Genomic DNA, 144,179 nt, shown 5'->3' with positions numbered 1-144,179 from the left:
TATGTTTGGATAGCGATTTCCCTGACAACTCAAAATGAATCCTTCCGCTGCGCTATATTTGCTATACACTTCAGTCTGAGACTGTGATGGGGGTCACTTTGGGGTCATGATAGGGGCTGCACCAAATGATTGATGTATTATAATAATTTATTATGCTTATGTTGTATTAATAGAAGGGGAAGGACTATAAGACCCTCCCCTACTACATTTATAGGGTTCTGGACCACAGATTAGCAATACATGCATTATAAGGTTTAATACTGTTCCACAGTTCTTTTCTCGTCTCTGCCTCTTATAAGAAACGGTCTGAGATATGTGTGAGCTATTGCAGTCAAAACAGGGTGTCTGTGAGAAAGTGCCTCAAGGCTAAAAGAGACACATAGACACAGAACCCTGCAGGGGAGTAAAGAGATAAGAGACAAGTCAGACATACCACTGTAAGCCACACGGGAATGGAAAATTACTGCTGAGCCCCTAGAAAACACTGGACTACTGTTTTCTCCTGCAAGTTTAAATAACTGTATATGCATGGGCTTGGTCTCATGAGTAGAAGGTGTTGACGTAGGCAGTTACATCACTAGGGGTTGACTGCAAGCATATTAAATCAACTTTGCCCTTTTTTATTTTGCAGAACTTACTCTGAAACCTGCGTGCTATGTTTCTGTTGTCAACTTCTGTCTGCATTTACATTAATACAGCTTTAATTGATTTACTTAAAGAAGATATTGCCTGATTGCTGATTTCACTAATAAGCCAATGATTGACAGGGAACCAGGAACCTACCCCAACAACTGCCATTATTGAAATAATTTGTGGTGACATTAAAATGAGGGGTGTCGTACAAAACAAAGTCATCAGCGTTTGGATAATTTATAACCAATTAAAGTATCAAAGCCAATTACACATTTTCTAAATGCTGCTCTGCCCGTACGTGTTCTGGCTCTGGCCCAACTCACCGTTTTTTGGGACCAATCAGAATGGTTAGAATGTATTTGCATTCTAGAAATCGAGAGGTACTCAGATCCAGACTCAATGAGAAGAATAAACTAATGTCCGTGGGTGAGGCGTGGTGTCGCATAGCGTTTGGCTGGAGCAAGGAGTTTGGGTAGCCAGGCAAGATAGCGATGTCCTTTTGATTGATGATCATCTGTGAAAGAAAGATGACACAAAGAGTTACAGTTTCAGGTCGCACGCCGGCAATTGGTTTGTGTGCGCAAAACCTTTTGTTGTGTGTCACCCGATTATAGTTCTCTTTCTAAACAGGAATTTAATGAACAGGAAGTACAACTGTGATGTGATCATGTTTAACAATTAAAATGTGAAAGTTAACATTAAGAAATGTATACGCTTACCTTAATTTCTTAGTTGTTTGCAGAGGGCTTTCTGTCCATTTCCTGGTCTGAGTTCTGACGGGCAAATGGGGTGCGTTCAGGAGTGCATAGTTTATAGAGTATTACGGGTAAGCTAGAATTCCCAATTCCAGGTGGATGTATACATACATATTTCAGATTATTTTTGTATATATTGTACAGTCGCCGGCTGTCTTTCTTCTTCTGGCAAGAAGCATCTCATCTGCATTATGGCTTCCTCACTGTTAAATCTTCTCACTAAGTCTGTGTATGTGTGAATGGACTGTCGTGTCTTTGGCTATGCCGGATTAAGTGATATGACATGCTATTCTATAAAATCATTTATCCGTAATTAATATCACCTGATTGAGCTAATCATGTTAATGTAATTAACTCGAGAGGCGGGCACCACAAAATAATATTTATAGAGCTGTTATCTTCCTAATAAACTCTTAAAGACCTAGTAATATTTTACATCAATAGCAGTCAATATCAATCGTCGTCTTAATTCAGTCTCTTCTGAAAGTTGTAAATTCTTGGTTATCTGCACGAACCCTGGCTAACAATTTGAATCAGCAATGCAAAATTGTGTTTAATTATTTATTTACTAAACACCTAACTAATCACACAGAATTACACATACACATAATTAAATCATATCTTGATTGCAAGTTACGTCATAAAGGAAAACGTCTCTTGCGGAACAGATATGACAGCTTGTTACATAAAAGAAAAGGGGCTGGGTTTGAATGAAAGAGCGGGAAGACTGAGGAACAAAGGGAAAAAGCTGTGCTATCGTAAATACAGTATCTTGTGCATTCTAAATTACCGCACATTCTAAATTATAGCCCATGTCCCTTCACAGGGGAGGGCCACTGATCGAGCAGAGCCAGCAGAGCCAAATCTTATGAAAACACAAATCTCACATTTTAGAAGCTAAAATCCCATTTCATCCCATCACAAATAATTTCATATTCAAACATTTAAATTGAACAACAATTCCATGTGAATCCGATAACTCTGATGTGTAGACTTTCCACTGTAGAGTTTATGTCATCTTATCATTGATGAGAATGTCTCAGATGACAACCGAACTGACATCATATTCATTAAGTACCACTGCATATGTTCAATTGTTCGGATTACCAGAATATAGTTCATTTCCACCCACCTACTGATGTTCCCAGAATCGCTATGTTAACCAAGGTTTTTGCAAATGTAACCTCAGTAGGGTAGAGAGAGGAAAAAGGTCTTTGTACCACCAGAGACTGAAGCAGTTGCCTCAACTCCCCTTGGTCTGTATGTCTGGAATCCTGACCACCTTTCAGTATGTGTTGCTGTGAGTGGCCCAGGTCCTCCCTACTAGATTGTGTTTAATAGATTTCCTGGAGAGTGAAAATAGCCTCCGGGCTCCTGTAGCATATGACTAGTCCAAAATTGTAAACACTCTAACCTTTCAGTTGCCATGGTTACCCCCTTAGCGAGTGTTTGTGCCGGCCAATTATCTAACATCCTGGGGATGCCACGGCAGCTGGAGGGTTCATGGAAACCCACAGGTAGGATGGGCTGACTGGCCTATCAGGGACAAATACGCAGAGTGACATTATTACTGTCAATTATTGTCAATTAAAGTTTTGTCATTTGTGCTTCTCATGCATGAAAGGTGCAAGACATCCTGAGGACCTCACCTGTCTGTTCACTGTCAACATGCTCGCAATGTCTAGTCCTGTGCATATGCATTCAATTAAGAGTGTCAGATGTGCACAATACTGATGTGTCAAACACATGCTAACTAACAACAAGGCTAATAAAGGGAGCGAGAGAGTGAGTGAATGGGCAGATGGAGAGAGAAAGACTGCAAGAGATGGAGGGAGAGGTAAAAGAAGAGAGAGTGGCTGAAAGAGGTCAAATAACCAGGCCTATATCTAGGTCGAGGCTTCTTCTCCTTCTTCATAACAAGCTGTCAGATCAAAGAAATGCAGGACAAAGGCAGGCTTCCTCTCTCTCTCTTTTTCGAGCCTTCTGCACCCCGCTCAGCCCTAACCATCTCTCCTTCTCCTCCTCACCATCAGGTGACTATGGCCCTCACTGCCCTGGATTCCCAGAATCTATGGCTATAGACAACAATGTTGATTTCTCTCTACAATGGCATGTTATTACTCTCAACCCTTATGGGTTGTATAAATCAAAAATAATAGATGTGGTTCTGGAAATCATAGCTCAGCCCACAGTAGGAAATTATAGGACTTCCTCCCCAGAAATAACATGTTGAGTTCCTCTCCCTTCCCTTCAATTCAAATGGATCTCAAACATCGGTAAATACAAGACAAGCCCAAAAAAGTCCTGAATTTCAAACATGGAAACAGTCATGCTTCTTTATTTTCATGTCATTGCCTGCCATCAATTCCACCCTTCATACACACACACACACACACACACACACACACGCACACACACACACACAGACTAACACACACACACAGTCTCCAATGTAATCCTAACAACTACAACTTCAAGGATGTAGTTGAATAGAGTCAGACAAGAAAGATCTTTTAGTGTAAATATATCTCTTTAAGATGGAGGGAAACACACAACATAGAGAAAGACCCTTCTCCTTCTCAGTTCAATTCAATTCAAGGGGCTTTATTGGCATGGGGAACATATGTTAACATTGCCAAAGCAAGTGGAGAAGATAACATACAAAAGTGAAATAAACAACGAAAATGAGCAGTAAACATTACACTCACGGAAGTTCCAAAAGAATGAAGACATTTCAAATGTCGTATTATGTATATATACAGTGTTGGTACGATGTGCAAATGGGTAAAGTACAAAAGGGAACATAAATAAACATAAATATGGGTTGTATTTACAATGGTGTTTGTTCTTCACTGGTTGACCTTTTCTTGTGGAAACAGGTCACAAGTCTTGCTGCTGTTATGGCATAGACATGCAGTAGACATGGGAGTTTATCAAAATCGGGTTTGTTTTCGAATTCTTTGTGGATCTGTGTAATTCGAGGAAAATATGTTTCTCTAATATGGTTATACATTGGTTAGGAAGTGCAGATCAGTTTCCACCTCATTTTGTGGGCAGTGTGATATAGCCTGTCTTCTCTTGAGAGCCAGGTCTGCCTACGGCAGCCTTTCTCAATAGCAAGGCTATGCTCACTGAGTCTGTACATAGTCAAAGCTTTCCTTAAGTTTGGGTCAGTCACAGTGGTCAGGTATTCTGTCACTATGTACTCTCTGTTTAGGGTCAAATAGCATTCAAGTTTGCTCTGTTTTTTTTGTTAATTCTTTCCAATGTGTCAGGACATTATCTTTTTGTTTTCTCAGGATTTGGTTGGGTCTAATTGTGTTGCTGTCAGACTAGCTTGCTTAATGGAGTCTTCTCCAGGTTCAAATCTCTGTAGGTGATGGCTTTGTTATGGAAGATTTGGGAATCGCTTCCTTTTAGGTGGTTGTAGAATTTAATGTCCTTTTCTGGATTTTGATAATTAGCGAGTATCGGCCTAATTCTGCTCTGCATGCATTATTTGGTGTTCTACGTTGTACACGGGGGATATTTTTTGCAGAATTCTGCACGCAGAGTCTCCATTTGGTGTTTGTCCCATTTTGTGAATTATTGTTTGGTGAGCAGACCCCAGACCTCACAACCATAAAGGGCAATGGGTTCTTTAACTGATTCAAGAATTTTTAGACAGATCCTATTTGGTAAGACGAATTTTATGTTCCTTTTGATGGCATAGAATGCCTTTCTTGCCTTGTTTCTCAAATCATTCACAGCTTTGTGGAAGTTACCTGTGGCACTGATGTTTAGGCCAAGGTATGTGTAGTTTTTTGTGTGCTCTAGGGCAATGGTGTCTAGATGGAATTTGTATTTGTGGTCCGGGCAGCTGGTCCTTTTTTGGAACACCATTGTTTTGGTCTTACTGAGATTTACTGTCAGGGCCCAGGTCTGACAGAATCTGTGCATAAGATCTAGGTGCTGCTGTAGGCCCTCCTTGGTTGGTGACAGAAGCACCAGATCATCAGCAAACAGTAGACATTTGACGTCAGATTCTAGTAGGGTGAGGCCGGGTGCTGCATACTATTTTAATGCCCTTGCCAATTTGTTGATATATATGTTGAAGTGGGTGGGGCTTAAGCTGCATCCCTGTCTCACCCCACGGCCCTGTGGGAAGAAATGTGTGTGTTTTTTAACCGCACACTTGTTGTTTGTGTACATGGATTTTAAAATGTCATATGTTCTTCCCCCGAAATCACTTTTCATCAATTTGTATAGCAGACCCTCATGCCAAATTGAGTCAAAGGCTTTTTTGAAATAAACAAAGCATGAGAAGACTTTGCCTTTGTTTTGGTTTGTATGTTTGGCATTTAGGGTGTGTAGGGTGAATATGTGGTCTGTCGTACGATATTTTGGTAAAAAGCCAATTTGAAATTTGCTCAGTACATCTTTTTCACTGAGGAAATGTACAAGTCTGCAATTAATGATAATGCAAATGATTTTCCCAAGGTTGCTGTTGACGCATATCCTACAGTAGTTATTGGGGTAAAATTTGTCTTCACTTTTGTGGATTGGGGTGATCAGTGCTTGATTCCAAATATTGGAGAAGATGCCAGAGCTAAGGATGATGTTAAAGATTTCCGTATAGCCAATTGGAATTTGTTGTCTGTATATTTGATCATTTCATTGAGGATACGATCAACACCACAGACCTTTTTGGATTGGAGGGTTTTTATTTTGTCCTGTAGTTCATTCAAGGTAATTTGACAATCCAGTGGGTTCTGGTAGTCTTTAATGGTTGATTCTAAGATTTGTATTTGATCATGTATATGTTTTTGCTGTTTGTTCTTTATTATAGAGCCAAAAAGATTGGAGAAGTGGTTTACCCATACATCTCCATTTTTGGATAGATAATTATTTGTGTTGTTGTTTGCTTAGTGTTTTCCAATTTTCCCAGAAATGGTTAGAGTCTATGGATTCTTCAATCACATTGAGCTGATTTCTGACGTGCTGTTCCTTCTTTTTCCGTAGTGTATTTCTGTATTGTTTTAGTGATTCACCATAGTGAAGGCATAGACTCAGGTTTTCTGGGTCTCTATGTTTTTGGTTGGACAGGTTTCTCAATTTCTTTCTTAGATTTTTGCATTCTTCATCAAACCATTTGTCGTTGTTGTTCATTTTCTTTGGTTTTCTATTTGAGATTTTGAGATTTGATAGGGAAGCTGAGAGGTTAGATATACTGTTAAGATTTTCTACTACCAAGTTTGCACCTTCACTATTACAGTGGAATGTTTTGTCCAGGAAGTTGTCTAAAAGGGATTGAATTTGTTGTTGCCTAATTTTTTGGTAGGTTTCCAAACTACATTCCTTCCATCTATAGCATTTCCTAATATTACTCAGTTCCTTTGGCTTTGATGCCTCATGATTGAGTATTGCTCTGTTCAAGTAGACAGTGATTTTGCTGTGGTCTGATAGGGGTGTCAGTGGGCTGACTGTGAACGCTCTGAGAGACTCTGGGTTGAGGTCAGTGATAATGTAGTCTACAGTAATACTGCCAAGTGATGACCTGTAGGTGTATCTACCATAGGAGTCCCCTCGAAGCCTACCATTGACCTCTGTACATACCCAGCGTGCGACAGAGCTGCAGGAGTTGTGACCCATTTTTGTCGGTTATGTTGTCACAGTTGTGCCTAGGGGGCATATGGGGGAGGGAATGCTGTCTCTCTCTCTCTCCCTCCCTCTGTCTCTCTGTCCTCTCTCCCTCTCTCACTCTCTCTGGCAGTGACAGACAGTCAGGTAGACAGACAGTTCCAGCTCTATGCTCCAACATGGCAACTCAAAGCAGATGTGAGCTGGGCGGCTTGTTCCTCCTGATTAATGTCCACCAGCACTTTACTGCTCGCGACTTCAAATGGCCATCTGATGCCTGTAAAAAGGAAGATGCTGAGACGCCGCGGCAGTGTTCAAATTACAGCTGCTGGATCCCATTCAAACATGGCCTCCTCCGTCCTGGACTGAACGCGTGACACTGTTTTTGGGGGGACATTTTTTTAAATTAATTGCAATGACGTGAAAAAAAAATTATGATACAGAAGACAGGAAAGGGGAATGGGAGGATAACCCTGTTTTTGTAGTACAGTAATATTGTATAAAAAAATAAGTGGTGGTGTTTATCGATTATTCTGAACGGTTTGTTGAGAGTGGCTTCACAGGTCAATATTATGCCTGCTGTTGTGCTTTTTTTCACAACGTTTAACCTAAATCCAATGACATGGAGACATTTTTTGTTGATTTCACGTTGAATTTACTTTAGTTGATAACTCAACTAAATGTCAATCAAAACTTCAATCTTAGAAAAAAGGGTACCGAAAGGGTTCTTCGGTTGTCCCCATATGAGAACACTTATGGGTTCCAGGTAGAACCATTTTTGGTTCCACGTAAAACCCTTCTGGGTTCCATGTAGAATCCTCTGTGGAAAGGATCCTACATGGAACCCAAAAGGCTTCTACCTCGAACCAAAAAGGGTTCTTGAAAGGATTCTTCAATGAGGACAGCCGAATAAAATGTTTCTGTTCTATATAGCACCTTGTTTTCTAAGGGTGTAGATGCTGAAAAGATGTCAGTGCCAATGGGGATGTGTAGTGATTTTATTGACAGATAGATGGAGGAAGAGAGCGAGAGAGAGAGAGAACAAGACAGGGAGAGAGGGAGAGGGAGATGAGAGATCATACTGTCTTCTCTGCTACAGGGCTATTAACTTTAATGTGCTGGGATTTATTTGCCAAATCTACTGTGAGAAATCAATGAAGCAGCTCTGACTTATGTATGTTTAATATGATATGTGTCACAAACATTACATCTCAGACCATCATAACACTCATAACAAGTATCACATTACTGATGTTTAGTCAGAGACGCTGAAAGGGTGGGGCGCGGGAGGGAGCAACAATGTAGACCCTACCCTGACCTCATGCCCGGCCGACCCAGTGTCCGGTACCCTGCATCTCTCTTTTATGGTCTACCCAGGTGTGATGTGTCTCTCAGTGGCCTGGTGAGCTGTCCAGACCCCTGACTGTACTGCCTTGCCCGCCCCCTCCAGACCTCATTAATTCATCAAACACTCCAGGATTTAGCCTGTCTGTCTGCTCACTGCTCTGCTGCTGGAAGTCTCTGAAACACTGGTCAAACACACGCATGCAAACACACACACACACACACACACACACACATACAGATACACACACAGACGCCCTCTTCCTCCCACACTCCGATGGTTTTGATCTGCCAGACAAACCTTTAATGCACTTGTACCATTCCATCAGGCCCGGCTGGAGAGTGTCCTATACATATGTACCATTCCATCAGGCTCCACAGGGCAGAGATTCATTCTAGTGTCTGTGGGAATAAGGATGTGTGTCGGGACAGCCAAGAGGGCTGGAGGGGGGCTGGGGGAGTGGGAGGAGGACCACACATGCACGCAAACAAACACACACACAGGTGACACAGGAAATAAAACACTTTCTTACCCTCAGACCCCAAGTCTAGACCCATCACCTCACCCCCACCTCCACCCCCACCCTACCCCACCCTACCCCACCCCATTCTACAGCCCCAGGACACTAGATCCAGATCAGGCAGCACCAGCAGGGGGTCGTGGGGTGTCTTGGGAGAAAGAAACAGATCATTTATCACACTGATGCAACTCTAATGAAGTGATAATGCATTAACATATTCACCAGGGAGGAGGAAAGGAACAGGGAGACAGAGGAGGAGAGGGTCAGGAGGACGGAGGAGGAGAGGGACAGGGGGACGGAGGAGGAGAGGGACAGGGGGACATAGGAGGAGAGGGACAGGGGGACGGAGGAGGAGAGAGACAGGGGGACAGAGGAGGAGAGGGACAGGGGGACGGAGGAGGAAAGGAACAGGGAGACAGAGGAGGAGAGGGACAGGGGGACGGAGGAGGAAAGGAACAGGGAGACAGAGGAGGAGAGGGACAGGGGGACGGAGGAGGAGAGGGACAGGGGGACAGAGGAGGAGAGGGACAGGGGGACAGAGGACGAGAGGGACAGGGGGACATAGGAGGAGAGGGACAGGGGGACAGAGGAGGAGAGGGACAGGGGGACGGAGGAGGAGAGGGACAGAGGGACGGAGGAGGAGAGGGACAGGGGGACATAGGAGGAGAGGGACAGAGGGACGGAGGAGGAGAGGGACAGAGGGACGGAGGAGGAGAGGGAGAGGGGGACAGAGGAGGAGAGGGACAGGGGGACAGAGGAGGAGAGGGACAGGGGGACGGAGGAGGAGAGGGACAGAGGGACGGAGGAGGAGAGGGACAGGGGGACGGAGGAGGAAAGGAACAGGGGGACAGAGGAGGAGAGGGACAGGGGGACAGAGGAGGAGAGGGACAGGGGGACGGAGGAGGAAAGGAACAGGGAGACAGAGGAGGAGAGGGACAGGGGGACGGAGGAGGAAAGGAACAGGGAGACAGAGGAGGAGAGGGACAGGGGGACGGAGGAGGAGAGGGACAGGGGGACAGAGGAGGAGAGGGACAGGGGGACAGAGGAGGAGAGGGACAGGGGGACGGAGGAGGAGAGAGAGAGAGGGACGGAGGAGAAGAGGGACAGGGGGACATAGGAGGAGAGGGACAGGGGGACGGAGGAGGAGAGAGACAGGGGGACAGAGGAGGAGAGGGACAGGGGGACGGAGGAGGAAAGGAACAGGGAGACAGAGGAGGAGAGGGACAGGGGGACGGAGGAGGAAAGGAACAGGGAGACAGAGGAGGAGAGGGACAGGGGGACGGAGGAGGAGAGGGACAGGGGGACAGAGGAGGAGAGGGACAGGGGGACAGAGGAGGAGAGGGACAGGGGGACATAGGAGGAGAGGGACAGGGGGACAGAGGAGGAGAGGGACAGGGGGACGGAGGAGGAGAGGGACAGAGGGACGGAGGAGGAGAGGGACAGGGGGACATAGGAGGAGAGGGACAGAGGGACGGAGGAGGAGAGGGACAGAGGGACGGAGGAGGAGAGGGAGAGGGGGACAGAGGAGGAGAGGGACAGGGGGACAGAGGAGGAGAGGGACAGGGGGACGGAGGAGGAGAGGGACAGGGGGACGGAGGAGGAGAGGGACAGGGGGGACATAGGAGGAGAGGGACAGAGGGACGGAGGAGGAGAGGGACAGAGGGACGGAGGAGGAGAGGGAGAGGAGGGGGGAGTATTTGAGAAAAATATAAAATATATGTTCTTTCCGAGTAGGTTGACCAGAGCGGTCCTCCTGACACACATCCTAACTTGCCACCTTGCCACCTTCAACTTGACACCTTTTACTATTTTGTCTTTGCAGAAAAGAGGCAGAGAGGCTTTTTAGTTCACAGCTCTGCAGTTATCATCTAACAGTAACTATATTGTAGTTTTCTGTCCTTTCCCTGAAAGCTGTTCCCCTCAGTGGAATAGCCTGTGGTGCAGACAATGAGAGAAACACCACCAACCTGTCCTGTAAATGACTGTCATTCTGGCTCTCAAAATACTACAGATGGGGGGGGGGGGTTCCACACCTCTTCACATCACAGTCAAAGAAAATGACCAATTCACACATCGGCTTGGATTGTTTCTCTCAAAGTCATTGATTTCACAGCGACGCCTCTGAGACTACATTTAATAGTCACCATAATCATACACCAACCATGTCCAGACCACCACCAGCTATATTTATTTAGCAGCAAAAATGTAATGTAATTTTTATATATTTCTGACGAGACACGCTTTCAAATGTACAGTCGTTGGCTCAATGACTAGAAGTCTATGGGGACATCTATCCTTCTATCATACTGAGAAAACATAACTCATATGTAAGGACGATCTCCCATGACCCTCTCCGCAGGCCTACTCCAGGCAGGTACGTGATGGCATAACAGTGAGAATCAACGGCGGTATTGACCCTAGATTGGCTCCAAGCTGACATACTGTATTAGAAACTCAGCCGTGGTGGATATAAGTGAGATTGAAGTAACAGAGAAAATAATGATGTTTCTGAGAAGCCTCTCAGGATGGAGGAGATCAGAGAGGAAGAGAAACTGAGAGAAACACTGTAGAGAAACTCTCCTATTTATTTTTGTCTTCAGAAAACATCTCAGCCGACTGAGTCATGGCAAGGGGAGAGAGAGGGAGAGAGAGGGAGAGAGAGAGAGAGAGAGAGAGAGAGAGAGAGAAAGAGAGAGTAGAGAGAGAGAGAGAGAGAGAGAAACAAAGAAAGAAACAAAGAAAAAGAGAGCTATGGTAACTCTCTCTCTCTCTCTCAACCTCTCATAAAAGCAAACAGTTTACAGGTAGTGAATAGCCTTTACATCAGAGGATGAAGCAGGAACTCACAAAATATGCTGCTGTGATCCACTTCAATCACTTCACCCCAGTGTCTGTGAGAGCATGTCCTCCTATTGATTACACTGAACAGCAGCCAGTACTCCCAACCAGAGAACTCCACTACGTTGGTAATGTAAAAGAATGTCAGAGTTTCAAAAAAGGGAGCAGCAACTGTAGTCTTTACTGCAGAAAGCTACAAACTATCACAGTATAGAATGATATTTGTGAGGGGTAACAACGTCGTTAATCTAACCACAATATGTGTGTGTTTGTGTATATGTGTGTATATGTGTGTGTGCTCATGTCCATGTGGCTGTCTGTTTGTGTGTGCTTGCTGTGTGCTTGCTTATACAGTATATGCATGTTTATGTAGGAGTGAGTGAATGTTAACACAGTAGCACACACACACACACACACACACACACACACACACGCCGTGAGTCACGTGTCATGTCTGCAGTAAAGCTCCGATCCCTCCAGCCTGTTGGAACAACCTGTAGTACAGACACAAGGGGCCACGCAATGAGTGACATTTAGAAAAATGATCAATACTTAGAAAAGCAGTTCTATTACCATAGAGTTCACAGCAGCCGGGATTTATTTGAGCTCTGGGCTAAGGTAAGATTAAGGGAGCGCGGGGTGGGGGTGAGGAGGGGGAGACGGGGAGTGAGGGGGGGGATGGCTGTCGAGACGACTCGTAAAACACCAGGCCATTATCGTCATGCTTTGATGCAGAGCTTAGCATTCAACACATCCATTTCATTCTGTTACGGACGGCTCGGGATACATTTGGAATTCAGTTACTGTTTCATATTACGCTGTTCATTTGGTGGGGGGAGATGGGGTGGAGTGTTGGGATGGAGATGGAGAGAGGCTGGAGGGTGGAGATCTGGTGGGAACAGAGAGAGGCCTCCCAGGCGTGCTCGGTCAGCGACGTTGCTGGTAATGGCTGTAATTTTCACCCCACACACACAGGGCACATCAGCCGTGGGAGGGAAGCATTAGAATAAAGAATCTGTGTTGTTTTAACATTTTACACTTTTAACACAGGGCCTGCAAATTGAATGAGTGTTTAGTCTCGAGGTCAGCTGGAGAGAGAGAGAAAGAGAGGAGAGAGAGAGAAAGAGAACAAGAGAGAGATGGGAGAGGGGAAGAGAGTAAGAGAGAGGGTGAGAACACGAGAGGGAGAGGAGAGACCTGAAAGATATCATACCGTGTCCTCTGCTACAGGGCTATTAACTTCTTTTTTTTTTTTTTGAGAGAGAGAGAGAGAGAGAGAGAGAGAGAGAGAGAGAGAGAGGAGTAGAGAGTGAAGGAGAAAGAGAGAGATAGAGACAAGTAGACAGAGAGTGAAGGAGAGAGGGAGAGGTAGTAGACGCAGTGAAAAATCCATACAGCCCTCATACGTACATGGAAGAGGGTCTGAACTGCAGTCCATCTCTTCCCTGCCTGCCTGCCCAGACGGCCATGAAGAACTAGGTCTCTCTTATTAACCAATACATGTTCAATAGGATTAGAGAAGCATCAATCCTTCCTATCCCCACCTCTGTTTTATTCACATAAATGAGACCACACACGCACGCTCACGCAGGCACACACACAACCACAAACACACAGATACACCAATAAACACACACACACCTAATACAAAAAGCCAATACTATTTGTTTAGCTCGTACAGCTAATCCACCTGATTAGAGAAAACCTACAGCACCTTCCTCGATGGGCCTTAATTCATATACATCCTTCCTCGATGGGCCTTAATTCATATACAACCTTCCTCGATGGGCCTTAATTCATATACAACCTTCCTCAATGGGCCATAATTCATATACAACCTTCCTCAATGGGCCATAATTCATATACAACCTTCCTCAATGGGCCATAATTCGTATACAACCTTCCTCAATGGGCCTTAATTCATATACAACCTTCCTCAATGGGCCATAATTCATATACAACCTTCCTCAATGGGCCATAATTCATATACAACCTTCCTCAATGGGCCATAATTCATATACAACCTTCCTCGATGGGCCTTAATTCATATACAACCTTCCTCAATGGGCCATAATTCATATACAACCTTCCTCGATGGGCCTTAATTCATATACTACAGAGAGAAGGAATAAACAACATTTATATGCATGTCCTGTTCAACCCACAATGTGGTTACATTTCAATAAATTCACACTGATTGGTCATGTTCAACTTCCTCAGGGAAGGAAAAAATCTAAACAGATTTAGATTTATTTGTATTTTTTATTTGTATTTTATTGAGAGGATTCTTCGTGATAAGGTCAGAAAGCTGTTGATCATCAGTCAACCTTTCTGAAGGATATATCCAGCTGATAATCAGGGTGTATTGGTCTGTTTGACGGTCCTGCAGAGGAGCGGCTAAAGGCCAGGTGATTAGAGAAGTGACAGCTCTGTTGAAGATGTCTTTCTGAATAAGTCTTTTTTGACCCCGTTACGGCTGCCGCGTTGGTGATGCTACAGCGCATCGGCCACTACATAAATTAGAAGCTTTACTTATATGTCCAGAAGATGACCTTGTTAACATAGATTTATGAACAGCAACCCTAATCCTTCATCTCATCATCACACAAGCTGATGTTTTGGTTAAGCCTTGCGGCTGCTAATATGGTCCTTAAATAGTTGACATTGAGCCAGTGTTGTTTGGCAGTCACACAGGCAGAATACCGCCGTTAGCCAGATTAACCAATGGTGCTCCGACGTTGGCAAAGTACCAAGCATTGGGTGACAGTTGGACATGGTTGTACACATTGTGACGGTTATAAGACAATCAACAAACGTCAACCTAATGTCCGTTATGTCCTTATGGATTTACTGCAGGGGCTGAAAAAAATTGCAGCGTCCTGTTATATAGCTGTTTCACCTGGAACAATGTCAAGAAAACCACCCTGAACAGAGTTCTCTAGAGATAGACTGTTGAGGCCCTTTGCTGCACTAAAAGCTGAAATGAATAAGTCAAGTAGCAAAAGCGTAAACACTCTCAGTAAGTCTCTGTGCCCTCCTTGGCTTCAACTTGGCTGGAGCTTTGTACTCTAAACATCCCAGAGTGGTTTATGTTTGTGTTGTTGGGTGATTGTTGAACCTGTCGGTTAATCTGGCTGTTTATGCTGTGTGTTCTTGATGAAGCCAGGCCATCCAGGCCCTGGTCTCAAACATCAGAAGATTCATTCATTAGTAAAGACCACTGGAGCGGCTCAGCCAGTCAACTACAGTGAATAATTCATTGACATGTCTGTTCATATGCCTCAACTTTCTAAAGGCCTCAGCAAGACTTCAGCATTACGAAGCCACTGGACTCCACAAAACCACAACCAGCAGCCTTCACCTCAATTAAGACAGATCAATGCAATACAAGCAGAGAAAATAACAAGGATATAAATATATAAAGAAATTAAATCGATGTGAAAAGTTCAAATTCCTTTGATGTGGTTTTTACATATAAAGTATATGAAGTACACACTTGAGGTAAGTATTATCTGGAAAATAGTTAATACAGTTCAGACCGCTTGACTTTTTCCACATTTTGTTACGGTACAGCCTTATTCTAAAATTGATTCAATTATTTGTTTTCCTCATCAATCTATACACAATACCCCATAATGACAAATTAAAAACGTTTTGTTTAGAAAATGCATTCAGACAAGAGGTCGACCGATTATGATTTTTCAACGTCAATACCGATTTTTTTTATATATATTTGTAATAATGACAATTACATCAATATTGAACGAACAATGAAAACTTTTATTTTAACATTATATAGCACAAAATAACATCTATTTAGTCTCAAATAAATAATGAAACATGTTCAATTTGATTTAAATAATGCAAAAACACAGTGTTGGAAAAGAAAGTAAAAGTGCAATATGTGCCATGTAAAAAAGCAAACATTTAAGTTCCTTGCTCAGAACATGAGAACATATGAAAGCTGGTGGTTCAATATTCCCAGTTCTTCAATATTCCCAGTTAAGAAGTTTTATGTTGTAGTTATTATAGGAATTATGGCACATTGACTATTTCTCTCTATACCATTTGTATTTCATATACCTTTGACTATTGGATGTTCTTATAGGCACTTTTAGTATTGCCAGCCTAATCTCGGGAGCTGATAGGCTTGAAGTCATAAACAGCGCTGTGCTTCAAGCATTGCTAAGAGCTGCTGACAAATTCAGTAAAGTGCTGTTTGAATGAATGCTTACGAGCCTGCTGCTGCCTACCACCGCTCAGTTAGACTGCTCTATCAAATATAAAATAATATACTTCATTATAATATAATAAACACAGAAATATGAGCCATTGGTCATTAATATGGTGAAATATCCGGAAACTATAATTTCGAATATTTTTTTATTTATTCTCTCAGTGAAATACGGAACCGTTACGTATTTAATCGAACGGGTGGCAACCCTAAGTCTAAATATTGCTGTTACATTGCACACCCTTCAATGTTATGTCATAATTATGTAAAATTCTGTCATATTAATTACAGTCTTTGTTAGGAAGAAACACAGACCACAATGAGACTACAGCCAAGGCTGTTGCATATACCATGACTATGCTTGCACTGAATGCAAGAGAAGTGACACAATTTCCCAAGTTAATATTGCCTGCTGACATGCATTTATTTTAACTAATTATGCAGGTTTAAAAATATATACTTCTGTGTATTGATTTTAAGAAAGGCATTGATGTTTATGGTTAGGTACATTTGTGCAACGATTGTGCTTTTTTTCACGAATGTGCTTTTGTTAAATCATCACCCGTTTGGCGAAGTTGAAGTAGGCTGTGATTCGATGATAAATTAACAGGCACCGCATTGATTATATGCAACGCAGGACAAGCTAGTTAACCAAGTAATATCATCAACCATGTGTAGTTAACTAGTGATTATGTGAAGATTAATTGTTTTTTATAAGTTTAATACTAGCTAGCAACTTACCTTGGCTCCTTGCAGCCACAAGGTCCTTTTGACGCTGCACTTGCGTAACAGGTGGTCAGTCTGCCACACAGTTTCCTCGTGGATTGCAATGTAATCGGCCATAATCGGCAACCAAAACGGCCGGTTACCGATTGTAATGAAATCTTGAAATCAGCCCTAATTAATCGGCCATGCTGATTAATCGGTCGGCCTCTAATTCAGACCTTTCGCTATGAAACTCGAAATTGAGCTGAGGTTTATCCTGTTTTCCTTGATCATCATTGAAATGTTTCTACAACTTGACTGGAGTCCACCTATGGTCAATTAAATAGATTAGACATGATTTGGAAAGATACACACCTGTCTGTATAAGGTCCGACACTTGACAGTGCATTTCAGCAAAAACCAAGCCATGAGGTGGCTCCGAGACAGGATTGTGTAGAGAAACAGATCTGGGGAAGGGTACCAAAACATTTCTGCAGCATTGAAGGTCACCAAGAACACAGCAGTCGTTCTTAAATGGCAGAAGCAGAAGTTTGGAACCATCCAGACTTTTCCTAGAGCTGGTTGCCCGGCCAGACTGAGCAACCAGGGGAAAACGGCCTTGGTCAGGGAGGTGGCCAAGAACCCGATGGTCACTCTGACAGAGCTCCAGAGTTTCTCTGTGGAGATGGGAGAACCTTCCAGAAGGACAACCACCTCTGCAGCACTCCACCAACCAAGCCTTTATGGTAGAGTGACCAGACAGAAGCCACTCCACAGTAAGAGGCACATGACAGCCTGCTTGGAGTTTGCCAAAAGGCACCTAACAGACTCTCAGACCATGAGAAACAAGATTCTCTGGTATAATGAAACCAAGATTGAACACTTTGGCCTGAATGCCAAGTGTCACGTCTGGAGGAAACCTGGCACCATCCCTAAAATAAAGCATGGTGGTGGCAGCATCATCCTGTGGGAATGTTTTTCAGCGGCAGGGACTGGGAGACTAGTCAGCATTGAGGGAAAGATGAACGGAGCAAAGTACAGAGAGATCCATGACGAAAACCTGCTCCAGATTGCTCAGGACCTCAGATTGGGGTGAAGGTTCACCTTGCAAATTAAGGTAAGAGGGGCTTCGGGACAAGTCTCCGAATGTCCTTGAGTGGCCCAGCCAGAGCCTGGACTTGAACCCAATCGATCATCTCTGGACAGACCTGAAAATAGCTGGGGCAGCGACGCTCCCCATCCAACCTGACAGAGCTTGAGAGGATCTGCAGAGAAGAATGGGAGAAACTCCCCAAATACTGGTGTGCCAAGCTTGTCATACCCAAGAAGACTCTAGGCTGTAATCACTGACAAAGGGGCTTCAACAAAGTACTGAGTAATGCGTCTGAATAGTTACATATGTAAATGTGATATTTCAGTTTAATGTTTTGCAAAAATGTCTAAAAATCTGTTTTTGCATTGTCATTATGGGGTACTGTGTGTAGATTGATGAGGGGAAAAAAACAAATTCATCAATTTAGAATTAGGCTGTAACATAACAAAATGTGGAAAAAGTCAAGGGGTCTGGATACTTTCCGAATTCACTGTATCTCTGGGATTGTTATCAGAGTTGTAGAATGAATTGTTACCATTACATTCTTCATCAAGTTAAATAACTTTGACTCTAGCTGTTTGATAAAGCAGAACTGTATAATGGAAAACGGCATTAATACTGACTGACTCTCGTTGAACACAACAAAACAGCATTGTCGCTGTGTATTCTATAGAATGCAATACTAATTCTATATTCTATAGAATACCCAGAGCCAATGCTGTTTCGTTGTGTTCAATCCCACTGGGTACTTCAATAAAATGTTCCATTTCAAAGAAATTACGTTGATCAAACGTGGAATAGACGTTGAAGTGAGGTCTGTGCCCAGTGGGATGTGTCAGTCAGGAGTAGAATCTATGTGCTTGTGTTTACTGTTCCATCTGTCTTGTTTCCCCTACAGTCTATCCTCCCTGCTCCTGTTTATAATTGTGTTCCCACTGAAGCAGATAATAGGTGTAGAACTGTAAACTCAGCCGTATTCACACACAAGCCCTGCAAGCGCTTTGATAGCACTGAAACTTGAACTTGAAGGCTACAGGCAGGAAGACTGTCGCACCTTGGTTCCCTGTGACTCACTAAAACACTTTAACTGGATGAAGTATGTAGATACACACAGACACACACCTCTGCAACACGCTCCCACTCTTCTACTCAAAAAGAAAAGGCTGTCGTCACGGGCGACAGCCTTTAGTAAGTGTGCACCTGTTTGATCCTAACTTGATTCCTGCTATCTATGAGACATCGTCTCTGTGTGTGATCTCATGGCTGTATTGGGAAGGACAGTTAAATTAAATGAGTGTATGTTAAAGATCCCCCCCTGTCACCCACTACCTCCCCTCCCCTCCCTCTCACTCCCTCCTCTCAGCCCCTCCCTAACCCATCCACCCCTGTGAACAGCGAGGTCATGTCATTAGTGAGCGCCTCCCTCCAGGCTAGTTAAGGTCGGTGTTACAAGGTGTTTCTGCGGCTGGCTGCTGTAATCAGACCACAGACTCCATCATCACTGTCAGGGACCATCATTCATGCAGCATCATCTTAATTAAAACTAGTTAAGAGTCATAGTTTACCTTGCAGGGTTCAGGTATTGATATGCATGTAATTGCTGCAGCCAGTGTCCTTCGTGCCTTTCATAACCCCCGTTCTTCTCCAACCTGCTTATGGCCACAGCTAGGCTGTCATTGTCACCATCTCTCTCTCTCTCTCTCTCTCTCTCTCTCTCTCTCTCTCTTTCTCCATCCCTCTATCTCTCTCTCTTCTCTCTTTCTCCATCCCTCTACCTCTCTCTCTCTCTCTCTCTCTCTCTCTTTCTCCATCCCTCTACCTCTCTCTCTCTCTCTCTCTCTCTCTCTCTTTCTCCATCCCTCTATCTCTCTCTCTTCTCTCTTTCTCCATCCCTCTACCTCTCTCTCTCTCTCTCTCTCTCTCTCTTTCTCCATCCCTCTACCTCTCTCTCTCTCTCTCTCTCTCTCTCTCTCTCTCTCTCTCCATCCCTCTACTCTCTCTCTCTCTCTCTCTCTCTCTCTCTCTCTCTCCATCCCTCTACCTCTCTCTCTCTCTCTCTCTCTTTCTCCATCCCTCTACCTCTCTCTCTCTCTCTCTCTCTCTCTCTCTCTCTCTCTCTCCATCCCTCTACCTCTCTCTCTCTCTCTCTCTCTCTCTCTCTCCATCCCTCTACCTCTCTCTCTCTCTCTCTCTCTTTCTCCATCCCTCTACCTCTCTCTCTCTCTCTCTCTCTCTCTCTCTCATCCCTCTATCTCTCTCTCTTCTCTCTTTCTCCATCCCTCTACCTCTCTCTCTCTCTCTCTCTCTCCATCCCTCTACCTCTCTCTCATCATGCCTTCTTTTATTTATGTTATTTTTGTCAAAGACATAGGAGGCTGCAGGGGAACCTCCGGCTTCGACCCAATTATACAGAGTTTGCTGATCTTCCTTTCCCTGGCCAGACCATAATGACAGGTTTTGATATGAAGAGGACCTTCCCGCGAGGCAGGGTAACGGGGGAGAGACTGTTAACATATCCAAACGTAACCCCTTCTGTTGTGTAGATCTGAGAGGATTGCGTTGGTAAAGGAAATATGGAGATAATTCCGACTGGCTTGTTAGAAAGCAAGATGGAGCAATCATTATATTGCTTATACCTATCCAATATTCTCGTATCTACTCTGTGCCTAGGGGGCAGGGGCTGGGTGTTGATTTGGGGTTCAGGGAGAGTGGTGCTGGTATTTGAAGTAGGGTTACATGTAACCCGCATCATTATAGATAGACAGGTTGGTTACATGTAATCCAATTACAATTTTTTAAAACTGTAATCAATTACTTTACCATCAAAAATATTGTAATCAGATTACAGATACTTTTGAGAAACTAGATAATTATATCTTGGATTACTTAAATGAACAAAAAAACATAATGACACCTTTCTGTTTTCTCAATGACATTCAATTCAGCATTGAAAAGGGTCACCAGTTAAACATTTTTCCACCTGACTGAGTCTGACCACAAGTCAGAAACCACTATGATGACACACCAAATGCAATTGTCTTCTCCTAATGCCTCTTAAATGGAAAGTAATTGAAAACAATCCGATTACGTTCCTGAGTTTGGGTAATCCAAGAGTTACGATACTGATTAAAATTTTGGACAGGTAACTAACAACTGCAACAAATTAAATTTTGAAAGTAACCTATCCAACCCTGGATAGAGATCACAGAAGAGAAGAGCAGGCAGATACTGTGGAGGAAGGTTGAACTAACACAGTCATTTGAAGCTACACAGAGAGACAGTCTCAATGGGACATCGTAAAGAAACACTGATTTTTCCACTCTGTGCTGTTGCATTTTTCATAAGGCTGCTTGGCTGAGCACTCTCATGCAGTTGCTTTATGCTGAACGTTCAGACACACACACACTTAATTCCATCATTATTCATACTTCAACAAATAGGTACAGTATGTATACCAAGCACACCAACTGCCACGTATTTCAGATTCTATGAATCTATGCATTGCAGTGCAGTTTAGCAATGCATTTGTCCATTATTGCTCCAGTAACATTATACGAGGTAGTAGATAGTGATACACTATAAAATGAAACACAGAGACAACTCTAAAAGAGTCTTAAAGCCAGTCTTTAAAAGACCATGCACTTGGACAATAGGCTATAATACACACTTTCCACAGTCCGGCTAGTTAGCATATCCCTCTGTCGTGTTTTTAGAACTGAAGTGGGGGTCCTCTCATAGTGGTGTTAGAGGGATGGGGGAGTGGAGTCACACACACACACACACACACACACACACACACATACACACACACACACACACACACTGATCTTCTACGGTATTGTTGATTCATCTCTATATGGTCTGCTCTAGTCTGTGTGCTCACCGGTCTCCCACCAATCTCTGCACACCCTCTAATAACGTCCACAGTCAATTCCCCAGACCATAGTGTATAGTGTACAGTACATCATCAGGACCAGTCCCTGGGCTGAGTGGAACATAGTGGACTAGACAGAGCCTAGCAGTCAATACTGCCTTACTTCTGCCAGTCTGGCCCTCATGAACAACCATATACAGTCATCACCTTGGCAGCAACACACACACATGCATGCACTCGCGCACGTATGCACACACACACATATACACACACACCATATCCAGTCATCACCTTGGCAACAGTGTGAGCTGGCAGTGTTCTGGGCACAGGGAGGGAGTCAGGGGGAGACAGTATTCCCTTGGCAATGGGAACAAACCTAAGACAAATCTGGCAACAACTCCTGAAGCGGAGTAGCATAAATCCGGTCATTTGTTTGAGGTTCGAGGTGTGTGTGTGTCTGGCTCTGAGTGAGGCAGTAACGAGGCCAAGAGGGCCTCCAAGGGACCAATTTCCCTTTCTGTTTTGTTCTGCAGGCCGTGGCGTCTCACTTTTTACACCATGAAGGGATAAAGAAGAGAAAGAGTAAGAGAGAGAGATATTAGAGTAATTGGTGCATGTGTTAACAGCTAGCTACCTGCAACATATCTTTCAAGAAGATAAAAAAGATTGCTGTGATTTGTGAGTTCTGCTCCACTCAGATCAATCAAGTTTTAACGGGGAGACAGAAAAATCCCTGGGAAAGGCCACAGAATGCCATGAACCTAACACAAAAAACGCTCCAATGATTTTGGTCAGTCAGAAACATTCCTCTCCTCTCCTGCCCCAGATCTCTGCACTCCTCAGCATTTCCACTACCTTCTACTCTTTTCCCGCCCTTTTCCCAGACACCTAGGTCAGAGGTTAGAGGTCAGAAGTCTTCTCAGAAGAAGACAAGGGGTATTTGGGGAGGCAGTCCAACTGCATCTTCTAACACTTTGAAGATGCATATATAAATATTTTTTATTGTGAAACAAACAAGAAACAACACAAAAAAACTGAGAACTTGAGCGTGCATAACTATTAAACCCCCCAACGTCAATACTTTGTAGAGCCACCTTTTGCAGCAATTACAGCTGCAAGTCTCTTAGGGTATGTCTCTATACACTTGGCACATCCAGCCACTGGGATTTTTGCTGCTCCAGCTCCTTCAAGTTGGATGGGTTCTGCTGGTGTACAGCAATCTTTAAGTCATACCCCAGATTCTCAATTGGATTGAGGTCTGAGATTAGACTAGGCCAATCTAAGACATTTAAATGTTTTCTCTTAAACCACTTAAGTGTTGCTTTAGCAGTATGCTTAGGGTCATTGTCCTGCTGGAAGGTGAACCTCCATCCCAGTCTCAAATCTCTGGAAGACTGAAACAGGTATCCTGTTTCAGCAGCAACAAAGATATCCCTGAAGGAGCTGAGCTTTACGACAGAGTGGCCAGAAAAAAAGCCATTGCTCAAAGAAAATATAACAAACATGTTATTTCTTCAAAGTGGTAGGCATGTTGTGTAAATCAAATGATACAATCCCCCCCAAAAATCCATTTTAATTCCAGGTTGTAAGGCAACAAAATAGGAAAAATGCCAAGGGGGTGAATACTTTCGCAAGCCACTGTATATACATAGTAATTGCATTTGGATTTTACAATTATTTTGGGGTTGTTAATGTAGCAATGTGCGCTGAGAGTTGTAAAGCAAGTTCAGTGAGTGAGTGTTTTAGTAAATTAACGGAACATAATACAAAACAATAAACTGGGACAGTACAAAGACATGACACAGAAAGAGAAACAATGACACCTGGGGAAGGAACCAAAGGGAGTGACATATATAGGGAAGGTAATCAAGGAGGTGATGGAATCGAGGTGAGTGTCATAATGCGCGTAACGATGGTGACAGGTGTGTGCCATAACGAGCAGCCTGGTGACCTAGAGTCTGGAGAGGGAGCACACATGACAGTAGCCCCTCCCTGACGTGCGGCTCCGGCCGCAGGACGCCGACCAAGATGAAGATCCCATGGATCAGGAACGGACCGGTCACCTCTGCTAAGACGCTGGAACCTGTTGATCCAGCTGAGGCGCAGGAGCATCGCGACCTAGAGTGCCGGAGAGAGAGCATATGTGACAATACCCCCTTCCTGGCCCTTTCTGCTCCAGCCGCAGGACGCCAACCACAGGGACGATCCCGGGGATCAGGAGCGGACCGGTCGCCTCCACTGAGGCACAGAAACCTGACAAACCGGCTGAGGCGTGAGAGCCTGATAAGCCGGTTTCCATAACGAGCATTTTAGTGACCTAGAGGCTGGAGAGGGAGCACACGTGACAGTTAATTAGATTTTTTTTCCGACATTTCTTTATTTCTTTATTTTACTTTTCATTTATTTTAATTTGAATTATTTGTGTATTTTACTGCAGTGTTAGGAGCTAGTAGCATACGCACGCTCAAGTTTTCTGTTTTTTTGTCTTATTACTTGTTTGTTTCACAATAAAAAATATTTTGCATCTTCAAAGTGGTAGGCATGTTGTGTAAATCATCTTCTAACCTGTGTATGCAACCAATAAACTTTTATTTGATTTGTTCTGAGAACCTCTGGGCAAGTCTGGACCTCGGAAGAATTTGGAATTTGGACAAACCTGAAGTTCCAGGATTAAGAGTTCTAAAGGAGAGTAAAGGAACATGTCTTAAAGCCACCGACACGTCCACATGTGCATTAGTGTAGTGGAATGCTAAAATTCGCCTGGCCTATGTGTGTCGTTAGAGAGATGGTGTGTAAGATTCATCTCTATGATCCATTGACACAATCACTATGTGTAGTCATAGTGGTGGTGTGTGTAGGTGGAGTTGCTGAGATGGTGTGCTGTGTGTGTTGGGATTGGAATGGTGTGTTATGTTATGTGCAGTTTCTGAGTAATGAGTGATGAAATGGTGTACGTAGTTGATGTAGTTTTGTCTCGTGTTCTGTTATGCTGTTTTTTGTATTGTTGTTCCTACATACTGCTGGCTGCTGGAATGTGTGTGTGTGTGTGTGTGTGTGTGTGTGTGTGTGTGTGTGTGTGTGTGTGTGTGTGTGTGTGTGTGTGTGTGTGTGTGTGTGTGTGTGTGTGTGTGTGTGTGTGTGTGTGTGTGTGTGTGTGTGTGTTGTGAGAGTCTAGCTGTGTAGAGAAATAATCAGATGGTGCACTGAGAGGGGAGCTGAGAGCTCAGAGGGTTCTCTCCCCCCCACCCCACTTATACCGCTACCACTGGGGAATGAGAGTAATCACTCCACTCTCTCCCAGCAGACCCCCACCTCTCTCCTCCACCCTATTCATATATCCCATGCACACACACACTCTCAACCTCCCACCCAGCCGTCTGCCTCCAACTCCGTGGTACCAGGCCAGCGGGGTGGAAAATTGCATCTTGTCATTTAATTTCCAAAAAAATCGTTGTTTTCGCAGGATTAATCTTTCTGCTTTGCTCCACTTAAGTTGAAAGCTCAGCAAAATGAAGCAGCCTGTATCTGTATCTGCAATCTGTGGGGACAGAGTTGGAGAACTCGCACAAAGATGAATGATGATCAGCTAGCTGTCGTGCAGCGTGTTACAGTACACTGCGTACACACACACGCACGCACACACACATTTGCTCTGCAAAAGCCATATATTACCCTGTTAAGGCCTTGAGGTGCGGCACACCGGTGGAATGCATTCTTATTAAAGGAAATAACAGGTTCATCTACCTGCCAAAAGGTGAACTTTCAGTCTTCCACTATCTGTGTTAACCTCAACTGTTTTCATTAGCTGCTCTGTAAGCTCTGTTAAGCAAATTATGTAGGAATTGCCCTTGATTGAATATGTAATGATGTCTCATTTAAAGATGAGACAGATTCATTCCTATGATCACTAAAGAGTGTTTTAATTAATAATGAGACTATAGATGACTGTACATTTGTGGCAGCACTCAAACAGTTGCTTACAGTACATCATACTGAAGAAAAACCTTCCCATGATCCTTCAGAGGGCTTCCGATGGCCTTCCCCTCTCCCCCACAATCCCCCCCCATTGCTTGATCCAATCGCAAACCCCTCAGCAAACGACCTGATCAGTTGATCGATCACTTTGTACAATCAGCAGTGGCTCCTACAATGCTCATAAAGACGGCATTCATGAAAAAACAAATAGATGCAGAGGGACAGATGAGAAGGGTTGGTGGGGGAAACACACTCAAGTGTGGAGACATGGATTGGATGGTGGATCAGGACATCTGGTGAAGGCCGGGGGGAAAAGGGGAAGGAAGCTGGGTTATACTTATTAACCTTTTTGAAATGGCCCATGGAACTGAGGTTTTATTGATGACCCGGTGTTATGAAGTCACAATAATTTCTCTAGGAAGTTCAAATGAAGGTTAAACTATTCACATTAATTGCTCTATGAGGTTGTTTATCGACAGATTTCCAAAGCTTCAAGAGCTGCAGTAAGAGGGGAGGAGAGGGAGAAGGAGAAGGAAATTGAGAGGGGAGAGAGAGAGAGAGAGAGAGAGAGAGAGATGGCAGGCAGTGTGAATTACACCATGACGGTCGGGGGGGTCTCTAATGAAATTTAAAAATGATGGGCCTAATAAAGCCGTCATTTAAACTATAAAAATGAATTACAATTTAATGTGGCATGATTACAACCAGTCATGATATTTTCATTTGATAGTCAAACAAAGCACTTCAAAAAGTAAGCTGCTCGTCCACTCCAAAAGAATTCCAGCATCCAAACTGCATGTATACTCATGCCATTTGATGAATGGAAATAGACATCTGTTACAAAACACCAAAAACTGTGCTTAATGACATTCAGTGATTGCCAACATTAATTGATGCATCTTGCTGACAAATGTACCTTTTTTGTAGCCTGTCGTAACACGGGATGGTCACCCTAACACACATGGTCAACTCACTAGACTACAACGTGTATTACCATGAACTTTAAATAAGCCAACTGGTAGCCAGTGATGTAGTGGTAAAAAATAGGTGGGTAAACTTCACGTAAAAAAAATATATTATAAAGCTTTCCATACTTTCAATATATTTTTCAGAAAAAGGTGGGTAAACAGCATTTAGCGACGTTTATCCTCCACTAGGCCTACATCACTGCCGGTAGCTTGCCCCCTCAGCCAGGACAATTTTACCCACATGAACACATGCAGAAGAGGTAGCTTACATTCAATATAATACATGAGTTGAATCAAAACATGTTTTACACCCTAGATCATGAGTTGTCCATCATTTATGCGTTAATACTTGGAGTCTTCACATATCGTGTGACATAAAACACTACATTTCTTTCCTTACATTAATGACATTGTTATTTGTCATAAATAAAGCATTTAACAATTGAATTAGATCATTTAATTTAGGGGAGCTAATGTCTCATTCAGGGGAGCTGAGCACCCCCTGGCTCCCCTGTAATTCACACCTTGGTGGTAGGATGAAGGGAGCTATTTGATGTTGGTTGAGAGTTATGAACGAGTATTTTTTTATAGTGCTGTGCTTTTTAAAGGGCTATGAATAACTCAGAAGGTAGGCGCTGACGACAGCCGCCACAACTCTCAAAGGATTCCATATTCCATGAATAACATCACCACGCTGGGGAATTTACACTGGCAAACACAATGCATTTGCACATAAATGTGTAGCTCTTAGCAATGGGTCCACACACAGCAACCTGCCTCTCCTCATCCTCCTTCTCCTCCTACTCCTCCTCCTCTTTTCTGCCACCCAGAAACATTTAACACCGCCCACTACTCATGTATACCGTTCAAAAGTTTGGACACCAACTCATTCAAGGGGTTTTCTTCATTTTTACCACTTTCTACATGGTAGAATAATAGTGAATACATCAAAACTATGAAATAACAAATATGGAATCATGTAGTAACCAAAAAAAGTGTTAAACAAATCGAAAATCTAAGATTTTAGATTCTTCAAAGTAGCCACCCTTTGCCTTGAAGACAGCTTTGCACACTCTTGGCATTCTCCCGACCAACTTCACCTGGAATGCTTTTCCAACCATCTTGAAGGAGTTCCCACATATGCCGAGCACTTGTTGGCTGCTTTTCCTTCACTCTGCGGTCCAACTCATCCCAAACCATCTCTTGAGGTCTGGTTATTGTGGAGTCCAGGTCATCTGATGCAACATTCCATCACTCTCCTTCTTGGTCAAATAGCCCTTACACAGCCTGGAGGTGTGTTGGGTCATTGTCCTGTTGAAAAGAAAATGATAATTCCACTAAGTGCAAACCAGATGGGATGGCGTATTGCTGCAAAATGCTGTGGTAGCCATGCTGGTTAAGTGTGCCTTGAATTCTAAATAAATCACGTTCACCAGCAAAGCACCCCCACACCATCACACCTCCTCCTCCATGCTTCACGGTGATCATCGGTTCACCTACTTTGCGTCTCACAAATACACGGCAGTTGGAAGCAAAAATCTGCAATTTGGACTCATCTGACTATAGGACAGATTTCCACCGGTCTATTGCTCATGTTTCTTGGCCCAAGCAAGTCTCTAATTCTTATTGGTGTTCTTTAGTAGTGGTTTCTTTGCAGCAATCGACCCTAGTCATTGGCGACTCCATTACCTGTAGCATTAGACTTAAAAATAATCATCCAACGATCATAGACCGTTTACCTGAAATGTGGTCTGTGTGTAGCTTGTGTAGAGGAGTCAGGCGCAGGACAGCAGATATGAGTAAATAAACGTAATTTACTCAAAATAAACAAATACAATACAATAAAGCAAGCCCACATAACGGACCGTATTACATTCAAACAATTACTCACAAACAAACATCGGGGAACAGAGGGTTAAATAATGAAGTAATTGGGGAATTGAAACCAGGTGTTTAAGACAAAGACAAAACAAATGTAAAATGAAAAGTGGATCAGCGATGGCTAGAAGGCGGGTGACGTCGACCGCCGAACGCCGCCCGAACAAGGAGAGGGACCGATTTGGCGGAAGTCGTGACATTATCAGGGGGCAGGGCTACCGACGATAAGACTAATCTGAAGATGGTGCTGGCTAAGGCGAAAACTGGCGAGTGTAGAGAGTATAGGGATATTGTTATCCACGTCGGCACCAACGGTGTTAGGATGAAACAGTCAGAGGTCACCAAGCACAAAATAGTTTCAGAGTGTAAATCAGCTAGAAAGATGTGTTGGCATCGAGTAATTGTCTCTGACCCCCTCGCAGGTAGGGGGAGTGATGATACAGCAGAGTCTCACAACTCAATCGCTGGTTGAAAACTGTTTTCTGCCCCTCCCAAAATATATAATTTGTAGATAATTGGTCCTCCTGGGACTCACCCACGTACAGGACCAAGCCTGGCTTGCTGAGGAGTGACGGACTCCATCCTAGCTGGAGGGGTGCTCTCATCTTATCTATAAACATAGACAGGACTCTAACTCCTCTAGCTCCACAATGAGATCGGGTACAGGTCAGGCAGCAGGCTGTTAGCCACCCTGCCAGCTTAGTGGAGTCTGCCACTAGCATAGTCAGTGTAGTCAGCTCAGTTATCCCATTGAGACCTTGTCTGTGCCTCGATCTAGGTTGGGCAAAAATAAACATGGCGATGTTCACTTTAGTAATCTCACTGGAATAAAGACCTCCTCCATTCCTGTCATTACTGAAAGAGATTGTGATATCTCATATCTCAAAATAGGGCTACTTAAAGTTAGATGCCTCACTTCCAAGGTAGTTATAGTCAATGAACTAGTCACTGATCAAAATATTGATGTGATTGACCTGACCGAAACATGGCTTAAGCCTGATGAATTTACTGTGTTAAAAACTTCTTCAGGCTAGGGTCTATTTTTCTCCACTTCCTGTATGACTGACGTTCCCTAAAGCAAACTGCCTATTACTCATGCCCAGTAGCCAGGATATGCATATAACTGGTGCCATTGGATATAAAACACTTTGAAGATCGTAGAAATGTTCAAAAATAATGTATTAGACTATAACGCAATTGATATGGTAGGAGAAAATCCAAAGAAAAACCAACCAGAATTTTTTTGAGAGCCCATGCTCTTCCAATGGAAAGCCATGGGGCATATGCAATTCCAGCTCCCAGATTGCAATTCCTATGGCTTCCACTAGATGTCAACAGTCCTTGTTCAAGGTTTCGGGCTTGTTTCTTCCCAAACGAGGAATAATTTTGAGTTTTGGGAGTCAGAGTTGGAAATCAGTCGAAGAGGACGTGCACTTGCTTATTTTGCTTTTCTATTGAACATACTTATTTCTGTATGAAATATTATAGTTTAATTACATTTTAGGGTACCTGAGGATTAAATGGAAACATATTTTGACTTATTTTAACAAAGTTTAGCGGTAGCTTTTTGGATTCGTTTCTCTGCATGTTGAACGAGTGGATTACTCAAATCGATGGCACCAACTAAACAGACTTTTTGGGATATAAAGAAGGATTTTATCTAACAAACCGACCATGCATGTTGTAGCTAAGACCCTTTGGATTGCAAATCAGAGGAAGATTTTCAAAAAGTAAGTTAATATTTAATTGCTATTTGTGATTTTACAAAGCCTGTGCTGGTTGAACAATATTTTGATGTGGGGCGCCATCCTCAAATAATCGCATGGCATGCTGTCGCTGTAAAGCCAATTGTAAATTGGACAACGCAGTTAGATTAACAATAATTTAAGCTTTTAACCTTTTTGGAATAGGGGGCAGCATTTTCCCTTTTGGATGAATAGCGTGCCCAGAGTGAACTGCCTCCTACTCTGTTCCAGATGCTAATGTATGCATATTATTATTAGTATTGGATAGAAACACTCTGACGTTTCTAAAACTGTTTGAATGATGGCTGTGAGTATAACAGAACTCATATGGCAGGTGAAAACCTGAGAGAAATCCAACCAGGAAGTGGGACATCTGAGGTTTGTAGTTTTTCAAAGCTTGGCGTACTCAATACACATTGAGATATGGATAAAGTTGCACTTCCTACGGCTTCCACTAGATGTCAACCGTCTTTAGAAACTTGAATGATTCTACTATAAAGGGGGGGCTCATGAAACCTCTTTGAGTCAGTGGTCTGGCAGAGTGCCTTGGTTTCATGACGCACGCTCTGGACAGAGTTACCTCTCGTTCCAGTGCTTTTCTGAAGACAGGAATTCTCCGGTTGGAACATTATTGATGTTTTATGTTAAAAACATCCTAATGGTCTGGCAGAGTGCCTTGGTCTCATGACGCGCGCTCCCGACAGAGTTACCTCTCGTTCCAGTGCTTTTCTGAAGACAGGAATTCTCCGGTTGGAACATCATTGATGTTTTATGTTAAAAACATCCTAAAGATTGATTCCATACATCGTTTGACATGTTTCTAAAGGAATTAACTTTTCAAGTTTTTGTCTGGACGAAGTGCCTGTGCCTCATGAAGATGGATTACTGGCCTGAACACGTTAACAACAAGTGGCTATTTGGACATAAATGATGGACTTTATGGAACTTTATGGAACAAATCAGTCATGTATTGTCGAACTGGGATTCCTGGGAGTGCCTTCTGATGAAGATCATCAATGGTAAGTGAATATTTATGGTGTTGTGTCTAACTTTGTTGACTCCAAAATGGCGGATATTCCTCTGGCTGTTTTGGGTTCTGAGCACCGTTCTCAGATTATGCTTTTTCCGTAAAGTTTTTAAAAAATCTGACACAGCGGTTGCATTAAGGAGAAGTCTATCTTTAATTCTGTGAATAACACTTGTATCTTTTATCAATGTTTATTATGAGTATTTCTGCAAAATCACAGGATGTTTTGGAATCAAAACATTACTGCAAGTAAGGCACCAATGTAAACTGAGATTTTTGGATATAAATATGCACATTATCGAACAAAACATACATGTATTGTGTAACATGATGTCTTATGAGTGTCACCTGATGAAGATCATCAAAGGTTAGTGATTCATTTTATCTATATTTCTGCTTTTTGTGACTCCTATCTGTGGCTGGAAAAATGGCTGTGTGTTTTTTCAACTTGGCTATGACCTAACATAATCATATGTTGTGCTTTCGCTGTAAAGCATTTTTGAAATCGGAAATGATGGGTAGATTAACAAGATGTTTATCTTTCATTTGCTGTATTGGACTTGTTAATGTGTGAAAGTTACATATTTCTAAAAAATATTTTTGAATTTCATGCGCTACCTTTTCAGCGGAATGTTATCGAGGGCAGGGGTTCCGCTAGCGAATGGTTAACCGATTAAAGACACTTGTATGTACCTAGATGTTTAATATCCATAATATTTATGATTATTTATTTGAATTGCGCTCCCCCCAATTTCACAGGAAGTTGTCGACAGGCTGACGGGACACCTAGCCCTAAGAAGTTTTTAAATGAGGCCTCTCCTCCTGGTTACACTAGGGACCACATCTCCCGTGCATCCCACAAAGGCGGAGGTGTTGCTAACATCTACAATATAAAATTTAAATTTACAAAAGAAAATGACTGAGTTTTCTTCTTTTGAGCTTCTAGTCATGAAATCTACGCAGTTTACTCAATCACTTTTTATAGCTACTGTTTACAGGCCTTCTGGGCCGTAAACAGCATTCCTCACTGAGTTCTGTGAATTCCTATCAGACCTTGTAGTCATAGGAGATAATATTCTAGTTTTTGGTGACTTTAATATTCACATGGAAAAGTCCACAGACCCACTCCAAAAGGCTTTCGAAGCCATCATCGACTCAGTCGGTTTTGTCCAACATGTCTCCGGACCTACTCACTGCCACAGTCATACTCTGGACCTAGTTTTGTCCCGTGGAATAAAAATTGTGGATCTTAGTGTTATTCCTCATAATCCTGGACTATCGGACGACCATTTTATTACATTTGCAATCCCAACAAATAATCTGCTCAGGCCCTACCAAAGGATCATCCAAAGCTGTGCTGTAAATTCTCTGACAACTCAAAGATTCCTAGATGCCCTTCCAGACTCCCTCCACCTACCCAAGGACGTCAGAGTACAAAAATCGTCTAACCACCTAACTGAGGAATTAAATTGAACCTTGCATAATACCCTAGACTCAGTCGCACCCCTAAAAACAAAAAGCATTTGTCATAAGAAACTATCTCCCTGGCATACAGAAAGTATGAGCCCTGAAGCAAGCTTCCAGAAAATTGGAACGGAAATGGCGTTACACCAAACTGGAAGTCTTCCGACTGACTTGGAAAAACAGTACCGTGCAGTATCGAAGAGCCCTCACTGCTGCTCGATCATCCTATTTTTCCAACTTAATTCAATACAATAAGAACAATCCTACATTTATTTTTTAAACTTTTGCAAAGCTAACAGAAAAGCAGCATTCCCAAAGAGAGGATTTGACTTTAACTTCAGCAGTGATAAAACAATTAATTAACTTCTTTGGCGAAAGATCATGATCATTACAAAGCAAATGATTGACTCCTCTTTAAAGCTCAGTTGTCCTGAGTCTGCACAACACTGCCAGGACCTAAGATCAAGGGAGACACTCAAGTTTTATTATATCTCTTGACACATTGATAAAAATAGTCTTGGCCTCAAAACCTTCACGCAGCATACTGGACCCTATTCCAACTAAACTACTGAAAGAGCTGCTTCCTGTGCTTGGCCCCCCTATGTTGAACATAATAAACGGCTCCCTACCCACCGGATGTGTACCAAACTCAGCAAAAGTGGCAGTAATAAAGCCTCTCTTGAAAAAGAAAAACCTATCTGCCTTTTCCGAATCTTATCGGCAGACTCAATAGCCTTGGTCTCTCAAATGACTGCCTCGCCTGATTCACCAGCTACTTCTCAGATAGAGTTCAGTGTGTAAAATCGGAGGGCCTGTTGTCCGGACCTCTGGCAGTCTCTATGGGGGTGCCACAGGGTTCATTTCTCAGGCCGACTCTTTTCTCTGTATACATCAATGATGTCGCTCTTGCTGCTGGGTGATTCTCTGATCCACCTCTACGCAGACGACACCATTCTGTACACATCTGGCCCTTCTTTGGACACTGTGTTAACAAACCTCCAAACGAGTTTAAATGCCATACAACACTCCTTCCGTGGCCTCCAACTGCTCTTAAATGCTTGTAAAACTAAATGCATACTCTTCAACCGATTGCAGCCCGCACCTGACCGCCCGACTAGCATCACTACTCTGGACGGTTCTGCCTTAGAATATGTGGACAACTACAAATACCTAGGTGTCTGGTTAGACTGTAAACTCTCCTACCAGACTCACATTAAGCATCTCCAATCCAAAATTAAATCTAGAATCGGCTTCCTATTTCGCAACAAAGCCTACTTCACTCATGCTGCCAAACATAACCTCGTAAAACTGACTTTCCTACCAATCCTCGACTTCGGCGATGTCATTTACAAAATAGCCTCCAACACTCTACTGAGCAAATTGGATGCAGTCTTTCACAGTTCCATCCGTTTTGTCACCAAAGCCCCATATACTACCCACCACCACGACCTGTATGCTCTCGTTGGCTGGCCCTTGCTACATATTCATCGCCAAACCCACTGGCTCCAGGTCGTCTATAAGTCTTTGCGAGGTAAAGCCCCGCCTTATCACCATAGCAACACCCCACCCGTAGCACTCGCTCCAGCAGGTATATTTCACTGGTCATCCCCAAAGACAACACCTCTTTGGACGCTTTTCCTTCCAGTTCTCTGCTGCCAATGACTGGAACGAATTCCAAAAATCACTGAAGCTGGAGACTCCATCACTAGCTTTAAGCAGCAGCTGTCAGAGCAGCTTACCGATCACTGCAACTGTACGCAACCCATCTGTAAATAGCCCACCTGTTACGTTCTGACCTTAGTTCTTTTATTATGTCTTTGTTTTAGTATGGTCAGGGCGTGAGTTGGGTGGGTTGTCTATGTTCCTTTTTCTATGTTTTGGGATTTCTGTGTTTGGCCTGGTACGGTTCTCAATCAAAGGCAGCTGTTTATTGTTGTCCCTGATTGAGAACCATACTTAGGTAGCCTGGTTTCACTTTTGAGTTGTGGATGATTATTTTCCGTGTCAGTGTTTGTGCCACACGGGACTGTTTCGTTTGTTTCACTTTGTTATTTTGTATTTTGTAGTGTTCAGTAGTACATTAAAATGGACACTTACCACGCTGAAAATTGGTCCGATATCTCTTACTCCTCATCAGAGGAAGACGACGAACGTTACACCACCCAACTACCTCATCCCTATATTGTTATTTTTTTGCTGTATCTCTACTTGCACATCATCATCTGCACATCTATCACTCCAGTGTTAATGCTAAATTGTAATTATTTCACCACTATGGCCTATTTCTTGCCTTACCTCCCTAATCTTACTACATTTGCACACACTGTACACAGATTTTTCTATTGTGTTATTGACTGTACGTTTGTTTGTCCCATGTGTAACTCTGTGTTGTTGTTTATGTCGCACTGCTTTGCTTTATCTTGGCCAGGTCACAGTTGTAAATGAGAACTTGTTCTCAACTGGACTATCTGGTTCAATAAAAGTGAAATCTTTAACATATTTCAAGGACAGCTTTTTTCCATCTTTGTAATATTGAATAAATCTGAAACTTTCTGTCCAAAAACTCAGAAAAATTCATTCATGCTTTTTTCACTTCTAGGTTAGACTACTGCAATGCTCTACTTTCCGGCTAACTAACTTTAGTTAGTGCTAAACACGGCCGCTAGAATCTTGACTAGAACCAAAAAATGTGATCATATTACTCCAGTGCTAGCCTCTCTACACTAGCCTCCTGTTAAGGCTAGGGCTGATTTCAAGGTTTTACTGCTAACCTACAAAGGATTACATGGGCTTGCTCCTACCTATCTCTCCAATTTGGTCCTGCCGTATATACCTACACGTACGCTACGGTCACAAGACGCAAGCCTCCTAACTGTCCCTAGAATTTCTAAGCAAACAGCTGGAGGCAGGGCTTTCTCCTATAGAGCTCGGGTTCGTGCCGTGGGGTAGATCTTCATGGGCTATACTCGGCCTTGTCTCAGGGTAGTAGGTTGGTGGTTGAATATATCCCTCTAGTGGTGTGGGAGCTGTACTTTGGCAAAGTGGGTGGGGATAAATCCTGCCTGTTTGGCCCTGTCCGGGGGTATCGTCGGACAAGGCCACAGTGTCTCCCGACCCCTCCTGTCTCAGCCTCCAGTATTTATGCTGCAGTAGTTTATGTGTCGGGGGGACTAGGGTCAGTGTTATATCTGGAGCATTTCTCCTGTCTCATCTGGTGTTCTGTGTGAATTTAAGTATGATCCCTCTAATTCTCTCTCTCTTTTTCTCTCTTTCTCTCTCTCTTTCTCTCTCTCTCACTCTTTCTCCCTCTCTCACTCCCACCCCCCTCTCTCTTTCTTTCTCTCTCTCTCTCTCTCTCTCTCTCTCTCTCTCTCTCTCTCTCTCTCTCTTTCTTTCTCTCTCTCTCTTCTCTCAGAGGACCTGAGCCCTAGGACCATGCCTCAGGACTACTTGTCCTGATGACTCCTTGCTGTCCCCAGTCCACCTGGTTATGCTGCTTCTCCAGTTTCAACTGTTCTGCCTTCGGCTATGGAACCCTGACCTGTTCACCGGACGTGCTGTTTTGGACCCGCTCTCTACCACACCTGCTGTCTCTAACTCTGAATAATCGGCTATGAAAAGCCAACTGACATTTACTCCTGAGGTGCTGACCTGTTGCACCCTCTACAACCACTATGATTATTATAATCTGACCCTGCAGGTCATCTTTGAACGTTTGAACATCTTGGCCATATTCTGTTATAATTTCCACCCAGCACAGCCAGAAGAGGACTGACCACCCCTCATAGCCTGGTTCCTCTCTAGGTTTCTTCCTAGGTTCTGGCCTTTCTAGGGAGTTTTTCCTAGCCACCGTGCTTCTACACCTGCATTGCTTGCTGTTTAGGGTTTTAGGCTGGGTTTCTATATAGCACTTTGTGACATCGACGGATGTAAAAAGGGCTTTATAAATACATTTGATTGATTGATGTTGAGATGTGTCTGTTACATGAACTCTGTGAAGCATTTATTTGGGCTGCAATTTCTAATGAACTTATCCTCTGAAGCAGAGGTAACTCTGGGTCTTCCTTTCCTGTGGCGGTCCTGATAAGAGCCCGTTTCATCATAGCGCTTGATGGTTATTGCAAGTTCTTGAAATGTTCCGTATTGACTGACCTTCATTTGCTTATTTGAGCTGTTCTTGCCATAATATGGACTTGGTATTTTACCAAATAGGACTATCTTCTGTATACCACCCCTACCTTGTCACAACACAACTGATTGGCTGAAATGCATTTAGAAAGAAAGAAATTCCACAAATTAACTTTTAACAAGGCACACCTGTTCCAGTTGACTACCTCATGAAGCTGGTTGAGAGAATGCCAAGAGTGTGCAAAGCTGTCATCAAGGCAAAGGGTGGCTACTTTGAAGAATCTCAGATATAAAATATTTTTGATTTGTTTAAACCTTTTTAGTTTACTACATGATTCCATATTTGTTATTTCATAGTTTTGATGTCTTCACTACTATTCTACAATGTAGGTGTGTCCCAAACTTTTGACTGGTACTGTATGTACAGAGCATGTTAAAATTACACTGAACACGGCCCTACAGCCATACAGAGAGTGAGGGAGGAAAGATGGATAGGTAGATAGAGGGGGAAGGAGAGAGCACAAAGAGAGAGGGGGGTAAAGAGAAACAGATATGGAGAGAGAGAAAGATAAAGGGAGAAAGAAAGCCATTTTTGCACTCGTCATTGAATGTGACCTCCAGTGGTGCCGAGTCACAAAGATAATGGTGATTGAGGTGGGCTGAGGTAGGTGGGGGCTGGGGGTTGGGAGGGTTTGATAAAGGGGGCAGGTCGAGGTGATTTGTCAAAGGATCGTTCATCTGCTTGGCTGCACATCGTGCTCAAGCTGCACCACGAGAGTTCAACTAAGGGCTATGCAAACACCATGGGCCCTTCATTCTCCCCATCACATGGAGATATAGCGTGGGACAGTGGTAGTAGTGGTGGTAGGGAGCACTGGTCATAATGGCATGTCTATAATACATGTGGATGTTTATCTTCAAGACCACTGTTATCAGACCCGGGGTAGATTTCATTTCCCTTTTGGCCTGTGTTGATATCACTGTAGGGCTTTTACAACTGGACGTGGCTCTGGATAAGAGTGTCCGCTAAAAGACTAAAATGGACAATGGAAAAATAACTCCATATGCAAAGACCCACCACCCCTACCCCCCCTCCGCCCCAGTCCCCCCTCCATTTTTATTTTCCCACACTGTCTCTCTCTTTCAGTGTTCAGCAGTAGAACCTGTTCTTTATTCAAAGTCCGTGTCTGTTTACCAGGGAATATTACTCTGTTACAGCTTTGTAGTGCATTTCCATGAAGAACAAGAAAAGAACAGAACAGCCAATTGTTGTTTTCCTCTCAAGGACAAGAACCTGTCCTCTCTCCCTCCTCATCACCCCCTTCTCTCTCTTACTGTCTATCTCATACTCTCTCTCACTCAGTGCCTCTCTTTCTCTCTCTCTCTCTTTCTCTCAAATCTCAGTGCACCACAGCAAGTTTATGTGTATGTTTTCTGCTGTACCTCATCTTAGAGCTGGGATGATGAACTGAAAATGATCGACACCGACCATACTGATCACTTATCGCAGGCATTTTGCTGATATTATTCATTACAAGTACCCTGTACTAGAGAAATGTTTGAAATGAAATAAGCTTGCTAATATGGGTGATTGTTAACAAGACAATTGATGGCTACAGTACAACCATCAAACTAGTAGTTCAAAGGATCATTTTTTTAAACTGTGGTGCACATTAATGTCATAAACTTATTGTTATATTTATCGCTATCGCATACATTTTGGCAATTTATCTTGATATGGATGTTTGTCCATATCGCCCAGCTCTACCTCATCTTCAGTTTCATTGTTAACAAGGCCAGTTCCGTACTTCTCCTCTCACAGTCCCTCACTGTACCAACCAAAGCAGTGCATTATGCCAGAAATACCACTTCAAAGACTTCTATCAGGCTGCATTCCACTTATACCTGACAACATCCTTCTACAGGATTTACATTATAATAGTACTCAAGAACAGAAGCTGCCATTATCTGGAAAGGAACTGAGTTGACATCTGACAAATATTAAACACAGCTATGATGTATATGTAGTGACTTGACCAGGTATACAGACTCTTTTCCTAAAACCTCAACACCACATTTAGATAGAGGAACAAAATGACCGCCACATTTTTTCTAACTTTTTCAGTGTAAAATACGTGGTAGTTTTCTTGTCAGAATTCCCTCAAACTTGCGTATGTACATTTCTCTCTCACCCCCAATGGGCTTGAACAATAGAAAGTTATTAGAGCAGATTTATATTAGACATAAGGAGGTGGTAGGTGGTGGTAGGGGGGTAATGTCAGCGCTCACAATGCATGGGGCTGGGGCGTGGGCAAGATGGGTGGCGCGGACTCCAGAGCAACGCCTGTCAAATCAAATCAACCCTGAAAGGAGGCATTATGCAGGGCTAATGGAGATTAAAAGCCCTCGCCGTCAGAGCTCTCTCTCCATCTCCACAGTTCCATTCTGCTCTACCTCCGTTCACTTACCTGCACCATTCTTATTGTCCTAAATCTGACCAACACACAAAAGACTAAAAGCTTCTAACCGCTGTTCCACTTCAAAGCATCTGCTGTACCCCAAGAAAGGCAATTTCAGCCCTACTATAAGGCAGGGACGTACGGGGCGCCGACCCCCATAGAACAAGCACGCGCTCATAGAACAAGCACACACTCATGCATGCACGTGTACGCATAAACACACATTCACTAAAATGCACACACATTCGCTAAAAGACACGCTATGGAAACAGGCGAGGGTTCCGCTGAGCCCATGCCAACAGCTAACCACTATGAGACATAATCACAAATAATGTTAAGTAGCCTTTCTCCCTGCATCGGTTCTCCACATAGAGAGGGCACTGGGAGACGAGGCTTCAACAGTCATCTCCATCATCTCCATCTGGCCCTCCTCTCTGATCTGAGTGAATGGACTCATCAATAGACCATCAGTTATAATGAACCCTTGAGATGATGAGGTTGATGATGATTCAAGTAGCTAGCCCACCACAATGCAAGACAAGGCACTAATAAAGGAGTGGGCTCGGCCCTCGAATAGATGGATTTAATAACTGGCCTCCTCTCGTTGGCTAATTTCCCAGAAAGCAGTGCAGGGATAAAACAGTAGTAGGGCAGATATGATTTGTGTTCTGTGTAAACCATGGGGGGGTGACAGTTAGATGTCAATCAGTGGTAGATGGGGGAGCATGTACTCATTCTCTCCACAGGATCTTATTGAGGACTAATCAGGATAATAATCACTATAATGAGCTCTCTTTAGAGGCAACAAGGGATCCCGTTGATGTTCTGGATCTCATTACAGACCTGGGAAGAAAGTAGTTTCAAATACTCTAGGTCAGGTATTCCCAAAATGGAGTATGCACAGTGCCCCAAAAATATTTTTGGTTTAAAAAAAAAGTTAACATTTTCAAACAGTCCATTTAGATTTTCCATACATTTGGGTACATGTTTTTCTCGCCTGAGTAGCCTTGTTTCACTGCCATAAAATTAAACCATCTAGTGTTCAACAAAATAACAACACAATGTCAAATACAGGTAGCTGTATGTAGCCAAACGTAGCTGCTGCTCATTTTGGTATCTGTACTGATGGCGCAAAAGCCATGACAGGGAGACATAGTGGAGTGGTAACACACCTGCAAGCAGTTGCTCCCGACACCACTTGGGTCCACTGCAGCATCCACCGAGAGGCTCTTGCTGCGAAAGGAATGCCTGACAGCTTGAAGGACGTTTTGGACACAATAGTGACAATGGTTAACTTTGTTAAAGCAAGGCCCCTGAACTCTCGTGTATTTTCTGCACTATGCAATGAAATGGGCAGCGACCATGCAATGCTTTTACAACATACAGAAGTGTGCTGGTTATCAAGGGGCAAAGTATTGGCACATTTTTTTTAAATTGAGAGACGAGCTTAAAGTTTTCTTTACTGGCCATAATTTTAACTTGTCTGACTGCTTGCATGATGACGAGTTTCTCACACGACTGGCCTATCTGGGTTATGTTTTTTCTCACCTTATGATTTGAATCTAGGATTACAGGAACTCTCTGCAACATTAAATGTGCAGGACAAAATTGAAGCTATGATTAAGAAGTTGGAGCTCTTCTCTGTCTGCATTAACAAGGACAACACACAGGTCTTTCCATCATTGTATGATTTTTTGTGTGCAAATGAACTCAGGCTTAGGGACAATGTCAAATGTGAGATTTCTGGATTGGGCTGAGCTCAGACTTTCCTGCTTTGGCAAATCGCGCTGTTAAGACACTGATGCCCTTTACAACCACGTACCTATGTGAGAGTGGATTCTCGGCCCTCACTAGCATTAAAACTAAATAAAGGCACATACTGTGTGTGGAAAATTATTTAAGACAGACTCTCTCCAATACAACCCAAAATTGCAGAGTTATGTGCATCCTTTCAAACACACCCTTCTCATTAACCTGTGGTGAGTTATTCACAATTTTCGATCAACAAATAAGGTTTAATATGTAAGATGGTTAAATAAATAGCAAAATTATTTATTATATTATTATTTGTGCCCTGGTCCTATAAAAGTTCTTTGTCAATTCCCACGAGCCGGGTTGTGACAAAACCTTACTCATTCTTATGTTTAATAAATGTATCGTATAGTGTGTGTGTGGCAGGCTTACAATGATGGCAACAAAAAAACACTTGACCCTGGTGCTAGAGGGGGTACGCAGCTGGAGGTTGAATGTTTGAGGGGGTACGGGACTATAAAAAGTTTGGGAACCACTGCTCTATGTAGTCGAAAAGAGTTTATATAGATTTTAAACTAAGAGGCTATTTTCTTTGATATTCAAATACACGTCTCATTAAACCAAATAATAATTAAAGTATTTTGAATACCTCAGAAAACCAAATCATATTTGAAGTTATTTGAAAATAAAAAAAATATTTGATAGCAGCTGAGTATTTGATGAAGAACCAAAAACTACAACAGTTGGTGAATTAGTGTAAATATAATGGTTTGGAGGGCTCTTAGATATGAATCTTAACATAGCCTATTGACTAGAATTAAATACATGAGGAACATGGAATCCCCTCGACGTTAGAGTAGACCACTTTTGCAGCATCAAAATAACTAACAAATATATTTTTATAATGAGTGAGACATAAGGTAATACAGTAACACTTGACATCAAGTTCTTATACAGTGGGGCAAAAAAAGTATTTAGTCAGCCACCAATTGTGTAAGTTCTCCCACTTAAAAAGATGAGAGAGGCCTGTAATTTTCATCATAGGTACACTTCAACTATGAGACAAAATTAGAAAAAAAATCCAGAAAATCACATTGTAGGATTTTTAATGAATTTATTTGCAAATTATGGTGGAAAATAAGTATTTGGTCAATAACAAATGTTTATCTCAATACTTTGTTATATACCTTTGTTGGCAATGACAGAGGTCAAACGTTTTCTGTAAGTCTTCACAAGGTTTTTGCACACTGTTGCTGGTATTTTGGCCCATTCCTCCGTGCAGATCTCCTCTAGAGCAGTGATGGGGCTGTTGCTGGTCAACACGGACTTTCAACTCCCTCCAAAGATTTTCTATGGGGTTGAGATCTGGAGACTGGCTAGGCCACTCCAGGACCTTGAAATGCTTCTTACGAAGCCACTCCTTTGTTGACCGGGCGGTGTGTTTGTCATGCTGAAAGACCAAGCCACGTTTCATCTTCAATGCCCTTGCTGATGGTAGGCTTTGTTACTTTGGTCCCAGCTCTCTGCAGGTCATTCACTAGGTCCCCCCGTGTGGTTCTGGGATTTTTGCTCACCGTTCTTGGGATCATTTTGACCCCACTGGTGTCCTTTGACAGCTCTTTGGTCTTGGCCATAGTGGAGTTTGGAGTGTGACTGTTTGAGGTTGTGGACAGGTGTCTTTTATACTGATAACAAGTTCAAACAGGTGCCATTAATACAGGTACCGAGTGGAGGACAGAGGGGCCTCTTAAAGAAGAAGTTACAGGTCTGTGAGAGCCAGAAATCTGGCTTTTTTGTAGGTGACCAAATACTTATTTTCCACCATAATTTGCAAATAAATTCATTAAAAATCCTACAAATGTGATTTTCTGGATTTTTTCCCCCATTTTGTCTGTCATGAATATTACAGGCCTCTCTCATCTTTTTAAGTGGGAGAACTTGCACAATTGGTGGCTGAATAAATACTTTTTTGCCCCACTGTATGTGGCATAGTCATAAAACCCTGACTACGCCACCTGGTGGAGATTTGGAGCACCAGGACTCCTAACTGTATAAAGTTTGAGTTCTAGTGACCAGTTGGGTGCGAATCACAGGAAGCAAAAAACACAAGGAGGCAAGATTTCAGCAAAAAGTATGGACATTTATTTTGAACAGAAATAAATAGGTAAACATTTAGGCCTGTTAGCTACACCTCAACTCGCCATGGAGTGAAAATAATATGTGATCGTAGGTGCGGGGAACGACAACAGAGGCAGAGAAAAATACTGTTTACAGGGAATTTATTATTCCTTAAACACGGTATGGTGGGGAAAAGGGGCTGGACGGAACCAAAGCAAAAAAGTAAAAGTCCCATCTCCTACCTACTGCCTTCCCACTACTTACCTAACCTGGTGCGCAAACCAAAATACAGGGGGTGGTCCACCGAGGTCTTACCTAGTGTGCATAGACAGTTTAAATAATACGGGTTATGTATGCCCACAGGCCTCTTGCCTAAGGTGCGTTCCCCCCGGGAACAAATTAAACAGAATAATACAGCAATAATTTACATGAACCATTTCAATTAACCAAAAACACTAAGTCCTATTGGCATACACATACCTAGGAAGGAGCGGCTACAAAATAATATCCACAAAACTTTTACAGACTGCCACAACAATCAACACAGGACATAAAAAAAGAAGCTCTCTTCCCTGGGGAAGGAATACTAGCTTTTATCAAGCTGGAGACGGAGTTGGTAATTGCAGAGGCAGCTGTATACCCTGTATCCCCTGACGAGAGGGACGGGTCAGAGCTCCAATCTGCAATGGGGCCGGTCAATCAGCTGCTTAGAATCCAGGAAGGCATTTGCTGAAATACACACACATACAAACCCACAACAACACAAACTGTGGAACGTAACAAGGCCACACACTAATTGGCTAGTGTTGAATTAAAGGGGTGGGGAAGTCCTTTCATGGTATTCCTTCTGCTCGGTCCACTCCTGATCCACCTCTGGGTTAGGCCTGAGGCACAAAGAAATATTGAGCAGTAAAATGCTACACAATTATCTTTGAATATATGTATTTACAATAAACCAGTCTACTCCTTAAAATCCTAAATTGATTCTTTAAAATCACCCAGTCCAGTGGAAAATAGTTAAAAACGATGCACTTCCCTGTTACTTCACTGTTCGTCTGTGCTCCTTCCTCATCAATGCCCCACGCGGTTCTTCCCTGATGCTGCTTCTTGCAAGGCTTTAAATACAGGCTTCAATATGCAGTGAACCAATGGGAATACATCTGCATGATTGTACCTGCATTCTCACAAGGGGCGGTGTGCCAATCGGGCTGTGAGTTGTTCTGGTTCCTCCCGTTGTTACACTCCAGTGATTATCGGCAATGCTCCTATGAATCCACTCAGTGACACTCCAAAACAAAACTTATGTGAAATCACAAAAAATACACATGTGAAAAAAAGCAAGAGCAACATTTTCATTTGATTTCGTCATATCATGACATACTAACCTTGTGATTATTACAATAGCAACATTGGTGATACATAGGATTTTGGAAATTTCTTTATAATTGCATAATAATGGAGTTATGACAGAAGTGGAATTAATGAACAGTCACTATTCCCCTTGTTACAAAAACTCCGCTCATTGCTATGCAATTCTAATGCAATTACCAAAGCATTATGTAACAACATGCTAATAAAATGTTGCTCCAAAAGTAATGACAGATTATTACACAGGCACAAGAACAGTTTAATGTTAAGTGTTACTGAGATTGCTAACAGTAACCAAATATGGCTATTAAGTGTTGAAAGGAAACTAAATATTCCAAAACTGCCTTCTTGACTCAACTGCAGGCAAGGTAGGTTGAAAATCATGTTAGTTTGTATCCTGAGTAAACTATCCCTTTAAATATGGTATAGTGTGTGTTTGAAACAACAACATGTCATTTGAAACAACCTCTCATGTCATCATCATTATCCATCCTACATGTCTAGAGGGTGAAAGGGAGAGAGGGTGAGGGAGAGAGGGTGAGGGGAGATGAATGCGCTGTAATTATCCGTCCATGGCAGACATCAATCACACACACAGACACAGACACACACACACACACACACACACATACATCAATTACGTGTCCTGGAAACCTTGCCACAGAGCGAGCGCCGGAAAGGAAAAGCAGATGAGGAAAATCCGTTTGACCTGTCCAAGACTAAATTAATTATCCAATTACTCGTCTCCTCTCCGACTGACTGTGCTGCTCAGATAACTCTGCAGCTATTTACAACTGACTGCCTCCCCAAGATAACAAAAGGGCCATTTGCAGCATAATCACTTCACGTGGTGAACGATCGGAGCAAACTCCCTGAGACTGCCAAAAACTCGGAGGAGTCAGACCTCCAAAATCTCATCAGCATTTCTTTAAGCTTTCCACACTGAGTCCACTCAGAATGACTGACAACGAGGAAGTCTCCAACAAATGGATGGCAAGCATTTTAGTGGCCCACCTATTGACGGCAGAGAGAAACATTGACTTTTTAATGTACATTTCCTGCAATTCTCGACATTTTGCCATGGGGTCGAGAGAAATGTTTGCAGTTTTAAAGCTAATTTCCTGCAATTCTACACATTTTGCCATGACTTATGCCATGTTAATATAATATGTGAATGAGAGTGACTAACAAAATCAATGGGGGCCCCCTGGAGGTCAGGGCCCCTGGGCACATGCCCTGCATGCCCGGCGGGTATGATTACTACAAGTTTAGATAGCTGGCTAGACTAACTTACCATCTAAAAATTGTTAGCTGACATGGCTCATTGAGTGACTGTCAGTGACTGACATAACAATAGAAAACCTGCTGATGCACAACCAAATGTTTAAATTGCACCTTCTATATTCTACTATTCTTACTCTCAATATTACGTTGAGACTCTGACTGAGTTCCTGATCGGGGCCCCCTAGCGGCCAGAGTCCCTAAGCGACTGCTTATGTCTCTTATGCCTGGAGTCGGCTCTGCGAGCACGTACGCATGCACACACGCACACACACAAGCAGGAAAATCTGTCAGAGCCCTGTAATAATCTCAATGTATCAAAGAGCTCTTCAAGGCTCCTCACGGGACAATATGTCTTCCCCTGTTCCCCCTGTTCGCCAGGAGTAAGCATATTTCTCCCAGGAAAACAAGAGAGGTGGGAAAGAAGACAGGAGGGGTATATATTTGTTATTGCTTGGAAACAAGACAGGGCTTTAGACTGTTATCTGTCAAAAAGCAAAATAGGACGTTCCATCCCTTTCTTCTACCTTCTCCTTAGATATGCTAATGATAAACCCCTGTCCTTACCTCACCCCCTTCTCCCTTCCTCTTTCCCTCTCTCCATCCCTCTCTATCTCTCTCACTCGCTCCCTTTAACTTCTTCTCTTCTCTCTGACATAAGAGAGTTTGTCAAAAGACAATGTGTGGGCTTCACTGATTTAGAAAAATCAGGAATCATAAACCTGAAAAAGTGCAGCAGACAGGCAAGATCATAACACACTAAAGAGAGTTCTAAACATAAAATATGTACAGTTTAAGTCAGAAGTTTACATACACCTTAGCCAAATACATTTAAACTCAGTATTTCACAATTCCTGACATTTAATCCAAGTAAAAATTCGCTGTCTTTGGTCAGTTAGGATCACCAATTTATTTTAAGAATGTGAAATGTCAGAATAATAGTAGAGAGAATGATTAATTTCAGGTTTTATTTCTTTCATCACATTCCCAGTGGGTCAGAAGTTTACATACACTCTATTAGTATTTGGTTGCATTGCCTTTAAATTGTTTAACTTGGGTCAAATGTTTCGGGTAGCCTTCCACAAGCTTCCCACAATAAGTTGGTTGAATTTTGGCACATTCCCCCTGACAGAGCTGGTGTAACTGAGTCAGGTTTGTAGGCCTCCTTGCTCGCACACACCTTTTCAGTTCTGCCCACATATTTTCTATAGGATTGAGGTCAGGGCTTTGTGATGGCCACTCCAATACCTTGACTTTGTTGTCCTTAAGCCATTTTGCCACAACTTTGGAATTATGGATAATGACCCCAAGCATTTGGAAGACCCATTTGCAACCAAGATTTAACTTCCTGACTGATGTCTTGAGATGTTGCTTCAATATATCCACCTAATTTCCATTCCTCATGATGCCATCTATTTTGTGAAGAGCACCAGACCCTCCTGCAGCAAAGCACCCCCACAACATGATGCTGCCACCCCGTGCTTCACGGCTGGGATGGTGTTCTTCGGCTTGCAAGCATCCCCCTTTTTCCTCCAAACATAACAATGGTCATTATGGCCAAACAGTTCTACTTTTGTTTCATCAGACCAGAGAACATTTCTTCAAAAAGTACGATATTTGTCCCCATGTGCAGTTTCAAACCGTAGTCTGGCTTTTTATGGTGGTTTTGAAGCAGTGGCTTCTTCCTTGCTGAGCGGCCTTTCAGGTAATGTCGATATAGGACTCATTTTACTGTGGATATAGATACTTTTGTACCTGTTTCCTCCAGCATCCTCACATGGTCCTTTGCTGTTGTTCTGGGATTTATTTGCACTTTTCACACCAAAGTACGTCTATCTCTAGGAGACAGAACACGTCTCCTTCCTGAGCGGTATGATGTCTGCGTGGTCCCATGGTGTTTATACTTTTGAACTATTGTTTGTACAGATGAACGTGGTACCTTTAGGCATTTGGAAATTGCTCCCAGGGATGAACTAGACTTGTGGAGGTCTACAAATTGTTTTCTGATGTCTTGGCTGATTTCTTTTGATGTTCCTATGATGTCAAGCAAATAGGGACTGAGTTTGAAGGTAGGCCTTGAAATACATCCACAGGTACACCTCCAATTGACTCAAATGATGTCAATTAGCCTATTAGAAGCTTCTAAAGCCATGACATAATTTTATGGAATTTTCCAAGCTGTTTAAAGGCACAGTCAACTTGGTGTATGTAAACTTCTGACCCACTGGAATTGTGATACAGTGAATTATATGTGAAATAATCTGCCTGTAAACAATTGTTGGAAAAATTACTTGTGTCATGCACAAAGTAGATGTCCTTGCTGACTTGCCAAAACTATAGTTTGTTCACAAAAAATGTGTGGAGTGGTTGAAAAACAAGTTTTAATGACTCCAACCTAAGTGTATGTAAACTTCCAACTTCAACTGTATGACCCACAACTAAAAGAAAAAGAACCAAACAACAAAGCAAGCTGAACTAAAGCCAATTACAGTACAGACAGCAAAGAAAAAACCCAACAGAACTCTGGAAAAGATTATGGAGGACCTCAGAGGTCTCTGTGATTGTTTGACAAGGAATTGGAAGGATGGGATGGTCAGATCAATATTGTATGTCAGTGTTCCAGAACCCTTCTGAGAGGAGCCCAGAGCACCACGGCTATGAAGGAGAGGTTGTGCGTTGGAGCGTGAAACACACTAAGCGCGCTCACAACTGCCAACATCAGAGCCAAAGTCAAACAGAGGTGTAGGGAGTTCAAACGCAGAAACACGTTTAGCGTTTTGGCCTCTTGACCCACCGACTCAGCCCAGGCATTGATGTGTTTTCATGAATGTGTAAATAAGGAGAGGTAGGCCAAAATGTGGGAGAATGTGAATAGCAAACACACATAGACATACACACATACGCTTACACAAGAATACATGCACACACACACACACAGACGTGTGCATTAATGCTTGTGCGCACACACACACACAAATATATTATGGAGTAGTTTATCTGCTGTTTGATGGGGTGCCCCATTCATGATGCTCTCAGGCAGAAAAATCACCAACTCCAACCCTGACCATATCCCTGACCTCTCTTTTGAGGCCACAGTCATGAGGGAGGGAGGAAGAGAGATGGAGAGAGAAATGAATAGAAAAACAGCCCCCGGCATCACCTCCCCTGCCTCTCTCTGCCCTCCGGTGTTCCCATAATCCCCCCGACCTTGAGGTCACTACCTACCTGCTTCAGTATTGCATAACTATTCTCTGGCCACAGACGTGGCCACTCACTTTTGGTTAGACAGAAATCTGCTCCTTTGTGAATGACTGACTCATATCAGTTTATATCACCTTTCAAAAATATTCTTAGTTACACCCCAGCTAGCACATAACTTTCTGAGAACAATATGTTTCTTAGAGCTTGGTGAGAGCATGGCGGTCCTATGGTTATTTTGCATACAACCGTCCCACAAGAACACTTCAGTAACGTTCAGAGAACATTCTAAGAATGTTATTTAAAAACATAAACATTACGTTCTCAGCATCAACAGAACAAAACACTCTCCATCCTCTATCTTATTAAGTGTGTTCAGGTGAGTGTTCCACACCCACGAATTGGCCCCACCTGATCTTAAAGTGTGCTTGTTTCCTTTGAAAGGCAGTTTGAATAGACTAAAATGAACAGCTTTGAATGTGTAAAAAAACATGGCATGCTAGCTCCTGGTGGAGCAGTGGACTAATTCCATTCATAGACACCAGAATATTATCGGTCTGCTCCTCATTGTGTATAAGTTAAAACATCAGTGAGATAATGTGAGCTCCTGGCCAACAGGAGACACTCTGGGTAAACATGCACTCCATACAGCATGCAGAATGACAAGCTCTATTCACACAAGCTGACACACTCTAAATATTCAATGGCATTGAAAACGCTACAATCTGGCAGGCATCCTACCCCCTATCCTCCCTGGTAGTACTCTGCCTGCCCCCCCCCCCACACACACACACACACACACACTTTCTCTCACAATACTCTCTTTCTTACACACACACACACTTTCTCTCACAACACTCTCTTTCTTACACACACACACTTTCTCTCACAACACTCTCTTTCTTACACACACACTCCTCCCCCCGCCTCTACGTTGGCTTGTTGGCGGAGCGCTGAGTGAATTAACGAGTGAAAGCAGCTCCTGTAACGAGGGTGCCAGAGCACGTTAGGGCTGCCGCACAATCTCAGTAAACGGCCGTGAGAGCTGCAGTCTGCTTCAATGAGGCACACGGCAGGGGACTGGGGTCCGGGGAGGAAGAATGGGGAGGGAGGAAGAGGAGGGAGAGGAGGGTGCGGAGGCACAGATAGCCTTACTGCACATACTATACAGTACCTCCTTTGCCAACACTGCCTATTCAATATGCTTCAGAGTAGCTGAGGAAAGAATTGGAGGAGGAGGAGGATGAATGTCTTCGATGTGTCAAGGAAAACATGTCTGTTTGTCAAGACACTGAAGATAGTACCTCAATCTTATCCCACTGGGCACAGACCACAGATCAGTTCAACGTCTAGTTTTTATTTACATTTGGTTGAGCTGTCAACTAACGTGAATTCAACGTAAAATCAACAAAACATTTCACCAAATCATTGGATTTAGGTTAAAAGTCTGGTGAAAAACATATGAAATGCCCTCACATTGATGACTTTTTGCAAACCCAATTAGTCTTCCACGTTGCTTCACATCACATAACATTTTTTGGCTTGAAATGACATGGAAAGAACGTTATTTCAACCAGTTTTTGCCCAGTGGGATGTAACAGTTGCTGCCACCGCATACACATCTCCTTCATTCAAAGGCAACCTACTGTATCTCATTCAGAGTTGCCCTACTGTATCTCATTCAGAGTTGCCCTACTGTATCTCATTCAGAGTTGCCCTACTGTATCTCATTCAGAGTTGCCTGACTGTATCTCATTCAGAGTTGCCCTACTGTATCTCATTCAGAGTTGCCCTACTGTATCTCATTCAGAGTTGCCTGACTGTATCTCATTCAGAGTTGCCTGACTGTATCTCATTCAGAGTTGCCCTACTGTATCTCATTCAGAGTTGCCTGACTGTATCTCATTCAGAGTTGCCTGACTATATCTCATTCAGAGTTGCCCTACTGTATCTCATTCAGAGTTGCCTGACTGTATCTCATTCAGAGTTGCCTGACTGTATCTCATTCAGAATTGCCCTACTGTATCTCATTCAGAGTTGCCCTACTGTATCTCATTCAGAGTTGTCATACTGTACAGAAAGGCTGTATGCTGGCAAACATGTACTGCATATAAACATCAGGAAACTGAATCAATAATGTCACTGCATATTGTTGTTAATTGTAAGCACATAACACACCGTTCATCAAATGTAACAAAGACATGTGTAGCCCAGATGCTCTACCCAGGATAAATGACTTCGCCCAGGTGAGCCATGCATGTCGATATAAATCAGCTGGAGATATACTGCTGACTGTCTAAGTACAGTACATTACGTCTTTGCCTTTTAAATGCTTACTAAGCTCCGGCGAGTATACCGACAACACACCCCCTTTTGACTTTCACCTATAATTGAATAAGAGGGACCGCAGGGACAAGCTGAGACTTAATAATAATATATTCTCCAGCACCAATCAGAGGGACAGTTAGTTAGGGTGGCATGGTGAGAGCTGCGTGTGATGTCATTAACCAACATGTCAGACATTTTAGCTCCTGATAAAACAAACAGTGCCTTCAGAAAGTATTCATACTCTTTGACTCATTCCACATTTTGTTGTGTTACAGCCTGCATTTTCTTCATACACACAATACCCCATAATGTTTTAGAAATGTTTGCAAATGTATTGAAAATGTAATGCAGAAATATCTCATTTACAATAAGTATTCACACCCCCGAGTCAAATACTTTGTATCAGCACCTTTGGCAGTGATTAAAGACTCTTAGAGTCTTTATGTCTCTAAGAGTTTTCCACACCTAGATTGTGCAAAATGTTCCCATAATCCTTTTTAAAATTCTTCAAGCTCTGTCAAATTGATTGTTGACCATTGCTAGACAAACATTTTCAGGTCTTGCCATAGATTTTCAAGTAGATTTAAGTCAAAACTGTAACTCGGCCACCCAGGAACATTCACTGTCTTCTTGGTAAGCAACTCCAGTGTAGATTAGGCATTGTTTTTGGTTATTGTCCTGTTGAAAGGTGAATTAATCTCAGTGTCTGGTGGAAAGCAGACTGAACCAAGTTTTCCACTAGGGTTTTGTCTGTGCTTAGCTCCATTCCTTTTCTTTTTATCCTGAAAAACTCCCCAGTCCTTAACGATTACAAGCATACCCATAACATGATGCAGCCACCACTATGCTTGAAAATGTGGAGAGGTATTCAGTAATGTGTTGTATTGGATTTGCCCCAAACATAACATTTTATATTCAGGACAAAAAGTGAATTGCTTTGCCACATTTCTTTGCAGTATTACTTTAGTTGCCTTGTTGCTAACAGGATGCATGTTTTGGAATATTTTTATTCTTTAAGCTTCCTTCTTTTCACTGTCAATTAGGTTAGTATTATGGACTAACTAAAATGTTGTTGATCCATCCTCAGTTTTCTCCTATCACAGCCATTAAACTATGTAACTGTTTTAAAGTCACCATTGGCCTCACAATGAAATCCCTGAGCAGTTTCCTTCCTCTCTGGCAACTGAGTTAGGAAGGATGCCTGTATTTTTGTGACTGGGTGTATTGATACACCATCCAAAGTGTAATTAATAACTTCACCTTGCTCCAAGGGATAGTAAATGTCTGCTTTTCTTTTCACCCGTCTACCAATACAGTAGGTGTCCTTCTTTGCGAGTATTTGGAAACCCCCCCTGGTCTTTGTGGTTGAATCTGTGTTTGAAATGCACTGCTCAACTTAGGATCCTTACAGATAATTGTATGTCCATGTAACTTATTATGTGAAGAAAATTCTAAAACATCTTCCAACTTTGACATTATGGAGTACTGGGTGTAGGCCAATGACTAATCTCAATTGAATCCGTTTAAAATTTCAGAAGGCACTGTACACTATAGCAGAGGAACAGGCAAAGCGAGAGGGCTGATTCCACCCCAAAATCTGTCCACGTGAAGATAGTTCTCTGTAGCGCTCTGCCTGCAGGTCATTGCCTGGGTGAAATATGCCCGTGTCTGCACTAGAACAAGCCGAAGGGGAGTGACAATCTACACGACCATCTTTTCAGCCTCATTGCTTTGTGCAGTTTGTTCTGTAGTAGAGGACATGTACGCAGTCAGTGGTTGTGTGTGTATAAGAAACAGAGAAAGGGTGAACACACCAGATGTAATCAGTATGTGCGGATGCAGAGGTAATAACTCCAGAGGCCAACCAGAAGAGTGCGTATATCTCTGTCTGAGGACACAGCAATCAGAAAAACCTCAACCAGCCAGATGAAGAACTCTGGAGGTCAAAGGTCAGAATCTACTCTATAGTGCAGTGGTATCGCCTGACAGTGTCTAAAGCAGTGTGTGTGTGTGTGTGTGTGTGTGTACTGTGTTATCGCCTGAATGTGTCACATGTCCAGTGAGGAGAGACTGGAGGGTGAGGATGAATAGTTAGCTAATTCAATTAAATGAATGAGAGTGCATGTTAGTGTGGCGAAGATATGTGGTAGAATGTGATGGACACTCTTTCTCTACCCACATATTCAACCACTTTTACATTCTGCCTGCTCACTCTCTCTCTGGGTTGTCAAGGGGACATATGCCGGGTCCACATCTCAGCCAGCCCTGGGCCTGTCCATGCTGCGCTGCCTGTGTGTGTGTACTCAACCAGACGTTGGCGTTGCCATGGTGAACCAGCCAGGCTGTGTTTAAGGTAGTGCTTGGAAGGGCAGATTGCATGGAGGATGCTGTGTTGCTATGGAGAACATAAGATGTGTGTTTAGAATGTGGCTTTGGTCACAGTGTGTCTGTCTGAGAGAGATGGAACAGAGGTTGTGTTTGAGGGAGAGTGCTGAGGAAACCGTTTAGCACAGGTAGCCCTGCTGATCTCAGCCTGTGACCAAACACAGCACATGCTGAGGGGACATACGTCCAGACACACGTCCAGACACACACACACACACACACACACACACACACACACAACTCCACCCACTATGCACTTTACCAGCATGCCCTCACTCACACAAGCTTGGGAATTGCTCAATGCTCTCCCACAATCACTCACTAATAGTTTGTGTATGGGGTGGATACAATCTCAAAGTTTAAACAATGTATTATGTTTATGGTAAAATACATACTTTGTTTTTGAGTAATTTGCAGAAATATCTATAAAGGCTCTGTATACAATACAACATCTGATTACAATTGCAAAACAAGTCAAACATTTAAAACAATAGTGATAAATAATATGAAATATACGTATTTACATTCCCACATCATTGTAAAGAAGTAGAGTCATTTAAATCAAGGATCAAGAATAAAACATTTCTTAGCTACATTCATGATATGTCAAGTCATGATATGTCAAGTCATGATATGATTCTATCCCTTTTTTAGAACATGTTCCACCATAATGTTCAGGTAGGATAAAAACACAAAAGCAATCCAAATCAAACTGGCTCTCCTTTTTGGCACTGCTAACCAAACCTTTCACTTAGCTCTATATACTGTAGTGCTCCTCTAACCTTCAAGTCGACTGAGCTGAGAGAAATACAACATGGTAAGCAGAGGCTGCATCCCAAATGGTACCCTATTCCCTTCATACTGCGCTCTGGTCAAAAGTAGCGCACTATACAGGAACTATGGATCCATTTGGGATGCACCCAGAGAGTCCTGCCAGTCAGATACAATAGAAAGGGATGACTGACTACTGGGCCCAGTTTTCCAAAAGTTTTCTAACCTGATAGGATTAAATACATAGAAATAGAATGACTAGAAGTCGATGATTCGTCTGTTCTATTCGTTCTATTTCTATGCATTTAATCCTATCCAATAGGCGAAATCCGGATATATAACTTTTGAAAAACTGGGCCCTGATGATCACTACAAGGACACAGAGATACAGCTGCAGATGACAGAATAACACAACAGAATGACACTAAACTGAAGAACCTCACAAAGTAGAGCCATGAGACATGCACCTTATAGGGTGAGGGAGTTGTGGTTAGGCAGCTGTGAAGATCAGAGATGTACTGTAGCGGGGGGTAAACGCCTGTAAGCACCGTTAACACTTCTATTCATTTTGGGAATCGTTTATGCACCTATTCCCAGGACAAATGAGCCATTTTCTGCATTCGTGTTTATGTTACTTGCAGGCTAGAATCTTTGCCACCTTTTTACGACTACCTCCCTGGTAAACACATGTAAAACCACCTGGCCACAGCCTCTTACAGTAATATCATTATAGACTCCCCCTTCAATTTGAAATACACACCAACCAGATCATTCCATATTACCATGTTACAGGAGAAGAATGCCAAAGGAGAGAGACTAAAAGGAAGGCAGTTGACTGGCTTCACACCGTGGGAGGGATGCTGTGCAGCCAGTCTAGTGGATAAGTTGTTGTTGTGACCGTGGTAACATGTTTTTGGCAGTTCAGAGTGAAATCAGGGGTCTCGCATTTCCTTTGCCTTCAATTAGGTTGAAATGACAGGGAGCTTGTTTATCTTATACAAATCATAGCTAGCTCTGGCTGTAGAATAGAATCTACCCAGCTAAAACAAACTGCCACATAGATAGGTGAAATATGCCACATAGATAGGTGAAATATGTTTGGATTAGGAAGTGTTGGATGGATTCCTTGCACTGATGTGTCCATGCCAATGCGCACACACACACACACACGCACACACACTCTCATGTGCATGGACCAGAGGAGTCTCGCTGAGACGCAGCTGCAGCCAGCGTCACGCCATGGTGTACCCGTAACTCCCACAATGCAGTGCGACCAGCAGCCTGTCCCGCAGGACCTCCTGGCTGGGGTATTCTGGGAGTTTCATCATGTTGATGCTGTGGGAGGAGCATCATGGTCAATGTAGTATCTTGTGGTTCACTGCAGATTGATGGCATGTCATTATGTCTCATATCCAGCTGCTGTAGTATACAGTACAATGGTGATTTCTACCTGCCAAAGTATAGACCTACAGTGATGAGAACTACAGTACCTGTCCTTTCTATCCAACATGCAGAAACCCCTCCCTGTTTTTCCCTCTCCCCCTCTTCTATACCAGTGCACTAAAGCAACACACACACACACACACACACACACACACACGACTCCAGAGGCAAAGGAGTCAGAGGAACCATACTGCCCTCTAGTGCTTTTTCTGTCAGCATGCTGCTCTCTCTCATGTGTGAGTGACATGTGTGTGTGGTCCTTACCAGGTGCTGGAGGTAGGCAGTAGGTTTGATGTGTATGCTACAGAGGCAATAGTGAACTTCTGTAAGCCACTACCTCCCATCAGAAAGGCAAAGCCACCATGAGGTACCCTGGAACTGACAGGGACATGAGAGAGGAATTAGACAGGACAGTTCTTATGAGGGAATTACTGTGAGAAACTCACCTGCCACACACACTATTAGAAATTCACCTGCCAGTGACAAACTGCAACAGTAGGACCCTCTCCTCTTGGGTAAGGCTTTCTACCACCTTCCAGAACCACTACAAGACAAGAGAATCCACATTAAACCAAATGAAAACCACTGTGAGATAAGAGAATCTGACAAGAGAATCAACTTTAAACCACTAAGCCAGCCTGGGAGGAGGTGTTAAGATCTCTGTAGGATCAGCCAAGCCTGTGGTACATCTCTCTGATTTGGAGGTGTTCCAGTAAAAATGGTCCTCCTCTCTGATGAGGTGGTGTTACATTAAAAAGAGTCCTGCCTGGTGAGAGCTAACTCACCTGGATGACAGGTTCCTCCAGGTCATAGCCACTGGTGTATTCTGTGTTCCTGTGCCAGTCCTGCACATCGATCTCTGGCATCCCAGACAGCAACAGCTCCTACACACACACCCACACAGATACACACACCCACACAGACAGACACCCACACAGAGACAGACAGACACGCACACAGACAGAGACACGCACACACAGAGAGGTTAAATGGAGTAGTAGTCAGGACACATGGATCATACACAACAGACTTATAAAACACAACTTAATGCTTCTTCTGTTCAAAATCATGCTGTCAAAGACACAAGGGTGTTTTTCTAACGCAACTGAACACGGGTGGTCCAGTGGTAAACAGAGCTAAACTCTCCTCCCCACTGAGTCTGAGTGTTGTAAGCAGGCGTGCTGTGACTGCGTGACCGAGGCTTGTACCTGCACACACATGTCCAATAACACACGGCGGGCCAGATAATCGCCATGGTACCCTATCGATCCAGGGACATGGATTTTGCTGACACACACAGAAACAAATCTGATCTGAGCCGGGCGATGGCGAGGCCTCAAGGTGACCCCAACATCCCATTGACACACACCGAGCCAGACAAGGTCAATCAATCCCTGCAGCAGATATCAGATCCCGCTAGGCGAGCAGGCGAGAGCAGAGGAGGAGAATAAAATATAATGGGCAAGAGGGGTTGAGAACAGAGAAAGAGAGGTGAGGAGAAGGGAGTTGAGGACAGTAGAGAGGAAAAGAGAGGAAAAGAGGAAAATAGGAAAAGAGAGAGAGGAGAGGTGAAGGAGAAGGGAGTTGATGACAGTAGAGAGGAAAAGAGAGGAAAAGAGAGAGAGAGGAGAGAGAGGACAGGTGAAGGAGAGGGGAGTTGATGACAGTAGAGAGGAAAAGAGGAAAAGAGGAAAAGAGAGAGAGGAGAGAGAGGACAGGTGAAGGAGAGGGGAGTTGATGACAGTAGAGAGGAAAAGAGGAAAAGAGGAAAAGAGAGAGAGAGAGGACAGGTGAAGGAGAAGGGAGTTGATGACAGTAGAGAGGAAAAGAGGAAGAGAGAGAGAGAGGAGAGAGGACAGGTGAAGGAGAGGGGAGTTGATGACAGTAGAGGAAAAGAGGAAAAGAGAGAGAGAGAGGACAGGTGAAGGAGAAGGGAGTTGATAACAGTAGAGAGGAAAAGAGAGAGAGGAGAGAGGACAGGTGAAGGAGAAGGGAGTTGACAGTAGAGAGAAAAAGAGAGGAGAGAGGACAGGTGAAGGGAGTTGATGGCAGTAGAGAGGAAAAGAGGAGAGAGAGAGGAGAGAGGACAGGTGAAGGAGAGGGGAGTTGATGACAGTAGAGAGGAAAAGAGGAAAAGAGAGAGAGGAGAGAGAGGACAGGTGAAGGAGAAGGGAGTTGATGACACTAGAGAGGAAAAGAGAGAGAGGAGAGAGGACAGGTGAAGGAGAAGGGAGTTGACAGTAGAGAGAAAAAGAGAGGAGAGAGGACAGGTGAAGGAGAAGGGAGTTGATAACAGTAGAGAGGAAAAGAGAGGAGAGAGGACAGGTGAAGGAGAAGGGAGTTGATAACAGTAGAGAGGAAAAAAGAGAGAGGAGAGAGGACAGGTGAAGGAGAAGGGAGTTGACAGTAGAGAGAAAAAGAGAGGAGAGAGGACAGGTGAAGGAGAAGGGAGTTGATGGCAGTAGAGAGGAAAAGAGGAAAAGAGAGCGAGAGGAGAGAGGACAGGTGAAGGAGAAGGGAGTTGATGACACTAGAGAGGAAAAGAGAGGAAAAGAGAGAGAGGAGAGAGGACAGGTGAAGGAGAAGGGAGTTGATGACAGTAGAAAAAGAGAGAGAGAGAGAGAGAGGACAGGTGAAGGAGAAGGGAGTTGATGACAGTAGAGAGGAAAAGAGAGGAAAAGAGAGAGAGGAGAGAGGACAGGTGAAGGGAGTTGATGACAGTAGAGAGAAAAAGAGAGAGAAGACAGGTGAAGGAGAAGAGAGTTGATGACAGTAGAGAGGAAAAGAGAGAGAGAGGAGAGAGGACAGGTGAAGGAGAAGGGAGTTGATGACAGTAGAGAGGAAAAGAGAGAGGAGAGGTGAAGGGAGTTGATGACACTAGAGAGGAAAAGAGAGGAAGAGGAGAGAGGACAGGTGAAGGAGAAGGGAGTTGATGACAGTAGAGAGGAAAAGAGAGAGGAGAGAGAGGACAGGTGAAGGAGAAGGGAGTTGATGACAGTAGAGGGGAATAGAGAGAAAAAGAGAGAGAGGAGAGGTAAAGTAGAAGGGAGGAAAAGCAAGGACACTAACCAATTCATATTCATCAAAGAGCTGGATGAGGGAGGGGGGAATGAAGGTGTGGAACCCGTGCAGGAAAGCATTTATCTGGGGTTGGATGGCTCGAGTCATCCTCAACTCTGTTACCAACTGGACATACTCTGCCTGAGTGAGAGAGAGAGAGAGAGAGAGAGAGAGTGAGAGAGAAGAGAGAGGTTTATATATAGGGAACATTCACTACGTAGAGTCTGGTTGATCTTTGGGCAGCCCTCTAACGCAGTCTCGTTTCACTGGCTTCTTCCTTACAGAACATTACCACCTGCAGGCCAGCTGTACACATCATATACACATGACATAGTAATCATATAAGATCATAAGTGTTAGAGAATACAGGGGGCGCATCCTACATCACAACTTCCTTCTGCTTGACCTGTCAATCATCTGCTATTCTCACCTAGTTGATGTTGAGAGCAACAACAAAATGCTAGGGGTTAGGAGTTTCAGATCCTCCTTCTGTGATAGGCTGGCTCACCTTGTTGTCCTGGGTGACAATGATGCTAGTCCCACCAGGTTTGAGTGGCACCTCCTCCATGGCGCCGAACACATCTGTTTCCACAGAGAAGGTGAGCTCCAGTCCCAGGTCGCTGATGTCGTTGTCCAGGATCCACTGCAGATTCTTGGCATACTCTGGATCGATGGACGACACATCCTGGTAGTTCACTGGGATGCCTGGACACACAGACAGCACCCATACCATTACAACCCTGTAGCGTCACTGTAATATCCCCGTGAAAACACTAACAACTCTATTATAACCCAGCTACAAATGTAACAACCTGCTCAAACAGAGGATACACCCTGGTAGTTCACTGGGATTCCTGTACGCACATTATATCATGTTAACAACCCCCTGTAGAACGTGTGTGTGTGTTACCCAGTATGTGTTTGTAGAAGGAGCGGGTGAAGTAGATGTTGACCAGCTGACGGTGGTAAAGAGCCAACCCCAGGATCTGACCCGCAAACCGGAAGTAGTTCAGATGATCAGGGTTCACTGACGAGTTACTGTTGGGCTGGAACGTGGTGCCTGTGAGAGAGAGAGACACACACACACAAATAAATACCAGTCAAGCTTTGATCTTCTTACCTACCCATCTTGAATAAGTACTTGTATTCTGATGCGAGAAAGGAAAACATTTCACAGTCACAATACACAGCTCGGCATACAGACGTATAATTAACCAACAAAGTATTTGGATCATGATGCAAGGTAACAACATTTTTTTTAAACAGTGAGGGAAGAAAATACACCCTCAATTACAGTTTTTAAAAAACACAGTTTAAAAAACACAGTACACAAACAACATCTCATCAGCCAATCGAAAGGTGTCTCACCGTCCGCTGACTGGGTGAAGAGGCCGTAGTCTGCATTGATGATCTCATTGGACAGGACGTCAAACCACTCCCTCACCACGCCCTGGCCCTGGAACACAAAGGTCATAAGTCAACTAAAGGTCCACTGCTAAATGAACATGTACTAAAATGGGACCCTATGTCCTGTATAGTACACTCATAAAGTGTTGCTAGGACTAAGTGTGGGTCCATTTGAGATTGTGACCTATTCCCTTTCCATTTTGGGAACTATTCCATTGTTTCCATTGCCCTAGGCAAGTTCAATCAAGAGTTCCTAAACTAAAGTATTTTAAAAGAAAATAAATACTATTTGAACCTAGGTCAGATAGACACTGATAATACCCACCATTCCTTCCTCTCCATGGAATCGTACGGCGATGCCCTGTTTGAGCTTTTCATTGGTCGATTTGGAGACCATCGCACAGCTACTGCTAAATATGGACTCTGACAGAAAAGAGAAAGAAACATATTGAGAAAGAGAGACACACTAACACATTACTGGGTGGAGTTTAAGACATTTGGGGATGAAGTATGGTCAGTGGGGTTAGCTGTACATGAAGGATGGTCAGTGGGGTTAACTGTACATGAAGGATGGTCAGTGGGGTTAGCTGTACATGAAGGATGGTCAGTGGGGTTAACTGTACATGAAGGATGGTCAGTGGGGTTAGCTGTACATGGATGGTCAGTGGGGTTAGCTGTACATGAAGGATGGTCAGTGGGGTTAACTGTACATGAAGGATGGTCAGTGGGGTTAGCTGTACATGAAGGATGGTCAGTGGGGTTAGCTGTACATGAAGGATGGTCAGTGGGGTTAGCTGTACATGAAGGATGGTCAGTGGGGTTAGCTGTACATGAAGGATGGTCAGTGGGGTTAGCTGTACATGAAGGATGGTCAGTGGGGTTAGCTGTACATGAAGGATGGTCAGTGGGGTTAGCTGTACATGAAGGATGGTCAGTGGGGTTAGCTGTACATGAAGGATGGTCAGTGGGGTTAGCTGTACATGAAGGATGGTCAGTGGGGTTAGCTGTACATGAAGGATGGTCAGTGGGGTTAGCTGTACATGAAGGATGGTCAGTGGGGTTAGCTGTACATGAAGGATGGTCAGTGGGGTTAGCTGTACATGAAGGATGGTCAGTGGGGTTAGCTGTACATGAAGGATGGTCAGTGGGGTTAGCTGTACATGAAGGATGGTCAGTGGGGTTAGCTGTACATGAAGGATGGTCAGTGGCATTAGCTATACATGAAGGATGGTCAGTGGGGTTAGCTGTACAGGAAGGGTTATACTGTATGAAGGATGGTCAGTGGGGTTAGCTGTACATGAAGGATGGTCAGTGGGGTTAGCTATACATGAAGGATGGTCAGTGGTGTTAGCTGTACAGGAAGGATGGGTTATACTGTATGAAGGATGGTCAGTGGGGTTAGCTATACGTGAAGGATGGGTTATACTTTATGAAGGATGGTCAGTGGGGTTAGCTGTACATGAAGGATGGTCAGTGAGGTTAGCTGTACATGAAGGATGGGCTATACTGTATGAAGGATGGTCAGTGGGGTTAGCTGTACATGAAGGATGGTCAGTGGGGTTAGCTGTACATGAAGGATGGTCAGTGGGGTTAGCTATACATGAAGGATGGTCAGTGGGGTTAGCTGTACATGAAGGATGGTCAGTGGCATTAGCTATACATGAAGGATGGTCAGTGGGGTTAGCTGTACAGGAAGGGTTATACTGTATGAAGGATGGTCAGTGGGGTTAGCTGTACATGAAGGATGGTCAGTGGGGTTAGCTATACATGAAGGATGGGTTATACTGTATGAAGGATGGTCAGTGGGGTTAGCTGTACATGAAGGATGGTCAGTGGGGTTAGCTGTACATGAAGGATGGGTTATACTGTATGAAGGATGGTCAGTGGGGTTAGCTGGACATGAAGGATGGGTTATACTGCATGAAGGATGGTCAGTGGGGTTAGCTGTACATGAAGGATGGTCAGTTGGGTTAGCTGTACATGAAGTATGGTCAGTAAGGTTAGCTGTACATGAAGGATGGGCTATAATGTATGAAGGATGGTCAGTGGGGTTAGCTGTACATGAAGGATGGGTTATACTGTATGAAGGATGGTCAGTAGGGTTAGCTGTACAGGAAGGGTTATACTATATGAAGGATGGTCAGTGGGGTTAGCTAAACATGAAGGATGGTTATACTGTATGAAGGATGGTCAGTGGGGTTAGCTGTACATGAAGGATGGTCAGTGAGGTTAGCTGTACAGGAACGATGAGTTATACTGTATGAAGGATGATCAGTGAGGTTAGCTGTACATGAAGGATGGTCAGTGAGGTTAGCTGTACATGAAGGATGGTCAGTGGGGTTAGCTGTACATGAAGGATGGGTTATACTGTATGAAGGATGGTCAGTGGGGTTAGCTTGTACATGAAGGATGGGTTATACTGTATGAAGGATGGTCAGTGGGGTTAGCTGTACATGAAGGATGGGTTATACTGTATGAAGGATGGTCAGTGGGGTTAGCAGTACATGAAGGATGGGTTATACTGTATGAATGATGGTCAGTGGGGTTAGCTGTACAGGAACTATGGGTTATACTGTATGAAGGATAGTCAGTGGGGTTAGCTGTACATAATGGATGGTCAGTGGGGTTAGCTGTACATGAAGGATGGGTTATACTGTATGAAGGATAGTCAGTGGGGTTAGCTGTACATGAAGGATGGTCAGTGGGGTTAGCTGTACATGAAGGATGGGTTATACTGTATGAAGGGTGGGTCAGTGGGGGCTTGGTACCTCTGTGGATTAGCAGGATGTCGTTCTCGTTGACAGGTCGATGGACCATGTCGGAGTCTGGCTGTCCTGCCAATAGGTGCTCATAGAACCACTCACAGCGCTCCTTGAAGGGCTGCGAGGGGAACAAACAATAACACTTCACTTACAGCCTGCAGGTATAGTGCATTATGTTGCAGTTATAATGTATTACAAGACTTCATAGGATAATAATAAAACGTTATAAAGCCTAACTAAATACCAGCCACAGGACTTCCCAAAACTCATTATCTCTCTATACACTTAAATCTGAGATGGTGTCTAAACCAATGGTTCCAAAGCCTCAAGTGTTGAAATACAGTGTCTGAAGAATGCAGAGAGGGAAGAGTGGCATTTATATTTGCATAATATTTCAATGTCTTTGTTCTCTATGAGAGATGAGCTGGGGAGAGACAAAGTGAGAGACAGAGCGCGAGAGAGATTTTCCCCTGGGGCTCCTGTGCATACTGAGAGGGAGATGTGGAGATGGAATAGTCTTCTTCAGGTTAAAATCTGTAATTAAAACGAGGGGCTCTTGTTCCCAGGTGGGATATAATCCAGAGGTAACGAGGCTTGGCACGCCGTCCGCCGCTCAAATATGAATAGTGAGGAGTGAGAGTGGAACACTACACACAACTTAGAACAGGCACTTAAAATTTATGAAGCTGTATAAAAAGGAATTTAAGACAAGTGTTATCGCCATGGCAATAACGTTGTTAAATGATCCTGCCTGGAAGACACGGGCGTTTCAAAGTCACTCGCGACATAGTCCCCAGAGGGACATAGAAAAAGAGAGGGAGAAAGAGATAAAAAGAGAGAGAAAGAGAGAGAGCGAGAGAGAGCGAGAGAGAGCGAGAGAGCGAGAGTGAGAAAGGGGAGGGACAGAGAGAGAGAGACACAGAGAGACAGGGACATAGAGAGAGACATAGCGAGAGAGAGACAGAGAGATAGAGAGAGACAGGGACATAGAGAGAGACATAGCAAGAGAGAGAGACAGAGAGAGAGACAGAGAGAGACAGAGAGAGAGACAGAGAGAGAGACAGAGAGAGAGACAGAGAGAGAGAGAGAGAGAGAGACAGAAGGCTGTTGTCATAGCTTGCAAATATGACTGATAGACCAGCCAATCACAGGTCTCACCTGGCCTTTGATTATGTGCATGAAGCGGGACATGAGCTCCGGACATTCCAACAGGAAGTGGAAATGGTTAAAGATGATCTTTGGATTCCTGAGAGAGGGATGGAGAGAGAGATGGATATAGAGAGAGGGGGGGAGGAGAGAGAGAGAGAGAGGGGGATGGAGAGAGAGAGAGATTGAGAGAGAGATTGAGAGAGAGGGGGATGGAGAGAGAGAGAGATTGAGAGAGAGAGGGGGATGAGAGAGAGAGAGATGGAGAGAGAGAGAGAGAGAGGGATGGAGAGAGAGAGAGAGGGATGAGAGAGAGAGGGAGAGGGATGGAGAGAGAGGGGGATAGAGAGAGAGAGGGATGGGAGAGAGAGAGAGAGAGAGAGGGATGGGAGAGAGAGAGAGGGATGAGAGAGAGAGAGAGGGATGAGAGAGAGAGAGAGGGATGGAGAGAGAGGGAGAGAGAGGGAGAGGGGAGAGAGAGAGAGAGAGGGATGGAGAGAGAGAGAGAGAGAGGGATGGAGAGAGAGAGAGAGGATGGGATGGAGAGAGAGAGAGAGAGAGGGATGGGAGAGAGAGAGAGAGATGGAGATGGAGAGAGAGAGAGAGAGATGGAGGAGAGAGAGAGAGAGAGAGAGAGAGAGGGATGGAGAGAGGGATGGAGAGAGAGAGAGAGAGAGAGAGGGATGGAGAGAGAGAGAGAGATGAGAGAGAGAGGGATGGAGAGAGAGAGAGAGGGATGGAGAGAGAGGGGATAGAGAGAGAGAGGGATGGAGAGAGAGAGAGAGATGGAGAGAGAGAGGGATGGAGAGAGAGAGAGAGGGATGAGAGAGAGAGAGAGGGATGGAGAGAGAGAGAGAGAGGGATGGAGAGAGAGAGAGAGAGGGATGGAGAGAGAGAGAGAGAGGGATGGAGAGAGAGAGAGAGAGGGATGGAGGAGAGAGAGAGAGAGAGAGAGAGAGATGGAGAGAGAGAGAGAGAGAGAGAGAGAGAGAGAGAGAGGGATGGAGAGAGGGATGGAGAGAGAGAGAGGGAGAGAGAGAGAAAGGAGAAAGGGAAAAAGAGAGAAAAACGACAGGTTAAGTTAGAGAGACTGATAAGAAGTGTCTGGGTAAGAAACAGTCTAAGATCCTGTCAAAGGACTCACCTGGTTACGAAACATTTGAGCACCTCATCATGCTTGCAGACAAACTCTATGAAGCGAGGAGATGTCATTCTGGATGAGGAAAGACAAGGAAACACAGAGTGAACAAGATAAAGATGGAGGAGGAAAGACAGAAGAGGGAGACAAAAAGAGAAGATGAAGCAAGAGAATAAGAAAATGAATACACTCACTACATAACCAGGAGCCGTGTTTCAGAAGAACACAACACAGAGATAAGTAGTGTAGTCCACCTAACTGAGGAACACAATTTAACCTTGCGCAATACCCTAGATCAGTGGTTCTTAACCTTGTTGGAGGTATTGAACCCCACCAGTTTCATATGCGCATTCACCGAACCCTTCTTAATTGGAAAAATAAAATATGATATTTTCAAATTCAAAACATAGGTATATATTTTACTGGTGCACAAAATGAACCGTGCATCAACATCTCTGTGTTCAAAGAACAAAATCATCAAAACATGATTTTCACACCAAAACATAATAATGAATATTTACTGCAAATCAGTGTGACTTCTGCTGTTGCCTTTCAGAGACCAGTTCAGAAATGCGCGGCTTCACCTTGGCAAGTGCCACTCTCATGATGTCATGTCTCTCATGTCTCATGATGTCATGTCTCTCATGTCTCATGATGTCATGTCTCTCATGTCTCATGATGTCATGTCTCTCATGTCTCATGATGTCATGTCTCTCATGTCATTTTCGCAACAAAGTCTGTTCCATTTCTTCGTTTTTATGTCCAGCGTCCTCGAAAAGGATTTGCTCGCAAAGATATGTTGTAACAAACGGTATGAAAATCTCCAGAGCTTTCTTAGCAATAACAGGGTACGTTACCATTTGTTGACACCAAAACGTTGAAAGCGTTGTTGTTCTGAAGAGTTGCTGTTGAACCTGGCTCTGCTGAATTTCAATGATTTCATCGAGGTATTCATCATTGACATCTGTTGTCTCAACACTAAACGTGAACGGCTGTCTCACCCATGCTGGATATGACTCTCTTGTAGGGAAGTATCCGTCGAGAGACTTTGCAAGCTCATCTAAGTGCGTGGCAATTGCTTGCTTCAGTTCCGCGGGTACAGAAATGTCTCCGATTCCAGCTACATCTTCGATCTTACTTACACAGTCATCCAGCAGGGGAAAGTTTGCGAAGTTATCGTTCTCTGTTCGTCGTTTCCATAACGGTAGCTTTTTTTGAAAAGTCTTCAGGTTTTTCTCCGCTTCGATGATGTTGACTCCACCACCCTGTATCTTTTGATTGAGATGATTGTACTCCAGTGCTAGCCTCTCTACACTGGCTTCCTGTTAAGGCAAGGGCTGACTTCAAGGTTTTACTGCTAACCTACAAAGCATTACATGGGATTGCTCCTACCCATCTTTCAGATTTGGTCCTGCCGTACATACCTACACGTACGCTATGGTCAGGGCTTTCTCCTATAGAGCTCAATTTTTATGGAATGGTCTGCCTACCCATGTGAGAGATGCAGACTCAGTCTCAACCTTTAAGTATTTATTGAAGACTCATCTCTTCAGTAGGTCCTATGATTGAGTGTAGTCTGGCCCAGGAGTGGGAAGTGAACGGAAAGGCACTGGAACAACGAACCACCCTTGCTGTCTCTGCCTGGCCGGTTCCCCTTTCTCCAATGGGATTCTCTGCCTCAAACCCTATTACAGGGGCTGAGTCACTGGCTTACTGATGCTCTTCCATGCCGTTCCTAGGTGGGGTGCGTCACTTGAGTGGGTTGAGTCACTGACGTGATCTTCTTGTCCGGTTTGGCGCACCCCTTGGGTTGTGCCGTGGTGGAGATCTTCGTGGACTATACTCGGCCTTGTCTCAAGATGGTAAGTTGGTGGTTGAAGATATCCTTCTAGTAGTGTGGGGGCTGTGCTTTGGCAAAGTGGGTGGAGTTATATCCTGCCTGTTTGGCCCTGTCCGGGGGTATCGTCGGATGGGGCCACAATGTCTCCCGACCCCTCCTGTCTCAGCCTCCAGTATTTATGCTGCAGTAGTTTGTGTCGGGGGGCTAGGGTCAGTCTGTTATATGTGGAGTATTTCTCCTGTCTTATCCGGTGTCCTGTGTGAATGTAAGTATGCTCTCTCTAATTCTCTCTTTCTTTCTTTTTCTCTCTTGGAGGACCTGAGCCCTAGGACCATGCCTCAGGATTACCTGGCCTGATGACTTCTTGCTGTCCCCAGTCCACCTGGCCGTGCTGCTGCTCCAGTTTCAACTGTGGCTATGGGGTTTCTTCCTAGGTTCTGGCCTTTCTAGAGTTTTTCCTAGCCACCGTGCTTCTACACCTGCATTGCTTGCTGTTTGGGGTTTTAGGCTGGGTTTCTGTACAGCACTTTGTGACATCAGCTGATGTAAGAAGGGCTTTATAAATAAATTTGATTTGATTAGTGCAGCATCTGTCTATTATAATGAGTGGATCTGATCCCTCTCCAAAACACAATAATCTGCATTATTGAAAGTGTTTCCCTGACAGGAATAAGCCAGGCTATCAGCAAATGAAGAACAGGCTTGGGAAAGAGAAACAAAGACAAATACAGCCATTTTCTTCTACCACAGCAGCATAGGGTCAATAATAGTGTCTCCTATTCACCGTTCAATTAGAGCTTAATGATCTAATTAAAATGTCATTATCTAGTCAGGGGGCGAGGAAAAGTGTGTGTGTGTGTGTGTGTGTGTGTGTGTGGAGAGGAGACATTAAAGCTCCATTCTTTCCCAGGCCTACTCACACAAAGGGGATGTGAAGGAGGAAGAGTTACATAAATTATCTATGTGAAACTAGGAGATTATGAGAGGAACACGGACTCTGTCATTTAGTGGCCAATATAGATCTGTAAAATAAGGTGTGTGCACTGCAATCCAGAGCCTGGCCAATGAGAAAACCAGCAGATACTCAGGGCTCCCAAGAACTGGAGTTTATCATCCCTGGGTTAGGGGTCAGAGGTCATTCTCACCCCTGTGGCATCTGACAGGAACAGCACATGTAGAAGGCCTGGATCACCGCGCTGAGCCGATTGGCCGTCATAGAGATGACATCCTCTCCGTCCGCGTATACCTCTGGCGTTTCCATAAGAACCTCCGGGGTCCTCTTGCCACCCTCTGGGTCCGGCAAAGGGGGTAGGGGCATGGAGGGTGGCAGCGATGGTGCCACCGTGAAGACGGCAGGGGTGGAGGCGGAGTCGACCTCGCCACGTTGTTTGAGGAGGAGGGAGGCGATCTCACTCCCTGAGGAGTTGGAGGGGTCCTGGTGGCTCTTCTCCAGCTCTGTAGAGATCAACACCAACCACTCATCTAGAGAGTGCCACAGCAACTCCAACGGCTGGAGGAAATCAGAGAGAGAGAGGAAAGGGGGAGGCAAGGAAAGAGACTGAGTGAGTGAAGGAGAGGGAGCGAGTGAAGGGGAGAAAGGAGAGAGAGAGAGGAGAGAAAGAGGGATGGAGAGAGCGAGAGAGAGAGACAGACAGATAGATGTTGAAAGAGAGAGAGAGGGAAATAGGGAGAGAAAGAGAAAGAGAGAGAGGAAGAGAAAGAAAGAGAGGGGTAGATGCTGACAAACAAAAACACACAAAAACACACACACACACACACAAACACACACACAAACACACAAACACACTCAAAGTCATGCACCAGGACAAGTCATGGATCAGGGATCTGAAGATGGTGAACAATCTCTCAATGCCCTCTTCTGATTCACACCATGTACTACATCTCTGTGAGTATCTGAATTCAGGTTCAGTACTAACCCCATACTGACCTTAAAGACCTGGCTGCGCTGCGTCTTGTTCCCATTGTATCCCATGTCATTCCCGTTGTTGGGAGAGGAAGGGCCCAGGCGGAAGACATGGCAGAAGATCCGGATGATTCTCAGCAGACTCTTCATCTGAGCCTCGTAGCTACTGGAGAGACTGGAGAGGAGATTGACAGTGAGTACGGAAGAGAAGAAACATTTACCCCTTAATGACTAGCTTTAAGGTAGTGGCGTTGCTGTTACATACTTATTGCATTGTAATGCCTGAATAAACTTCCTTCAGAGAAATTCATTAGAAACTAAATAAAAGTGCACTTCCATATGCATTTGCCTCAGGTGTGGCTGGGAGCCTAGTCTAGCAGAGGGTATATTACCTGAGGAGTTTGTGTCCATTAGTAGTGGCCACCTCTGCTAGACTGGTCAGGATCTTCTGGTAGTGACTGTCACTCTGCTGGGAGACATGCTCTAGAACCTGCCTGAGCTATATATATATATATATATTTATATTTCACACACACACAGTTAAAATAGTACTTTCTAAAAGAAAAAGAGATGTGTGGACATGAACCTATTCATTGCTCTAATAACAGAGTGAGACAGATAGACAGTAGAATATGTACCATATTCTCTTTGATGTCATCATTCTGTGTCATCTGGATGAGTGTCTGAAACAGTCTGCCATGGTGCTGGATGAGGATCTCACACGTCTCTCCATAACCACCCTGAACAACACACACACCAACACAGTGGGATCAAAAAGGGGGAAAGAGACCGACCGCTGTTTCCTTGAATAATCGACCATTAAGGGAGACAACGGGAATGGAACATCCGGCGACGCTGCGACCGGCCCGTCCGACGGCGCTGCGACCGGCCCGTCCGACGGCGCTGCGACCGGTCCGTCCGACGACGCAACTTCGGCAGCTGCATCGGGTCCTGATTGACCTGCGTTCCTGTGATCACCCTCGAGGCCGGTGTCGTTGCGCTGCTGTTGCGAGTCGGCGGGGGGGTACTGTCATGGATCCCTCCAGAATTGTCATTACACACACCTGGTCCCTATTCCCATTTGATTAGTAATTGTATAAGTGTGCCCTTTGTTCACCATTGTCTTGTAAATTTTTGTTCCAATGTCCGTTGGTCTTCCGAGTACCTAAGCTGTGTTGTTTTGGCTTTCGTGTCACGTGTATTGTGCAGATGATTACGGGTCTCGTCCTGTGTGATAATCATTGTGCGATTGTGTATTTATGAGAGGTACTCCTCTCTCTTTTGTTTGGGTCTCAACCCTGTGTTTGGAAAATGTGTTTGTTTGGTCTTCGTCCACGTGCCTGTACACGGCACACTGTAATTTGGGTAAAGACATTTTTAAAAACATATTACGCATTCCTGCGACTGTCTCCCGACCCTTTTTACCAACGTGACAGGTGCTTGTTTGTTATATTAGCCATGTGTTGTCATGGCAATGCTCACCTGTACACACAGATCCAGAGGGGTGACTCCATTCTTGTCAGGTAGGTACTTAGCCCCTCGAGAGAGAAGGATCTGTGCCGTGTCCCTTTGACCGTGGCTGTGGGATATAAGCAGGGCTTTAATGTATTGAATGTATTCTTGTATGACTTTAACATTGCTCTCTACTCCTTTTTACTTCTGAGCTTGTGTCTTATCGTAAAGAAATGTCAATGGATATCATCGTACATACAAATGATTATAAACTTAACTGTAACACTCTAGCCACTATGACTAAGGACACACAGAGTTCTGACAAAATATAAATATAAAGTTAGTTAAGGTTTAAACTCTATATAACAATACATAATGACATTTCAGAAGATAAGGGTTAACGTTAAGAGGTGGTCAATAGAAGGCTGGAGTCAGAGGTGGAGATCTGAGAAGGGCTTGTACCAAATCAAGATGTCCAGTGTATTATTTCATTCACTAGACAGGTACATTGGCTGGTGGGCCAGGCACCCAATTTAGACTGATATACTCTGTGATGCAGTCAGTTGACAGTAAAACAGCACTTCATTTATCCACAGTTCTTTACAGACTAATTGCTCTAAATCACAGTGCTTTTCAGATAGAGCCTCCTTAATGGGAACTGACTAATGTACAAGTGAAACATAATCAAAACAAAAGATCAGAGGATTATACGATCACTGCGGTCTACAACCGTGCTCATCCTCTGTGTGTGTGTGTGTGTGTGTAGAGCTTAATACACAGCACTCAAAGGAAGGCTGGGGTGTCACTGTCATGTTCTGAATTAATAGGAACCTCATTATTCTCCGTCTCTCTGAAGCTGAGGGATGAGTTTCCTCGTGCCTATTCTTATCATCTGAATGAGACAGGCTGCATAGAGACCATCAGAGGACTGACAGGGATAGGAGTGTGCTACTGAAGTTTGGGACATAACTCTGGACAGCTGTCTGGCTGTGATCACTGTTCTTTGGTCTCTTCGTATTCCATCCCCCAGCTTCCTCTTCCTCCTCTTCCAATACCTCCTCCTCCCATTAATAGCCTTGTACAATGCCGTGAAATATATGCTTACAGCCACACTGAATCAAAACAACACCTTTGCATTTCAATTCCCGAACCAATGTGTTACAAAGAATAGTTCATACTCCATCTACAATTCTAAGTGGACAATAGGAAGAAGGATGAGAGGAAGTATTGCATCCTCATTCCTGTACTAGTGTACGTAGTGACCTGCAGGCGAAGTAGAGGGGTGTGGCCCCAGAGCAGTTAGGTCTGTTGATGTCCGCTCCACTGTCCAGCAGGCACTGCACCGTCTGATGACGTCATCGACCACACACAGGCAAATGAGGAGGAGGGAAAGTGAGAAGAGAAACAAACTCATCATCCACACTACTGTCTGGTATTCATCATGTTATTCACCATGGAACTTATCATGAAGTTATGATTAATAAACGTTGAAACTTGATTATATAACAACACTGGCAAAGGTTCCAAATGAACACAATCCATTTACGACTACTGAGATATCAAAAGTGACACCTGTTCTGTACACTCACAGCCTTGTGTCTATGACGAACACTGAACATTTTATGGAAATGTTGGTACTTCCATACAGGTCTTGGTTGATATATGCGTGTTATCTACTCACAGTCTTGTGTCCGTTCTGGCAGGCTACATGAAGGGCGGTCTGTCCCATGGCATCCTCTACATCCACGTTAGTCACATGCTGCACCAGGTCATGAAGCAGCTCAGTCCGCCCGTTCACAGCCAACCAGTGGATCTAGAGGAGGAGGGGAGGAAGAGGATGAGGGCTGCAGTAAAGCGTTAACATAAGTAAACCCTGTATACACACCTTTTTATTGTGTTAATGGCATTTACTGTACGCAGTCTTGACCTGCGTTCACCATTTTTAATAGAACTACATCCCTGAGATATGACAGAATTTAACAGCAGTACTGGTCTGTCTATACACATGACTTCACAGTGGTACTCACAGCTGTCAGTCCCTCATTGTTGCAGATGTTCACGTCTGCATTGTATTCTAGTAGTCTTCCCATACACTTTTTCTGTCTATAGGGAGGAAAGATGAGGAGGGGGATTCATTAAGTATCAGATATAATAATACTGTAAACATTACCACTATCATCAACATCACTAAACCATGTTCACTGGGCTGGCAGGGATCTGTGATCGTCATGTAAAAGGTGTATTCTTCCTCCCTACCAAAGGGGGGCAGCAGAGTACTATAGTGAGTGTGCAGTAATGTCTATGTACAGTATCCTACCCGTTTCTGGCAGCCAGGTGCAGAGGGGTGCAGCCTGAGATGTCCTGGTAGTTAGGGTTCGCTCCTCTCTTTAGCAGTAGGACCAGGCACTCCACTGATCCACAGCTACAACACAATAACCAACACGTTCCCAAGCACCGCAATACACAAATAGATGTAGAGTACTCACCCACACAGACATAGAAAGACACACAGAAAGACACACACCCACAGATCCCGAGTTTCATCAGAGACACCACTGTGATAAAAATAGATGCTGGAGAGATTATGCTGTCTGGTTGGTTTCTAAACAAAACAATGAAACAATTAGAACAATCAGTGATAAAAATGTAAACATTCCTTACTTGGCAGCAATGTGAAGTAGACTTCTCTTGACTCGTCCGAAAGCGTAGTTCACATCAAACTTGGAGTTGAGGAGTAATTCAGAAACCGACCTTCAAGTACAAGACAGACATGTCAGATAAGTAATATACAGGGAATCAATGTTGACAACTTCCACTGTCTCTCTCTCACACATAAGACACACACACATAAGACACACACACAAACACAGAGTCATACCTGTGCTGGTCAGCCATAACCATTGGCATGAGTGTGTAGACTGCGGTTTCATTGTCTGTGAGGGGAGCAACAGGGAGAGGGTGTGTCAATGATAATTGTGAAATTAAAGAACAAAGACATTCCTCTGCTAAAATCAGTATTCTTAGTTCTCGAGAGCTCAGTATTCTTAGAGCGCTCTATGTAGAAGCTACTGACTCATACTTAGGGCCGTCATAACTACTGATGTACAACCACTATCAGTGACTGCACTTCCTTCAAACCAGACACTATCAGCTGGGCTGTCAAAAAGGATTGCACAATGTAGCGCCTCAGACTCAAGAATGCACTTCCTGCACATGACAAAACACGTTTCTGTGTCCTACTCCAATAGATCTTGAGTTCAACTCAATGGTAACGTTGTTGCTGTTGTCAGACATGGACACGAGTACAGCGGTAATATAATGGTGTTGCTAGTTAGACAATAAACATGCACTAACATGCCCTTCTGAATCAATAGAAGAAAGGGAACAGAATACAGCAATCAACGAGGCAGAAGGGGATCCTCTTCCACAACAGCTATGCTACCTACTGAACTCAGTCTGTGAAGTCAGTCGGTCTGAAGTCTATTTACTGACAGGTCTGTCTGTATCTGCAGCCTTTGCAACCCATTACTTTATGTCACCACTAGGCTTATATTACCATGACATCTTTCAGTCACTCTTTCGTTTTTGTATCATGAAACAAAGTATGTATCAGTTGGTCTCACTAGATTCGTATCATATTATTACTATGAAATGGTTAGAATAAAACCCTATCCAACATACAGTCTGTAGACGGGGAAATGTCTAATGGCCTCAAGGGTTGCTGGCTTCCGCCTTGTTATTGACAAACTGTAAGATGATACTGCAATTCAAACATTACATTACTATATGTATTAGCGTGAATATACAGTATGCTATAGATATAGCTAAAGTCTCCTATTATGCCCTGTCGATTATTTATGTCCTTTGGTCGATAGGCTATACCTTCCGGGAGCTCGACAGTCCTGGCGCGACGCAGAGAGCGGGTCAGCCTGTTCAGCTGTACGTTTAGTTGCTCCATCGCCCGTTCCATCATATGTGTACCAACAACCGGGAACAAAACCGAGGATACAAAGCCTCGAGCAAGATTATTTTTCCGCTAAAAGGGTGTTTCTGGCTTCGATGTCATCCATCGAGCCGCCGAGAAATTTACATTAGGCGTCCCCTTTTTCTCTCTACCCTCTGATTCATTCAGCAACATTTCTTGTGTCAAGTCCCATTCTTCCTGTTTTCATTACGTCAGATGGCAATGCCGTCTGGGTACTGTAGTTTTCAGTGTCAAATATGTGTAGTTCACGATTCATAGATTGATTCAGTCATCATCAAATAAAATGTTGTTTTAACATTATTTTAACATTAACATCTGTTAACCATACACATGGTTAGCAGATGTTAATGGTTAATACGAGTGTAGCGAAATGCTTGTGCTTCTAGTTCCAACAGTGCAGTAATATCTAACAAGTAATATCTAACAATTCCCAACAACTACCTACTACACACAAATCTAACAAGTAATCTAAAAATTCCTCACCACTACCTAATACACACAAATCTAAAGGGGTGAATGAAAATATGTACCTATAAATATATGGACGAGCGATGGCCGAGCGGCATAGGCAAGGTGCAGTAGATTATATAAAATGCAGTATATACAAGTAATATGAGTAAGTGAGATACGGAAACATTATTTAAAGTGGCATTGTTTAAAGTGGCATTGTTTAAAGTGACCAGTGATCCATTTATTAAAGTGTCCAGTGATTGGGTCTTAGTGTAGGCAGCAGCCTCCCTGAGTTAGTGATGGCTATTTAACAGTCTGATGGCCTTGAGATTGAAAAACAGCTTCTATCTCTCAGGCCCAGCTTTGATGCACCTGTACTGACCTCGCCTTCTGGATGATAGCGGTGTGAACAGGCAGTGGCTCGGGTGGTTGTTGTACTTCATGATCTTTTTGGCCTTCCTGTGACAACGGGTGTTGTAGGTGTCATGGAGGGCAGGTAGTTTGCCCACGGTGATGTGTTGTGCAGACCGCACCACCCTCTGGAGAGCCTTTTGGTTGAGGGCGGTGCAGTCGCCGTACCAGGCTGTGATACAGCCCAACAGGATGCTCTCGATTGTGCATCTGTAAAAGTTAGTCAGGGTTTTGGTTGACAGGCCAAATTTCTTCAGCCTCCTGAGATTGAAGAGGAGCTGTTGTGCCTTCTTCACCACACTGTCTGTGTGGGTGGACCATTTCAGTTTGTCTGTGATGTGTACGCTCAGGAACTTAAAACGTTCCACCTTCTCCACTGGTGTCCCTTCGATGTGGATGGGGGGGGTGCTCCCTCTGTTGTTTCCTGAAGTCCAAAATCATCTCCTTTGTTTTGTTGACGTTGAGTGAGAGGTTGTTTTCCTGACACCACACTCCGGTGCCCTCACCTCCTCCCTGTAGGTCGTCTCGTCGTTGTTGGTTATCAAGCCCGTTACCTTTTTGTCGTCTGTAAACTTGATGATTGAGTTGAAGGCGTGCGTGGCCACTTAGTCGTGGGTGAACAGGGAGTACAGGAGAGGGCTGTGCACACACCCTTGTGGGGCCTCAGTGTTGAGGGTCAGTGAAGTGGAGATGTTGTTTCCTACCATCACCACCTGGGGGGCGGCCCGTCAGAAAGTACAGGACCCAGTTGCACAGGGAGGAGTTGAGACCCAGGGCATCCAGCTTGATGATGAGCTTGGAGGGTACTATGGTGTTGAATGTTGAGCTGTAGTCAATGAACAACATTCTTACACACGTATTCTTTTTGTCCAGATGGGAAAGGGCAGTGTGCAGGCATTTGCGTCATCTGTGGACCTGTTGGGGCGGTATGCAAACTGAAGTGGGTCTGTGTATATCTCTATATTGTTTAGTGAATTATGCTGATAATATATGTTTCTTGTCAGAATGTGTGTTGTTTCAACCATAGAGATCTGACAAATGTGTAAAAAAATCCATTATACAAAAAAGGCAAATAATTAAATGTGTATAAGATATTATTCTTGTAATGTATTTAATTGTTCATTTTTTCATTTAATTAATTGGTGCCATCTGTGTAGACTGTCTGACAACTTCTTTGTATTGAATTAATGCAATGACAGACACCCCTGCTTCACACTGCTTTATGGTCATGTTCTCTTAAAATCGATTTGACTTGAATAAAACTTTCAGGTTTGATATGTCTTCAGAAAAAAACATCCGTTTCAAACTTCCAACATGTAGTAAACCTCTCTAGCCTCCATACCTTTCTGCCCCATATGATTCTGGTGACTTGTTTAATATGGCTTTTTGCAGTAAAAAAAGATTGTGAGACTAGAATCGAAAACTTGGAGTTGTATTTCAAGACATGAATAATGTGTGTGTCACAGGAGGTTGGTGGCACCTTAATTGGGGAGGACAGACTCGTGGTAATGGCTGGAGCGGATCGAGTGGAATGGAATCAAATACGTTAAACACATCGTTTCCATGTGTTTGATGCCAATTCCAATAGCTCTGTTCCAGACAGTATTATGAGCCGTCCTCCCCTCAGCAGCCTCCACTGTGTGGGTAGCTAGAACCACAACCTAAAGTTGAGGCATGCTTGAACAAAATGGCGACCATGCTTCACCCTCCAGTGACTCTCAATAAAGGGCTTCCAAGCTATGGTGCCAGTCATGTGTAGCCCAACCACCTCATCAGCGAAAACATCGAACAATGTCATGCATCTCATACCGTCACACTTTGTTTGCATTGAAAATTCTGATTTGCATGCTTTTTCAAAGTGTAAGCATAAGGACTGAGACCAAAAATGTCTCTATGTAAATGATATGACAAGTAAAGTGTGGTAAACAGGAGAAAAAAACATTGACTAATTGAAAGATTTATTCATCATCATTACATTTGACATTTACCTTTGTGATAACAAAACAAATGCACCAAGAGAAAGGCATTATGAGTAGTGTAATAAATCCAAAGATTAACCAGGTAAATTATACAAAAAAATTACAATAAATTATGAAAATCAACATTTGGATTACAACATTAAATTCACTCTCACTATTTATTTTAATTAGAGTAATACCTTTTGAGCTAAAAATGTCAGATATTATCAATTAGTAATAATCAGCCCTGAATTCATTTGTGTAATGATAACAACCTGTTGTTCAATTCCCATCACTGGAAATATTTTATTAGAAAATTAAATAATAACAAAATCAGAAAAACTAACAGGACCAAGTAAACAATTAAGTAATGAATTAATACAGGAAAGTTTGGAAAGTGTATATTTATTTCAGGTTTATCAAAATGAGCCCTGTATCTGAAAGAGAGAAAATATGTTGTATTTAGAAATGCCTACATTTCCATTTTATGTCCAGGAGTTGAATTAAATTCCTTCTAGAAACTCTGAAATAATAATATTTTGTTCATATAATTGTTGACAACCAAAACGGCACCAGAACTTGTTCTTGTTCTTTCTCTCTTTTACACCTTTGGCACTTACATCTTCACATGGAAATGTACCTTTTTTTCATGCAGAATTTCATGAATTTAGTCTTACAGAAATATTTGCAGTTCATTTGTGCATTAACTTTTTAAATATGTTTAAGAGAAATTGCTGTTCAAACTTGTAACATTCTTAGATGTTACCCATCATTTTGAGCAAACATTTGAATACATTGTTGTTGTTGTTGTTTTTATTGTCCAATTCTGTGATTCAGATGAATGAAATGAAGTTTTGTCTGGTTTAACTTGAGATGTAAATGTTCTGTATGAACAATATATCTGTGAGGAGGATCAAAAAGGTCCGTTCCAATCGAAATACTTAGACTTTGTCCTAAAACTCTTAGTCTTGTAGGCTATCCCATATTGGGAATTTAAGTTTCCTAAAAATAACATCCGCATTCAATTTGTTTTTAAAATCTACTTTTAGATTCTTCTTCATCGATGCATGTTGCTTGATAGCTACCCAAACACTGTAGTATAATCAAACAACTTTAATCTTAATTCGAATCTCTTCTACCACAAGACTAGCTATTTGAAAACAATGTAGACTGTTCGATTGTGAATTGTATTGTAGTTATTGTATGGTTTATGATTCACATTATATATTTCACTACATGTATTAGGGCTGCATCCTAGAGAGCCAATCCCCAGAAACCACCAGATGACACAAGAGAGCAAAACCTTTCATGTCAATTCCACATTTGGATATTAAATAGATACCCAGGCCCACCTATTGCTGTGAAGGTCTAAAATAGAAACTACACATCGAAAGTAACAAACACAGTCAACACACAACTGAACAACATAATTGAAGTTTCTAATTATGAAAAAAGGCTTTTTGGGGGGAGAAACGTAATATAAAATATATTGCTGCCCATTTCCAATAGGCTACACACTACACATTACTGTACTAGGCTTTCTTTCAATGTAATGAAATAAACACTAGATGGTGCTACGCTGTTACCTATATCAACATGATTGCACTGAGTTCCTAGGGGCAACACTCACTGTTCCAATTTGGCGCTATTTGTACAGGCATCCAATCAGTTATGAGAGTAGCAAAAGGTGAGGCTGCACAGAGGCACTATGGCTGGACAGCGCAGCTGTATGGGGGGTGATAAGGGACATATATAAGCCTAGGCAACCGTACCACCTGACATGACATGATACCAATGCCCTACTAACATCTGCGTGATGCCTGCATCGCGTGTTAATGAAAGTCATAATGTGCGTGGTTTATATTTATATTAATAAAATCTCAACCATAAATGTTAGAAACGTACAATTGTTCCAGTACAAAGCCACCTTGAACTATAGTGTAGCCTACAGTTTGTGTATTTACTGTTATCGCTAATGGCAGAGAAAAGATTATGCCCAATCTATAGATAATCTGTGTTTGCCTCAACACCTCATGGCATGTTATCTTATCTCGCTGTATACAGATCTAAATGTTGTTAGCCAATCACAGACTGTATTATTACCAGTTCCACATCAGACAACCAATAAGAGTTGTGTCCATGGCTTTCAGAGGAGTTAATAGTTGCTATTTTTAGGCTCCTTGGGATGTCCCTTCAGTCGAATAGAACAGTTCATAGACTTTCCCAGGGGGTCCGTGCTATACGGGATCTTTAGGATGTCCACACCTCTATCAAGTATAAATGTAAATTGGTTAAATTTAGTGGTAGTTTAGGGTAAGGATGCCCCAAGGAATCCAGATTGCAGTGACCGTTCATAGAGTGAGAGACTGGCACGGTATTTGAGAGCTCGGCGGCAACACGACATTCATTCGTTTTTTACAAGTGACACTTTTACAAGTGCCTGCCCAAGATAGTTTCCTTATTCGAGATGATGAAAATAATTACCAAGATGTCCTTGATCCAATTGAGGAGTAAGTAGGCTATATTTAAGTTAGGAAACTAAGGCAAATTTGGTTTATTTGAAAAGAATACTTTTTTGTTGTTAACGTATTGTCGAAAGCACGTAGGCAATATAATTTACTGTGTCAATAGCGGGGTAGACTAGGGTACAATAATGTAATTTGATGTGCTAGTATTATTTATTTAATGGATTAATTCAATTGTAAATTAAATAAATCATTTTCACTGAAGGGAAACTAGGTACAATATGCAACTTCGATGGAAGACCTAAAATCAGGCCTGACAATATCACAACGGTATCCTAATATAGTGTGGATACAGTAGTAGCCTATTCTACCACAATGTAACTGTATGTGCTTGCTAGCATTATTTATCGAATTGATCAATTAAATTGTAAATGTGGATGGGTACGCTATTTCATTCAATGATTAAGTTATTGTACAAGGTAGATACAGGAGTAGTCTATAGTCTACAATAATAATGTAATTGAATGTGCTATAGTATCATGTATTACATTGATGAATACAATTGTAAATGGGGATGGTAGGCTACTTCATTCAGTGAATACATTATTATCTCTGGGAGTATGTTAATTATGGCTTTTCAGCTGCTGAACTATGGCAATGTGGAACTCATTTCTAAATCTCTTTCTTTTATTCAAGATGTTATGAGCCAGAGCAACCCCTCAGCTTCTCTGTAGGTGCTCAACCCACCCCCTCATTGTTCTCCCTCCACAAGTAACCACATCCTCTTCTACTTTGCCACCACACTAAAAATGACTTTACATTGTCGTAGCAGAATCAGAATTCTTTAGGTAACATTTATAACTAAAATGTTTTATTGCATGCTTATGTGAAATATTTGTCATTAGAATGTCTTCTTTTGGATAAGACAAATCAAATCAAATCCAATTTTATTTGTCACATACACATGGTTAGCAGATGTTAATGCGAGTGTAGCGAAATGCTTGTGCTTCTAGTTCCGACAATGCAGTAATAAAGAACAAGTAATCTAACTAACAATTCCAAAAAAAACTACTGTCTTATACACAGTGTAAGGGGATAAAGAATATGTACATAAGGATATATGAATGAGTGATGGTACAGAGCAGCATAGGCAAGATACAGTAGATGATATCGAGTACAGTATATACATATGAGATGAGTATGTAAACCAAGTGGCATAGTTAAAGTGGCTAGTGATACATGTATTACATAAGGATGCAGTCGATGATATAGAGTACAGTATCTACGTATGCATATGAGATGAATAATGTAGGGTAAGTAACATTATATAAGGTAGCATTGTTTAAAGTGGCTAGTGATATATTTACATCATTTCCCATCAATTCCCATTATTAAAGTGGCTGGAGTAGAGTCAGTGTCATTGACAGTGTGTTGGCAGTAGCCACTCAATGTTAGTGGTGGCTGTTTAACAGTCTGATGGCCTTGAGATAGAAGCTGTTTTTCAGTCTCTCGGTCCCAGCTTTGATGCACCTGTACTGACCTCGCCTTCTGGATGACAGCGGGGTGAACAGGCAGTGGCTCGGGTGGTTGATGTCCTTGATGATCTTTATGGCCTTCCTGTAGCATCGGGTGGTGTAGGTGTCCTGGAGGGCAGGTAGTTTGCCCCCGGTGATGCGTTGTGCAGACCTCACTACCCTCTGGAGAGCCTTACGGTTGAGGGCGGTGCAGTTGCCATACCAGGCGGTGATACAGCCCGCCAGGATGCTCTCGATTGTGCATCTGTAGAAGTTTGTGAGTGCTTTTGGTGACAAGCCGAATTTCTTCAGCCTCCTGAGGTTGAAGAGGCGCTGCTGCGCCTTCCTCACGATGCTGTCTGTGTGAGTGGACCAATTCAGTTTGTCTGTGATGTGTATGCCGAGGAACTTAAAACTTGCTACCCTCTCCACTACTGTTCCATCGATGTGGATGGGGGGTGTTCCCTCTGCTGTTTCCTGAAGTCCACAATCATCTCCTTAGTTTTGTTGACGTTGAGTGTGAGGTTATTTTCCTGACACCACACTCCGAGGGCCCTCACCTCCTCCCTGTAGGCCGTCTCGTCGTTGTTGGTAATCAAGCCTACCACTGTTGTGTCGTCCGCAAACTTGATGATTGAGTTGGAGGCGTGCATGGCCACGCAGTCGTGGGTGAACAGGGAGTACAGGAGAGGGCTCAGAACGCACCCTTGTGGGGCCCCAGTGTTGAGGATCAGCGGGGAGGAGATGTTGTTGCCTACCCTCACCACCTGGGGGCGGCCCGTCAGGAAGTCCAGAACCCAGTTGCACAGGGCGGGGTCGAGACCCAGGGTCTCAAGCTTGATGGCGAGCTTGGAGGGCACTATGGTGTTAAATGCTGAGCTGTAGTCGATGAACAGCATTCTCACATAGGTATTCCTCTTGTCCAGATGGGTTAGGGCAGTGTGCAGTGTGGTTGAGATTGCATCGTCTGTGGACCTATTTGGGCGGTAAGCAAATTGGAGTGGGTCAAGGGTGTCAGGTAGGGTGGAGGTGATATGGTCCTTGACTAGTCTCTCAAAGCACTTCATGATGACGGATGTGAGTGCTACGGGCGGTAGTCGTTTAGCTCAGTTACCTTAGCTTTCTTGGGAACAGGAACAATGGTGGCCCTCTTGAAGCATGTGGGAACAGCAGACTGGTATAGGGATTGATTGAATATGTCCGTAAACACACCGGCCAGCTGGTCTGCGCATGCTCTGAGGGCGCGGCTGGGGATGCCGTCTGGGCCTGCAGCCTTGCGAGGGTTAACACGTTTAAATGTCTTACTCACTTCGGCTGCAGTGAAGGAGAGGCCGCATGTTTTCGTTGCAGGCCGTGTCAGTGGCACTGTATTGTCCTCAAAGCGGGCAAAAAGTTATTTAGTCTGCCTGGGAGCAAGACATCCTGGTCCGTGACTGGGCTGGGTTTCTTCCTATAGTCCGTGATTGACTGTAGACCCTGCCACATGCCTCTTGTGTCTGAGCCGTTGAATTGAGATTCTACTTTGTCTCTGTACTGGCGCTTAGCTTGTTTGATAGCCTTGCGGAGGGAATAGCTGCACTGTTTGTATTCAGTCATGTTACCAGACACCTTGCCCTGATTAAAAGCAGTGGTTCGTGCCTTCAGTTTCACACGAATGCTGCCATCAATCCAAGGTTTCTGGTTAGGGAATGTTTTAATCGTTGCTATGGGAACGACATCTTCAACGCACGTTCTAATGAACTCGCACACCGAATCAGCGTATTCGTCAATGTTGTTGTCTGACGCAATACGAAACATCTCCCAGTCCACGTGATGGAAGCAGTCTTGGAGTGTGGAGTCAGCTTGGTCGGACCAGAGTTGGACAGACCTCAGCGTGGGAGCTTCTTGTTTTAGTTTCTGTCTGTAGGCAGGGATCAACAAAATGGAGTCGTGGTCAGCTTTTCCGAAAGGGGGGCGGGGCAGGGCCTTATATGCGTCGCGGAAGTTAGAGTAACAATGATCCAGGGTCTTTCCACCCCTGGTTGCGCAATCGATATGCTGATAAAATTTAGGGAGTCTTGTTTTCAGATTAGCCTTGTTAAAATCCCCAGCTACAATGAATGCAGCCTCCGGATAAATCGTTTCCAGTTTGCAGAGAGTTAAATAAAGTTCGTTCAGAGCCATCGATGTGTCTGCTTGGGGGGGGATATATACGGCTGTGATTATAATCGAAGAGAATTCTCTTGGTAGATAATGCGGTCTACATTTGATTGTGAGGAATTCTAAATCAGGTGAACAGAAGGATTTGAGTTCCTGTATGTTTCTGTCATCACACCATGTCACGTTAGTCATAAGGCATACGCCCCCGCCCCTCTTCTTACCAGAAAGATGTTTGTTTCTGTCCGCGCGATGCGTGGAGAAACCCGCTGGCTGCACCGCTTCGCATAGCGTCTCTCCGGTTAGCCATGTTTCCGTGAAGCAGAGAACGTTGCAGTCTCTGATGTCCCTCTGGAATGCTACCCTTGCTCGGATTTCATCAACCTTGTTGTCAAGAGACTGGACATTGGCGAGAAGAATGCTAGGGAGTGGTGCACGATGTGCCCGTCTCCGGAGTCTGACCAGAAGACCGCTTCGTTTCCCTCTTTTTCTGAGTCGTTTTTTGGGTCGCTGCATGTAATCCACTCCGTTACACTGGTTGTAAGGCAGAACACAGGATCCGCATCGCGAAAAACATATTCTTGGTCGTACTGATGGTGAGTTGACGCTGATCTTATATTCAGTAGTTCTTCTCGGCTGTATGTAATGAAACCTAAGATGACCTGGGGTACTAGTGTAAGAAATAACACGTAAAAAAAACAAAAAACTGCATAGTTTCCTAGGAACGCGAAGCGAGGCGGCCATCTCTGTCGGCGCCGGAAGACTGTTGGCCGTTTGCAGTTATCTGTTCTCTGTCAGGGTTCAGTTACTTGGGCCACAGAAAGGGGAGAGGTCAAGCTTGTCTTCATATGTAAACATATCTTTTAATCCATGTGAAGGGATGATTGAGGGGGAACCAATTATCTCTTGGCTCCACAATGTCTGTGTGCCAGTCACTGTCTCTCTGTGATCTTGTCCAGGAGGGGGTGTATTTGATATATGCTACTGGGTGAGGTAATGGTGCTGGTCCTGAGTGGTACCGAGAGCGAGATAAGAACATAGTTTAGGAGACAAAGCTGAACGATAATTTATAGCCAATGCTGTCTGGCTATGTGTGTCTTTGCTATAAAGGATCTCAGTTGCAATGTGTAAGGACTCTCAGAGAATGCATTTATAGACACTGAATTGATCTGAGAGTCACAGGGTTGTGATGGAGCTCATAATAATTAAAGATGGACTTTATGATAACTCTGACTTGTGTGGTGGTTTGTTCTCATGATTTGGTAAATACAGAATTTCCACTACAACATATACCCCTGTGCCATCTCAGTGTAACATGATCCATCCAAGGCCTCAGCTGGATGCCTAAAATGTGAGAAATGTAAGCTAAATACTATTTTGAGTGTGTGTGTGTGTGTGTGTGTGTGTGTGTGTGTGTGTGTGTGAGACACATCTCCTTCGTAGAGTTGATCAGACTGTTGATTGTGACCTGTTGAATGTTGTCCCACTCCTCTTCAATGACTCTGCGAAGTTGCTGGATATTAGTGGGAACTGGAACACGCTGCCGTACATGTCGAACAAGAGCATCCCAAACATGCTCAATGGGTGACATGTCTGGTGAGTATGCAGGCATTGGAAGAACTGGGAGATTTTCAGCTTCCAGGAATTGTGTACAGATCCTTGCGACATGGGGCCGTGCATTATCATACTGAAACATGAGATGATGGCGGCGGATTAATGGCACGGCAACGGGCCTCAGGATCTCGTCACGGTATCTCTGTGCATTCAAATTGCCATCGATAAAATGCATTTGTGTTAGTTGTCCGCAGCTTATGCTTGCCCACACCATAACCCCATCGCCACCATGGGGAACTCTGTTCACAACGTTGACATCAGCAAACCGCTCGCCCACACAACGCCATACACTGCCATCTGCCTGGTACATTTGAAACCGGGATTCATCTGTGAAGAACACACATCTCCAGTGTGCCAGTAGCCATCGAAGGTGAGCATTTGCCCACTGAAGTTGGTTACGATCCCGAACTGCAGACAGGTCAAGACCCTGGTGAGGATGACGAGCAGTCAGATGAGATCCCTGAGGTTTCTGACAGTTTGTGCAGAAATTCTTTTTTTTCTGACAGTTTGTGCAGAAACCCACAGTTCCATCAGCTGTCAAGGTGGCTGGTCTCATACTATCCTGCTGGTGAAGAAGCTGGATGTTGAGGTCCTGGGCTGGCGTGGTTAGACGTGGTCTGCGGTTGTGAAGCCAGTTGGACGTACTGCCAAGTTCTCTAAAACGACATTAAATTCTCTGGAAACAGCTCTGGTGGCATTCCAACTGCTCGCTCCCTCAAAACTTGAGATATCAGAGGCATTGTGTTGTGTGACAAAACTTCTAATTTTAGAGTGGCCTTTTATTGGCCTCAGTACAAGGTGCACCTGTGTAATGATCATGCTGTTTAATATGCCACACCTGTCAGGTGGATGAATTATCTTGGCAAAAGAGAAATGCTCACTAAAAGGGCTGTAAAAAAATTGTGCCAAGAAATGTAGCTACGTTTTTTGTTCCTATGGAACATTTCTGGGATCTTTTATTTTAGATCATGAAACATGGGACCAACACTTCACATGTTGAGTTTATATTTTTGTTCAGTATGTTTGAGACTTAGTTATTCTACCATATGGTTTAACTAGATTCATTATCCAATATTTAATTTCCCTTTAATGTGTTTCAACATAACATTTTTAATTCCATAATCTGATATCGGGCACAATTGTGTACTTCAAAATTTGATGGACTAAAGATTTTAAAGCCTAAAATATAACCTCGTTGAGCTCAACAGTTTAGCAAAGCGATAGCCTCAGAGAACGAACAATAGTTTACACATGCATTCCATCAATGCCCGGGCACTTCCCAGCCACTCAGTTTGCATGGGGGGGGAAAAATCCTGATTATCACCACACATCCATCATAAGTACCCCAATGTCACTCCGAAATCATCTCAGATTCTCGGAAAGTGATACAAGATTAGGCAATACAATCGACATTTGCGCAAAGACTATATGGATGTAGAGCCCATTTTATGCATGTTTTTTTCACAAAGCTGTTAAAAAAGAGACATTCGAACTAAATATAATGTGTACAAACTGATTCTGATATATTTACACTTTACATTGTAGTTTAAACAGTTAAATTGTAGTTTTCTACATTTCTTAGAGTTGTTAATATTAGTAGCAGCCTAATGATTTTTTTAAACAAAATGAACCTTGGTGACACTCAAAAGCTAGACTGCAAAAAAGTGTTCAATGGTAGAACATGGAATGAAATCTAATGAACTCGATAAAATGAGAGAGAGGGAGGCTCTCTGGTGGCCTCGGCATTTCTGGTTGAAAAAAAATAGTTAAGAACTGATACCAATCACATGACCAATTATGCATGGATACTTTCACCTCATAACTGTGACTATATATGGTCTGATTATGTTTTACCCTCTGTCCTCACCTTTTATATCATACACACAACACATAAGGCTATACCCTGAGTTTTCTGTTTCCAAATCCTCCTCAATCTTCCCAATAGGCGCTGATTCAGTTTGACGCATTTCTCCCCTCCTTTATGATACCTGAGAAAATAACTGCTTCGGTAACATCTGATACGGCTGCTGCCTGGTCATTCTGGCCCAATGTCCCATGCTGCGTTTGTGCTGAGCTCCAATTCCTCTCGTATTCTGCATCTTCACAAACAATTTGAAGGCGGATTGAAGTGTGAGGTGGGGTCCATCAGAGAATTCATGCGGGAGTGTGGGCGTGTTTAGGTGGTATTGGGAGTATTTCTCCCCCAATCCCCTTCATAAAGAATTCCCCTAACCTTTGCCCTGGTCAATCTCTTGTGATTTGAACCCTCTGTCGTTATTTATGCCATAGTTGACAGCTTTGCAAACTCTGGGCATTCTCTCAACCAGCTTCACCTGGAATGCTTTTCCAACAGTCTTGAAGGAGTTCCCACATATGATGAGCACTTGTTGGCTACTTATCGTTCACTCTGCGGCCCAACTCATCCCAAACCATCTCAAATGGGTTGAGGTCAGGTAATTGTGGAGGCCAGGTCATCTGATGCATTACCCTCCTTGATCAAATATCAAATATCAAATATATTTTGATATGTTTAACACTTTTTTGGGGTTACTACATGATTCCATGTGTGTTACTTCATAGTTTTGATGTCTTCAATGTTATTCTACAATGTAGAAAATAGCACAAAAAATAAAGAAAAACCCTTGAATGAGTAGGTGTGTCCAAACTTTTGACTGGTACTGTAAATATCATGGTTTAAGGATATGCCTATATATTTAACATATTCCATACATAAATTAGGCTACTCATTCAGGTTATTATTGGCATGAAATGACAGCTCAAGCATTTGCGTATCAATTACTTATGTTTTGAAACGTCTAATTAATAAATTAACGTGGCATAGGTCCTACACAAATATGTTGATGTTCGGTTTGTGGAACGACGATTGGTTATCTCTGTGCTCAGAATGAACTATTTTGCCTGGATTCGAGGAGAAAAAAATGGCAGTGCTATCCGGTATCCTTGGGACGTCCATACCCTAAACCCTACCCTAATCTTAACCCCTACCTTTACTTTAACCCTAACCATAACCCTCAGTAACCCCTATCCTTAACCATTACCTTAACCATTTTACATGTAAACTTCAATTGGTTAGGGACGTGCTAAAGATCCCGGTTTGCACGGACCAAACAAAATAGTAGCCAGAAAGCATGTAAATTGACAGAGTCACGTGAACAGAGAAAGAGAAATCCATAGAAGAATATGCTGAAACTCTATGGGGGAACGCACGTTGGATCATGCACCCTAAAGTATGGTCTCTCGAATCAGAATATTCGACTGACGCAGAAGAATAAACAATATCAAGACCAGCAGAGTTTATATCAACGAAGTTTGGAGCGGAAACTTGGCAGGGAAACATGGACGAAGGTTATTCTATATTCTATGTAGCTCTGCTTAGATCTCTCTGGCGTCCCTCTTTCCTGGGAAAGGAGAGGGGACTGACTTGCCTCGGAGATGTTGTTGGGTATCTATTTACAAGATGTTGTGTTATGTAGCCTACCGCCCACGGCGTTTGCTATATACTTCGAGTTTTTTTGTGCGCTTTTTGCAGAGCTTTATGGGTGACAATGGACACCTGTCCTTTGCGTCAAATACAAAGTTATTTCACCTTTGTTGTTAGACAATTAAAAGTGACGCACGTGCAGATGGAAGTTCATAGCTGATATATAAACACTTCAATATCCATGTTGAAGTAGCCTATGATGGCTATTTATCAGATAGCCATCAAAGCAAAGCAACTGCAAGCAAATTCCATCTGCTGGCAAATCATGTAAATAACGTTTTTGTATATGTTCTTTATGAATTGGTTACCCGCTCTGGAAAATAAATACTTTGCATATGAATTGTGTACAGGACAGAATACATTTCAGAAGCGGAATGATTTGCATAAATAAGTTTTACTGAAACGAATGGGAAGTGATTTCATTGATGTTTTAACATTGTATTCTCGACTTGCTTTCAGGAGGGGTGGGCAAAGGTCGCGATGGAGGAGAGGAGCCAGGATCCTTGCAGGGTGGGCAGCAACAGTCCATGCACGGCGCAGGCCACTGCAAGTGGTTCAATGTGCGGATGGGCTTCGGGTTTATATCCATGACTAGCCGTGGGGGAACTCCCGTAGATCCTCCTATGGATGTATTTGTTCACCAAGTAAGTTAAGTTGAACCATCTATGGATACAAATAATCAGCTGATAGATAGTCAAGTTGAACCCTCATGTCTACAGGAGTTGGATACACATTGTCCCACTCCTATACGAGGTGACCACACAGTGCAGGCTATTGGATAGTTTTTATATCAACTAGACATTGTTGAGGGGCAGTTGTAACATTGTAACACTTGATGCTACATATACCTATGTAGCATCAGGAGAATCATAGATTCTGAGTCCTCGTGAATGAGCTGTTATTTGGGATGTCTGTAGGACTACAGGAAATCATTAACATTTGGGAAATTATTGTTATAGTAAAATCATTTTGCATTGTAAAAATGGGTGATTGATAGATGTTACTCGTCATGTTTTATAGACCCAGAAGACGGGGGAAGGGCCTCTCTATAGGAGGGTTTTTTTAAGCCAAAGAAAAGATAGGTGGTGCATGCATGGTGGTTGTCAGGTTAACCGTGTGCTTATAGGCCAACCTCACAACCAGGTTTAGATTTTGGACATTATTTCACTCGTGTGGGCTTTGGGCTGTGTATGTAATAGCACTGCTTTCCTTCACCATCCCATGCCATGTTGCAAGATTCCATTGACACTTTACAGCCTAATTAGAGCCCGAATTCCACCAAATCCACCCAAATATTGCTACATTTTAGGTGTGCTTGAATTAGCTTGCCTAGTCCCAAATCTGTGTGGCTCAATTGGTAGAGAATGGCGCTTGCAAGGCCAGGGTTGTGGGTTAGATTCCCACAGGGGACCAGTGCGAAAACATATTGCACTCACTGCTACTGTAAGTTGCTCAGGACAAGAGCGTCTGCTAAATGACTCAGATGTAAATGTAGTAGGATTTGCTTGGGCAGCATAGGCTTGGGGAGTGGTGGTGTGGTGGGGGACATAGTGTATGATGTGATGGGAGACTGGCTGGAGTGGATCCTTGGTTATGAAAGCCCATCAGTCCATCTCATCTCACTTTGTTTGGCAGGCTCCTCCTTCTTTCCAGAGCTAGGCTAATACCAGTCTTTGTTTCTTCCTGGTGTTTTGTTCCCTCAGAAAGGGGAGAAGGGGAAAAAAAAGATGCCTACTTGTGTTCACGTGACTTCCTCCTTACAGCGAGTCATCTATTGATAGAGTGACTGATTGTAGAGAAGACTGATTTCTATGGCCAGCTGATGAAATGCATATGACGGCAGTGCATCTAACTGCTAACCAACGCTGTTGGAGCAATGCAGTTGCAGTATGTTATCTGTCTGTGTGCTTTTGACCCCTGCTTGTTTGATGTTGAATCACTGTCTCCACAGGCTTTTGAGACCACTCACTACAATGAATGATTTACTCACTCTTCAATTACAATTCAGATTCATTTTAACTGGGAAATATTTGGTGCATGAATCTGAGACTGATTTCTGGGAATGTTTCACAAAGTTGCGTGGATTGATATACTGTAGGTTTCCTTGCATAGCTTAAATGTGACTAACAAATGACTAACAGGAGGCTTCTGTAGAGAGGACTGTGGAGAGACCGCATATGGCTTTGTAGAATGGCCTGAATAACTGCTTCAAATGGGGGAATTTCTCTCTTTAAACTGGGAATTTGTTGTGATCTGTTGACGATGAAACAGTTGAAGCTCAACAAATGCCTGAGGTATATTCAGGAGTTAAACTTGCTGAAGCCTAACCCAGCCTGAACTCTGGGGTTTTGTCATTTATTCATCATATCTGGCCTCTCCAACCCTCTCATTCATATCACGTTTCTCTCAATCAAGCCGTCCAGTGGCAAAAGCTTTGTCCACTATTGGAAGAGCTAGTAAACAGACCATGTGCTGGAGAAATGAAATGAAAGTACTGTATATACCCTGTACCCTTGCTCTGTCTCCTTGCTCTCTTTTTCTCTTTCCCTTCTCTTCTATGCCCGTTTTCATTCCCAAATTCTGCAGGCAAACTTACACCCTCCCCCAACCGAAAACAGGCAAAATGGCTGCTGTGCTGGGTTGGTCTGTGGTAGCCCAGAGTTTATGTGGCTCCAGCAGGGCTAACAGAGAGCTGGCCTGGGCTAACAGAGAGCTGGCCTGGGCTAACAGAGAGCTGGCCTGGGCTAACAGAGAGCTGGCCTGGGCTAACAGAGAGCTGGCCTGGGCTAACAGAGAGCTGGCCTGGGCTAACAGAGAGCTGATGGCGCAGATATGTCAGGAGGAGGACGAGGTGTCTGGAGCAGAGAATCCTGAACCTACGCTTTGACTTCTGTTAAAACGCAAATCGGTGACTACGAGTGACTCGTAGAAATATGGGCTAGATTAGTTGTTGGCCTCTGTAAAGGGTTAAGTTTCGTTGCATGTGGTTTCATTAGGATTCATGAGTTATTCTGTTTTTTTTATTAGTTGCTATATTGAGTTATTTGTTTTTAGGGGAGGGGGGTTTGTCACTGAAGTTGTTCAGATATACAATCATTTACATTACTGTAAACAACTTTCACAGAAGTCAAATAATTTGTTTTAATCAGTACTATTCCTTTTGTGTATTAGAAAAAAGTTATTATGTATTGTGAACTGGGGGTAAATTGGCTTAATTAAGGCTGTAGTTGAGGTAACAGTTGCTGTAAATGTATGAATTAATTTTGTAAACATTCATTTTGGACAAGATCCATGAAAATGTAATTAGATGTAAAAGGTAATAGTAAAACTTCTTTATGAAAAGTTGTTCAAGAAAAGGAATAAAGCTCTAATTGAGAGATTATTAGGACATTTTGAATATATTCAAAACCTAAATGATCTGTGTTTAATTTGATAAAACATAAATAGTATTACCATTTAAATACTATATATACCTACTATTTAAGTGTTTATAATAAAATAACTGTGAAATAGTATTTTCTATTTGGTAATTGTGTTTTTCTTTGATGGATGAAATGTATTTTTTTTAACTCATGAACCTCAATCAAGCAATTAATATTATTTGACACACTACGACTGTGAGATGTGGTTGTCTCGCCCAGCTACGCTAAGATGAATGCATTAAGAAAGTATAGTGTTCTGCTGTAGTGAGCTAAGGTCCATCTGAATCCTCTGGTATAGGAAGTGAACCAATCTGCTCCGTCCACAGCGACAGACCCAGGGAAGGGCAGGGAGCAAGTGACTGTAGGGATCAGCCATTATGACGGCTATGTCTGTCTTTGCCATAAAAGTCATCCTCAAGCACGTATTTGGATAAATGGTAGAAAGTTATCAAATGTGATGTAGATGGATGAATATGAGCTTGATACCTAGATGGAGAGGTGGGTTGATTTGGTTTTACTGTGTGTGGGTAGACCATGAGATCCCTGTGTAATCTGTGTCTTCTTCTCCCTATCCTGCCCCTGTCCTATCCTCCTCTTTCTATCCCAGAGCAAACTACACATGGAGGGCTTTCGCAGACTGCAGGAGGGAGAGCCACTAGAGTTTACCTTCCAGTGGTCCCCCAGGGGCCTGGAGTCTGTACAAGTCACAGGCCCCGGGGGAGGCCCCTGCTCGGGCAGTGAGAGGAGACAGAAACCCAAACCCCCGGCCCCACCGCAGAGATGGAAGCCAAAGGGAGACCGGTGAGTGAACCATAGAAATAGAATTACTAGCACAGACTTTCCTTTCAAGTCAATGTTCTGTTATGGGTGAATATAGAGTGGGTAAGACCTGCTGCTGCAGGGAGGGAATTGAGACTGAGACTGGCAACAGAACAGATGATGTTGGAAGGAACAGAGTAGTACTGCCGTGATCATTAGTGGTGTGTGTGCGTACATGCGTGTGCGTGTGCCTGTGTGCATTGATGTAATCTATTTAGCAGTAGCTGCATATTCGTATTTACCTGTGTATGATTCAGAGGTTCTGTGTGGACTATACCTGCTGCATTATTTACCTTATGTCAAACGTTCACATTTGTAGAGGTTCTGTTTTAACAGCTGTTTCCCATCCAGATGCAATGTTGTAATGTAGAGCAAATATCACTTTAGACTGAAGAGGAATTCTCAGAAACAGGCTTTCTATTTTATACAGGATTGCCCTTTTATTCATCGTTAGGTGATGTTATATTGCATCATGTTGCGTTATGGTGGATACTAATTGTATGACCTGAGTTAGGCCTATGCTACATCAATTATCACATTTATTTAACAATGTATACTTATTTTTTGTATAGACATTTCATCCTAATTTCCGTCCCCATTGTTATAATGTAAGAGGGATCTTTCTTCAAAAGAAGGAATAGAAATATGTTGAGGTCAGTGTGTTGACCTCTAACCCCTGACCTTTCTGGGTCAGTAACAGAGCTTCTGGCTGGATCCAAATAGGCAGAATAAAAACATTTTATAAACACTACATTCCCTTTAGTACATCCACCAGAATTTATTTTTTTATTTTCTTTATATTGGTTTATTATATGTTTTATTTCATGGATTGATGTATTACACTGTTACACTGTTAAACTCTTGGCTCCCCGATCTTTATAACATTGACAATATTTTAACATTTTGGAATTTACAAAGAAATTGTGCCAACAACTTTCTCTTCACTTGAGTTATTGGTTGACTTCAAAGTCAAACCTCAGCTGATTTGCTGTTCTGTGCGAGTATTAGAAATGATGCAAACCTAAACGTTGTGGGAACTATGTAACCATGTGTCTAAACAGTGCCTGTCTATGTGATTGATATGTTACAAAAACATAGATTCAGCGACAATTGAGAAACCTTTACTACCAGCATGGCAGCTTGTCTTGTGAAAACTGGTTATTCACTCTTACCAGCTAGAATAGGAGTCTATGTGGTGGGGGTTGGGGAGTGGAGGAGGGGGTATTGGTAGGTAACCTCCCAAGCAGGCGAACTAGCCTGGATGAAACCTAAATTCCAATGCCCTTCCCCCTCTCCTCTCCTTCCCTCTCCCCCCTCGCATGTTCTAATTGAAGATGCCACCGTGAGGGACCCCCTGCAAGCCTCCAGCTCAGTCATGCGAAACTCTTTGTTTCCATCTGAAAGAGTTAAAGCTGCAATATGTAACTTTTTGGGTAACCGGCCTGAAATATAGCCGTATAACATCTGACTGGGTGACCGGCCTGAAATATAGCCGTATAACATCTGACTGGGTGACCGGCCTGAAATGTAGCCGTATAACCTGAAACCGGCCTGTAGCCGTATAACATCTGACTGGGTGACCGGCCTGAAATATAGCCGTATAACATCTGACTGGGTGACCGGCCTGAAATATAGCCGTATAACATCTGACTGGGTGACCGGCCTGAAATATAGCCGTATAACATCTGACTGGGTGACCGGCCTGAAATATAGCCGTATAACATCTGACTGGGTGACCGGCCTGTATAAAATGTAGCCGTATAACATCTATAACCGGCCTGAAATATAGCCGTATAACATCTGACTGGGTAACCGGCCTGAAATATAACATCTGACTGGGTAACCGGCCTGAAATATAGCCGTATAACATCTGACTGGGTGACCGGCCTGAAATGTAGCCGTATAACATCTGACTGGGTGACCGGCCTGAAATGGCCAGTTAATAATGTCGTAATGAGCCTTTCTGTTTATGATCTGATCACGTCTATTGCAAATGAATTTTTATGATTTACTCTTATATTAACCTGTTAATTGAATAGCTTCCTATTTGATTCAGTAAAACAGACCATGTGACAGGCTGGAGTGACACGCCTTAGTTCCCTGTGTGGAACCCTGCTTTGTTTCGCCTTGTCATCAATGTATCACCTTGTCATTGTTTCCGCCTGTGAGCAGCGTCTTGGTTATTTATTGCAGGCCTTAGGCCTGTTGTAGACATACTTAATTTCTATATCCATTTGGCAGTAAGCTATACATATCAGCATGTTGGCAACTGTTATTAATGCACATTTTATCGGGGAAAATAATGATCTATTTTATTTTTCATCTCTTGATGAGAGCACATATGAGAAGTATTGTATTTGCATTGGTCGCTTTAACTGTTTTCTGTTAGGTTCAGTATTGGTGTATTCTATAGTGTATTCTATGGTGTATTCTATGGCGTTTTCTATGGTGTATTGTGAAATGCTGCCATCTAAAGGATACATTTGGACCAACAAATTTTGGGTAAATATAATTAAACCAATCTAGTAAGCATGTTATAATAGGATTTGTACCATAATGCATTATTTTCTAGAGAAAATGTAATGATATCACATATAAGAAGTTCTAGGTTTTATTCTTTAAATTCAGAATAAATATGCACTTTAAGCCCTGAAGTTGAAAGAAATTTCTTGTTTTTGAATTGGAATGTGACAAGGATCTCCACTCTCTGTCTCAGATGTTATAACTGTGGAGGACTAGACCACCATGCCAAAGAGTGTGGCCTGCCGCCCCAGCCAAAGAAGTGCCACTACTGCCAGAGCGCGACGCACATGGTGGCCCACTGTCCTCACCGGCCCCCCGGCCCCTTGTCTCCCGGCCCTGCCACAGCCACTCAGGGAAGACGCACTACTGTGGACCAGTACCCCTCTACCTTCACCACCACCTCCTACAGCCCCAGTCCCAGGCAGGGAAACAGGCACTCCCAGCCCTCTCAGGACAGTTCCTCCCCCCTCAGCAAGTCCTCCAGCAAGTCCTCCAGCAAGTCCTCCAGCAAGTCCTCCAGCAAGTCCTCCAGCAAGTCCTCCAGCAAGTCCTCCAGCAAGTCCTCCAGCTCTCCGGAAGACCCGGCACAGATCCAGAGGAGATCTGGAGGACACCACAGGTTGAAACAATCCTGATCCACATCCACCATGGACGGATGCCACCTGTTAGTATTACCTCTGGTCCAATAAAACCACCTTCCTTCAGTCTGATCAGTCTGCTCCTCACACAGACACATCCTGAGCGTCCTCCTGAGCAACTTCCTGAGCAACCTCAAGCAGATCCACATTTCTAACCAAATGGACAGTAAAGTATCTATTTTACTTCCACAATCCCTCCCAGACTCTCCCTCTACCAAACGCTGTACATCTTAGCTACCTCCTGGACCAACTCAATCCATCTCCACATAGATAGACCTATAATCTTAGTTCACCACCTGGGCCAATTCAATCCATCTCCACATAGATTCACCATTTACCTGGATTCACCATTTACCTGAATTCACCATTTACCTGGATTCACCATTTACCTGGATTCACCATTTACCTGGATTCACCATTCACCTGGATTCACCATTCACCTGGATTCACCTGTATTGCCCATTCACCTGGATTCACCTGGATTCACCATTTACCCCTATTCACCTGGATTCACCATTTACCTGCATTCACCTGGATTCACCATTCACCTGGATTCACCATTTACCCCTATTCACCTGGATTCACCATTTACCTGCATTCACCTGGATTCACCATTTACCTGGATTCACCTGGATTCACCATTCACCTGTATTGCCCATCACCTGGATTCACCATTTACCTGGATTCACCATTCACCTGTATTGCCCATTCACCTGGATTCACCATTCACCTGTATTGCCCATTCACCTGGATTCACCTGGATTCACCATTCACCTGGATTCACCATTCACCTGGATTCACCATTCACCTGTTCCAACAGGAAGTATTTCTTAGATTTTCTTTCTCTATTTTGGAGAACTACGGAAGGGCGGTTCGAAGCCTTGGTTTTCTCTGTGCGTTTTTCATCAGACGGTAGTCAAAGACACCAAAACCCAATCATACGTCTTCGGCCCGGTTTGCCGAACAAAGATTAAACCTAGTCTTAGACTAAAACGCCCTTTCAATGGAGAATCTTGATCGTCATTGAACGTGCTTTTTAGTCCAGGACTAGACTAGATCTGTGCCTGGGAAACAGTTTCTAACTAAACCAATGCTAATATGATCATTTGTCTGTTCAGGGCAGTGAAGAAGTAGTATACCTGCCTCCTCATGGTCTCATTCATCCTCATCAATAAGAATACTCAATGTAAATATTAAGATGTATGTTCAATGCATTTATAAGGAGACATTGGTTTATGTTTCTTCTAACTTTACCCACACCATATATCATGACCATACAGTACTCTCTCTCCCACAGGGTACAGCTGCACTGACTGACTGTGAAAAGGGATTCTCAGTGTGTCAGCGGAGCAGTCACTTCTTCATGTGTGTTGACAAATCAAACTTCATCTAATCGAATGACCTTAGTAGGAAGTGTAAGATGACAAATAATCAATGGGGTGAAATGTTTGCCTTCAATCTTCTGACTGCGTGACTGAAGGGCATGATACTGCATGAAACAAAGCCCAGATATGTTCTGTAATGCAGCTATGAATTGAACGTCTAGGCTCTACTATGTTTACTGACAGTGAATACGTGTTATAATCATAGATCATATATAATCAAAGATTAGCACAAACCAAACTAGATCCCTGGAGGACTCAAGTGTTATATTTTCTTGCAGGAGGAAGAATGTTCTCAGGGAACTTACCAAAAAGTTTACTTTTCATTTTGAGTTGAATCATCATCATAGAACTAAATGTGTTTTTGTTTTAAGCAAACCATGTGATATCGATATAGTGTTCAACTCTATAGACGTATGTACTGATATTAGTAACTACCTCTGAGTTCTAGGTATACATACTGTTATTATGTCCATGTTACATTGTAAACAGACATGTCCACATCTGTGTGAACCTGTGTGTTATTGTAAGTGCATACCACCATCTAGTGGTCAGTTCTGGTCATTTATATTCTGTTTACATTATGGTTTCTGTTTGTCTTAGCATTCCTTGGTCACATCACTAAGACAAAGGACCAAACTGTGAAATCCTACACACAGGCCTATTTCACAGAGTGTACAAAACATTTAGAACACCATCCTAATATTGAGTTGCACCTCCCTTTTGTCCTCAGAACAGCCTCAATTCGTCAGGGCATGGACTCTACAAGGTGTCGAAAGCGTTCCACAGGGATGCTGGCCGATGTTGACGCCAATGTTTCCCACTGTTGGTGTCAAGTTGGCTGGATGTCCTTTGGGTGGTGGACCACTCTTGATACACACGGGAAAGTGTTGAGCGTGGGAAACCTAGCAGCGTTGCAGTTCTTGACACAGGTGCACCTGGCACCTACTACCATAACCCATTTCAAAGGCACTTCAATATTTTGTCTTGCCCATTCACCCTCTGACTGGCACACATACACAATCCATGTCTCAATTGTCTCAAGGCTAAAACATCGTTATTTGACCTGTCTCTTCCCCTTCATATACACTGAATGAAGTGGATTTAACAGGTGACATCAATAAGGGATCATAGCTTTCATCTTGATTCACCTGGTCAGTCTATGTTATGGAAAGAGCAGGTGTTCCTAATGTTTTGCACACTCAAGTAGTAGTTGTAATTTCATCACTATCGTAAGTTATGAATTTCTCCTTAGATTCAAATAACGATGATTATGTAAGAAATGTTCAATGTTTTTTACTGTCATCAAATCACTGCTGGACATATGGAACTGTGGTTTCTGTCAAACTCATCTGACAAAAAATGTATGATTTAGTCATATTTGTTGTTTATATGACAACTTTAACACCTCAGTGAATTATGTGTTGTAAGCTCTCTGATCCTCAGAGATTGATGTAACTACTGATATTGTTTTAACCTTGTATGGATCATATCATCTAATCATGTGAATTCATGATCAATTAATAACAGGTAAGCAACAGTGAATCACTACCTCATGGTTATGTAACAGGGTAGGAGTCCATTTCAATTCAGTCAAGTCCATTTGGAGAGCAATTAGAAAAAATGGAATTGAAATTTCAGTTGGCATCCTGAACTGACTGAATGGAAATGGAATTGACCCCAACTATTCTGCAACATTTCTGTAACAGTTGAGGCAGCCCTGTGGATACAGACTGAACCAAAGCACTTATTGTGGAGATACAATAATTTTGCACGCTCAGTTTTTCAGTTTTTGATTTGTTAAAAAAGTTTGAAATATCCAATAAATGTCGTTTCACTTCATGATTGTGTCCCACTTGTTGTTGATTCTTCACAAAAAAATACAGTTTTATATCTTTGTTTGAAGCCTGAAATGTGGCAAAAGGTCGCAAAGTTCAAGGGGGCCGAATACTTTCGCAAGGCACTGTATATGCCCCAAAGACTGTTGTGTAGCCCACATCCAGTACATATTGTGATGTGATGGACTCCCGTTTTTGTTCAAAAATAAAACCTTGTGTATGTATGTTTTTTTCAGTGCTGTGGTTGTATTATACAATCAAGTGTTCCTCCAAAGCAGAAGTCTTAACGTCTCAAAAGAGCACTGATATCTGTTTTATTGTTTTCCTGTTGGCCTGAATGAATGAATTATATTCAATTCATTCATTGTATTCAATTCATTCATTGTATTCAAAGCCATTTTTTTGTTACATCAATCATGGTTTGTCTGAGATATTCAAAAGGTTTATTTGACTGAAATAATAAAGCCTGTTGCTAACCTCTTCTTTTGGTCTGGTTGATCTTTCAGGGATGCGACTCGTTCCACAGAGGGCCGAGTTTCTGTTTGGCTCCTCGTACTTGATTGATGAATTAAGGTCACTAATTAGTAAAGAACTCCCCTCACTTGGTTGTCTGGGTCTTAGTTGGAAGGAAAACCAAAACATGCCCTCCATGGAATGAGTTTGAACATTGACCTGGTTTAAACAGTGACAGTAGTTCAGACTGAGAAAATAAACCGTTAGTACTCATGATAGCTCCTAGAGGGCGCTATAGGATAAAAAGCAGAGGTCTACGAGCTATCCATCATTTCTGTTGATTTCTTTTTCAAGTGTTCCCTCTGAGTAATTAATATAAGGTAACTATCATGGCATAAAAAAGTGATCCCAAACTTGTACACTGTGGAAAAAAAACAGCACAACAGCCTCAAATGGTTAGCATTGACCAGGAGGTTTAACATGTTAAATCTGCATTCATCGAAGCACAACACTGCAGAAGCTCAGTGCATAAATAAGAGAATTAATCACACAATATGACACACAATGAGTAAAAGGTTTAAAAGAAACCTTCCTCAGAGGTTGTGCTTACACTAAAATGTTGTGGTTGTGACACGTAATACTTTTGGAACACTCACTGAGTATAAGAGCTAAGCAAAGGCATTGTACAACATCCAATCAAACAGGATTTAAAAAGAGACAGCTACAAACTCACAATAATACCAAACACTACAAGACAACGTGAGATGCCAAAATCTACAGTTCGGTTTTCCAGCTATATGTAGATAGATATTTTGATCATGTAAAAGCCTTTTTCAAGCTATTGTTTAAGTTATTCTACCATAACTAACCAGGGCTTGTTTCAGATTACAGGATAGGTGGGTGGTCAGTGGTGTTGTAGGATAATGTCACATCTCCTTACACCTCTATGGCTGTCGTGGGGGTGTGGCGTTTCTTAACAGGAGAGTCTGACTCAGACTCTATAAAGACGTCGTCTTCTATTTTTTCTTCAATGGGCTTCATCGTTTTGGATGTCTTGGAGGCAGGAGATTTTTCTGGGAAAAAGGACACACCGGTTAGCGTGGGAATAGAGGTGTTTTTTATCTAACTGTGTGTGTGTGTTTTCATATGGCCACAGACGAACACACCCTAAAGGTGACACAAACAAGGTTATCATAGGTCACAAATTCCACAAGCCTTCATTCTGACTCATATGATAATACTTTAAAAACAAAACAGAATCACAACCACACATTTGACAGAGTACACAGATAGGCCCTAATTTCACATAGTGTGTGTTTGTGTTGGAGACAGGGGGAAGACAGTGTGAAGTTAAATCAACATGGTAAGAAAACAAAATCATTCTGAATCCTTTTCCAGACATATCACTCACATTTGCAATTCAACCCCTACATTTGATATGGAAATTGCAACAGGATAATGTAGAAGCTATTGGGGTTAAAGTGTGTCTTGTATGTCTAAATACTGAACATGTCCCAGTAGGAGCTGTACAGCAGCACTATTACTACAGGATGGATGATATGAATGAATGATGTCCTACTCTTAAACACTGAACTTTGAAGATGTTAAAACGACAAAACCAGGTTACCGGGGATCACTCGTTTTAGAACAGGCAACATAGTGCAGAGCTGTAGGGTTAAATATTCAGGGTTGGGTTTGAGGGAATGAACTAGCCTGAGTCCCAGATCTGTTTCAACTGTCTTGCCAACTCCTATGTCATTGTCACGTCAAATGATAGTTGACAAGACAGCACAAACGGATCTGGGACTCAGGCATTAGGAAGGTGAATTTGAGGGCAGGGGGAGGGAGAGAAAAGAGATAGTCTTACACCCCCTTCAGGGCAAGGTGTGATCTAAGAGAGTGGGTTGATTCACAGCTAGAGGAGGAGGAGGAGGAGGAGGAGGTGGAGGGGACAGGAGAAACAATGTCAGAGAATAACTAACTAAAACACAACACCTGGTAAACAATGTTGTCAGATTGGAGCTAAACCCCGAATAAACCAGGATTTAGTGTCTGTTAACATCACACACCAGAGAGGATATGAGGGCTAAAAGACGAAGACGGACTCAACCGCGGATACCCATAATGCCTCATGATTTAAGTAAATTAAGGGACTGTTTAACAGCTACTATTGACCTGGCAAAGATCCACGTGAATCAAAACTTTGTCACTATTAAAAGGTGGCATGATAGTGTCAGTCCTTTTCAGACTCAATAGCTAATCAGGTTGTTGGATACTGACAGATGGCCCATTGGATCACAGCTTGATGGGAGGTGGTGAAACTTACGATGTGAAGAGCCACTGGAGCCTCCACGGTGGATCTGGTTCAGGATGTCATCGGTGTCACTGGTGCTGCCCATGCTGTTCCTCATCTGCATCATAGAGACCTGGGAGCACAGGCTGGGCTGACGCTCCATCTTCTTCGCTGCCTGTTCATGTAAACATTGTCATCGTTATCATCATCATCGGTGTCACCACCACCATCATCATCATAATTATGTTATTTCTGCCTCCAACTGTACCCTGGACACCATATGTGAATTGATTGCCCTCCATCCATCTTCAGATCTCGTGCTGTTAGGTGACCTGAACTGGGACATGCTTAACACCCCAGCCATCCTACAATCTAAACTTGATGCCCTCAATCTCACACAAATTATCAATGAACCTACCAGGTACAACCCCAAATCCGTAAGCACGGGCACCCTCATAGATATCATCCAAACCAACCTGCCTTCCAAATACACCTCTGCTGTCTTCAATCAGGATCTCAGCAATCACTGCCTCATCACCTGCGTCCGTAATGGGTCTGCAGTCAAACGACCACCCCTCATCACTGTCCCTGAAACACTTCAGCGAGCAGGCCTTTTCTAATCAACCTGGCCCGGGTATCCTGGAAGGATATTGACCTCATTCCGTCAGTAGAGGATGCTTGGTTATTCTTTAAAAGTACTTTCCTCACCATCTTGTATAAGCATGCCCCATTCAAAAAATGTACAACCAGGAACAGATATAGCCCTTGCTTCACTCCAGACCTGACTGCCCTTGACCAGCACAAAAACATCCTGTGGCCTACTCCATTAGCATCAATAGCCCCCGCGATATGCAACTTTTTAGTGACGTTAGCAACCAATATACACAGACAGTTAGGAAAGCAAAGGCTAGCTTTTTCAAACAGAAATTTACATCCTGTAGCACAAACTCCAAAAGTTCTGGGACACTGTAAAGTCCATGGAGATTAAGAGCACCTCCTCCCAGCTGCCCACTGCACTGAGGCTAGGAAACACTGTCACCACTGATAAATCCACGATAATTGAGAATTTCAATAAGCATTTCTCTACGGCTGGCCATGCTTTCCACCTGGCTACCCCTACCACGGTCAACAGCCCTGCACCCCCCACAGCAACTTGCCCAAGCCTCCCCATTTCTCCTTCACCCAAATCCAGATAGCTGATGTTCTGAAAGAGCTGCAAAATCTGGACCCCTACAAATCAGCCGGGCTAGACAATCTGGTCCCTCTGTTTCTAAAATTATCTGCAGAAATTGTTGCAACCCCTATTACTAAGCCTGTTCAACCTCTCTTTCAAATTGTCTGAGATCCCCAACGATTGGAAAGATGCCATGGTCATCCCCCTCTTCAAAGGGGGAGACACTCTAGACCAAAACTGCTACAGACCTATATCTATCCTACCCTGCCTTCCTAAGGTCTTTGAAAGCCAAGTTAACAAACAGATCACCGACCATTTAGAATCCCACCGTACCATCTCCGCTATGCAATCTGGTTTCAGAGCTGGTCAAGGGTGCACCTCAGCCACGCTCAAGGTCCTAAACGATATCATAACTGCCATCGATAAGAGACAATACTGTGCAGCTGTATTCATCGTCCCGGCTAAGGCTTTTGATCCTGTCAATCACCACATTCTTATCGGCAAACTCAACAGCCTTGGTTTCTCAAATGATTGCCTCGCCTGGTTCACCAACTACTTCTCAGACAGAGTTCAGTGTGTCAAATCGGAGGGCCTGTTGTCCGGACCTCTGGCAGTCTCTATGGGGGGTGCCACAGGGTTCAATTCTCGGGCCAACTCTTTTCTCTGTATACATCAATGATGTTGCTCTTGCTGCTGGTGAGTCTCTGATCCACCTCTACGCAGACAACACCATTCTGTATACTTCTGTCCCTTCTTTGGACACTGTGTTAACAAACCTCCAGACGAGCTTCAATGCCATACAACTCTCCTTCCGTGGCCTCCAACTGCTCTTAAATACAAGTAAAACTAAATGCATGCTCTTCAACCGATCGCTGCCCGCACCTGCCCGCCCGTCCAGCATCACTACTCCGGACGGTTCTGACTTAGAATATGTGGACAACTACAAATACCTAGGTGTCTGGTTAGACTGTAAACTCTCCTTCAAGACTCAGAGTGAGCATCTCCAATCCAAAAATTAAATTGTGAATCTGCTTCCTATTTTGCAACAAATCATCCTTCACTCTTTCTGTCAAACATACCCTCGTAAAACTGACTACCCTACCGAACCCGGACTTTGGCGATGTCATTTACAAAATAGCCTCCAACACTCTACTCAGCAAATTGGGTGCAGTCTATCACAGTGCCATCCGTTTTGTCACCAAAGCCCCATTTACTACCCACCACTTGGACCTGTATGCTCTCGTTGGCTGGCCCTCGCTTCATATTCGTCACCAAACCCACTGGCTCCAGGTCATCTACAAGTCTTTGCTAGGTAAAGCCCCGCCTTATCTCAGCTCACTGGTCACCATAGCAGTAACCACCCGTAGCACGCGCTCCAGAAGGTATATTTCACTGGTCACCCCCAAAGCCAATTCCTACTTTGGCCACCTTTCCTTCCAGTTCTCTGCTGCCAATGACTGGAACGAACTGCAAAAATCACTGAAGCTGGAGACTCATATCTCCCTCACTAACTCCCTCAAGCACCAGCTGTCAGAGCAGCTCACAGATCACCTGTACATAGCCCATCTGTAAATAGCCCATCCAACTACCTCATCCCCATACTGTTATTTATTTATTTTGCTCCTTTGCACCCCAGTATCTCTACTTGCACATTAATCTTCTGCACATCTATCACTCCAGTGTTTAATTGCTATATTGTAATTATTTCACCACTATGGCCTATTTATTGCCTTACCTCCCTTATCCTACCTCATTTGCACACACTGTATATAGACTGTGTCACACTGCTTTGCTTTATCTTGGCCAGGTCGCAGTTGTAAATGAAAACTTGTTCTCAACTTGCCTACCTGGTTAAATAAAGGTGAAAAAAAATATTATTATAATAATTGAATCTAAGGAGACAATTCTTAATTTAGGAAGGTTAATGACCAAATCACAATTACACTGTGTACAAAGTGTACAAAACATTAGGAACTCCTGCTCTTTCCATAACATAGACTGACCAGGTGGATCCAGGGGAAAGCTATGATCCCTTATTGATGTCACCTGTTAAATCCACTTCAATCAATGTAGATGAAGGGGATACAGGTTAAAGAAGGGTTTTTAAGACTTGAGACAGTTGAGACATGGATTGTGTATGTGTACCAGTCAGAGAGTGAATGGACAAGACAAAATATTTAAGTACCTTTGAACAGGGTATGGTGCCAGGTTCACTGGTGTGAAGAATTATAACGCTGCTGGGTTTTTCACACTCAACAGTTTCCCATATGTATCAAGAATGGGCCACCACCCAAAGGACATCCAGCCAACTTGACACAACTGTGGAAAGCATTGGAGTCAACATGGACCAGCATCCCTGTGGAATGCTTTCGACACCTTCTAGAGTCCATGCCCCGACAGATTGAGGCTATTCTGAAGGCAAAGGGGGGTGCAACGCAACATTAGGAAGGTGTTCCTAATGTTTTGTACATTCTGTGTATGTTTGTAGAAAATAGAAACTACAGTGTCTCAGTTTCTGAACAGTGACTAAACCCACCTTGTCACTGAGAGTGGGGTCGTTGAGCGAGTACAGCTTGTTGGTGATGTCTTTGCCAATGAGGTACCTGAACACCTCGTTCAGGAAGGAGTCAGACTCCAGGAAGTAGGTGAGCCTCTCTCTGGACCAACACAGGAATTTACAATTCTCCTCTGCCATGATGGTCACCTGTAAATGAATCACAGGTTGATACCATGACGGTATCAAACCTGCCCTATCATGACCTAATCATGCCAACAGTACTTGTGTTGTTTGGTCTACCCAGTATGGATACACTATGATCTGGAATATGGGTAAGTGGTAAAATGGGTTATATATATAAAAAAATAAAAAAAAAATACAATGAATAAATAAATGGTACATTCAATAATCTGAGTGTCTAGTTACCTGGAATTTTTCTCCTCTGTTCATCTGGGTTGATCTGAACTCAGGGGAGTCAATGAAGGCGTTGGTGTAGATGTTATGGAGGAAATGACCTCGATATGACACCTTCATTCTGTTACACAAAAACGTATAGTCAACATGGATGACCATGGACGGATCAAATGCACACAGATCCACACAGATAATGTTAAACCTTATTTTCTCAAACACCATTCATGGAAAATCGGGGATGGAATGACATGGTAGATAGTTGACAGGGAGATGTCTCAGAGTGATACCTACTTTCCTTTAAGGAGGATACTGAGGCGCTCATCCACGGAGGTCTTGTCCTCGGCAGCATACACCTGTCCCTTCTTCAGGCTCTGGATGGTGCAGAATTGGCCCGTCAGTCTCTGGAACAGGGCCTCGCGCACGTGAAGGGGCTCAAACATCCGCTTGTACACTGACTTCAGCTCCCTGTCAATCTTAATCTGACAGAAGACACAGCACGGTTACAGCTCATTGTCTGTAGCTGGTAGAGGGGAATATAAAGCGTTATGATGGATGATTGACGTGACTTGAGCTAGGCTCCTGATTCAGGGTGGATGACTACAGGGCGTATCATAAAGGACCAGGCATGAAGTATATTTTAGGGTCTTTAATACAATGTCACCACAGCAGCCAATATAAAGTGAGGGCCACCTAGTTCCACTCATCCTTGATATTGAATTGATAGGACATAATTCACTCATGTATGTCATTCCGTGTTAGTAGGTGGAGGGAGGAGTGGAGACATGGGAGTGAAGAGGACAGCAATATAGATGTATAGATAACTTCCTTCCTCGTTATGAGGAGAGGTGGTCAGGTATGTGAAGGCCCTCTACACACTGAAAGTCCCCTGGTGGCAGCAGTGCATTTGAAAGACCTGCATCTCATTTAGGTAGAGAGAGACAGAGTGGCCCCAACGCCATGTGTGACTGGCTGGATGTGACTGGCTGTCTCACCACTGAGAGACACAATGGAAAACTCATCTCCAAAAGTCCTCATCAAAATAACTGTTCCAGGCAACTTGTACCTACTCGTAGCTGTATGTATGTACGGTATATAAATGGACCACAGTCTGCCTCTAACTGGACTGTGTTGGGTTGGGGCAGAACTCACAGGTCTGCGTTTGTAGACCAGGTAGAAGAAGTGCATGAAGTTGACCAGCAGGAAGACCACGTTCCACACCATGACATCCAGGTTACACCGGTACAGTGTTGCCCAGGTGATGAACAGACAGCTTCCTGTCAGGGACAGGAAGTAATAAAGCACACTTGAGTTATTATTGGTTGACTTATATCCTCATATTGCCCTATAGCGGTACATTTTTAAACTAGCTTGAAAAAAACTCCAGTAGGCAGCTGTACTACCACCAACATAGTGGTCACGATATGATATCATTCCACTCTGCTCAATCCCTTTCCCAGCTGTACTACCACCAACATACTGTAGTGGTCATAATACGATATCATTCCACTCTACTCAGTGTCTTTCCCAATTGTACTACCACCAACATGGTGGTCACGATATGATATCATTCCACTCTACTCAGTGTCTTTCCCAATTGTACTACCACCAACATGGTGGTCACGATATGATATCATTCCACTCTACTCAGTGTCTTTCCCAATTGTACTACCACCAACATGGTGGTCACGATATGATATCATTCCACTCTACTCAGTGTCTTTCCCAGTTGTACTACCACCAACATACTGTAGTGGTCACGATATGATATCATTCCACTCTGCTCAGTCCCTTTCCCAGTTGTACTTCCACCAACATAGTGGTCATATTATATGAATATCATTCCACTCTACTCAGTGTCTTTCCCAGTTGTACTACCACCAACATGGTGGTCACGATATGATATCATTCCACTCTACTCAGTGTCTTTCCCAGTTGTACTACCACCAACATACTGTAGTGGTCACGATATGATATCATTCCACTCTGCTCAGTCCCTTTCCCAGTTGTACTTCCACCAACATAGCGGTCATATTATATGAATATCATTCCACTCTACTCAGTGTCTTTCCCAGTTGTACTACCACCAACATGGTGGTCACGATATGATATCATTCCACTCTACTCAGTGTTTTTCCCAGTTGTACTTCCACCAACATAGTGGTCATATTATATGAATATCATTCCACTCTACTCAGTGTCTTTCCCAGTTGTACTACCACCAACATGGTGGTCACGATATGATATCATTCCACTCTACTCAGTGTTTTTCCCAGTTGTACTTCCACCAACATAGTGGTCATATTATATGAATATCATTCCACTCTACTCAGTGTCTTTCCCAGTTGTACTACCACCAACATGGTGGTCACGATATGATATCATTCCACTCTACTCAGTGTTTTTCCCAGTTGTACTACCACCAACATACTGTAGTGGTCACGATATGATATCATTCCACTCTACTCAGTGTCTTTCCCAGTTGTACTTCCACCAACATAGTGGTCATATTATATGATATCATTCCACTCTACTCAGTGTTTTTCCCAGCTGTACTACCACTAACATACTGTAGTGGTCACGATATGATATCATTCCACTCTACTCAGTGTTTTTCCCAGCTGTACTACCACTAACATACTGTAGTGGTCACGATATGATGTCATTCCACTCTACTCAGTGTTTTTCCCAGCTGTACTACCACAGCAACTCCCCCTTCTCCAGGAAGTGTGGACCCGTTCACTCACTATAGTGTTTATATCATATTTCTAACAGCAATTCAATGCATATGAATCCTTGCGAGGGAGTGAACGAGTGGATACGTTGGAGAGAAGGGAGAGATACTGTGGTGGTAGAGCTGGTAATGAAACTGAAAAGTGTGTAATGAAATCGTTTCATGACCACCGAGTTGGACTGTAATCTGGGCCAGCAGAGGCCAGTATGGACCCACCTGTCATCAGCATGAGGCGCAGCAGGATCATGTGCAGGGTCAGGGTGGTGGGGATGACCAGGCCCAGGAGGAGAGACAGGTTCCCCAGGTGGAAGAGCAGGTGATGGGCCTCCTCCCACTCCTCACAGGAGGTTATGTTGGGCTCCATGGTGGGCATCACCAGACCTCCACCTCCAGCCCCGGGTACAGACCCAGGGACTGCCGACCGCAGGGGGGCCAGGGTGGTGTAGAACAGGCTACTGGTCATCTCTGGAGAGGAAGACATCCTGATCCTCACCTAGAGAGAGGTGGGGAGGGTGTTGTGGTTGTTTATGTACTGCTTATGAATGGGGTATGTAGAGGTTATGAATGTATTATTATGTTGGTACCTTTCAAGTTAAGTGTTACAGTGTTGATGGTAGAAACAGCAGATTTTTGCAGTTGAAATTTCAATTCACACTGCTGCCGTTCTCATAGTGTACATCAGTTTGTCACTATCACAATCTCAATATCCTCAGGTTTCAACAGATTTTCTTAACAGATTACTGTATTTCCAAATGTTTTATTTGATGTACTTATGCATTAGAATAACTTTATAGATGCTTATAGGCCTACTGACACTGTCAACATAATACTTGATTCATCAACTAACATATGTAATACTGTAAATAGTCTGGGAATTCATCACACCGATCATACAGCACTGGAGTGATATTGAAAGGTTTCACTTAAGACCAGGGAAAATATCAACCTCAACTGGGTTTTGAGCGGATCTGCCGATTAACGCGCGACAATATTTGATATAGATTGTGAAATGGAAATGGAAAAAAGTGCGAAATGAGTCGGCTACAATACTCTGCATGTAGAAAATTAACGGGACGCACCGGCAGACGTCTTAAGAAATAGCGGTAACTTTCCTTTCACCACTCAGTCAGAGTAAGATAACAGATAATTGGAGATGTAACTTACCAATCTGACAACAATCGATCAAAGGCGTCGCTGGAGAGGATAATGAATAGAAATCAATGGACACGTAATGAGGAGCTATAAATGTATGTCCTCGCGAGCTGGGGGACTGCACAATGTGAGTCGCGCATTCCAGTGAACTGACAGGCATTGACTAAAATGGGCAAGGCGAGGGGACAGCAGTCAACACTACCCCGCCGCTGCGCACCAGCATAGTCCGGGCACGCCAACAGGGGGAGGTAAAACGTCCCATTAACTGAAAATATAGCCTAGCAGCCAGCAACTCCTAGAAAATAATATTATGAAGCCCGTCGAGTGAATCGTGTTATGTGTTTCGAGATGTTGGTAAACCTAATTGAACAGTGCCCCTTCCCCCTCCAGAGGTGACATGAGCTGCGTGATGAGGTTGACAAGAGCAGGTATTAATGAGATCAGCACCAAGGTCAGCGCCATGGTCAGCGCGAGAAAGTGATTGACACTCACCTGTTGGCTGCTCGACAGACATTCACGCTCCCGGAGGAAAATGTTGTAGGCTTAATGAAAGTTATTCGAGATACAAAACGTATAGGGTTACATTGCATTGTTAATAAGTTATTACGATTAAACACAAATATCGACCAAAAAAACTCAGTAAGGAAATTGAATATACAGTCTCAATTTAAGACAGACAGATAGTAAAGTGCACTATAAAACATAAGCAGAAATCAGGGGTAACATTTCGCTGGTATTTTGATGCAGAGAAAATCTCTCTCTCTCACACACACGCATACACACACACACACGCGCGCCTATTGCATTATGTATGGGAAACCAAGTGGAGGGTTACTTGATGTGCTACAATGTATTCTATGTTGATGCGTAAATTACATAGCTTATGCCCTATCTATAGCCTAAGCACTTGAGGATAACAAACAGACAAAAACAACATCCATTAATGAAAAGCAAACATCAAAGAGTTCCGTTCCAGTCACGACACAGTCTCTTTCGGTGCTGTTATAGTTATAGGGACACGGGCACGGTGTCCATGGTCATATTGCGCTGGGACTCGTAGGAACGCATCTGTCCGGTCTAATTCAGGCAACGGGGGCACGTGACAGTAGGTGGGTAACCGGAGATCATATCGGAACCCGCGGCTGTCGAACGCCTTGTCGTTGAGGGAGTACAGCTTGTCCGCGATGTCATTCCGCACCACGAGCGCAAAGACCTTGGCGATGTAGCGGTGTTTGGCGAAGAGTAGGTACAGTTTCTTACGTCTCCAAGAAACGTACCTACAGCAATTATCTGCACGCAGGGTCACCTGGGAAAGAAAACACTAACGCTTATACACTGAGTATACCAAACATTAACAACACCTTAATATTGAGCTGCACCCACACAGGGATGTTGGCCAATATTGACTCCAATGCTTCCCACAGTTGTGTCAAGTTGGCTAGATGTCTTTTGGGTGTTGGACCATCATTGATACACGCGGGAAACAGTTAAGCGTGAAAAACACAGCAGCATTGCAGTTCTTGACACAACCCGCTGCCCCGGGCACCTACTACCATACCCCATTTCAAAGGCACCTCAATCTTCTGTCTTTCCCATTCACCCTCTGAATGGCACACATACACAATCCATGTCTCAAGGCTTAAAAATCATTATTTAACCTGTCTCCTCCCCTTCATCTACACTGATTGAAGTGGATTTAACAAGTGACTTCAAGAGGGGGATCATACAGTAGCTTTCACCTGGATTGGCCTGGTCAGTCTATGTCATGGAAAGAGCAGGTGTTCTTAATGTTTTGTTTACTTAGTGTATATGCCATACACATTAGCCCAAAGTAGCATTATTCGATCAGTTTACTATTTACCTGGAAAAGTCCTTCCTCTGACGGCCGGAGCGAGTCCCATTCAGGTGAATCGAGAAACTGGAAAGGATATATGTCATGTAAAAACTCTCCATTTACTGTCACACGAATTCTGTAAAAAAAAAAAAAAAAGTGGGACATTAGGCGATTTTATATGACATAACATCAAATACAGTTGTATAAAATGTCAAAGTGAAGTTCAGATGCACCTGCCGGACAGAAGAACGGACAGCTTATCAATTGCAGTCTTGCCCTCCATGGCAAAACAGTGGTCTTTCTCTATGGTGTGGATGTCCCCTTCACAACAGGCGACTATCTTGCCGAAGTGGGTGAGCGACACCCCCAGCTTTTTGAACAGGTAGCTGTACAGATCTTGAAACTCCTTTTCGAAAGTAACGTTCCTCAGTCGGTAGGCGACAAGCATAACTTGAACTGCACATACCCCAAAGAGAGCGAAATTCCACAAAAAGGTGTCGGTGGTGCACGCGTCCGACCATGACCAAATGGTTGTGCAGAAGAAACCGAGCGTCAGAAAGGTAAACAAGTAGAGGAGCCCATAGAACCCGCTCCCTCCCATGAACCCCAAAACAAGGAAGATACTGGCGAGGTGGAAGATGGCAACCTCGGATCCCCCCTTCCATTCTTCGCATAATGGGTGCACGACAGCCGCCGTTAAGTTTTTAGGAGGTGGGAAAAATTCTGGCACCTCCATTGTCGCGCGTGGGGAGCACGTCACTTTTTCGAAAACAGAGAGGTGGTAAGAGAAAACTAATAAGTGAAACGTCACGGAGACTTCCACCCTAACATTTAATCGATTTAATCGCCCTAAGTTTTGATGATATCACCTCTTAAAATATGACCCGGGTATCGGGACGGGGGTGGCTAAGGAGCCTACTGCTCCGCTTGGTCCTGACATCCAACTGATTAAAGCTCTATCGGGCTCAACCAAACCATATCTTCTATGTACATGACGTCTAGGATATATCCAATAATTGAAATGCGATATTGAGATATAAGATGTACGGATATCAAATTACCCATTCAACAAATTACAGCCTGAGCAAATGGCATTACACAACACCACCAATTAGGCCTAACATGTTTACCTTTCAATGCAAATCTCAGATCATTCTCAAACTCACGAAACATATACTGTGATGATGGGGTTATGAATTTGCCTGATCAAGAGAAGATTGTGATGATGAATGACAAGCCTCCAAGGTCTCTGACAGAAGGTGGTCTCCAACAACTCAGTAGGGCTGTAACACTTCCACTACTTGTTATAGGTGTAAAGGTGAGTAGGGTGGATAAAAAAGCTCAACTTTAATAAGAGGTTGTGTATGTGTGTCTGTGTGTGTATCTGTGTGTCTTTCTCACTCCTTGATCTCTCTGTTTTCAGACCAGGACATCATAAATCACAGTGGTAGACTAGCAGTAGGGAGGCAGGGAGGCAGCAGTGATCTATCTGGGCTAAAAGAACCCACTGCAGTTTCCCCTGGTGAGCTGCTGCCTACCTGACCAGACAGTCAAGGTGACATTGAGAATCACAGAGCTGCAGAGGACTGAAAACTCAGGAAGTGTGAAATATTTAGGACATGCTGCAATCACATGCAGAGATCCCCTGGGTCCAAATCCTTCAGTATGTCAGACAGACAGAGAGAGCTAGATACATCCTCTGTGTTTGTGTCAGTGCTCTCTGTGTTTGTATGAGTGCTTTCTCTCTTTCTCTCTCTCTCTCTCTCATTTGCTCTCTCTCTCAGCCCTCCACCTCTGTCTCACTCAGTCCCCCTCTCTCTCTCTCTCTCTGAGGAATTCTTGCCCTCTTTTCAAACTGAAGGTTACCACAGCTGTCTATGGGAGATGGAAAACAGTAAGGGACAGTCTGAAGGTATGTAGTGGTGGAATCGGACCCTGGCTTCAGCTGTTGTGAGTGACTTGTTGCTAGGAGTGGTTATCCCCTTTCCCACACTCCAGTCTATGGTTAACATTGTGGTTGCACCACGGGCTGCTCAGAACACTAAACATACACACTCACCAACACACTACCCGGGTTATCAAACTCAATCTCATTGTAAAAGAGGGGCAACTCATTTTAAGTGTTGGTACATTTTAGGCGACATAGTCAATGTTCATATTGTAGAGCAAATATTGGAGCAGTGTTGATCCCCCGGGACACACTCCAGTCTGAGATGAACATAACCCGTACTTAAGCAGTACAACATTAGAGGTGTTGCTGTGCACCGGACCAATTCAAGCACTGTGTGTACGTGAGTGTGCAACTACATTTAAACACAGGGAGAATGTGATGTAGGTTGTGCCAGCTACCAGTAGCCTGCCAACTATTAAAAAACTATCATAAACCCAACCTGTCTATAAATAGGACTATACCCTCCACACTCCAGTGTGTGAGTGTGTGAGTGTGTAAGTTCAGGTTTGGCAAATGGTGGACCTTCTCCCTCATTAACTTAGAGAGAGAGATGGTCTTAATTGGGCCATGGAATTAAACAACCTTGGCAGAGAGAGGGGAGAGAAGTATCTATCCCTTAGGTCTTCATCTGTCCGAGAGAGAGATAGAGAGGGAAAGAGAGAAACAGAGAAAGAGAGAAAGAGAGAAAGAGAGAGAGAGAGAGAGAGAGAGAGAGAGAGAGAGAGAGAGAGGGAGAAAGAGAGAGAGAGGGAGAGAAAGAAAGAAAGAAAGAAAGAAAGAAAGAAAGAAAGAAAGAAAGAAAGAAAGAAAGAAAGAAAGAAAGAAAGAAAGAAAGAAAGAAAGAAAGAGAGAAAGAGAGACAGGTAGTCAGAGACAGATAGAGAGAGGGAAAGAGAGAGACAGTCAGAGACAGATAGAGAGAGGGAAAGAGAGAGACAGTCAGAGACAGATAGAGAGAGGGAAAGAGAGAGACAGTCAGAGACAGATAGAGAGGGAAAGACAGACAGGCAGTCAGAGACAGATAGAGAGAGGGAAAGAGAGAGACAGTCAGAGACAGATAGAGAGAGGGAAAGAGAGAGACAGTCAGAGACAGATAGAGAGAGGGAAAGAGAGAGACAGTCAGAGACAGATAGAGAGAGGGAAAGAGAGAGACAGTCAGAGACAGATAGAGAGAGGGAAAGAGAGAGACAGTCAGAGACAGAGAGAGAGGGAAAGAGAGAGACAGTCAGAGACAGATAGAGAGAGGGAAAGAGAAGACAGTCAGAGACAGATAGAGAGAGGGAAAGAGAAGACAGTCAGAGACAGATAGAGAAGGAAAGAGAGACAGGTAGTCAGAGACAGATAGAGAGAGGGAAAGAGTCAGAGACAGATAGAGAGAGGGAAAAGACTGAGAGACAGTCAGAGACACAGTCAGAGACAGATAGAGAGAGGGAAAGAAAGACAGACAGTCAGAGACAGATAGAGAGAGGGAAAGAGAGACAGGCAGTCAGAGACAGATAGAGAGAGAGAGAGAGAGAGAGAGAGAAAGAGAGAGAGAGAGAGAGAGAGAGAGAGAGAGGGAGAAAGAGAGAGAGAGAGGGAGAAAGAGAGAGAGAGGGAGAGAAAGAGAAAGAAACAGAAAGAAAGAAAGAAAGAAAGAAAGAAAGAGAGACAGGTAGTCAGAGACAGATAGAGAGAGGGAAAGAGAGAAACAGAGAGAGAGAGAGGAAAGAGAGAGACAGTCAGAGACAGAGAGGGAGAAAGAGAGGAAAGAGAGAGAGAAAGTCAGAAAGAAAGAAAGAAAGAAAGAAAGGAAAGAAAGAAAGAAAGAGAGGTAGTCAGAGACAGATAGAGAGAGGGAAAGAGAGAGACAGTCAGAGACAGATAGAGAGAGGGAAAGAGAGAGACAGTCAGAGACAGATAGAGAGAGGGAAAGAGAGAGACAGTCAGAGACAGATAGAGAGAGGGAAAGAGAGACAGACAGTCAGAGACAGATAGAGAGAGGGAAAGAGAGACAGGCAGTCAGAGACAGATAGAGAGAGGGAAAGAGAGACAGACAGTCAGAGACAGATAGAGAGAGGGAAAGAAAGACAGACAGTCAGAGACAGATAGAGAGAGGGAAAGAGAGAGACAGTCAGAGACAGATAGAGAGAGGGAAAGACAGACAGACAGTCAGAGACAGATAGAGAGAGGGAAAGAGAGACAGGACAGTCAGAGACAGATAGAGAGAGGGAAAGAGAGACAGGCAGTCAGAGACCGATAGAGAGAGGGAAAGAGAGACAGGCAGTCAGAGACAGATAGAGAGAAAGAGAGAGGGGGAGGGGGAGGGAAGAGAGAGAGCAGGTGGGTATGAAAAATGCCAATGGGTATGAGCATGTAGGGATATCTGGATGTCTGGTACTAACTTTGGTTAGGAGAAAATACTGTATGTCAGACAAATACACCCACCCCTACAGACACTCCACACACACAGACACAGAGACAAATGCGCACACACACACACAACACTGGTGATCTCAAACCGAGGCGTAATGAATCTCTTTCAGAGAATTCTCAGCACTGTCATTAGGGTTATTTTTAGAGACTCCCCAGATAGAGACCCTGGACCTTGGATTGACTGAGGAAACCACACACACTGTACGCCAACTCTAATGACTCTACTCATGCAAAGATACACTGATGTATTTTGTCATGCACACACACACACACACACACACACACACACACACACACACACACACACACACACACACACACACACACACACACACACACACACACACACACACACACACACACACACACACACACACACACACACACACACACACACACACACACACACACCATGATTGACAAGATAAGTCCGACAAGGGACAGACTTGTGATAGTGTCCCATTACTCTCCATTAGATGCAGCCATTACCTACAAGCCCATAACTATTAACCACACACTCACATACATACATACCACACATACTCTCCTGTGTCACTTCCTTCATCTGGGAGTCTGGACGATGAACTCAATTATTTCCTCATTAACTGACAGGCGAGACGGAGATCTGCTATGATTGACCCCTGTTTCCATGGAACTGATAGTTTTCCATTCCTGCATACAAATGAGTCAGACTGTCCTGGGAGGCACAAAAACACACACACACACACACACACACACACACACACACACACACACACACACACACACACACACACACACACACACACACACACACACACACACACACACACACACACACACACACACACACACACACACACACACACACACACACACACACACACTGTCCCAGGAGGCAGTCCAGCTCTACAAATGCAGGGTGACAGGCCTGCTGCCTCGTGTTAGGGGAACACAGAGCTACAGGAATGGGACAGAACTGGGGGCATGTAAGGAGGGGTGGGGGACAGGTAGATTTCTGGGGTGAGTAGAGGGGACAGACAGATACATGGACTGAGCTGGGGTGGGGATGAAAGGCAGATCAGACGAAGAAAGTGGTGTGGGTTTGTTTGTCTCTGGAAGCCTTATATTGCAACAAGGCTATGACAGTATTGGTTTACAATTATATTATGGCACATGTTCTATGAAGGAAGAGAATATTGTGTTTAATTTATACCCAACACACACTAGCACACACACTTTACATACACGTACATTGTAATATTGTTGTATGGTGGTATTATACATTTTGTATTGTAGGTACAGTATATAGTGGTGTAATAATGTTATATGATGTACTGTTTTATCTTTTGTTTAATGTGTAATGTAAGTTCCTTAATGTGTTTGGAACCCAGGAAGAGTAGCTGCTGCCTTGGCAGGAACTAATGGGGATCCCTAATAAATACAAATACAAATGAAGTAATGTAACTACAGGTACCAGCAACATATTGATAGGCTACCAGAGCCCAGATTTGACAGGAGGACTGAGATTGTCCTGGGAGTGGAACTAGAGAATTTTTAATTTGTCATTACCTCAAAAAGAGCCATGTATTAGCCTACTTTGATTTCCTGTTGCAGAGAGAATCTGTTGCATCTCGTAGTGGAGAAGAGAAAACAGGCCATCCTCCTCCTCCTCGTTGTCTTCATCCTGTACGTGTCCATCAGAGCAGCAGATCAGCCTCGCATAAATGTTTCTGGGTCTATACAACGCACAGACATGTGCGCACGCATGCACGCACACACACACACACACACACACACACACACACACACACACACACACACACACACACACACACACACACACACACACACACACACACACACACACACACACACACACACACACACACACACATGACAGGAAAGGGAAAAGGAGAAAAGGGACTGGCCTCTGGTAAAAGAGAAAATGGAAAATGAAGTGCCTCTCATTCCTCTCGTATAATGAGAGACTCAGACGGGGGATTCTTTTCTGGCCTTTTCTCTCTCTGTGCTCCAGAGACATTCATTTGTTCATTCTTTCTGACGAACAAGAGACTCTTCTATGTTTTTGGACTTGAAGAAAAAGAGAAAAGGTGAGCGGTGTCTCCGAGGATGGCGCCTGTCAAAACTCTGAGTATGGCTCCTACACTCTTAGAAAAAAGGAGTTACCTAGAAACTAAAAGGGTTCTTCCGCTGTCCCCATAGTAGAACCCTTTGAAGAACCATTTTTGGTTCCAGATAGAACCCTTTTAGGTTCCATTTGGATCCTTTCCACAGAGGGTTCTGCGTGGAACCAAAAATGGTTCTCCCCGGATCATAAAAGAGATCTCCTATGGCGACAGCCAAATAACCCTTTTTTTTAAGAGTGTATAACCAAACAAACACACACACACAAACACACACACACAGAGACACTCTTTCCAGAGTTCAGAGCTCCAGTCACACACATCACTCTGAATATGTCCCCAACATAAAGTACTGGCATTAAAAACATCCCAACTAGCTTCACAGAGTTGGTAGCTAGCTAGAGCCATTGGTTCTGCTTTGCTGCAGTCAAACTCAGTAAACTCTCCATCTCTCCCACACACACTCATGTGAACACGTCCAGGAGCAGAGGAGAGAGTCTTCATTTCCTTGTCTTCTTCATTAGTCAGTGTACCTGTAGGTCCCACTCCAGTAATCAGGAAGCTGCTTGCATAGTCACAGCTAGGAGGACCAGGGAGGTGTGTGTGACTAACACAAGAGGACTGACTCACTGGCTCGCTCTACATTGTCTAAAAGTCTGTTCTCTCCTCGCCTCCTCTCCTTCATTGCACTGATTTGAAAGATCTGACCACATAAAGCCTAATGATGAGCTTCCACCATATTGTTTCCACTTAGCAAATCTTTCCCAATCAGTGTAGATGAAGGGGAGGAGAAGAGGGGAGGGCGGTTTGATAAACCATTGAGCCAAAGTGGCAGGTGACGGAGACAGAGAGCGGGGGAGGAATGACAGATAGATAATATCTTGGTGATGAAGACCACTTATAGCACTACAGCTACAGTTGAAGTTGGAAGTTTACATACACCTTAGACAAATACATTTAAACTCAGTTTTTCACAATTACTGACATTTAATCCTAGTAAAAATCCCCTGTCTTAGGTCAGTTAGGATCACCACTTTATTTTAAGACTGTGAAATGTCAGAATAAGAGTAGAGAGAATTATTTATTTCAGCTGTTATTTCTTTCATCACATTCCCAGTTTACATACACTCAATTAGTATTTGGTAGCATTGCCTTTAAATCGTTTAACTTGGGTCAAAGCTTCCCACAATAAGTTCGGTGAATTTTGGCCCATTCCTCCTGACAGAGATGGTGTAAAAGAGTCAGGTTTGTAGGCCTCCTTGCTCGCACACGCTTTTTCAGTTCTGCCCACAAATTTTCTATAGGATTGAGGTCAGGGCATTGTGATGTCCACTCCAATACCTTGACTTTGTTGTCCTTAAGCCATTTTGCCACAACTTTGCCATCTATTTTGTGAAGTGCAGCAGTCTCTCCTGCAGCAAAGCACACCCACAACATGATGCTGCCACCCCCGTGCTTCACAGTTGGGATGGTGTTCTTCGGCTTGCAAGCCTCCCCCTTTTTCCTCCAAACATAATGATGGTCATTATGGCCAAACAGTTCTGTTTTTGTTTCATCAGACCAGAGGACATTTCTCCAAAAAGTGGGATCTTTGTCCCCATGTGCATTTGCAAACCGTAGTCTGGCTTTTTTTATGGTGGTTTTGGAGCAGTGGCTTCTTCCTTGCTGTGTGGCCTTTCAGGTTATGTCGATATAGGACTCGTTTTACTGTGGATATAGATACTTTTGTACCTGTTTCCTCCAGCATCTTCACATGATCCTTTGCTGTTGTTCTGGGATTGATTTGCACTTTTCGCACCAAAGTACGTTCATCTCTAGGAAACAGAAGGCGTCTCCTTCCTGAGTGGTATGACGGCTGCGTAGTCCCATGGTGTTTATACTTGCGTGCTATTGTCTGTACAGATGAATGTGGTACCTTCAGGCATTTGGAAATTGCTCCCAAGAATGAACCAGACTTGTGGAGGTCTGATTTTCCCATGATGTCAAGCAAAGAGGCACTGAGTTTGAAGGTAGGCCTTGAAATACATCCACAGGTACACCTCCAATTGACTCAAATGATGTCAATTTGCCTATCAAAAGCTTCTAAAGCCATAACATAATTTTATAGAATTTTCCAAGCTGTTTAAAGGCACAGTCAACTTAGTGTATGTAAACTTCTGACCCACTGGAATTGTGATACTGTGAATTAGAAGTGAAATAATCTGTCTGTAAACAATTGTTGGAAAAATTACTTGTGTCATGTACAAAGTAGATGTCCTGACCGACTTGCCAAAACTCTGGTTTGTTAACAAATTTGTGGAGTGGTTGAAAAAATAGTTTTAATGACTCCAACCTAAGTGTATGTAAACTTTCAACTTCAACTGTATCTTCCAATGGTGCAACTGCTGTTGGCATCTAAAGATGATCCAATTTGAATAAACACTTGGATTTCACTTATTACTGATATCTACATGGCACATTGATGTGAATCACACTGCTGCTCTCTCATTTAGCTATTAGCGCCTTATGGATTGTGGTTCTTGTGGATGGCTGTTCACAATCTAAATGTGTATTGAACCAATGGTTGAATTCAACAAGTTTAAGCTACCTATCAATCACTGTTTTTGAAATCAGGGGACTGCATTCTTGCAACAGTTGAATAGTGCAGACACCAGCCTATGGAATAAAAGTGGGGCTTTTATTGCTCAATCTAATTCATGCTGATAAAGAAAATTAATCCATAGGCCTAATGGACACGTGCTCAAATTTGCACACTTTTGATAGACGTAAAGTGGCAATCTGTTGCTACATCCATTTTTTGATTTATCAATATTTTTTATATCATGGATGGTCAGTCTTTACATCCATAGCTCTGTCTATTAATCACAGAGTGGTTACATTTCTGTAGGCCCATCCCTCAGATTTTTACCATAACAGAGGCGGGGCACTGTTTTGTTATTGTTTAATCTGTGGATTTGCCCTTTAAACAGCTGCATATTATCAAGATATCAAAGTGTCACCAACAAAAAGGTCAACAATAGTCCTATAGCAAATGCAGCATATGACATTCATTTTTCACAGGTAAACAGCACTTTTCAGTAGTGCTCAAAGCATACCGTTCCATGAGCGCAGCATTTTCTTTTCAACTCAAATCAACGAGCCCAATCAGTCCTCCATGACAACAAAATCATAAACAACAGAGTAGGGCTGGCTAATAAGTCCTTAGTGTGGGGGTCATGCTCAGGTAAAACAATTAGGCTAATCTATACTTCCATATTTCAATGTCCTATTCTTGAAGAGTAAGGGGTATAACATTGGAATGACTGAAATTCTGATATACTTTGGTTTTTAATGTAAAGCTATAATTTATTGATATTATTATATGTAGTAGAAAGCAATAGGTTAGAAGAAGCCTACATTACCAACCCATAAATAGGGCTAGGCGTCCCGCCAGCGACAACTTCGGGTGAAATTGGAGGCCGCACAATTCAAATAAATAATCATACAAATTATGGATATTAAACATCTAGGTACATACAACTGTCTTATATTGCTTAAAAGCTTAAATTATTGTTAATTCAACTGCATTGTCCGATTTACAATAGGCTTTACAGCGAATGCATGCCTTGCGATTGTTTGAGGACAGTGCCCACATCAAAATATTTTTCAACCAGCACAGGCTTCATAAAATCACAAATAGCGATTAAATACTTACTTTCTAAAAATCTTCCTCTGATTTGCAGTCCAAAGGGTCCCAGCTACAAAATGAATGGTTGTTTTGTTAGATAAAATCCTTCTTTAAATCCCAAAAGGTCAGTTTAGTTGGCCTCATCGATTTGAGTAATCCACTCGTTCAACAGGAGAGAAAGGAATCCAAAAAGCTACCGCTAAACTTTGTTAAAATAAGTCAAGATATGTTTCTACCCAATTCCCAGGTACCGTAAAATGTCATTAAACTATAATATTTCATACGGAAAGAAGTATGTTCAATAGGAAAGTAAAATTAGCAGGTGCATGTCCTCTTCTTCGCGCGTGCACAGACTGATTTCCAACTCTGACTCCCAGTACCAAAACTCAACATTCTTCCTCATTTGGGAAGAAACAAGCCTGAAACCTTGAACAAGGACTGTTGACATCTATTGGAAGCCATAGGAATTACAATCTGTGAGCTGGAATTGCATATGCCCCATAGCTTTCCATTGTAAGAGCATGGGCTCTCAAAATAAAAAAAATTGGGGTTGGTTTCTCTTTGGATTTTCTCCTACCATATCAATTGTGTTATAGTCTAATACATTATCTTTAACATTTCTACAAACTTCAAAGTGTTTTCTATCCAATATTACCAATTATATGCATATCCTGGCTTCTCGGCCTGAGTAACAGGCAGTTTACTTTCAGTTTGAAATTAAATTTAACATCAATTTATGGCCAGCTATGTAAACTTTAACATTGATTTATCCTGAAATAGATGTCATTTTTGTCTTCTTCTAATGCGTCTTAAGGGGAAAGTAATCTAAAAGTAACGGAATGTAATCAGATTACATTACTGAGTTTGGGTAATCCAAAAGTTGTGTTACTGATTACAATTTTGGACAGGTAACTAGTAACTGTAATGGATTACATTTAGAAAGTAACCTACCCAACCCTGACGGTAACTATACCTCTCATCTCATGGAACAGTAATTCCATTACAGGGAGTAACTCCAGGTCCACAGGTGAAGGATTTGTGGCGTGCACCTGTAGGTGTAAAAATTATTTTAATAATGACAGTTGCCGAGTGGAGAATGTATCTTACAGTCCTAGGAGAGTCTGGGGAACTATTGGTCGCCCCATCCCCTGAGTTAGCGGTCTTGCTGAGTGGTTTTTATTATCCCCCACCCTGGAGACCATTGACTGTAAGGCTGTGTAAGGCTCATAACTTCCGGCGCCGACAGAGATGGCCGCCTCGCTTCGCGTTCCTAGGAAACTATGCAGTTTTTTGTTTTTTTACGTGTTATTTCTTACACTAGTACCCCAGGTCATCTTAGGTTTCATTACATACAGCCGAGAAGAACTACTGAATATAAGATCAGCGTCAACTCACCATCAGTACGACCAATAATATGTTTTTCGCGATGCGGATCCTGTGTTCTGCCTTACAACCAGTGTAACGGAGTGGATTACATGCAGCGACCCAAAAAACCCCAAAAAACGACTCAGAAAAAGAGGGAAACGAAGCGGTCTTCTGGTCAGACTCCGGAGACGGGCACATCGTGCACCACTCCCTAGCATTCTTCTCGCCAATGTCCAGTCTCTTGACAACAAGGTTGATGAAATCCGAGCAAGGGTAGCATTCCAGAGGGACATCAGAGACTGCAACGTTCTCTGCTTCACGGAAACATGGCTAACCGGAGAGACGCTATCCGAAGCGGTGCAGCCAGCGGGTTTCTCCACGCATCGCGCGGACAGAAACGAACATCTTTCTGGTAAGAAGAGGGGCAGGGGCGTATGCCTCATGGCCAACGTGACATGGTGTGATGAAAGAAACATACAGGAACTCAAATCCTTCTGTTCACCTGATTTAGAATTCCTCACAATCAAATGTAGACCGCATTATCTACCAAGAGAATTCTCTTCGATTATAATCACAGCCGTATATATCCCCCCCCAAGCAGACACATTGATGGCTCTGAACAAACTTTATTTAACTCTCTGCAAACTGGAAACGATTTATCCGGAGGCTGCATTCATTGTAGCTGGGGATTTTAACAAGGCTAATCTGAAAACAAGACTCCCTAAATTTTATCAGCATATCGATTGCGCAACCAGGGGTGGAAAGACCCTGGATCATTGTTACTCTAACTTCCGCGACGCATATAAGGCCCTGCCCCGCCCCCCTTTCGGAAAAGCTGACCACGACTCCATTTTGTTGATCCCTGCCTACAGACAGAAACTAAAACAAGAGGCTCCCACGCTGAGGTCTGTCCAACGCTGGTCCGACCAAGCTGACTCCACACTCCAAGACTGCTTCCATCACGTGGACTGGGAGATGTTTCGTATTGCGTCAGACAACAACATTGACGAATACGCTGATTCGGTGTGCAAGTTCATTAGAACGTGCGTTGAAGTTGTCGTTCCCATAGCAACGATTAAAACATTCCCTAACCAGAAACCTTGGATTGATGGCAGCATTCGTGTGAAACTGAAGGCGCGAACCACTGCTTTTAATCAGGGCAAGGTGTCTGGTAACATGACTGAATACAAACAGTGCAGCTATTCCCTCCGAAAGGCTATCAAACAAGCTAAGCGCCAGTACAGAGACAAAGTAGAATCTCAATTCAACGGCTCAGACACAAGAGGCATGTGGCAGGGTCTACAGTCAATCACGGACTACAGGAAGAAACCCAGCCCAGTCACGGACCAGGATGTCTTGCTCCCAGGCAGACTAAATCACTTTTTTGCCCGCTTTGAGGACAATACAGTGCCACTGACACGGCCTGCAACGAAAACATGCGGCCTCTCCTTCACTGCAACCGAAGTGAGTAAGACATTTAAACGTGTTAACCCTCGCAAAGCTGCAGGCCCAGACAGCATCCCCAGCCACGCCCTCAGAGCATGCGCAGACCAGCTGGCCGGTGTGTTTACGGACATATTCAATCAATCCCTATACCAGTCTGCTGTTCCCACATGCTTCAAGAGGGCCACCATTGTTCCTGTTCCCAAGAAAGCTAAGGTAACTGAGCTAAACGACTACCGCCCCGTAGCACTCACATCCGTCATCATGAAGTGCTTTGAGAGACTAGTCAAGGACCATATCACTTCCACCCTACCTGACACCCTAGACCCACTCCAATTTGCTTACCGCCCAAATAGGTCCACAGACGATGCAATCTCAACCACACTGCACACTGCCCTAACCCATCTGGACAAGAGGAATACCTATGTGAGAATGCTGTTCATCGACTACAGCTCGGCATTCAACACCATAGTACCCTCCAAGCTCGTCATCAAGCTCGAGACCCTGGGTCTCGACCCCGCCCTGTGCAACTGGGTTCTGGACTTCCTGACGGGCCGCCCCCAGGTGGTGAGGGTAGGCAACAACATCTCCTCCCCGCTGATCCTCAACACTGGGGCCCCACAAGGGTGCGTTCTGAGCCCTTTCCTGTACTCCCTGTTCACCCACGACTGCGTGGCCATGCACGCCTCCAACTCAATCATCAAGTTTGCGGACGACACAACAGTGGTAGGCTTGATTACCAACAACGACGAGACGGCCTACAGGGAGGAGGTGAGGGCCCTCAGAGTGTGGTGTCAGGAAAATAACCTCACACTCAACGTCAACAAAACTAAGGAGATGATGTGGACTTCAGGAAACAGCAGAGGGAACACCCCCCCCATCCACATCGATGGAACAGTAGTGGAGAGGGTAGCAAGTTTTAAGTTCCTCAGCATACACATCACAGACAAACTGAATTGGTCCACTCACACAGACAGCATTCGTGAGGAAGGCGCAGCAGCGCCTCTTCAACCTCAGGAGGCTGAAGAAATTTGGCTTGTCACCAAAAGCACTCACAAACTTCTACAGATGCACAATCGAGAGCATCCTGGCGGGCTGTATCACCGCCTGGTATGGCAACTGCACCGCCCTCAACCGTAAGGCTCTCCAGAGGGTAGTGAGGTCTGCACAACGCATCACCGGGGGCAAACTACCTGCCCTCCAGGACACCTACACCACCCGATGCTACAGGAAGGCCATAAAGATCATCAAGGACATCAACCACCCGAGCCACTGCCTGTTCACCCCGCTGTCATCCAGAAGGCGAGGTCAGTACAGGTGCATCAAAGCTGGGACCGAGAGACTGAAAAACAGCTTCTATCTCAAGGCCATCAGACTGTTAAACAGCCACCACTAACATTGAGTGGCTACTGCCAACACACTGTCAATGACACTGACTCTACTCCAGCCACTTTAATAATGGGAATTGATGGGAAATGATGTAAATATATCACTAGCCACTTTAAACAATGCTACCTTATATAATGTTACTTACCCTACATTATTCATCTCATATGCATACGTAGATACTGTACTCTATATCATCGACTGCATCCTTATGTAATACATGTATCACTAGCCACTTTAACTATGCCACTTGGTTTACATACTCATCTCATATGTATATACTGTACTCGATATCATCTACTGTATCTTGCCTATGCTGCTCTGTACCATCACTCATTCATATATCCTTATGTACATATTCTTTATCCCCTTACACTAAGACAGTAAGACAATAAGACAGTAGTTTTTTTGGAATTGTTCGTTAGATTACTTGTTCGTTATTACTGCATTGTCGGAACTAGAAGCACAAGCATTTCGCTACACTCGCATTAACATCTGCTAACCATGTGTATGTGACAAATAAAATTTGATTTGATTTGATTTGGTGCCACAGCTGGAATCAGCAGGGCACTAGGATTAGGACAAGACCTGGAAAGGCAACACCCGTAGGTAATAGACCTGGAGCAGGGGTAAACTAGGCTAGCACACTAATCACAAGGGAGAGGTGTGAGTCGAGCATGACAGCCTCCACAATAACCATCATCACCGCTTCAAATCCCCATGACAGTACCATGGGAAATGATCTCTAAGCTTGTGCATATTTAGCAGGACAGTGTCTTATAAACATATGGTAAACATGTTTTATTAAGGTACCAATATGTCAACCAACCTACCACACATCATCAATACCACTGCAAAATTGCAAGACTACTACGCTCTTTTGTATATCTTGACTTGTTAAATAGCTAAATAAAAGCATGGTAGGCTACATGGTTCTTGAGTAACCTTTTAAGTTTACCTCATAATACCGGTATAACAGCGCCATCTTGTGGAACGTACATAGCCATGCGTGACACAGTCAGGACTCTTTGCACAGTTGATTTTATTAATGAAAGTGAGCATAATAATAATCATAGTAATAATACAAACATTTTGTTTGTTGTTTGTGTGCTATCAAAGGACTCTTCCTTATCTCAACTACATCATGTCCTTGTGGTAATACTATAGACTATAAGACATCTGGATGAGAATCAGACATTTACAACATGAAGAGAATAGGGAGGCAGAAAATAAACCATATCAAACCGTACACATGGCATTTATATACATACAAACTTGTGCAATATTGCATTAGATCAGACATATTCTAACACAGTAATATATGTAATGATGACAGAGATGATTTGCATTTCTGACATGGAAGTAAGTGCAGGGCTGTGTTAGAACAGTTAGTATATAATATATACAGATGGGGAAGAGAATTTATACAATCTATTCATTACGCCTCTGTCTATATCTTGCTTGAAAGCACGTCCGTGCACACCCGTGCCCCCACACACACACATTCACTCAGACGTTCCATTGGAAGCCATTCAAGGCTGTCAGTGCGATGTAACATTAAAATCCTTCCCCGGTGCTCTTCCTGTCCTCTCATTTGATGGCCTGCCAGATGATGATAGCCAGGACGGTGACCACCAGAGACACCACCATGGCCAGCATACACATCCTCTTACGGGACTTCCTCTACAGGGGGAGGGAGCACAAACAGGCCGTGATTTGTGACTGGAAATAATCATTTGTTCTTAACTGACTCACCTGGTAAAATGAATGACGCTGATCATCAACAGAGTGTTCGGACTTATCTACAAATCAAACACAGCCCATGTTGTGATGGTGTTGATACCTGGTAGTAGGGCTGACACAATCGTTGTATAATTGTGTAACCGACAAGTGTGGACAATAACCAAAACGATTGTCAGAATGGTCTTAATACGTTTTAGGAGGGGGGATTAAACTTTATTTTCATGTAGAAATAGTTTACCCAATAGCAGTTTTTCATTATTACATGAAGAGGGTAAAGTTATTTTACAAGCAGAACAACACGTTTGGAAAGCTTCCTTTCCAAAAGTTCCAAATGGTCAAAACCATTAGTTTTTGAGACAAGGGTGTCATGATTTTCAAAGATGCATTATAAGGTCAAACATTTTTCAACAAAAATGACAATTATGACAATAATGGTGGTCATTCCATGATTGTCACAGCCCTACCTGGTAGTAGGCGGCCCTTTGGAGCTGTCCGGTCCCTCTGTCTACATGGACCTCTGCACTCTCCACATTAGCCTCAATGCTGTCTGTGAAACAGAGAGGAGAGGTGACACAGTGAATAGCAGGGTCACAGGAGCCAGGACTGATACAGTATCAGATGGAATTCTAAACAATCGCAGACAGCAACCTTCTGAACCAGCATGATATCAAACCAGAGAGGGAGAAAATCCATTTCACGTCTACTAACCGATCATCTCTCCCTGGTCGTGGATCATCACAGCCAGGTCCTTAAAGATCTGGTTTACATCCATGATGTCAGACTGGACGGAGAGGAGAAGGAGAAAATCACCACCAGGGTTAGTTAGGGTTAGTTAGGCTGATGTCCAAATAGAACCCTACCCCCTACCCCAGTCCTGTCAGATTTACAGGAGTGGCTATACTCGGGAATAGGGGCTAAGGGCAGGCTATAGGAGGACAGGCTCTGTGTAATGGCTGGAATGGAATAAATGGAACGGTATCAAACATGTGGTTTCCATATGTTTGATGTGTTTGATACTGTTCCATTTATTCCATTCCAGCCATTACACAGAGTCCATCCTCCTATAGGTCCTCCCACCAGCCTCCACTGACTAGAGTTTGGGCAAAGGGTTGATTTGGAGTTCAACAATATGCCAAATGACTAAAATGTAAATGTAGTATGGCTTTGTGATTCCTGTATGGAATGTGAGTGGAGCTGGTAGCTGGGTGAGTACCTCTAGCTGCCTGATGTTGGTCTCCCTCTCCTTGATGACCTCCAGGTCTTCCTCTGTGACCTCTGGCTCCTCTAGCTGCTGGGTCTGACTCTGACTCCAGTCATCATCATCTCTACACACACACCAAACACACACACGAACGGGCACAGACACACACAAACACACACCTTTGTTACAACTTAACATTTTTATTCGAACAGAATATTTGATAGGATTCTACCTAAACTGTGTACCTACTTTTCAAATGTAACAAGTTGTTCATCGACGTTCCCCTCATCTTCCTGCTGAAATAAAAACAAACCCATCATTGAAACACTCTCATTCACATTGCATTACACTAATAAGTCTGTAATATGACAATGCATTTCTAATAACACTATTGGTGAGTGACTATGACAGATGGCTAATTCTAGGCCAATGAGAAAGCAGGGTGTTTACTGTGAGGCGGGACCCGGCCCGGGCCCTGGCCACGGATTCCCTCTCCTTCTCAGCCGCCCGTCGCTGGACAGCCTGGAAGTTGTTGAGCGCTGCAGAGAAGTCATTCATCAGTCGGTCCTTCTGGATCTTCTGCTGTCTCTGGAAGGATCAATCACACAATACAGTAAAGTAGATTAGAGTAGAGTAGAGTAGTGTAGAGTACAGAAAAGTAGAGCAGAGTACAGTACAGTAAAATAGAGTAGAGCAGAGCAGGATAGAATAGATTCAGTAGGAAATACTGTATAGTGAGATGTCCTCGCCAGAGTTAGATATGATTTACACATTTGGGTTGTTAGATAAGATGATATACTGTATCAGGAAACAGAACACAAGAATATCGACATACAGTTAGTTAAAATGTTAGCATTAGTAGAACTTTGATGTAGCCTGGTCCCAGATATGCTTACACAAACAGATCTGGGACCAGTTCATAGATGTGGAATTCTTCCAAAGAACAATAAAAAATATACAGTATCTATGCATATAACTTCCACTCACCTGTTCAGAGGGAGGGAGAGGCAGGGAGCCCAGATCTTTCAGGTGTCTGTTGGTCTCTTTGGCCAGCTGGTTGGTGTAGTGCTGTACCTGTTGGCTGTGAGTAGCAAACACACAAACACACATACATACAGTTGAAGTCGGAAGTTTACATACACCTTAGCCAAATACATTTGAACTCCGTTTTTTTTTTTACAATTCCTGACATTTAATCCGAGTAAAAAGTCCCGGTCTTAGGTCAGTTAAGATCACCACTTTATTTTAAAAATGTGAAATGTCAGAATAATAGTAGAGTGAATTATTTATTTCAGCTTTAATGTCTTTCATTACATTCCCAGTGGGTCAGAAGTTTACATACACTCAATTAGTATTTGGTAGCATTGCCTTAAAATTGTTTAACTTGGGTCAAACATTTCGGGTAGCCTCCACAAGCTTCCCACAATAAGTTGGGTGAATTTTGGCCCATTCCTCCTGACAGAGCTGGTGTAACAGAGTCAGGTTTGTAGGCCTCCTTGCTCGGCACACGCCTTTTCAGTTCTGCCCACACATCTTCTAAAGGATTGAGGTCAGGGCTTTGTGATGGCCACTCCAATACCTTGACATTGTTGTCCTTAAGCCATTTTGCCACAACTTTGGAAGTATGCTTGGGGTCTGTAACGATCTGGGTGTCATGGGTGTGAAGTCAGGTGCAGGAAACAGAGAATTCAAGGTAGTGCTCTTTAATGCTCACACGGCGAACATAGGCCACCCCACGAAATACGATACTTCCGGCGCCGACAGAGATGGCCGCCTCGCTTCGCGTTCCTAGGAAACTATGCAGTTTTTTGTTTTTTACGTGTTATTTCTTACACTAGTACCCCAGGTCATCTTAGGTTTCTTTACATACAGCCGACAAGAACTACTGAATATAAGATCAGCGTCAACTCACCATCAGTACGACCAAGAATATGTTTTTCGCGATGCGGATCCTGAGTTCTGCCTTACAACCAGTGTAACCGAGTGGATCACATGCAGCGACCAAAAAAAAAAAAAACGACTCAGAAAAAGAGGGAAACGAAGCGGTCTTCTGGTCAGACTCCGGAGACGGGCACATCGTGCACCACTCCCCAGCATTCTTCTTGCCAATGTCCAGTCTCTTGACAACAAGGTTGATGAAATCCGAGCAAGGGTAGCATTCCAGAGGGACATCAGAGACTGTAACGTTCTCTGCTTCACGGAAACATGGCTCACTGGAGAGACGCAATCCGAAGCGGTGCAGCCAGCGGGTTTCTCCACGCATCGCGCCGACAGAAACAAACATCTCTCTGGTAAGAAGACGGGCGGGGGCGTATGCCTTATGGCCAACGTGACATGGTGTGATGAAGGAAACATACAGGAACTCAAATCCTTCTGTTCACCTGATTTAGAATTCCTCACAATCAAATGTAGACCGCATTATCTACCAAGAGAATTCTCTTCGATTATAATCACAGCCGTATATATCCCCCCCAAGCAGACACATCGATGGCTCTGAACGAACTTTATTTAACTCTCTGCAAACTGGAAACGATTTATCCGGAGGCTGCATTCATTGTAGCTGGGGATTTTAACAAGGCTAATCTGAAAACAAGACTCCCTAAATTTTATCAGCATATTGATTGCGCAACCAGGGGTGGAAAGACCCTGGATCATTGTTACTCTAACTTCCGCGACGCATATAAGGCCCTGCCCCGCCCCCTTCGGAAAAGCTGACCACGACTCCATTTTGTTGATCCCTGCCTACAGACAGAAACTAAAACAAGAAGCTCCCACGCTGAGGTCTGTCCAACGCTGGTCCGACCAAGCTGACTCCACACTCCAAGACTGCTTCCATCACGTGGACTGGGAGATGTTTCGTATTGCGTCAGACAACAACATTGACGAATACGCTGATACGGTGTGCGAGTTCATTAGAACGTGCGTTGAAGATGTCGTTCCCATAGCAACGATTAAAACATTCCCTAACCAGAAACCGTGGATTGATGGCAGCATTCGTGTGAAACTGAAGGCACGAACCACTGCTTTTAATCAGGGCAAGGTGTCTGGTAACATGACTGAATACAAACAGTGCAGCTATTCCTCCGCAAGGCTATCAAACAAGCTAAGCGCCAGTACAGAGACAAAGTAGAATCTCAATTCAACGGCTCAGACACAAGAGGTATGTGGCAGGGTCTACAGTCAATCACGGACTACAGGAAGAAACCCAGCCCAGTCACGGACCAGGATGTCTTGCTCCCAGGCAGACTAAATAACTTTTTTGCCCGCTTTGAGGACAATACAGTGCCACTGACACGGCCTGCAACGGAATCATGCGGTCTCTCCTTCACTGCAGCCGAAGTGAGTAAGACATTTAAACGTGTTAACCCTCGCAAGGCTGCAGGCCCAGACGGCATCCCCAGCCGCGCCCTCAGAGCATGCGCAGACCAGCTGGCCGGTGTGTTTACGGACATATTCAACCAATCCCTATACCAGTCTGCTGTTCCCACATGCTTCAAGAGGGCCACCATTGTTCCTGTTCCCAAGAAAGCTAAGGTAACTGAGCTAAACGACTACCGCCCCCGTAGCACTCACATCCGTCATCATGAAGTGCTTTGAGAGACTAGTCAAGGACCATATCACCTCCACCCTACCTGACACCCTTGACCCACTCCAATTTGCTTACCGCCCAAATAGGTCCACAGACGATGCAATCTCAACCACACTGCACACTGCCCTAACCCATCTGGACAAGAGGAATACCTATGTGAGAATGCTGTTCATCGACTACAGCTCGGCATTCAACACCATAGTACCCTCCAAGCTCGTCATCAAGCTCGAGACCCTGGGTCTCGACCCCGCCCTGTGCAACTGGGTACTGGACTTCCTGACAGGCCGCCCCCAGGTGGTGAGGGTAGGCAACAACATCTCCTCCCCGCTGATCCTCAACACTGGGGCCCCACAAGGGTGCGTTCTGAGCCCCCTCCTGTACTCCCTGTTCACCCACGACTGCGTGGCCATGCACGCCTCCAACTCAATCATCAAGTTTGCGGACGACACAACAGTGGTAGGCTTGATTACCAACAACGACGAGACGGCCTACAGGGAGGAGGTGAGGGCCCTCGGAGTGTGGTGTCAGGAAAATAACCTCACACTCAACGTCAACAAAACTAAGGAGATGATTGTGGACTTCAGGAAACAGCAGAGGGAACACCCCCATCCACATCGATGGAACAGTAGTGGAGAGGGTAGCAAGTTTTAAGTTCCTCGGCATACACATCACAGACAAACTGAATTGGTCCACTCACACAGACAGCATCGTGAGGAAGGCGCAGCAGCGCCTCTTCAACCTCAGGAGGCTGAAGAAATTCGGCTTGTCACCAAAAGCACTCACAAACTTCTACAGATGCACAATCGAGAGCATCCTGGCGGGCTGTATCACCGCCTGGTATGGCAACTGCACCGCCCTCAACCGTAAGGCTCTCCAGAGGGTAGTGAGGTCTGCACAACGCATCACCGGGGGCAAACTACCTGCCCTCCAGGACACCTACACCACCCGATGCTACAGGAAGGCCATAAAGATCATCAAGGACATCAACCACCCGAGCCACTGCCTGTTCACCCCGCTGTCATCCAGAAGGCGAGGTCAGTACAGGTGCATCAAAGCTGGGACCGAGAGACTGAAAAACAGCTTCTATCTCAAGGCCATCAGACTGTTAAACAGCCACCACTAACATTGAGTGGCTACTGCCAACACACTGTCAATGACACTGACTCTACTCCAGCCACTTTAATCATGGGAATTGATGGGAAATTATGTAAATATATCACTAGCCACTTTAAACAATGCTACCTTATATAATGTTACTTACCCTACATTGTTCATCTCATATGCATACGTTGATACTGTACTCTATATCATCGACTGCATCCTTATGTAATACATGTATCACTAGCCACTTTAACTATGCCACTTGGTTTACATACTTATCTCATATGTATATACTGTACTCGATATCATCTACTGTATCTTGCCTATGCTGCTCTGTACCATCACTCATTCATATATCCTTATGTACATATTCTTTATCCCCTTACACTGTGTATAAGACAGTAGTTTTTTTTTGGAATTGTTAGTTAGATTACTTGCTCGTTATTACTGCATTGTCGGAACTAGAAGCACAAGCATTTCGCTACACTCGCATTAACATCTGCTAACCATGTGTATGTGACAAATAAAATTTGATTTGATTTGATTTGATTTGAAACACTGGGTGCTAAAAAACAAATGCCCCAAACACGGGGACTAAAACAGTCCAGCAAAAACCCACGAACAGGAACAAACACGTTCGACTCCAACATACACAAATGTTACACAAACAATCATGCACAAAGAAACAGGCGGGCCCGGCTGACTAATAAAGCCCAACTAATCACCACAATGCATATCAGGTGTAACCAATAAAAACAGACAAGGAGGGGGAGGAAAGAATCAGTGGCAGCTAGTAGTCCGGCGACGACGACCGCCGAGCGCCACCTGAACGGGAAGGGGAAGCCACCTTCGGTAGGAGTCGTGACAGGGTCATTGTCCATTTGGAAGACCCATTTGCGACCAAGCTTTAACTTCCTGACTGATGTCTTGAGATGGTGCTTCAATATATTCACATTATTTTCCTCTTCCCTCATGATGCCATCTATTTTGTGAAGTGCACCAGTCCCTCCTGCAGCAAACCACCCCCACAAAATGATGCTGCCACCCCCGTGCTTCACGGTTGGGATGGTGTTCTTCGGCTTGCAAGCCACCCCCTTTTTCCTCTAAACATAACGATGGCCATTATGGCCAAACAGTTCTATTTTTGTTTCATCAGACCAGAGGACATTTCTCCAAAAAGTGGGATATTTGTCTCCACGTGCAGTTGCAAACCGTAGTTTGGCTTTTTTATGGCGGTTTTGGAGCAGTGTCTTCTTCCTTGCGGAGCGGCCTTTCAGGTTATATTGAAATAGGACTCGTTTTACTGTGGATATAGATACTTCTCTACCTGTTTCCTCCAGTGTCTTCACAAGGTCCTTTGCTGTTGTTCTGGGAGTGATTTGCACTTTTCGCACCAAAGTACATTCATCTCTAGGAGACAGAACGCGTCTCCTTCCTGAGCGGTATGACGGCTGCGTGGTCCCATGGTGTTTATACTTGCATGCTATTGTCTGTACAGATAAACGTGGTACCTTCAGGCGTTTGGAAATTGCTCCCAAGGATGAACCAGACATGTGGAGGTCTACAATTTTTTTCTGAGGTCTTGGCTGATTTCTTTTGATTTTCCCATGATGTCAAGCAAAGAGGCACTGAGTTTGAAGGTAGTCCTTGAAATACATTGACAGGTACACCTCCAATTGACTCAAATGATGTCAACTGGCTTATCAGAAGCTTCTAAAGCCATGACATCATTTTATGGAATTTTCCAAGCTGTTTGAAGGCCCAGTCAATTTAGTGTATGTAAACTTCTGACCCACTGGAATTGTGATAAAGTGAATTATAAGCTAAATAATCTGTCTGTAAACAATTGTTGGAAAAATTACTTGTGTCATGCACAAAGTAGATGTCCTAACCGACTTGGCAAAACTATAGTTTGTTAACATGAAATTTGTGGAGTGGTTGAAAAAGAGTTTTAATAACTCCAACCTAAGTGTATGTAAACTTCTGACTTCAACTGTATATATTTCATTAGTGATGCTCTTGCTGTCCCCATCAGTGGTGGAAAATACTAACTGTAGGAGTAGTCAGCAGTAGTGTCAGTAGTACTCACAGTCTGTCCTGCAGCTCTGGGGTCTCTTGCCTCGTCCCCATCTGGTACAGCATGTTTTTGATCTGCCCAGCTGTATAGCAAAACAAACACTGTGAAGTGAGCTGAACTAAGAGAAGGGGGAACTGAGAAAGCAGGATAGAACAACTATTCTCTCTCTTGATCCCTCTTTCTCTCTCTCTCGCTCTAAATAGAGCACTATATACTGTAGGCATACTCAGGCTATTATTGTCTCAGAAGGTCCTCTTCTTGACTTCAGACATCTCTGCCTCATACTAGTTCATTTCAGAGAGGAGATCAGAAGTAGGTGGAAGACACAAATAGACCCAAAACATCAAGCCTCCTAGACTTATTTGTGATAGTAAATTGTCCAAAGTGTGAGTGTCTGGTGTTAGGGTAGGTTATAGAATAGAATGTGCCTACTTTAATATACCATATAGGGAAATGTGCATTGCAACAAGGTATCACTTGCAGCAGTAAAACACTGGGTTCTGTCACTGTCTTGTTCATTTCACCACTCACTGTTCTGTGTGATTTTCTGGATGTTGACACTGCATGTCTGGGTGAGGTTGCTGAAGTCTCGCGGCTGCGAGTGGTAGCTGTCTGTTCTCCCGTATGACATCCTTGCTCCTGGCGTCTGTCACACTCCGTAGTGGGAACTGAATTGTTGGACACACCTGTCATACAGTCACATATAGCAGCCTTCAAATATTCAAACAAGCACCATTATCAGAGTACATATAATATCATCACTTGAAGCTACATAAGAGTAAGGCCTGGAAGGAAAAATAGTTGTGGTTTATCCTCCATCCGACCACATGGGTGGGCTATAATATATAGACAACTTACAGTGCACATTGCCGCATAGGCTAGGCCACATTTCGTCATGAACGCAGGTTGTTTACAATCGGAGCGAAGGTTCGGCAGGCACCCGAGCCGACTGTAGGCTGGCTATCCATGTGCACATAACAAAAATACCAGTCTATTTGGCGCTCTACTTCATTATAATGGCCCAGATAACAGTAGTTTACTGTTGCAAAAAAATATCCCAGAAATTGTATTCAGCGGATCAACCATGACCAAGATATGAGGTCACGTTGTTATCATGTTAACTGATTATTAATTAGACAATTCTGTGAGCTGCTCATTTCATGATTGTAGGCTATAGTATAGCCCAATTGAACATGAATGACTATTTAAGAATAGCCTCGGTCTAACACTATTATTCAACCATAACATCTGAAATCTCGGCAAAAAATATAAAGTGACAGCGACAAGCCGGAATAACATTCAACATGTTTTATAGAGAGCCCTCAGTCAGTCTGACATGCTCATATAGGCTATTGGGTTCAATGGGTTGTATAGCCTATAGGCCACTAGCATAATTAAAAGGCGGAAGACAAGCAATTCAACTTAATTAAGAAAACAGCTACACTTTGCATTGGGTTAGAAACAATTGTAACCAGTTCCATATTATGTGTTGAACGCGGTAGATACAACGTAGCCTATCCAGTTGAATCACTGACAGTTAGGGGCACTGGCAGTCGCAACGTAGCCTACTTTCTGGGTGGTTTTTACCAGTGTAGACAATCAATATAAATATGTTTTCTACTTACATCTGTAAAATGGTAGATACAATATTATGATAAAACCCTTACTTTCAATGGGATTGCAGTATAACGCGTCGTTTCCAGTTTATGTCTCTGTGTTATGAGATTTCTTTAAGACCGAGCCCATAATGCGACGTCACAGTATTTCAGCGTGCGCATGTCATTGTGTCAAAGTCGCTACTCTGCTCATATTCTGAGGCAGCAGACAAAAACTCATCAACTGAAACAACATACTAGATCTGTACTACATAAGTAAAATAGCCACTTCGGGTCAAATGTATCCCGATAGAAAAGTAACTAATTTTATGAATTCTGATTTGTTTATGTTAGATTATAGGCTACTTTCTCTGTTGATGACAGATTCGTATCTCTGATATGAGCGTTGGGATATGATTGGAGTGCAACTCAATCTGCAGGTTCATTATTATCAAGCCACTATGAGCAACATCCGTCAGTCAGTCCTAAAATCTAGGTCAACATAACTAACGATAGAATAACTAAGCCTTTTGGTTTAATAGAGACCAGCAGTAGTAGGCTGCCCTGTGCCTGTCCCATGACTTCCACACTGCTTCTTATAATGGATCCCAAAGGCTGCTGCACTGAGCTGCACTCACATGACCAGCCGGTGTCAGGCCCATTAGTAGGACATGAACAGATTGAGTGGGTAAAATGTTGCAACATGGTCTCAGAGCATTTCGTATTATTCAGTAGGTAAATCCGTGACATTTTATTTAGTCAAAATGCAAGCTGAGATCTACCACTGACTTTTTAAATCATGACTTAAAAAACGTAAGTCTATGCAACATTAACCAATTAAAAACAGTACTGTAGCAATGAGGTTTATATAGTAGGCTATAGGCCCAATACATTATCACTGCGTATTGGTTATGCTGGAATTACCCTGCCAATGTTGTTCTTCTCAGACCATTTAGAAAAAAAACTGGTAGATGATCACTCTGGTAATAGATAATTTGTTGTATTACTCATGAAGCACTGCTAAGTGAGCATCATTTTTATTTAACCTTATTTCACTAGGCAAGTCAGTTAAGAACACATTCTTATTTACAATGACGGCCTAGGAGCAGTGGGTTAACTGCCTTGTTCAGGGGCAGAACGATAATATATATATTTTTCGACCTACATCTGATGGTCAGTCTGAGGGGAGGGAGGGACCAGCGGTGAGACTGCCTCTCACCCGACTCATTGTCACTCCACCTTCCTTCCCTCTGCTGAGAAAAGAGGACAGTCTTCCAGCTGATGGCGAAACTCAAGTCACACTCCATTATTTCTGCCTCATGCACCAATTAATGTTGTTACTCCTATGTCCAGAGAAAGTGAAATATTCCTTGATATTAAAAGAGACAAGTTGATCGGAACACTTCGCTATACTCATTAATTGCAGCTACGGTACTGTTTGTTGCGTTTGGAAGTAGGGAGAATGCACATTTAATGGCTTATAGCGGTTTTGAACAAAGTGTTGACAGTGCTGAATAACAACTTAAACATGAACTTACACATAAAAACAGCAGCTCTTTGCTGTATCCGTTTTCTCTCTCAAGGCATGGTCTTAAAAGTTTTAAAATCTCAGTATCAACTTTGCTGTGCGTTTGATGCTTATTTTTTCCAGTCTATGGCTCGAGGAACTGTGCAGACACAGTCATCTGAGCGATCTCTTTGGCCAGCTGTAGGCCTATAGATGCACATGAGTTGTTCTCTGGGCCTGCCGGGTAGGCGGAGTTCTACCTTCAGACACATGAAATGGTTAAACATGGGAACACTTTGCCTTCCCGGTGCTAGGGCAACAGCGCAAAACAAAAAATAGGAACGCAAGGCTTTATCGTTGGGTTTTTTACAGAAATGTTTGGTGATCGACTAGGAATGCCTTGGAGATCGACTGTTTGGTGACCACTGATTTAGTATATGTTACGTTTCATATGGTATGTATTCATTTGTTGATGTCCATCATCCAGTTCGTATGTTACCAATTGAAAAACGTACAATATGTTACAAATTTGCAAAACGTATATGTTACAAATTCCAATTTGTTGTGGCTAACGTTAGCTAGGTGGCTAACGCTAATGTTAACTAGCTCTAGGGGTTAAGGTTTGGAGAAGGATTAAGGTTAGGGGAAGGGTTAAGTAAAAGGGTTAGCTAACATGCTAAGTAGTTGCTAAGTTGCTAATTAGCTAAAATGTAAAAATTGTCCATAATGATATTCGAACTCGCAACCTTTGGGGTGTTAGACGTTCACATGATCCACCCACCCATTCCAACCGACTGACCAACCTACTTTTGTTTTTGCCATAAGAAACCTTCTATGTAAGCATACCAAACTAAACATAACATACTAATTTTAGTGTTCTGGATATACGTATACTATGTTACATTGAGTCTATGAGAACAGTCTGCAATGATAGACTCTCTCTCTGGTGCTGGGTGTGTGGAATGATTGAGGTAGCCAGATGCAAACTGAATGGCTGTTTTACTATTGTTTCAGGATTCTGATTCCAGCCTATAATTGAGGATTCTAGGAAGGAATACTTTCCCCTCAATTAATTACTGGGCATCTGGTGAATTTAAACTAGTAAAAGATGGATTTTCAAGTGCATGGAGCAAAAACATATATCATAGTTTTTGTGCTTCTCTACTCTTGTTATTACAAGAGCAGGTTTGTAGTTAATCTTTTCAAAATAGAGTAACAGATTATTTTAGGGCCTTGAAGTGTGTTTCGGAATTAGGTTTTCCCACATTTTAATACATGTCGGTCTCAGAGCATCAATGTCACAAGTATTTATCGTCAAAAGCAAGAAATATGAACACTGGTGATGTGAGCTTGTAGATACTGATATTCTTTGCTGCAGTCAGCATGTGTTCTTGGAGCTATTATCACTGAACAAGCTGATCTGATACTGTATTTCTACTACAGTAATATGAGGCGATCTGTAGACTAGCCATAAAGAATACCATCATATCCTGCTATACAGGACATCGCATTTGACATCGATGAAACAGTTACACTTATAATAACTCTGAAGAATAAGCATTCATAACCTATTTATTAAAGTATTTCATTATGTTAAAAAATTTAAAAGCATTTATATTAATTTATTATGCATTTATAACGTATTATTCATGTAAGATATTATAAAGTGAATACACGCACTTCCACATTGTCTTCTGTTGACGAGTATTTACATAAAGCAGAATCAACAATTCTGTCTGTACCACAGCTTTCAAATTATAACGTGGAGGAGAAAGGTTTAAAACACCCACTACACAGTCTTCCACTCCACAATAAGAAGCAAGTGACCCTAGATAGATAATCAATAGGTAGAATAGGGTGTCGAATAGGGATTATATTTCAATCTTATTCTATTTTCCAGTGTGGACAATAAATATGAAAAAGGTAGCTATGTGAGGGAGGGAAAAGACAGGCTCAAACTAGCACCGCGGTCCTTGAAGATATGATTACGAAGACATCAAGCACCGAAACAAGCCTGTTCATTGGGCAATTGGAACCAAACCAGTGCCCAATAACCCCCCAAAAATGAGTGGGGGTGAGCAATAAAAATAAAAATTCAAACATGAGGGGGGCATCCTTTCAGTCACTGGAGCTGGGTTCACACGAATCATACACTGTGGTCTGTTCGCTTAGCTTAGCCCATTGCAAGTGTACGAGACACTGAAGACCAGCTACTCTTGGCAGGCAGGACGAGATGCCTTTACCCTTTGAACCTTCACACTGGGCTGTTCCAAACAATCCACATCGAGAGGTTGTGAGAGTCTGACTGTTGCTGTCTGTCGACCAGGGGGTCTGCTAGCTCTACTGTGCCTTGGATGGTGCAACAGCAGTAGGACCAGGAGGCTCCAGGGCAGGCCAGTGGCAGTCTGTGAGGGCATCATACAGCTCCTCACTCTCCTCCATGTACTGCCTGTTGGCTGCCACCACATCCAGTGCCACCATGGGGTCTGCAGGAGGCACACAGACAAAGGGGCACAGCACGAGAGCCATGAAGATCAGACAGACTGGACAGTTTGTAGGCTATACTCCTGGCCTGGGTTCAATACATTATGTCAAATAGTGTCAAATACTTAAGCCGCTTTTTTGTATAATGAGAAATGAAAGAAAACAGAGCACTCACACTCCAATCCATCATCTTCAGTCTCCCCATAACCCTAAAACAAAGAGACAGATCTTTCCTCACAACATAGTACCGCTTATGTATATGTAAAGAGCGATAAGAGTAGAGGGGGTGGGAGAACACACCTGATTGCTATAGTCATAGTGGTTGTAGTTGTAACCTCCGTAGCTGCCCGTGTTCTGGTCATAGCCCCAGTTGGAGTAGTAGTCAGGGTACTGTTGGTAGTACTGGCTGTTGTTGTATGAGTATGGCTGATTGTACCTGTTGTCTGAGTAACCACCTCTGTTTATACAGGAAAGAAAACCTTTATGAATAAACATCATATTTAAAAATAAATATGCTATTTATAATGAGTAATGAATGAAAAGCGTGGATTATTTGGGATATTTCCTACATCCGTGATGGGAGACAACTTGAACATACCAAACGAATGGAGTAAAAGTGTCTTCTTTCATCTACACACAACTACCTTCTCTACTGTATGAAAGGAGGCTCTGTTAGTCCCTGGACAAAATAAGTTCAGAGGCATGCAGTACATACCTGTTCTCTCCTTGCCTTCCGTATGTGGCACGGTTTAGTTTGAACCTCTTCGGCTGGAGAGAAGAGAGTTTTGTTCAGAATGGATTATTCCAGACGTTATTTATATCTAATAAAGTTAATGGGTATATCAAGAGTTCACCATATGCCCTATACATATCCAATCTTCTCAGAGTGCCTGAGATAGGTGAAGGACGTATGGGTCGATTCGAGATTGGAAATCAATGTGGAATCATTAAGTGCTGTGTGTGTGTGACCCTGTACCGGTGTGGCTCCAGGGAGAGGCTTTCCGTTGACTTTCCTGAGACACCTCTCAGCAGTGGCCTCGTCCGCCAGCTCAACAAAGCAATAGCCTGCCGCACCCCTACACAAAGTGGAGAAGGACCAAAACACATACATGTACGTGTCGTGTTTGTGCAATTTCTTCTGTTGTTGAATAGTGATAGTAATATACAGTGGCTACTAGACATTCCCAAAGACAAAAAAAAGTATATCAGTCATAACCCTTCTATTGCAGTAGCCTAATGTTCTCCCGTCTTACCAGTTCATTTTGTTCCGGATGATTCTCACCCCCACCACAAGCTCTCCCATGGTGGCGAATGCACGAGAGATGAACTTCTCATCCATGTAAGGCTCTAGCTACAGGGGATGAGAGAAAAACACTAAGTTGAACAGAAAACATCTACTCTAGGTAGCTACTGTAAGTTACCTACACCCTGTAACTTAATGTAGCTAGCTAGCTACATTCAACTGAACATATTCTCAAACTTTCAGGGTCACTGACTTGGTGGTCTTTATCACCTGGAAATGACAGGCTTCATGAGACTAGAGGGCTCTTTAGGGCTTGTCAGTGAGCAAGAACTAGTTAACGTTAATGAAAATGCCTGAGGGTGCATCTATAAGCTAACGAGCTAGTTGCTCGCATGGTGGTAGCACTGAGGGTTGGTAACACTAGCTATCCTAAAGTGGGAGTCACACAAGAGCTAGGATATGCTAATGCTAGTTTTCTATGCATGCAACGTTATTATAATAACATATCAGGACTTACATTACCCATCCATAAGCAACTCATTTTGTTTACAATTTCAGATCACCAACGTAAGTGGAGCTTCATAACACACTGGTAAATCTACAGACTGCCATCTAGAGGATTTGTGGCTGGTGGTTGGGGGTGTGCCGTTCACTGTTGCATTCTGGGATAGTAAAGTCCTCCACATTGCGTCACTTTTCCTAAAACGTTTTGGTGATCTTGGTGCGTTCAAGACAACTGGAAACTCTGAAATAGCGGCAATAATCTTCAAGTTGGAAAGTCGGAGTTCAAGCAAGGGACCCGAGTTCCCGGCATGGAATTTTGAGTTGGATGACGATTCAAAACGATTTTTCTCAGGCGGAGCTCCTTCCCAGTTGTCTTGAACTTACTGAAGTCGGATACCTCCAGTTGGTTTGAACGCGGCGTAACTGCTGCGAACGAGTCATTGGAAAGGTCGTGCCAGACAGAAATGTAGCTTGCCCACATGACAAAAACGTGGGTCACTAAAACGTTTTAAAATATGATGTGGTTACTTCAAGTATGTGCCTTTTGGATTCCGGGATTAGATTTTACTGTAGCATGATAACGTGCGCGTTCTGTTGAATAACATCTGAAGAATTAAGTAGTAGATGTTAACTTCTAGCTAAATTCACAGAATAACTAGCTAATAACTAGCTAAACATGAGTCCTGTTGCTTCAAATCAAGAGACAGCTGCAACAGGACTTCCTGCTTCTTCTGAATCCCCAGGAAGTAGCACACCTTTCTCCATAACTGGACATATCCAGCAAGTCTACAGCCATGTCAAAATAGAGAATTTGGTTGCAGGACTCAGTGGAGGAGTCGTGTCAACACTGGTGCTGCACCCTCTTGACCTAGTCAAAATCAGATTTGCAGGTAACGTATTGGTCAATGTGTGGTTCTAAAACTCTTAGTTACAAGGTGTTTATT

General features: G+C 43.4%; 7 protein-coding genes and 1 long non-coding RNA gene across 13 annotated transcripts in view; 3 read left to right on the top strand and 5 right to left on the bottom strand.

Moving 5' to 3' along the window:
- Window positions 1-54,042: 54,042 nt before the first annotated feature.
- On the bottom strand, window positions 54,043-74,807 carry LOC112244412 (E3 ubiquitin-protein ligase HACE1). 2 transcript variants are annotated; one of them, XM_042309798.1, is made up of 24 exons: window positions 74,516-74,807; window positions 73,512-73,566; window positions 73,295-73,384; window positions 72,951-73,055; window positions 72,661-72,736; window positions 72,315-72,446; window positions 71,897-71,979; window positions 70,664-70,760; window positions 69,820-69,921; window positions 69,574-69,680; window positions 69,206-69,356; window positions 68,403-68,815; window positions 65,424-65,492; window positions 64,292-64,379; window positions 63,140-63,251; window positions 60,697-60,794; window positions 60,333-60,420; window positions 59,875-60,024; window positions 59,473-59,669; window positions 58,974-59,105; window positions 56,690-56,788; window positions 56,378-56,448; window positions 56,169-56,282; window positions 54,043-55,796 (listed from the first exon to the last, which is right to left on the bottom strand). In XM_042309798.1, exons 1-24 carry the CDS (start codon window positions 74,604-74,606, stop codon window positions 55,694-55,696), a joined length of 2,823 nt encoding a protein of 940 aa, XP_042165732.1. In that variant the 5' UTR covers window positions 74,607-74,807; the 3' UTR covers window positions 54,043-55,693. The 2 variants fall into 2 exon arrangements, with proteins under 2 accessions (XP_042165732.1, XP_042165737.1); XM_042309803.1 differs by having other exon boundaries at window positions 68,403-68,767.
- A 10,334-nt stretch (window positions 74,808-85,141) lies between these two features.
- On the top strand, window positions 85,142-96,391 carry LOC112244404 (protein lin-28 homolog A-like). Its single transcript, XM_042306618.1, has 4 exons — window positions 85,142-85,148; window positions 89,128-89,312; window positions 92,698-92,891; window positions 95,626-96,391. The coding sequence occupies exons 1-4, from the start codon at window positions 85,142-85,144 to the stop codon at window positions 96,065-96,067; spliced, it is 828 nt and encodes a 275-aa protein (XP_042162552.1). The 3' UTR covers window positions 96,068-96,391.
- A 3,216-nt stretch (window positions 96,392-99,607) lies between these two features.
- Window positions 99,608-110,551, bottom strand: LOC112227442 (blood vessel epicardial substance-like). 2 transcript variants are annotated; one of them, XM_024392274.2, is made up of 9 exons: window positions 110,017-110,551; window positions 109,069-109,345; window positions 107,271-107,395; window positions 106,413-106,600; window positions 106,134-106,242; window positions 105,747-105,914; window positions 102,070-102,211; window positions 101,611-101,658; window positions 100,716-100,816 (listed from the first exon to the last, which is right to left on the bottom strand). In XM_024392274.2, the coding sequence occupies exons 2-8, from the start codon at window positions 109,331-109,333 to the stop codon at window positions 101,618-101,620; spliced, it is 1,038 nt and encodes a 345-aa protein (XP_024248042.1). In that variant the 5' UTR covers window positions 109,334-109,345; window positions 110,017-110,551; the 3' UTR covers window positions 100,716-100,816; window positions 101,611-101,617. The 2 variants fall into 2 exon arrangements, with proteins under 2 accessions (XP_024248038.1, XP_024248042.1); XM_024392270.2 differs by lacking the exon at window positions 101,611-101,658 and having other exon boundaries at window positions 99,608-100,816.
- A 101-nt stretch (window positions 110,552-110,652) lies between these two features.
- LOC112227482 (popeye domain-containing protein 3-like) lies at window positions 110,653-112,793 on the bottom strand. Its single transcript, XM_024392302.1, has 3 exons — window positions 112,072-112,793; window positions 111,866-111,974; window positions 110,653-111,310 (listed from the first exon to the last, which is right to left on the bottom strand). The coding sequence occupies exons 1-3, from the start codon at window positions 112,572-112,574 to the stop codon at window positions 110,981-110,983; spliced, it is 942 nt and encodes a 313-aa protein (XP_024248070.1). The 5' UTR covers window positions 112,575-112,793; the 3' UTR covers window positions 110,653-110,980.
- A 14,420-nt stretch (window positions 112,794-127,213) lies between these two features.
- Window positions 127,214-137,724, bottom strand: LOC112227493 (syntaxin-12-like). 3 transcript variants are annotated; one of them, XM_024392309.2, is made up of 10 exons: window positions 137,570-137,724; window positions 136,434-136,588; window positions 135,915-135,984; window positions 130,123-130,216; window positions 129,586-129,723; window positions 129,385-129,431; window positions 129,148-129,259; window positions 128,643-128,715; window positions 128,399-128,481; window positions 127,214-127,874 (listed from the first exon to the last, which is right to left on the bottom strand). In XM_024392309.2, exons 2-10 carry the CDS (start codon window positions 136,531-136,533, stop codon window positions 127,782-127,784), a joined length of 810 nt encoding a protein of 269 aa, XP_024248077.1. In that variant the 5' UTR covers window positions 136,534-136,588; window positions 137,570-137,724; the 3' UTR covers window positions 127,214-127,781. The 3 variants fall into 3 exon arrangements, with proteins under 3 accessions (XP_024248077.1, XP_024248088.1, XP_024248082.1); XM_024392320.2 differs by having other exon boundaries at window positions 129,385-129,428; XM_024392314.2 differs by having other exon boundaries at window positions 136,434-136,570; window positions 137,570-137,699.
- Window positions 137,725-139,209: 1,485 nt separating this feature from the next.
- LOC121841430 lies at window positions 139,210-140,955 on the top strand. Its single transcript, XR_006080463.1, has 2 exons — window positions 139,210-139,458; window positions 140,019-140,955. It is a non-coding gene; the product is annotated as an uncharacterized LOC121841430 (long non-coding RNA).
- LOC112227517 (tRNA selenocysteine 1-associated protein 1-like) lies at window positions 140,650-143,401 on the bottom strand. The gene is made up of 7 exons (XM_024392326.2): window positions 143,249-143,401; window positions 142,742-142,839; window positions 142,465-142,564; window positions 142,204-142,256; window positions 141,789-141,945; window positions 141,664-141,697; window positions 140,650-141,490 (listed from the first exon to the last, which is right to left on the bottom strand). Exons 1-7 carry the CDS (start codon window positions 143,270-143,272, stop codon window positions 141,345-141,347), a joined length of 612 nt encoding a protein of 203 aa, XP_024248094.1. The 5' UTR covers window positions 143,273-143,401; the 3' UTR covers window positions 140,650-141,344.
- A 66-nt stretch (window positions 143,402-143,467) lies between these two features.
- LOC112227460 (mitochondrial folate transporter/carrier-like) overlaps window positions 143,468-144,179 on the top strand; it is an 8,316-nt gene continuing 7,604 nt past the window's right edge. For both annotated transcript variants that reach the window (XR_006080461.1, XM_024392284.2), the window contains exon 1: window positions 143,468-144,125. Coding sequence is in view for 1 of the 2 variants with exons in the window: in XM_024392284.2 (XP_024248052.1) it covers window positions 143,912-144,125 (214 nt within the window). In the remaining variant the exon portion in view is untranslated. The remainder of the gene's footprint in view (window positions 144,126-144,179) is intronic.

This window comes from Oncorhynchus tshawytscha, linkage group LG03 (assembly GCF_018296145.1).
Source record: "Oncorhynchus tshawytscha isolate Ot180627B linkage group LG03, Otsh_v2.0, whole genome shotgun sequence".
In the NCBI taxonomy this organism is placed as follows: Eukaryota; Metazoa; Chordata; class Actinopteri; order Salmoniformes; family Salmonidae; genus Oncorhynchus; species Oncorhynchus tshawytscha.
The sequence above is the reverse complement of the archived record's forward strand: the minus strand, read 5'-3'. Positions and strand labels throughout refer to the sequence as shown.

Excerpts from the sequence above, each read along its gene's own strand:
- LOC112244412 (XM_042309798.1), bottom strand. The coding sequence starts at position 74,606 with ATGATGGAACGGGCGATGGAGCAACTAAACGTACAGCTGAACAGGCTG. Across the intron at positions 73,385-73,511 it reads GTTATGGCTGACCAGCACAG|GTCGGTTTCTGAATTACTCC; the intron begins GTATGACTCTGT and ends TTGTACTTGAAG. Across the intron at positions 69,357-69,573 it reads AATGGACACAAACTCCTCAG|TCTCTCCAGTAGCTACGAGG; the intron begins GTAATATACCCT and ends TCTCCTCTCCAG.
- LOC112244404 (XM_042306618.1), top strand. Across the intron at positions 89,313-92,697 it reads TGGATGTATTTGTTCACCAA|AGCAAACTACACATGGAGGG; the intron begins GTAAGTTAAGTT and ends TTTCTATCCCAG. Across the intron at positions 92,892-95,625 it reads TGGAAGCCAAAGGGAGACCG|ATGTTATAACTGTGGAGGAC; the intron begins GTGAGTGAACCA and ends TCTCTGTCTCAG.
- LOC112227482 (XM_024392302.1), bottom strand. The coding sequence starts at position 112,574 with ATGGAGGTGCCAGAATTTTTCCCACCTCCTAAAAACTTAACGGCGGCT. Across the intron at positions 111,975-112,071 it reads TCCGTTCTTCTGTCCGGCAG|AATTCGTGTGACAGTAAATG; the intron begins GTGCATCTGAAC and ends TTTTTTTTACAG. Across the intron at positions 111,311-111,865 it reads CAGAGGAAGGACTTTTCCAG|GTGACCCTGCGTGCAGATAA; the intron begins GTAAATAGTAAA and ends TTTCTTTCCCAG.
- LOC112227517 (XM_024392326.2), bottom strand. The coding sequence starts at position 143,272 with ATGAGTTGCTTATGGATGGGTAAT. Across the intron at positions 142,840-143,248 it reads GTTGCTTATGGATGGGTAAT|CTAGAGCCTTACATGGATGA; the intron begins GTAAGTCCTGAT and ends CATCCCCTGTAG. Across the intron at positions 142,257-142,464 it reads CTCTCCCTGGAGCCACACCG|CCGAAGAGGTTCAAACTAAA; the intron begins GTACAGGGTCAC and ends TCTTCTCTCCAG.
- LOC112227493 (XM_024392309.2), bottom strand. The coding sequence starts at position 136,533 with ATGTCATACGGGAGAACAGACAGCTACCACTCGCAGCCGCGAGACTTC. Across the intron at positions 135,985-136,433 it reads CCAGAAAATCACACAGAACA|CTGGGCAGATCAAAAACATG; the intron begins GTGAGTGGTGAA and ends TTTGCTATACAG. Across the intron at positions 127,875-128,398 it reads AAAGGGCCGCCTACTACCAG|AGGAAGTCCCGTAAGAGGAT; the intron begins GTAGGGCTGTGA and ends CTCCCCCTGTAG.
- LOC112227442 (XM_024392270.2), bottom strand. The coding sequence starts at position 109,333 with ATGTCTTCCTCTCCAGAGATGACCAGTAGCCTGTTCTACACCACCCTG. Across the intron at positions 102,212-105,746 it reads ACCCCACTCTCAGTGACAAG|GCAGCGAAGAAGATGGAGCG; the intron begins GTGGGTTTAGTC and ends TTACATGAACAG. Across the intron at positions 100,817-102,069 it reads CTCCAGTGGCTCTTCACATC|AAAAATCTCCTGCCTCCAAG; the intron begins GTAAGTTTCACC and ends CCTTTTTCCCAG.